General features: G+C 36.6%; 3 protein-coding genes and 1 long non-coding RNA gene across 16 annotated transcripts in view; 2 read left to right on the top strand and 2 right to left on the bottom strand.

Annotated features, from left to right (window-relative positions):
- Positions 1-19,190, top strand: part of elf1 (E74-like ETS transcription factor 1) — a 104,788-nt gene extending 85,598 nt beyond the window's left edge. For 4 of the 11 annotated variants that reach the window (XM_017358979.3, XM_017358978.3, XM_017358977.3 and 1 more), the window contains exons 3-9: positions 5,249-5,417; positions 7,915-8,022; positions 8,468-8,626; positions 9,751-9,834; positions 10,392-10,584; positions 13,207-13,548; positions 16,497-19,190. In XM_017358979.3, the coding sequence (XP_017214468.1) occupies positions 5,249-5,417; positions 7,915-8,022; positions 8,468-8,626; positions 9,751-9,834; positions 10,392-10,584; positions 13,207-13,548; positions 16,497-17,289 (1,848 nt within the window). In that variant the 3' untranslated portion in view covers positions 17,290-19,190. The remainder of the gene's footprint in view (positions 1-5,248; positions 5,418-7,914; positions 8,023-8,467; positions 8,627-9,750; positions 9,835-10,391; positions 10,585-13,206; positions 13,549-16,496) is intronic. The other 7 variants (XM_068213153.1, XM_073921151.1, XM_017358980.3 and 4 more) reach the window with 3 other exon arrangements.
- A 12,170-nt stretch (positions 19,191-31,360) lies between these two features.
- Positions 31,361-34,479, bottom strand: LOC141377635 (uncharacterized). Its single transcript, XM_073922369.1, has one exon. The coding sequence runs from the start codon at positions 33,789-33,791 to the stop codon at positions 33,132-33,134; it is 660 nt and encodes a 219-aa protein (XP_073778470.1). The 5' UTR covers positions 33,792-34,479; the 3' UTR covers positions 31,361-33,131.
- Positions 34,480-35,683: 1,204 nt separating this feature from the next.
- On the top strand, positions 35,684-94,317 carry LOC141377576 (uncharacterized). Of its 3 annotated transcripts, XR_012389939.1 has the most exons (6): positions 35,684-35,730; positions 35,802-35,859; positions 38,652-38,771; positions 39,499-39,585; positions 86,477-86,569; positions 89,983-94,317. It is a non-coding gene; the product is annotated as an uncharacterized lncRNA (long non-coding RNA). The 3 variants fall into 3 exon arrangements; XR_012389938.1 differs by lacking the exon at positions 39,499-39,585 and having other exon boundaries at positions 89,983-92,522; XR_012389940.1 differs by lacking the exons at positions 35,684-35,730; positions 35,802-35,859; positions 39,499-39,585 and adding an exon at positions 35,927-36,062.
- tnmd (tenomodulin) lies at positions 44,473-123,779 on the bottom strand. Its single transcript, NM_001114413.1, is given in 7 exon segments — positions 44,473-45,539; positions 55,339-55,445; positions 58,183-58,342; positions 73,502-73,600; positions 79,309-79,449; positions 114,918-115,058; positions 123,654-123,779. Coding segments are annotated over 7 exon segments (906 nt in total). The 5' UTR covers positions 123,702-123,779; the 3' UTR covers positions 44,473-45,329.
- Positions 123,780-144,179: the final 20,400 nt, after the last annotated feature.

Here is a 144,179-nt window from a genome sequence, read left to right as displayed (position 1 = left end):
CTATCTCTCCTGCTTACTCAGCAGTCAGGGCATGTGGGATTCACCAGTTTCTGTTTAACCTAGTTAAAACTTTACTTTTAGCACACTTGATGAATGATGCACACTGAAATGTTGATTGGTGGTTTATGCCATTATTCAAAGGTTTGGGGCCTGTAAGACTAAATTAGCATTTTTATTGAGTGAAGATGGATTAAAGGTATCACAAATGGCTTTTAAGACATTAAAAAGCAACAAAAAACATGCATTTTAATTATTAATGCTGCATTACATTTTCTATAAACATAACAGTAGGCTACAGCTGTTTTGAAAAAAAAAATTGCTAAAGATTATGTTAATGATGCTGAAAAGTTATATGCAAAAAGTGATGCTAAAATTATGCCTAAAATGATGCTAGTGGTGCTAAAATGTGATGCTAACGATGCTAAAAATTATGCTAAAATGATGCTAAAACCACTTGAGAATAATCCATGCAATATTTGTGTATTGTAATATATCTCAATATTAGTCTATTACTGTATTTTGGATCAAAGGCACAAGCTTGAGTAATATACAAAGCCCAAAAGTTTAAATAGCTGTGTATATCCAGTAGCTAATTCATAATATAAAGCCTCAGAATGATTGAATCTGTTTATAGTAGTCCGGAGTTTGTATTGCACAGTGCCGAATGAATTAGTCTGGCCTTGTACTGAGATTTAAAAAGCCAAACCCATCGAGTCTCTGGGGGAAAGCCATAACAACAGTAAATAGTCCAAGGATGATGGAACAAAAACAAAGAATCCTGCCAAAGGAAGATGTAAGATGGCTTATGTGTTTCACAATCCTGTTTCCAAAGCGATAACATGTCAAGCGTTCCTTTAGTGATGATCAGCGTTTTAGTGTGATTAGCTATAGTTAAGTATTGGTGTTTTGAGTCAGTGTGACTTTTTTGTTTATTACTGAAAGCTACCAAAATGATTTATGTTGCTGGAGGCTTTTCTTGTTTCTTCACACGGTTATTGCACAACTGGAAATCTAACAAACGGCATTGTGCCGCCATCTAGTGGTTACTCAATATGTAGTCACATTATTAATAAAACTTTTTAAATAAAACCTTGAAGAAAATAAGTGATAAATAGTGTAGTCTTCAAATTGAGCTTTCTTCTAAATGGTGTAAGAACAAAGCTCACCAGATTTGATCAGGCAGTGGTTTTTCTTGAGTTGTTCCCTATTTGTGATAAACTGTTTTAATATTTAATCTCTAAATAACATACTATATCTGACTGTTTTTATATAACTAGTGTTTTTTAGATACTAATATCTGTTTCATTAAATACTAGTACTTATTTGGTGGTTTGCTAGTGCTTATTTTTGTTAAAAGTATCTTTTAAAAATATACCAGTACTTTATATGTAGTACTTTTTATAATTCATATGTCATAGATTTAGATCTATCAGTACTTAGATCATTGTACATATTATATTAAATTGGTACTAGTAACTAATGAATAATTACTAGAATCTACTAAATAAGTACCAGTTTGTAATATATAAAAACTAGTGTCTAAATAAGTCGTAAGTACTAGTATAAAAAAAGAACAAATAATAATTATTGAAACCATACTAGTAGCCTAGGCTTAAAATAAGTTCTAGTACAATTTAAAAAAGATACGCTACTAGTATAGTTTTAATTAATTATTATTTGTTCTTTTATATATTTATTTATAGATACTAGTAGAGTACTTAATACTACTACAGTCAATGTTCATTCTTATTCAGATATGTTTTGCATTATCGTATAGAGGCATAATGAGAGCTGCTATCTGGATGATGTGTGATATTGAGTTGGTCACTGGCATCATTAATGAAATTTTCAATGCCAGATTTCCTTGGAAATGAAGTACCTCTAGAACAAGCCATCAAAAAACCCTTCAGATTGTTCTTACTAGCAACCCTGAATCATCTACACCACAACGTTTTTGAATAAATGAACACAACGTTTTTTTGGTAATCTCATTTTATGAATCCCCAAGAGTTAAATATTCGAGTTTTGAATCCATTAAGTTGATCTCCTCGTCAAGTGGAAGCACTTTTAGCTTAGCTAATCATAAATCATTGAATCGGATTAGACAATTAGCATCTTGCTCAAAAAACTAATTAAAAAAAAGAGTTACTATATTTATCATTTAAAGATTGACTCATATTAGTTACCATTGGAAAATGATTTTTTATTTTTTTTACTTTGCATACCATAACTAGGTAACTAGATAACAGCACTATATAATATCATTGCTCCTGCTGTAGCCATGCTACAGCTGCAAAGTTCCTTTATTATTACGAATATAAGTATAGTTCTAGCCATATCGACCTAGAAAATAACAACTTTTAATTTCCTTTCTTCTTAGTGCACTTCAAAAAAAGCTGGGTTCCACACAATTTCTTCATGTTGTCCCAAGACAAATCAATGAAGTTAACATAATTACTTTAACAAATTGTACATAAACAATTAGGTTTACGTACAAAAAAAAAAACACACAAAAAAAGAGAAAACTACAGAATTGGGTTGTTTCAGCTATTTTTTTACAAGCAGAGTAGTTTGAACAAGAACATACAATGTGTATACTCACTTTTTAGTAAAACACAATGTAACTACACGGTAAAAAATGCAGGGTTCACTCAAAAATATTTTTGTTGCCTGTTCAAACTACTTATTTAAAATGAGCTAAAAGAACACAATTCTTAAGATTTCTTTGGGAATTGATTCTTTATGATAAATCCACTTAGCTTTGTTAAAAAGTGAAAGTTAGCTTAATTCCTTTATGTTGTCCCAACACAAATCGATTGTGTGGAATCCACCATTTTTAGTGTTGCACACAATTCATTAATGTTGTCCCACCACAAATCCATTAAGTTAATATAACCAGGGTTCCCACGCTTCTTGAAAGTTCTTGAATTTAAAGTTTATGGTGTTTTTTCAGCAGTTGTGCTGTGCTGCTTTCATAAACTGTACAAATTAATTTCAATTACTTTAATTTAAAACATTCATTCATTTTCTTTTCTGCTTAGTCTGTTTATTAATCAGGGGTCGCCACAGTGGAATGAACTGCCACCTTATCCAGCATATGTTTTACGCAGTGGATGCCCTTCCAGCTGCAACCCAACTCTGGGAAACTTAATTTAAAACATTCATTCATTCATTCATTCATTCATTCATTCATTCTTTCTTTCATTTTCTTTTTGGCGTAGTCTTTTTAATAATCAAAGGTCGCCACAGTGGAATGAACTGCCAACTTATCCAGCACATGTTTTACGCAGCGGATGCCCTTCCAGCTGCATGCGATCACTTGGAAACATCCATACACAAGCATATACTGTGGACAATTTAGCTTATCCAATTCACCTGTACCACATGTTTTTTGGCTTGTGGGGGAAACCTGATCACCCGCAGGAATAATTTAAAACATTTTAATTTAAAATACTTACATTTAAATCTTATACATGGACCATGACAAATAATGCATATTATCAAAACTTCAGAAACCATAATTTGAATATTACCAGTATTGAATTCAACTAATTCATTCATTAATTTTCTTGTCGGCTTAGTCCCTTTATTAATCCGGTCTCGCCACAGCGGAATGAACCGCCAACTTATCCACAGTTTTTACGCAGCGGATGCCCTTCCAGCCACAACCCATCTCTGGGAAACATCCACACACAGTCATTCACGCACATACACTACGGACAATTTAGCCAACCCAATTCACCTGGGAAACCGGAGCACCCGGAGGAAACCCACATGAACGCAGGGAGAACATGCAAACTCCACACAGAAACGCCAACTGACCTAGCCAAGGCTCGAACCAGTGACCTTCTTGCTTTGTGGCGACAGCACTACCTACTTCTCAAAGTGGGGGTCGGGACCCCCCGAGGGGTCGCGGGGCAATTTTTATTAAACCATTAGAATTAACAAATTTTAACTATACTGAAAATAAAAATAGTCGTTTATAGTTACTATATACTATATAGTTACTATAGTAGCTTATAGTTACTAGTTCTATTGGATTGCGACCCCTGGGGTAATTACATTATATTAAAGGCAGCAATAGCGTCAGATGCATTTTGATTTTATAACATCAGGTTATACTTTCTGGCACATTTAAAGCACTGACACAAATTTAATTGGTGCGTCTACGTCATTGCATGCAAGGTTTCTGTATTTATAACCACCTCAGAGGATATTGGGGGTCGCGAGTCACTGGCATTGTTATTTTGGGGGTCGCGGGCTGAAAAGTTTGGGAACCCCTGGTTTAAAACAGTCAACATTTCTTGAAAATGATACATTAAAATGTCGTCACTATGACATTTTAATCTAAAGATTATAAACTATCGCTATATAAAGATTTGAAAAGATTTAAATGTTTTAATTTTTATTTAATCAGATTTAAAAAGTCCTTGCGTTTGGTGTCCATGAAAAAGTAGTAACCCTGTATGACTAATTTGAACAAGCTGTAACAATCTTTTTTTTTTTTTTTTTTGAGTGTACAGAAGAGTCAAGCTTGGTCAAGCTAATGGTCTAATCTAATTCAATGATTTTTGCTAAAAGTGCTAAAAGTGCTTCCGTCAGACAAATGAGATCATTTACATGGATTCAGAAATGATAAAACTCAACTGTTTAACTCAAGAGAGCTGAAAAATGTCAATTTTCCAAAAATAAAAATAAAAAAGTGGAGTGTGCAAATATTCTGGCATGTTTGAGCTGTGTGCACTGTCAGGAATGATCTCTTGTGGCTTTAAAATCCAGTACCAACTATTTCCTCTTTTCCCCCATGTGATCTCTCCACCCTCGCTCAGGAATGCTGCTGGAAATAAGGAAGCCTGATATGCTGTTTTTTGGCACGAAGCTTGACACAAACAGGGGTCATGAGTACCTTACTGGAACTGCGATGAGTTTTACGTCATTGCCTCACATGACACCACCACACAGGCTCGTCTCTGGCCTAATTGTTATGCTGACTGCTAGTAAGAGTCCAGGCGAGTGAGCGAGTGAAGCGGCTCAGGTTAAAGCTATTATGAATGGCCCATTAGCTGCCACCTCTGTGAGTAAAGAGTAACCTGGACGATTGTGGATTGGAAGCTTTCATCCGCTAGAAAGGAGGGCAAATTTATGTGTTTCAAAGCAATTATGGTGCACTTTACTGCTGAAAGCTCCACATGACGGTTGGTTCTTTTAGATCAATGGTGCATTTATGTGTGTGTTTGTTGTCCTGCAGCTGGACGACCCTTCGGTGTTTCCAGCGGTGATTGTGGAGCAGGTGCCCGCCGCCGACCTCATGCAGGTGTACTCTGGGCTGGAGGCAGACGAGGTGACTAATGGCATCATGGTGGACGCCATTCAGGACGTGGTGGAAGAGAACATGATGGGAGACGTGGGGCTGTCTGGTGAGTTCAATCACAATTATAGGTGGTCATTCTGGGGAGGGGGTGGTCTATACACCTGAAGCAAACTTGAATCACCTGCTGTTCAAAATAACGAGGTTTTTGATGTGTTTGAAAGAAGGCTTTTATGCATGCAAAAGGTTATTTTAAACTGCAAAATTGTGAAGCATTATGGCTACTTAAAATATCATTTATTGCAAGGATTTAAAGCTGATTTTACAGCACTCCATTTATCAATTCTAAGAGGCTATTCAAGAAGCATCAACTATTATTTATAAAAGGTGCTGTATGTAAGTTTTTGACTCTTCTAAAGCATAAAAATACTATAATATGTTTGCAGATATTTAAGAAAAATGCTAAGTGAGCATTCTTGTTTATCTGAAAAACAATGCTGAATGTGCCGGTATGTCTGTCTTTGTTTTGGTCATTTAACCCGATCACTGCCACTTTAGCCAATTATATTTCAGCACCTCGGATTGCCTTTGTGGAAAACAGCATATTTGACTCATTCAGTCATTAAGGCTCTCAAAGCATGCGCCCGTGACCGAAATGCGACCTCTGGTGGACAGTAGCAGACTCCAAAATGAGAAGCAGATTCAGAGTTCCACATGAGGTTATTATTTAGCAAATTATATAAATATTATGAATGTAAACATTAGATGAGCAGGTTTCATTGTTACCCTGTGCCCTAACAACACAGTACGTGGCGAGATTTGCAGTGATGATCAATCTGGCTGTTTGCACCAGATGAAAACACACGACAGAACGACAGAAATTTAAATAAAGCCATTCAGAAACACGGAATAGTGCACTTACTGCACTCCAACAAAGTAGTAAGATTTATAATCGAATTAAATATATTAAACCTCTTTAAGATCATTAAATGTACACTCTGAATCACTGATATGTGTTGGCTTGAACTAAGTTACAGTTCTAAAGTTCAATTTCAAGCAGTTTATTTTATTGTCAAGATCTGAGGTGAACTCTCTGCTGCTGCTTTCAGTAGTATGGCAATAAATTTCAAGTAAAATGGAATTCAAACTCACATTATTAGCATTTAACCCTGAATAAAGCACATGAGGTGTACCTGAGGTAATCATTGTCAGTCTGTCCTGTTGTTCAGCTGCAAGAAATAGAAGCCGTTTCTAAAATATCAATTTCATGTGCTGGTTAGAACAAAAAGTCCTTTTAATATGGAAAATATTCCTTCTATTGTGTGCTTTAGTTAGAACTTGGTTTAAATCAGCCTTAAACCAGCCTTTAGGCTCGACAGTCAGGTACACTCCTGTTGGTGCCATCAATCTGGCAACCTGCACTTTTGTGTTTAAACCAGGCGGGCAATACCTAGTTCAACCACTGGGTGTCAAACTTACTTACTGCACCTTTAATTACGCTGTTTTTTTTAAAACTAAAACACACACTAAATGCCATTAAGTTTAACAGTAGTTTTTATTAATCAAATAAAAAAAAATCTTGTCAGACTTATTTAAAACTAGAATCATTTGATAACATATTAATAGAGTATCAAAGTACAGCCCTAAAATACTGATAACTGTCATTGTAAGTATTTGTTCTGTCACTCTTCAAGGTTTTTTAGCAAAGACATTTAAATATGAAATCTAAAATTTAGTATGGGTACTTGTTATGGGGTATGGGTAGTTGTTGCATATATTTTATAAATAACATACAGTTGAAGTCAGAATTATTAGCCCCCCTTTGAATTTTTTCTTCTTTTTGAAATATTTCCTAAATTATGTTTAACAGGACAAGGAAATTTTCATAGCATGTCTGATCAAATTTTTTCTTCTTCTTATTTTTTTTATTTGAATAAAAGTAGTTTTTAAATTTTTAAACACCATTTTAAGGACAAATTAAATCAGTTATTAGAAATAAGTTATTAATGTTTATTATGTTTAGGAGAAAATGTTTTCTCCGTTACACAGAAATTGGGGGGAAAATAAACATGGGGCTAATAATTCAAGCGGGCTAATAATTCTGACTTCAACTGTAGATATGTCTGTTATGCTATTATTTAATCCATATTTTGAAAGTGTATTTTCACAAATGGTATTTGAAACAAAGCTGACATTTGCCATCAATGTATATAAAAGTATAAACATCTCTGTTTAAAACAAATACACATCTCATTTGTGACCTTTTGCAGTATTAGTGTCTCAAACACTCACTCAGTTTGCTGCTTGTTCAAACTAATTTTTAAAATGAGCTGAAACCACACAATTCTTTAGAGCTTAATTGTTTTATGTTCAATCCACTTACATTTAAACCTGGCATTTTTACAGTGTTCATACTTTCATTTGCCCCTTCAGTCACAATAAACAGACACAATTTATTTATTTATGTTCATATATAGAACTACTTCATCCATTTGTTCAATAAATATCCCAGAAATATCCCCAAAATGTATTTCATGGAGTGCATGGTAATGAATGAAACACAACCTTAATGTTTGTCAAGTGTTAACAGTGTGTTTTGTACACAGTAGAGACCCCAGTCTCAGGGGGAGAAGACAACATGGAGACCATCGAGGCGGCTGAAGCCCTGCTGAACATGGAATCTCCCAATAACATCCTGGATGAGAAGCGCATGAGTATGTGATGAATCACTTTCTGTTTACATACTGCACTGCTGTTCTTTTACAAATACTTGTGGGGAGACTTCTTCAAAAAACACAGTACACTGAAGTTAGTTAAAGGGACAATTCTGCTATCATTTACTCACCCTTGAATCCAGTTCAAGTGTTTTGGTTCTGTTGAACACAAAATAAGTTATTTTGAATAATGTTGGAAACTTATAACCATTGACTTTTATAGTAGGAATAACAAATACTATGGAAGACAGTGGTTACAGGTTTCCAATATTCTTCAAAATATCTTCTCTTCTGTTTAAAATAACAAACTAATACACAAGTCAGAGGTGAGTTAATGATAGCATTGATTCAAATGTTTGGGTGAACTGTCTCTTTAACATGCACACTGCTCTGTCTGTCAATGTTCAAGTAAAAACTCTTATACTCTGTCTTTGGCCTTTTATAGTTCACACATATGGGAATATCCTGGAAACAGACCTGAGCTACATCTCCCTCCGTCCAGAGCATCTCTCAAATGGCATGGATGTTGCCCACGATGATGAGACGTCCTCTTTGGATGAAGTCCCTCAGAAAAACTTTTCCAAGCCTGCCAGGAAAACCAAAGGTACCATAATCCACCAGTAGAAGGCAGTGTGTGCCTCATGTATTTTTGCTAGAAATCCTAATATTATTTACTCACCTTGCACTTGTTCCAAACTTGTGTGAGTTGGTTTCTTCTTTTGAACACACCAAAAATGTTTGAATGTTGGTACCTAACTATTGACCTTTGCCATTGAGTTCCATAGTTTTTCCTGTCTGCATAAGTAAAGGACTTGAACTATCTGGTTACCAGCAGTTTTCGAGTTCAACAAAACAAAAAATATTGATTTAACCCAAATATGTGTTGAAAAACTTGAGGAACTGGGTAATACATTATTATATTATATTAATAATTAATATTATAATATATCATTGTTCACATATTTAGTAGTGCTGGGCAAAGATTATTCATGATTAACCAGATTCAAAATAAAAGTTTGTTTTGACATAATATATGTATGTGTGTGTATTATATGTATATATTATATGATATAGTACGACACACACACACACACATACATACATAAAAACAAAAGTATACAAATGCATTTTTTAATTAAGATATTTAAATTTATATATTCATTCATTTTCTTTCGGCTTAGTCCTTTATTTATCAGGGGTCACCACAGAGGAATGAACCGCCAACTATTCCGCCCTTCCAGCTGCAACCTAGGACTGGGAAACACCCATATACTCTCAAACATTCTTATAAACAATGGCCCATTTAGTTCATCCAATTCACCTACACCGCATGTATTTGGACTGTGAGGAAAACCGGAGCACATGGAGGAAACCCACGCAAGCACAGGGAGAACATGCAAACTCCACACAGAAATGCCAACTGGCCCAGATGGGCAGCTGGTAGTGCAAAAAGAAACAAAAGCCGTAGGTGGTGTCATACCGACCCATAGCGTTCGTTTTAAAGACAAAATGCAGCCATAGACACCTCTGGCTACATAATTCACGCTTTCCAAAATATATACAGGGGCACGTTTTCACAATGAGACTGTGTTGGTTTTGTTTTTCGTTTGGTTTTATTTAAGTTACATTAACAATTAGAAAGATTCCCTAGCTGAAATAACTTAAAAGCTTTCTTTTATTAAACTTTTTTCTTCATATAAAGTAACACAATTTTTGCTCATCCTGCAGTGCGCAAACCAAGACCAGCGCGGCCATGCTCTCCAATAACCAATCCATCTCTCCCGCTGAAGAAGAAAAGCAAAGAGGGCAAAGGTAAGCTCTGGCTCGGACCGCTGTGCATTACTAAAGGAGAAAAAGTTGGAAACAATGGCTTTTCTCTCTCCCGCGTGCATCACAAATCGCTCTTACTGCCAGAGAGAGAGGCCGATCTGCGGCTGCTTAATTGATGAGCTGCTCTCAAAGTGCTGCGTTAGTGAGGCAACTAAAAGTGATCGCGGGCTGGAGGGCACATCGATGCTGTCCCGATAGCGGCCCCTTATGCATGTGTGCCTTTCCCACATACATATACATCACCTTGACACACCACTGCCGGGATAGCTGTTTTTAACCACTTCTGGCCAAAGCACACGACAAACAAGAATAATCTAGTGACAGACCCCCGCTAATTAATTTCCAGCCTGGCGTAAGGCTAGCATGAACAGAGAATTGATTTATTAAGGTTATGAGAAGGAATGCAATAATTGCACCTCTGCCAATTCGCCTTGTTAAATAAGACCTGTGGAATCGCGTGTGAAATATGAAAGGCGTTTTTATGAGTCTAAACTTTTAATGAGTCGACGGAGGAATCTAAAAGAGCTTTCTTCTTGTAGGTAACACCATCTACCTGTGGGAGTTCCTGCTGGCCTTGCTGCAAGACAAAAACACCTGTCCCAAATACATCAAGTGGACGCAGAGAGAGAAGGGCATTTTTAAGCTGGTGGACTCCAAGGCTGTCTCCAAACTGTGGGGAAAGCACAAAAACAAGCCTGATATGAACTATGAAACCATGGGCCGAGCACTCAGGTGAGTCGATGGTTACCAACAGTTCACCCACATACACCAGTTGCTTTTGCTGACCTCCTGCTTAGGCTTCCGTCGGTATCAAATGTTCTTGTTGAGATTTATTATCGTAATATTGACCTAAGCTGTAAAAAAGGGTTACATTTAACAGGTATAATAACAATAAATACCTTGTATGTGTTGTAGATATTTGTTCAGGGTAAATTAAATTAGGACTAAACAAACACTAAACACTGAGAAAAAGGCAGATTAATTACAATTACCACCTGAATGGTTACTGTAGATTTCATTCTGTCAGTTTTAAGACTTTTTAAGACCTTTTTTAAGACCGTTATGAATTAAATGTCATACTAATTTAGGGCTGAACACTGAATATTTACCTGGTTGGGCCAATATGTGCCTTTTAAGTATTGCACCTTACTGGGGTTTAGGACTTTTATCCACATTTTTTTACAGGATAGTCTATACACACACAGCTGTTTAACACTGTACCTACCGAGTCAGTGAAGGACCACAGATGGCCACATCGCGAAATGCGGAGGGGGTTTGTTTCCCATACGGCGTGCGGTATCAAATTCCATCACAACAACACTCTTCCAGCAGTGCATACTCGCATCTAAGAGTTCTTTCACACCTGCCTTATTTAGTTCGATTGAATCGCACTAGAGTTTGTTTTCACTTTTGGTGCGGCTTGTTTGGGCTGGTGAGAATGCAGCAATCGTACTCGAGTGCGCACCAAAAGCGGACCAAATAAGCGTACCGAGACCTGCATTAAGAGGTGGTCTTGGTACGCTTTCAAACGAACCCTGGAGCGGTTCGTTTGTGGTGAGAATATGATCTATACTAAAACAGGTCCAAAAAAGTACTGCAACTTTTGGACTAATCCAGCTGCCGTAGGCCGATGCGCTGTGTATTATGGGATATGGAGGAAAAATATTTGTTGACAGCACTTTACCAACAGAGAGAGGGGAAAACATTACCTGATGGATCGTTGCTAATATTTCTGCAAGATGTCCATGTCGCAGTTTAGCTAAATTAATTCACGCCTCCTACTGAAGTGACGAGCGATGCATTAAAACCCTGTTTTCCAGCCGCAGTCACGCTTCATTCTCGAAATTTAAAGTTTGTCTAAAGCAGGCATACAATCAGTCAGCGCAGACGTCCCTCCAGAGTAAAAAGGACATTTTGTCTGCCGGTTTTGTTTACGTGCGGGAGTTCATTGGCATTTTCCCTCATGTGAATTCTGACCAATCAATAAGCAGTTTAGGAAATATGTTCAACAACATCTGGCCAATGAGAGGTGTGGATTTTGTCAGATGACTGCATTTTGGTTCGTTTCAACTGGTTCGGACCAAAGCCAGCAGTGTGGTGTGAAAATGACCCAAAGACGGCAGAAAATAAACAATGTATCATTTAGGGTGCTTTCACACCTACACTTTTGTTTCGGAACGTGTCTCGTTTGCCCAGTTAGCGCGGTTCGATTGGCATATGTGAACAGGGCAATCGCACTCTGTTCCGCGCCAAAGTAATCGCTCCGAGATCGCTTGAGTGAGGTGGTCTCGGGTCGATTGAAACGAACCCTGGAGCGGTTCGATTGCAGTGAGAAGGCGATCCGATTCGAGCGCGGTTATATCACAGTGTTTTATGGATATGTAATAGGCTTACGGCTATATGAAGAGAGAATTATGAGTAGGGCGGGAAGTTTCGCGGGTCTCCGGATGCCCGCAAACGAGTGATGATCTCCCGGTAATCTCGCGTCTCTCTCCCGGTCCTCAAATAGGCATCGTCGCGCACCCTTCTCACCCCTCCCCACCGTGTCTCTCCTCAGACACGTCGCGCGCACCCTGTCAATCACCACCAAACCACCACCTCTCCTGACAGCTGAGCGGGACGCTGCAAAATAAACCCTGACACTCTGACCAATGTAAGGAGAGTTTACTCGCACGTGACTTGTTTTAGCTCTTTTGGTCCGATTAAAAACTTTGCAGTGTGAAAGCAAACCGCTCTAAGAGCAAAGAGCAACAATGTAACAATTGTAATCTCTGTTTCGGAACAACTGAATCGATTCACAGGTGTGAAAGCACCCTATTGGCCTTGGTCCGGACCAAATGAAGCGAACTACAGATGTGAAAGCAATAATATCTCTAATATCTCGCTTGTCACGGGGGCATACATTCAGGTAAAGTCAGCAAATTAAAAAGAAAACAACCGAAATTACATAAAACATTGGATAGCATGGTGATGCAATGACAGTTATTGAACTATGTGCTTTGTAAAACGGGATCATGAAAGGAACATTAAAAAAGCAACTCATGTAAACACCTTCATTATATTATTGTCTTATTCAGATTAAGCAAACAATTTGATTACTGATGTCTTTGTAAACATAGTAACTGTTGCTTGATTGAAGTATTTTTAGATGGACTGGAAACAAGCCCATAACGCTAAGTAAGATAAGATCTTTTTGCAGTGAGAAAGTTCTTCAAAGGCAACCTGAATGTTTAAATAATAAATAATTATTCACAGTATTTCAAAGTGACCACATTATTAATATTGTGCATGGTCATTACCATGATATATTAGATTAGTAAATATCAGCGTATGTCTACTCCCGCTATCTTTTAGGTACTATTACCAGAGGGGTATATTGGCCAAAGTGGAAGGACAGCGGCTTGTTTACCAGTTTAAGGAGATGCCAACAGATCTGGTCATTATTGATGAAGACGACGGTCAAGGGGACGATGGTGGTGCAGGTTACGGAGGGCACCGGGCAGCTCCTCACGGACGGGTGGGCCGTGGCTCATCACGTTCACAGGGGAGGAACACGCAGGTGAAGACAGTAAAGAGGGAGATGAGTCCCGGTCTGAACAGCAGGAACGGAAAACAAGCCGAACAGCTTCTGCAGACGGTTCATGTCCTCCAGCCAAATCAAGGAGCTGCTGTCCCAGCGCAGACACACTCCGTAAGGTGAGAGGTGTTTGTGTACAGGTACAATAACAAACTAAAAACACTGGTCAAATTAGGGCTGCAGGATATTGGAACAATCTAAAATTGCGATATTTTATACGAGTATAATTTCACCAGGTGATTTGTATGGCTCTATTTGGGAAGATTTAGATGGACTGAGATAATCAAGTCTTTTTCTACTCAGTGCATCTGCATAAAATAATAAACTATTAGCATATATGAATATGACAGAGCAGAAAGGTAAATAACAGTACTTTTTGGTTTTCTGGGGAGTCAAACTGTATAGACCATTTCAATGTGGTCATGTCACTGGCTCATGAACATTTCCTGCCTGCTGTTTAACTATTTCATTACTGTTACAAGAGGCAGTTCAATTAAATCATAACATTAAAACAGCTATTATAACTTTATTTATCAATATATGGACCTTTTTGGATTCTCAGAAGCTATGGAAATGAAAAATGTATAACAGGAAATACATTAGGACCATTGTTTTTGTTTACATCCCTCAAAATGGTCTATTCAAGTACATAAATTTAACAATCAAATATAAAACAACTTGATCATTATTGTATAAATAATACAAATAAAAAATAATCTAATCCTGCAATGTGGCTATTGTGGATACACACAGTGCCATATTGATGCTCAAACTCTACCAAATCTATTAAGCTGTCTTGCCATCCTGATTTTTTTTAGGCAGCCCCAACAATGGCTGTTTCATAAGCGATCAATTAGTAGCACTTTTCCTATAAGGCATACAACTTTCAGAGCCCTCAGCATGAATTTGGTAACATGACTTAATTTGTTCGCTCATTTTAGTTAAATCATAGTACATCTTGGCCAAATTAGCTGAATCGAGGAAACAAATTAGTGCAAAGTAGCTACAATTCAACTAAATTAAAACCATTAGACAGAGTTCTACAACACGGCTATAGTTTAGCTAAATTAAAACTAGGGTGGGGATCATTACAACAGGGACAGGGATAAATAAGGCTGATAAATAAAATGGTCATGGATAAATAACTGTTAAGAAGTCTTTATATGAGGCCACAGTTTTAATGTGTGGGTCTCCCATGAACAAATGATGACAATTAACAAAGGTCAATGTCTACCATTACACCTTCAATACAGTTTGGTGTTAGCTTGCTGAATGCTTCAGTTAGCATATATACATATAAATATACAAATATCTGTATTGTTTGGGATGTTTTAGCCCTCTCTGTCAATGCTGGTAAGACAGAACACTCATTGGGCTAATTTGACTTTCAAATGACTAGTTTTTCATTCATTCATTCATTTTCTTTTCGGCTTAGTCCCTTTATTAATCTGGGATCGCCACAGTGGAATGAACCGCCAACTTGTCCAGCATATGTTTTACGCAGCGGATGCCCTTCCAGCTGCAACCCACATACACACACACATCCATACATACTCATTCACACTCATACTCACACTCATACACTACAGACAATTTAGCTTACCCAATTCACCTGTACCACATGTCTTTGGACTGTGGGGGAAATCGGAGCACCCGGAGGAAACCCACGTGAACGTGGGGAGTACATGCATCTCCAATTAGAAACGCCAACTCACCCAGCTGAGGCTCGAACTAGCGACCTTCTTGCTGTGAGGCGACAGCCCACCTACTGCGCCACTGCGTTGCCCATTACTAGGTGTCATAATCAGATATTTATTCATTAATTTTCCTTCGACTTAGTCTCTGATTTATTTGAGGTTACCACAGCGGAATGAACCACCAACTATTCCAGCATATGTTTTATGCAGCCGATGCCCTTCCAGATGCAATCCAGTACCAGTACTTCACTCATCTTGGGAACACCTTCAGGTTATGGTGTTTTAATGCATAAATGTACAACTTCTTAATCTTATCTTCTTGGACAAGTAAAGACAAATGCTGCATCCCAATTCACCTACTTATACTACACTTTAAACGTATGTCCTTTTTTGTGAAGGAAAAATATGTACTTTTGACTGTGTAACAGACGAGTATGCAAGCTTTGGGACAGATTTTGGGACAGATTAACAGATCGTTATGTTGCTTGCCTCAGTCATCCACACATCGTCCACATTCATTTCATATTTATTTTCCACCCTATCCTGCAGCAGCAGGATAATCACCCATTCACTAGTCTTTAATACAGAGAAATCTCCTCAGGTCTTTGGGTGACGTTAATGTCCAAACCTGTCTGTATTTAAGGTCAGTATTGTTGTTGCAGATGAAATATAACACAGAAAATGAGATTTAAATATTTTCCAGTGGGATTGATATTAATTAACAGTCATACAAACATCTTTACCGAAGCCACTCTACTTGACGGTTGGTATCGTGCGTCCATCATGTTTGTAGTTTATTTACACTTTTCACCTGCGTTTGTAGTTCTAATTGTATTTGCTTCCTACTTGCAATGTATTGTGGGCAATATTAGCGGTTAGAGTATAGCCGGTCCTACACTTGCAGTTTTTACCGGAAATAGTAAACCATCCGCCATACTTTTTTCAATATACTACAATTTGGCACATACTAATTCTTTTTTCAAATACTATTTAGGACAAATAGTATGCGAATTGGGATGCAGCAAAATAGTTTAAACACTTGTCCTGGAGGGCAAACGTCCTGCAAAATTTAGTTCCAACCCCAATTAGACACACCTGAACCAGCTAATCAAGCTCTATATAGGTATACTAGAAACATCCAGGCTGGTGTGTTGAAAGTTGGAGCTAAACTATGCTGGACACCGGCTGTCCAGGAGTTTGTGCACCCCTGGTTTAAATCTAGTTTCTTTATTCCATATTCACTCAGAACCTAATAAACCTAAATAAACCTAAGAAATTCCTTTTGATTTTCCTCTTCATTCTGCTTGTAGTTCCAGCAGCACAAGAGTTCTCTCTTTGTAACCTCGTGCCCTTTTCTCTCTCTCTCTCAGGACTATAAATATGCCAGGCTCTGTTCCCATGGTCCTCACGTCAGGAGCTCAAGGAGGAGGTCCAATGACCCTGCAGACCCTGCCGCTGTCCTCTGTCCTGACCAACGGGGATTCCTCGACTCACGCCTCCCCACCACGGGTCATACTCCACACAGTGCCTTCAACCAGCCCTGGAGGTAAAGATGTGCTCACCATCCAGACAGCCTCTCTGACCACAGACAGTCTCCACTCTCAGCAGCTCCTGGTGTCTACTTTAAGCTCATCCAGCGGAGGGGTCATCAGCACCACGCCACAGCAGACCGCATCTCTGAACGGCATCACCCGCTTGGTCACTCTCAATGCCAACGGGCAGCCTGTTGTGGCTCAACAACCCGGCACGGTCATCGCCACTGTCCTGAAGCCCAGTGAGTATCAAAGCCTGCAAGTGAAGGAGGAGATCAGCGATCCTCAATACTTCCAATCGCTGGTCAACAACAGTCCAAGCTTTGCTTCATTCTGCAAGGACGAGATTGCGGAGGGAATGGCGGAGATGAGCTACAGAACTGTGATCATCAACACTGCAGGACAGGAGCTCAGCCAGAGCCTCAACGGACACTCGCAGCTGGCCAGCAGCCCCAGTGAAGGCCTCACCCCAGTGGAGGAGCTGGAAGTGCGGGGTGAAGTGGCTCTGCATCCGGAACCTGAGGCCAAGGAGCTTTTGGAGAGCTCTCAAGGTCTGCAGGAGCTCCCGGTCACCATGCAAATCCCTGCATCCCACTTCATCCAGGTAAAAGCCGAGCCCACTGAGACCTAAACTATCAGCGCAAGAATGTGGACACAATCTACCAACATATAAACAGGATTTTATTTCAGTGGAGCAGATTGTTTGTAATTTATTGCTCTTGATTGTTTAGAAAGAGGCGCTGCCTGCAAGACCGTTTACTTAAAAGTTATTTTGTGCCTAAATTCGAACCTTGAGGGATATCAAGCAAGATGTCACGACGAAAGCTCTTCGGTTTGCTTTTCGATAAACTTCCAACAGGAGAGCAGCCATTCTTTACCCAGGGATATTCCCACCGTATGTGCCAGTTGAGATGCTTCTGTCTCTTCTCATCTCCAACGACAAACCAAACAAATAAACAGAGGGACCAAAGGAAGAGTTGGTGGGAAGCCAAATCAAACCAACAACGCATCATTGACTTTACGAGAAAAACACACACACAGTTGATTGTCACACACAAGATGGAAGAGCATTTGGTTTGTTTTTTATTCCACATGTAGCCATATTAGCCTTTTGGAAAGAGAGAGTTCCTAGGTGGTCAATGCTTTGTTTTGGAAGTGATGCTTTTGAAGGGGAAGATTATATGATTCATTCTGTTTTTAATACGAAATTATGACATTATCTCATCCCCCTCATGCCGTCAGAACCGACAAGGCCATTATTTTTCCATCACACATGAGTTTAAAAGCACTGCGCTTTTTATGGAAATGGGCATTGCCTGTCCAAAGAGACAGATCTAGAAGACTTTGTTTGTATATAGCACCAGACTAGAGAATATAGTGACAGTTTCCAAAATCATCTGCTAAAGTATTTCCCCATTATAACCTTGTTCCTATGAAAAGGAATGCAGTATATATATCTAAATATATGAATATAAAATATACAACTGAGATTTGATTTATGGCCACAAATTTATTTATTTTCTGAATTTCAAATTTCTGTATAAAAGACTTTTTTAACAACACAAATATGAGGGAAAATATGCAGTATGTAGAGCTACAGTCATTTAACCCATAAGAATCCAGTGTGCGTGTTTATTGCGAGCTGTATTTTTCCAGTTTAAAGCATTCCTTGTAATCTTTTCATATTTTATCTATTTTTCAACATAAGGGGATCCGAACTTACAGTAGCTTTATGAGATTGAGCTATCATGCTGTTCTTACTGTGATGTGTTGTTTAAAGCCATTTTTTTACAGATCTTATGTGCTAGAATGTTCTTCTGTCTTTAAGCTGTCATACTTTTACTCTGCGTCGAATGACTAGTTCAATCGATGCCTTTCATGTCGGTTTTTCAGATCACCGATGGTCTCGGCATTGATTTCTCTGTCTGAGACATTTAGCTAGATAGTTCAAATGTATTTATTTGTAGTTGATGTGTCTGTCCCTTTCTCACTTCATTTATATCCAATGAACCCAGATTCATAATAGAAGCATCTGCACAAGTAAACCGAGCGGACGGTGCAGCCATATCTGAAACTAAATCTGTGCTAAATTGCACTGAAGTTCTAGGTCTAAATGTAGACCGGACTTCCAGAAGCTGATCATAGGCAACTTTTGCCCTTAATTATTTTAGACTAACACCAAAACTCTGGTGCTGCTCTGACAATCGTAGCTGTATTTTGTACTATGCATCAAGACAATCGGTAAGCTCATTTATAATAGAAGAAAGATGTCCTTTTGGCCACCGTGTGATCTTCGAACCTGGTTTTGGGTTTGAAATGTTGGTTTTGACTGCAAGCTTTATGCTTTGTAGGTTTTGGGGTAAAAGTATGCAAGTGCTCACCCAATAATTTCAGCTTGCCTTTTCTTGGGGCTTTTCTTTGTTTCCAATTGTCTTTTAGTAGAGTAGATTTTTGTTTTCTATAAAAAGAAAAAGTAAACCAAAGAATAAAAAAAAAGATACTGTAATAAAACCATCTTTGCCTTAACGCAAATCTGCGATCTCCTGTTTTCTTTTTGTTTTTTTGCATACAGTAGAAATGAACTCTCTGGATCACAGACAAAAAGATCTGTTTTCATGTTAGTTAAAGTGTTTTCTGTATATTTACAGATGTAAATTGCATTATGGGACCTTGATCTCTGCTCTGTTGATGCTTTATGCTGAAAATTCAACTCTACAGTATAGAAAAGTGTATATATATATATATATATATATATATATATATATATATATATATATATATATATATATATATATATATATATATATAATGTACTGCCAGTTAAAACAAGGTTTTTGTAATATACAACACCAATCCAGACAATATACCACTTATATTAAACTACTAAAAATGTTTATAGAAATCACTTTTTCAAACTTTTTTAGGTTAAAAGTTGTTGAAAGAAAGATCAAGGTTCAATAATGCAACTCAAAAGCATAAATATGCTGGGAAAATAAAAACATTAAAGGTGCTGTATGTATGTTTTTGACTCTTTTAAAGCACAAAAATACCATAATATGTTTGCAGATATTTCAGGAACATGCCAAGTGAACATTCTTGCATATTTAAAAAACAATGCTGATGTCTGTTACATGCCGAAACGTCTCTTTGTATTGGTTCTTTTAACCCGCTCACTGCCACTTTAGCCAATTATATTTCAGCACCCCGGGTTGCCTTGTTGGAAAACTATTTTATTCGTTCATTTAGAAAGGATCTCAAAGCATGTGTCCGTGTCCAAAATGTGACCTGTGAGCTGTGCATAGAACCCATTGCTTGAGTTTTTTTTTTTTTTTTTAGCCAACGGTAAACTTCCGGTGAAAGCTTAATGTGACTATTTTCAATTTCACAAGGATGTTTTTAGCATCGATGTTATAATGTTATTACAATTCATTTAGTCTAATATACTGAAGTATTCATTTAGTTGTTCAAGCATAAAATGAGATTAAAGACCGTTGTAACCTCTAGCGCTGTCAGTAGCAACAGGCTAGCACAGAAATTCCATTGAAAATACTGGGGTAAAATAAACTGTTATTTTAAAGACATAGCGGGGGCAACTGGAATTTAATTCAGTGCTTCTTGTCAGATCTGAGACCCACTTCATATCGTAAATATCTAATAGGCAGTGAAGATCGCTTTTTAAAGAAATCAGATCTTAAACGTGACAATTTTGTAATGCAAAGACAAAAGTCAGAATAAAAATTAAGTCAGTGTGCATTTAGCTCATTTGGCTGCTTGCACCAGATAAAACATGCAAGAAAATTAAATACAGCCAATCAGAAGCACAGAATAGTACACTTACTGCACTCCAACAAAATAGTATGGTTTATAATTTAATTAATACACGTTAAACCTCTTTAACATTATCAAATGTAGATGCTGAATCACGGATATGTGTTGGCTTGCACTGAGTCACATTTCTAAAGTTCCATTTCAAATAGTTTATAACATTTTCAAGATCTAAGGTGAACTCTCTGTTTATCTGCTTTCAGTAGTATGGCAATAAATGTCCCGTAAAACGGCATTTACACTCACATAATTAGCATTTAACACTGAATAAAGCACATGAGGTGTAACTGAGGTGATCAGTCAGTTTTCTGTTCAGCTGCCAGAAATAGAAGCCGTTTCTAAAATATTAATTCGAAGTGTTGGTTAGAACAAAAAGTCATTTTAATATGGATATTATCCCCTCTATTGCATGCTGATGCTTTTATACAGAGCATGATTTAAATCAGCCTTTAGACATGATCGTCACACTCGCTCTTTTTGGTCCTCAATCTGGCAACCTGTACTTGCATTTGTTTTGTTCCGGGAATGTAATACCTATTTCAACCACTGGGTGTCAAACTCACATACAGCACCTTTAAAATACAGAAATCTCAAAATGCATAAACCTGCTCATTTACGGCTGTTTTTTTACATACTGGGTAAAACTGCACAAAGCCCAGAAGGCAGATGCTCTAATGGTTCTGACGTATTAAAACGAGTACAGCTCCCTCAGCATCTCTTCAGGCATTTCTTCTGTTAATGTGAATTAGCGGAGGTCAGATGCATTCACAGGTATTTCGCAACATCATGCTGTGAATGGAGGCTGCTGCGGCGAGCTCTGTTTCCAGCCATATGTGCTCTTATTCAGCTCGTCTGCTCCTTCTGGAGATTACAGAGCGCTGCGGAAACTTGCGTGAGGACAGAGTGAGTGCAATCTGTTAACTACAGGAAGCAAAAAGCCTAAGAGTTAGTGAACATTCAGGCATGGGAAGCTCAATGATGCCCTTGTTTGAATGGGGGAAAACGAGCATTAGCAATTTTAAACCAAAACATTAAAATGTCATACCTTTTTTTTTTTTTAAACACTTCACTTTAGAGCTAGTATTTGACTGATTCTCTAATGTGATGTCTAAAATGATAATGTAATGTCTAATGTCAAAGCAAAGACTAGCTGTTACTATGGCATAAATACACTGACTACAACATACAAAAAAGAGACTTAGAATATCACTTACCTGTTCTATAATGATTTGATCTATGTAGTTTGAAATACGAAAAGAAAACAGTTTTTCTTCCCTAAGGACTTATTATGCGGTCTTTGTTACCATCTTGTGGTGTAATCGTCTTTGCTCTGCTCAGTATGACAGTATGAAATATATAATATAAATATTTAAAATGGGCACTATCCTTATAAATAAACTGCATAGTTGCAGTCTAATACTGTATATCACTACAGAAAGAGAAAAGAGAAAGCTCCTGATTGTTTAATGCAGCGTGAATGTCCGCTGAAGTTCAGATTTTCCAATCACGCAAAACGCTTGTGTGAATCACGTCATTCACACTGCCTCATACACGCATATCGCACCGTAGGATGTCTATTCACGTCTTTGAATTGACTTACCACGAAAATGCCTCGCGCTTGACGCTTCCGCGTCTGGTGTGAACGCAGCATAAGGGATCACAAACATGTTTTTAGGTGTTACAGCGGCCGCTGCCACCAGGGGGCACAAATGCAAACAAACAGAAATATACAGTATCTGCAAATGCCCTGCTACTTGTAAATAAAGATAAAATAACAAAAAACAATGCATTATAATTCCTTCATTAATCATTTAAACTTGTTAAGCTTTATTATCATTGTGAACTTCATTGAATTGAATTCAATTCAATGAATTCATTTTGGAAATTAAAAGTAAAGAAATAAAAGACAACAAAAACGAAAGAAGAAACATACATACAAACACGAATAAATAAAAATAAAGCAGTGTTTTAGCCTAAATGTAGAGAGATGTACAGTGTTTGTTAGTTTAAAGTGATAGGACTAGGACAGATAATAAATAACCCCACTGCTAAAGAAACCCAACCTGGACCATACGCTACTTGAAAACTACAGACCAGTATCCCTGCTTCCATTCATGGCCAAGATTCTGGAGAAAGTAGTGTTCAATCAAGTCCTGGACTTTCTTACTCAAAACAATCTCATGGACAACAAGCAATCCGGCTTTAAGAAAGGCCACTCAACTGAGACTGCCCTGCTCTCGGTCGTGGAGGATCTCAGACTGGCTAAAGCAGACTCTAAATCATCAGTCCTCATTTTGCTGGACTTGTCAGCTGCTTTTGACACTGTCAACCACCAGATCCTGCTATCTACGCTTGAGTCACTGGGCGTTGCGGGCACTGTTATACAATGGTTCAGATCTTACCTCTCTGACAGGTCATTCAGGGTGTCTTGGAGGGGAGAGGTGTCCAACCTACAGCATCTAAACACTGGGGTACCTCAAGGCTCTGTTCTTGGGCCACTTCTCTTCTCCATCTACACATCATCTCTAGGACCAGTCATCCAGAGACATGGATTCTCCTACCACTGCTATGCTGATGATACCCAGCTATACCTCTCTTTTCATCCTGATGATCCCTCGGTTCCAGCTCGCATTTCAGCCTGCCTGTTGGATATTTCACACTGGATGAAAGATCATCATCTTCAGCTGAACCTCGCAAAAACGGAAATGCTTGTAGTTTCTGCCAACTCGACTCTACACCATAACTTTTCAATCCAGATGGACGGGGCAACCATTACTGCATCCAAAATGGTGAAAAGCCTTGGAGTAACGATTGATGACCAACTAAACTTCTCTGACCACATTTCTAGAACTGCTCGATCGTGCAGATTCACACTCTATAACATCAGAAAGATCCGACCCTTCTTATCTGAACATGCAGCTCAACTCCTTGTTCAAGCTCTTGTTCTCTCCAAACTGGATTACTGCAACTCTCTACTAGCTGGGCTTCCAGTTAACTCTATCAAGCCTCTTCAACTGCTCCAGAATGCAGCAGCACGAGTTGTCTTCAATGAACCTAAACGAGCACATGTCACTCCGCTGCTAGTCCGTTTGCACTGGCTGCCAGTTGCTGCTCGCATCAAATTCAAAGCTCTGATGTTTGCCTACAAAGTGACTTCTGGCCTTGCTCCTTCTTATCTGCTCTCGCTTCTGCAGATCTATGTGCCCTCCAGAAACTTGCGTTCTGTGAATGAACGTCGCCTCGTGGTTCCATCCCAAAGGGGGAAGAAATCACTTTCGCGAACGCTCACGCTCAATCTGCCCAGTTGGTGGAATGAACTCCCTAACTGCATCAGAACAGCAGAGTCACTCGCTACTTTCAAGAAACGACTAAAAACTCAACTATTTAGTCTCCACTTCACTTCCTAATCTGGAATTGCCTCTCTGAATATCACACTAACTGTACAAAAAAAAATAAAAATACTAATACTACTAATACTTCCCTTCTTAGACTTTACAGACCTGAAACTTGCTTATAGCACTTATTCATTGTTGCTCTTGGTTGTGTAAATTGCTTCCTTGTCCTCATTTGTAAGTCGCTTTGGATAAAAGCGTCTGCTAAATGACTAAATGTAAATGTAAATGTAAATAAGCTTTATCATTTACATTTTTAGGTTCTCTGGTTTCCCCCACAGTCCAAAGACATGCGGTACAGGTAAATGGGGTAGGCTAAATTGTCCGTAGTGTATGAGTGTGTGTGTGAATGTGCGTGTGGATGTTTCCCAGAGATGGGTTGCGGCTGGAAGGGCATCCGCTGCGTAAAAATGTGCTGGATAAGTTGGCGGTTCATTCCGCTGTGGCGACCCAGGATTAATAAAGGGACTAAGCGGACAAGAAAATGAATGAATGAATGAATTTACGTTTTATTTAGAGTTCTTATATTTCTTTTGTGATTATCTTTTACTACCTCGCTTTATGTCTTAATTGTTGTACATAAATAATAAATAAATAATTAAATAGGCCTAAAAAACAATTTATTTAGAGACGTTACCAGTAAAGCATGGAGAAGTGGTCCAGCTTTAAGCCAGGCCATATTGTCTCGAAATTTGTCATCTGTAACAATAACATAGCCTGTTTTATGGTTAGTTCATTTACTAAAAAAAGAGAAAATTCTGTCATTAATTCATCCCCCTTACATCGTACCAATCCGCTGAGCTCTTCGAAACACAAATTAATATATTTTGGATGAAATTTGAGAGCTCTCTCATCGTCCACAGACAGCAATGTTCCTGAAAGGTACCAAAATCTATGCGACTACAGCAGTTCAGTCAGAGTTTCTGAATCTATAGGAATACATCAGCGCTGTCGGCTCACAGCAAGAAGGTCACTGATATGAGTTTCCATCTGGGTCAGTTGTCATTTCTGTGTGTAGTTTGCATGTTCTCCCCATGTCCCTGTGGGATTCCTTGAAGTGCTCCTGTTTCCTAAGACATGTGCTATAGGGGAATTTGGTAAGCTATGTCTGTAGTGTGTATGTCCTGGTCCTCCAAGCTAAGAATTGAGCATTAAGTGACTCGCCTCATAAAAAAAAATGAGATGTTATCAAACACCAACAAGGTGCGGCTAAATATCAACTTCGATATAAATGGCCCTGGGAATAAGCAGATAGGTAAAGGAATACATCTGTGCACACATAAAACAAAAAATGACAGTTTTTCTTCTTAGTGTCAGTATAGGACACGCATTCATGAACACTTTATTTGTCAATAAAAAAACACAGGCACATTTGAGGTATATGCTAACAGCGTGACTGAATGTGACAATCATAAAGATTATAGCACTTTCATGAATGTGCGCCCTATACTGACACTGGGGAGAAGAAACTGTTGAATAAAGTCATTATTTTAGTTCTGTGTGCTTACAAAGGTATTCTCGTAGCTTCACAATATTCTTTGCTTCATCAAAAGCATAAAAATAAATTGACCTACCTCTAGACACTATTACTACAACAGCATTAGCAGTATTTATCCTGCACTATATCATCATCACAATTTTATTTGCCATTGACACTTGTGTATTGAAAAAAATTGGATATTTTTTAGAGCCCTCGTATAGGTGTTAGTGTTTATTGTTTACAGTACTAGGATTCTAGATGTGTTCATGCTCCATAGTTTTACATAATATATTCTTTTTTCCGGTTGTCTTGTGGGCAAATAATCTTTAACCAACCAACACAGACTGTGAGAGGACACAAAACGCTTTTCACACCTGCAGCTCTGTGTGTGCTGGACCTGTGGTGAGGATAGAAATGCTTGTGTGTGTGGAGAAATTACTCAGTGGTGTGGAGAGGCTTTCTGTGGTCTTCTAAAGTGTGTGTGTGTGTGTGTGTGTGTGTGTGTGTGTGTGTGTGTGTGTGTGTGTGTGTGTGTGTGTGTGTGTGTGTGTGTGTGTGTGTGCGCGCACTGATGGAGCCATCTGGCAGCTGGTACATGCTGGAGCTCTTACCCCCAAGTCTACTATTCACACACAGCTGCAGATTACTAGCACTCTGAACCCTACAGGCAAAACTGCAAAATAAAACAATAACATCCAGAGAAACACAATACCAGAGCTGTTCAAGGCAACTGTATAGCCACAAGTATGGATGGAGCAAAACGGCAACTGAAAGCGGTTGTTAAAACAATTTAGCGTCACTGTTTTCTGTGAAAATCTGAAAATATTTATCACACCACTACAAATGTATTCTGAACTGGAGCATTATGGATGGGAAGGTTTTTGTTTCCAACATCAAGTATAGATACAAGGATTACATTTAAAACAAAAGAGTTGAATAGGAGACATTTTTTGGTCTTTGGATGTGTTCACATTTGTGTTGTTCATTGATGTGGGCGTGAATGCTGCCATCTGAATTTTGGTGCTCACCAATCAAGTGAAATACTGATGCAGTTTGACATGAATACGAATGTGAACCAATACCAGAACATGAAATGTGACCACAGTGGCTCAGTGGTTAGCACTGTCGCCTCACAGAGAGGTCACTGGTTCGAGTCCCCGCTGGACCAGTTGGCATTTCTGTGAAGAGTTTGCATGTTCTCCCTGTGTTGGCGCAGGTTTCCTCCGAGTGCTCCAGTCTCCCTCACAGTCCAAAGACAAAGGTGAATTGGGTAAACTAAATTGTGTGTGTGTGTTTCCCAGTACTGGGATCGGTATCCGCTGCATAAAACATATGCTAAAATAGTTGGCAGTTCATTCCGCTGTGGTGACCTCTGAAGACTAAGCTGAAGGAAAATGTATGAATGAAGTTGATGCAGTTTGACATGAATATGAATATGAACAACAGAATAACAGAACCTGATTTGTGATCACAAAACAACAAACCGGTCAAATGTGCCCCTCTCCCCCATATTAGTCCCGAAGTTTCTAAAAACAGTAAAATTCAGGCATCAGAAATACAACTACTTAGTAAGAAAAACAAATACAAACATATATTTCTAACATTTTTCAAAATAATTTATTTTGTGTTCAACAGGAGAAAGAAAATCCTAAAGGATTGAAATAAGAGGGAGGAAACGATGACAGAATTTTACTTTATATTAAGTATGTAAGTATGTGTTTTCAGTTCATTTAACATTTACATTTAGTCATTTATCAGATGCTTTTATCCAAAGCGACTTACAAATGAGGACAAGGAAGCAATTTACACAACTATAAGAGCAAGAATGAATAAGTGCTATAGGCAAGTTTCAGGTATGTAAAGAAAGTGTAAGAAGCAAAACATTATTAAATTTCTTTTTTTTTTTTTTTTGGAGTTACTGGAGAAGTCAGAGAGGGAATTGCATATTAGTAGGGAAAGTGGAGACTAAATAGTGGAGTTTTTAGTCGTTTTTTGGAGACAGCGAGTGACTCTGTTGTTCTGATGCAGTTAGGGAGTTCATTCCACCAACTGGGCAGATTAAGCGCGAGAGTTCTGGGAAAGTGATTTCTTCCCTCTTTGGGATGGAACCACAAGGTGACGTACATTCACAGAACGCAAGTTTCTGGAGGGCCTATACATCTGCAGAAGTGAGAGCAGATAAGAAGGGGCGCAGCCAGAAATCGCTTTGTAAGCAAACATTAGAACTTTGAATTTGATGCGAGCAGCAACTGGCAGCCAGTGCAAACGGATGAGTAGCGGAGTGACATGCGCTCTTAAAGGTTAATTAAAGACTACTCGCAATTGTAATTTAAACCAATAGTTGGCCCAAAAATGAACTCTCCATTTAAACTTTCCAAACCTGTTATGTTGAACGCAAAATAAGATATTTTGGAAAATGTTCAAAATAGTTCAAAGAGAAATCGTACTGTAACTGTTTGTTAAAACAATTTAATGAACTGAAGCACCTCGTTTTGCACAATAACTCATTAGTATGGTGTCTGGCCTCCTTTTGCGAGAAGGGTCTGGCTAACCCTACCCGACACAGTGACGTCAATGTACTCTATTGAGTACATTGAGTCTGACATTGCATCATTGAGTGATGCAGTCTCAGATTGCATCCTAAAGGCTGCATCCAGATACTATTGCCTTTTGCCGCCACAACAATTTGTCTTGGCAATGACAGAAACAAGTCCTGCACAGTGGCCAGAAAAAAAATTTGAGCCATTCTTCCTGCAGAATAGTGGCCAAGTCACTATGTGATGCTGGTGGAGGAAAATGTTTCCTGTCTCGCTCCTCCATAACACCCCAAAGTGGCTCAATATTTTTTAGATCTGGTGACTGTGCAGGCCATGGGAGATGTTTGCTTTCACATTCAATAAACCACTCTGTCCCCAGTCTTGCTGTGTGTATTGCTGCATTACCATTCTGATACACGGCACTGCCTTCAAAATACAATGTTTGAACTATTGGGTGCACATGGTCCTCCAGAGAGTTTCAGTAGTCCTTGGCAGTGACTAGCCAATCAAGCACATATATTGGGCCTAGGGAAAGACGTCATATTGCAGCCCAAACAATCACTGATCCACCCCCATGCTTTATGCATGCAACAGTCTGGATGGTGCACTTCTTTGGGGCTTCTCCACACTGTAACTCTCCCAGATCTAGGAATGTCAGTGAAGGTTGACTCATTAAAGAGTTTCACAACAAAACCAATGTTTGTCATTGGCACCAGTGACCAAAAGTTTGGCTATAGCATCCCAGCCATGTATATTGACTCTGTGGAGCTCCTGACAAGTAGTTTTGGCGAAAACAGGAGACTTTTGGTTTCCAACATTCTTCAGAATTTCTTCTTATGTGCTCAACTTGAGAAATAAAGTCAACATTTTCAACAAGTGAAGGTGAAGTAAACAATCACAGAATATTTTTTGGGGGGGTGAACTACTCCTTTAAATAAGAGTCGAATGGATTAATTATAAATATGCTTTTTTTTTAAAAACTGTATGTAATATTGTTTAAAATGAAGATGAAGTATATCATGTCATGCTGCGGGAAAAAAAACGTGTGTCTTGGCAGCATGTCATGTTGACTCCTCATTAGTGCTCATGCTCCATTAGAAAAGACTAGGACAGCTTGCAGTGATCAGTGTTTCACTGCTGAATGTCAAAGGAACTATGACTAATCGTACGCTTCTAAAACTGAAATAACCCTTGTATAGTTATAAAAAAAAAAAAGGTATTCAAATTAAAGCTGAATTTCTCGACAGCTGTGGTTCACCGGCATCAAACCGAGTCTTTACATCAACACAGCTGCACAAAATCAGCTCAAGGAACAATCTATTTTTAAAGCAAGATGACAAGTAGCTGGGGGCCAATGACATGCTTGAAGAGAGCGAGTGTTTATTGCATCACGGCGTCTCTCTAGTGAGGAGTGGCAGGACGGCTGAGGGATGGCGGTCATTAGAAATGTGCCTCCAGTCAGAGGCTGCGCTAAGATTACTCACACACCAGGAGACTCACACACACACTCACATACACACAAGATTACTCACACACCAGGAGACTCTCTCTCTCACACACACGCACACATAGCAAACAATGCTTTCGTTTCTGTTACTGAACTTAGACTAATGACATGCTCTCCAATGTTCATCGCTTTATATTTACATCAAATTTTTAAAGCAGCAGTGTCACAGCAGGGATTTATAGAAGCTAAAAGCAATACTCTTTCAGCTATTAAACTTCTCACCCGACATCCCTCAACTGTCTGAGCTGATAAAAATGATTACCCACCCCACCCCTCGCCAGGTCATAACCATAGAGTTGAGCTTTAGCTGATTATTATGGCACCATTAGACTTTATTTCGTAGATAATATAACTGCATTGACTGTTTTTTTTTTTTTTGATGGGCATTCAAAGTGCCTGGGTAATAAATGACTACTGTTCCTCTTTTCCATATAGCATTTTAAATATGCAAGAAAGAATGGAGAAAAAAAAAGTATATATATATATATATATATATATATATATATATATATATATATATATATATATATATATATATATATATAAGCAATTTCACATAAGTAGCAGTGTGATATGGCTGTATATCGGCACTGATAGGAGGGTTGTGTTGGATCGAGGCCATAGCACTGCTCGGAGTGTGAAATTGCGTTTATAGAATAGTTCGACAGCCTAATCGTGTATATAAAAAAGAAAATCAAACACCGAGAGTCTCAGAAATCCCTCTGTACTTAATTAAATTCGAAACTGTTAACTTAATACTTCACAAACATCCCTTTAGAGCTGGTATTTGAATGATTCTCTAGCATAATGTCTAAAGTGAAGACAAAACAGGTGACTTTGCTCACATTTTAAGGTTATAAGGCTGATTGGCATGAACTATCCGTCTACAGAGATTTACCAGTATTTCTCTGCAATCAGAATTTTATAATAATAATTACCCCAAAAAAGCCAAAGCAAACACTAGCAGATTACTTTTATCAATACAGCTTATTATGCGCTCTCTGTCACCATCTTTTGGTAGAACGTCACCTGTCTTTGCTCTGCTCAATATGACAAGCTGGCTGCTAACAAACTGTATCCTTATAAATAGATCAGGGGTCTCAAACTCAAAATGGTGGGAGGCCATTTCAGTGATTGACAATTCATAGGAGGGTCATTTTAATATTCAAGCACAAGAAACAAGTGACGTATATTGGTGCATCTTAGGACAACAGACATGATGTTTATAATTCAAGCATTACCTTGTACCTTGTACTCACAACTCAACAAATTAGCACATTTTTTGCTTTGGATCTATGCCCCTCACTGCTGGAATCAGCTTCCAGAAATGATCAGATGTGCTCCAACATTGGGCACATTCAAATCAAGACTGAAAACACATCTGTTTAGCTGTGCCTTTACTGAATGAGCACTGTGCTGCGTCCAACAGATTGCACTACCATGTTTTTCTCTTCTTCTTCATTCTTTTATTTCACATTTTACCTGTTTTTATGTTTTGTTTTGTTTTTACGCATTTTTATTATTTGTTTTTATTTTTATTTTACTTGTTTCTTTTATTCTCGTTTATGTAAAGCACTTTGAATTGCCACTGTGTATGAAATGTACTATATAAATAAACTTGCCTTGCCTTGCCTTTACACAACTGCTGAAATATATATGTGCCTGTTTAAATGAGCATTTTGACATTTAAATAGTCAATTATATATATATATATATATAATTATAATTATTATTATTGTCATTGTCCCAACCAATTGTTTCTTTAACAGATAGTGTAAGAACAGCTGAAACAGTTTGGGTAACTTTACTGGCAATTGTTCTTCTCAGTATTTTTCTTTTTTGTAAAACTACAAAATACGCATATGAGGAAAATCTATCAAATAAGACCATATGAATGTAACATTAACAAAATTAACATATTTGTTAAACCACCAGCATGACGTGATGGTGGGGGAAAAAACGGGTGGAAGAAAAAAGTTTTTGCGTTCCCTCGCAAAGATGTTATGCATTATCTCGCAAAGATGTTTTGCGTTTTGCATACAGAAGTTAATCTGGGATCAGTTTATCATACGGAGCGCGTCCGTATACATGCATTGCATACATGCAATTTAAACATACTATCAAGATTAAAAATACATGTGAAATATGGGAAAAAACTTAATGATAGGATGATATTGGGATAGAATGGTAAAATACGGGAGAATCCTGGCAAAAACGGGAGGGTTGACATGTATGAAGTGAACAGAAGGTGTTTGTGGAAAAACAGTTTTGCAAGCTAACGCAATACGTCTTTGCGAGGGAACGCAAAAGCTTAAAACATTTTTTCCTATCCCTGTTTTTTGCTGGATAAGTTGCCGGTTTATTCTGCTGTTGCGACCCCGGATTAATAAAGGGCTAAGCCGAAAAGAAAATGAATGAGTGAATAATAAACAAAGTACACTGTAAAAATGAATAACCAAAAGACAACAAATATTTTTTATGTTAATTTAACTTATTTCAATAAAATGAACAGATTATACAAAGTTCAACTTAATATTTTAAGTCAGTTTGGTTGATGCAAGTTGAGATGACTAGAGGAGTGAATTTGATCACTTTCAACTATAAAATTCAGCAAAATGTTTTTGCAGTGTAGTTCATAGCTAGTTCTTGTTAGCAAGCACGACTTTGTATTTTAATAGCACATAGTGAATGTTGAAATGAACATTAACTATGATTAATAAATGATGTGGATATGTTAGTTCATGTGAACCCACAGAAACTAATTGAAATGTATTGTAAAGTGTGACCTTGAGAGACATTATTGATGTTAAAAAGTGTTTTATTAGTCACACACTTGTATATTTGGCTTATGAGGTCTCGTCATAAGCATAATGTATTTTATACTGTAAATAGCCTAACTTTCCCCTTACCCCTAAACCCAACCCTCACAGTAAAACTTTTGAATGTCAAGACCCCATTAAGTATGATTTTTTAATTGTTTTGTATTATGAGGACACAAGGCATATCCTCGTAAACCACCATAATAGAATACAACAATAGGTCAAACCCAAGTCATTACGTGTACAGTATACAATTTTGTCTTCGTATATCACATAAACAAGTACACACAAACACAGAGCAAACAATGTTGTTACTGAACTTAGACTAAAGACACCATTTCCTTTGTTCATCGCTTTTTATTTACAGCATTTTTTTTTAAAGCAGCAGTGTCACAGCAGGAATTTATAAAAGCTAAAAGCAATACTCTTGCAGCTATTAAACTTCTCACCCGACATCCCTCAGCTGTCTGAGCTGATAAAATTCCTCCATTGACAAATGAAACAATAACTATGATTTTATTTTATTTTTTATTCCTAGGTCATCACCATAGAGGCAATGTTCGGCATTATTATTATGGCCCTGTTAGACTCTGTTTGGTAGACGCCATAACTGCATCCTCTGGCTGAAAACTGATGTCCTCTAAGACTCTCCTCTGCTGGCCATTTAAAACATTTCTGGCCATTATAAGACTATAAATATGTTGTATTTCATATTTCCACATTAAATATGTGGACATAAAGAATTGAAGTAAATTTATTTAAAATGTTAAATATATTACCGCATATATGTCATTATATCATGTGTACATATTTTGTAAAGCAACGACTGATGCGAAACATTTCTGCATTAGTCATAGAGTCATTCATTCTTTTTCAACCGCTTTTCCGGGGATGGGTCACGGGGACAGCATTCTTAAAAGAGAGTCCCAGACTTCCCTGTCCCCAGACACTTCCTACAGCTCCTCCGGGAGGATCCCGACACGTTCCCAGGCCAGCTGAGAGACAAAGTCCCTCCAGCGTGTCCTGGGTCTTCCCTTTTTCCAGTTGGACATGGCTGGAACACCTCCCTTGGGAAGCCTCCAGGAGGCATCCAAAACAGATACCCAAGCCACCTCAGCTGAATTCTCTCAATGTGGAGGAGCAGTGGCTCTACTCTGAGCTCCACCTGGGTGACAGAGCTCCTCACTCTACCTATAAGGGTGTGCACTGCCACCCTTTGAAGGAAACTCATTTCGCCCGCTTGTATTCGAAATCTTATTCTTTCGGTCATGACCCAAAGCTCATGACCATAGGTGAGAGTAGGAACGTAGATTGACTGGTAAATCGAGAGCTTTGCATTTCGGCTGAACACATTCTTTACCACAACAAACTGGTACATTGACTGCATTACAGCTGCACCTGCACCAATCCGCCTGTCAATCTCACATTCCATCATTCCCTCTCTCGTAAACAAAACCCCAAGGTACTTTAACTCCTCCACTTGGAGTAAGGACTTTCCTCCAACCTGCAGATGGCAAACCACCTTTTTCCAGTTGAGCGCCATGGCCTCAGACTTGAAGGTGCTGATTCTCATCCCAGCCCATCACACTGGGCAGCAAACCACCCCAGTACATGCGGAAGATTCATTTTCGATGAAGTCATAGGTGTACAAGCAAACTTGCTTGTCTATTTTTTAATTGATTCATTAAAATAATTTGTCAATATTTTATTACTGACTTTACAGTTTTTATAGTACTGTAACAAGTAAGTACGAAAAACCTTAAAACACACAAAAAACTATAAATGCTTTCTAAAACTGTAACTAAAACGAAAAGAAAGTAAAAAAGACTAACTATAGAGACATATGAATGAATCAATGAACAAATCTTAAAGGGCACCTATGGTAAAAAATATACTTTTCAAGCTGTTTGGACAGATCTGTGTTGGTATAGTGTATAGACCGTCATACTGGGGTGATATGAACACACCCAGTCCTTTTTTTTCAATTTAACTACAAAAAAAAGGGTCGGCCAATTGGAGCTGTTTTCAAATCGATCGCACCATTACGTGGGTGTGCGATCCCCCCGCCCACCGAATTGATTGACAGCTGCGTGCATTAACATGTTCCGGTAGTCAAGTGTATATGTCAACAAGACCAGGCAGACATACGCAAAGCAACCGGGAATAAAAGCTCTGTTCTGTTCGCTAGGATCAGTCGTTTATAAGTCGTTTGCGTCTCTAGAATGTGTATATAAAGTTTCAGATCAAAATAGGCCTACCTGACTGAAAAAAAAAAAAAAAAAACTGAGCACACTTGTACCTAAATTTCAACAATATTGTCATTTAGAGAGAGAGGAGAAAAAAAAAAAAAAAATATATATATATATATATATATATATATATATATATATATATATATATATATATATATATATATATATATATATATATATATTTCCACCACGGTCCAAAAACATGCGTATCACCTTATTCTCAGCTGACGAGCGGGCGCTGCCATTTGAATCTTTTTGTCTCGCAACTTCCGGTCACATTCACTTCCATTCATTTTTTGACGTTAACAACTGCTCGTTACACTGCTTGATGTTGTAATTTAATATTTTCTTATTATATTATGCTACTTGGTCTGTGTAGTCATGCAAACATTTGTTTGTTGAGCAAGTAGTTTGACCATTTTCTGCCGTTTATTATTCCTAGTCATTTCTCCCATAGGCGACTGAATCGGAAGTTCTAAGACAATCGCGAAAACAGGCGCACTTCCGCATTTTAGAATAAGGTCATATTGATGCAAAATCATAGGTCATAGGTGTACAATCAAACTTATTTGTAATAGTAGTGTAAAATCAGTAATAAAATGTAGGTTATAATAAATTGATTCATTAAATAAATTATTAAATAAACACACAATCATTTATATCAACAATATTTTCATTCAGAATATATATTAGCTCCGGTTTCCCAGACATGCACTATAAGTGAATTGAATAAACTACATTGGCCCTAGTTTATGTGTGTGAATGAGTGTGTATGGATGTTTTCCAGTACTAGGTGTCGGCTGGAAAGGCATCCGCAGAGTAAAACATATGCTGGATAAGTTAGCAGTTCACTCGGCTGTGGCGACCCCAAATAAAGTGACTAAGCTGAAGGAAAATGTCAAAATGAATTAAATAAATCATAAATGAAAGGGAATATAAGAATTTTTAAGTGGTCTCTTGTGTTTATAGCTTTCTAGCTTTATATAATAAATTAAAATTCAAGTTTTTAATTTTGTTTTATTGACATTAAACAGTTACTCTTATATTTTTATCTTATTCTAATTAATTAATGTAAGTAATGAAAACAAAATGTACAAAATTATAAGTTTATAGTTTAATTAATATTAGCAGAAACGAGGGAAATGTAGGGTTACTATATGATGCACACTTCTGGAAGCAAGTTAACTTACTTTTCAAACAGACGTCTTTCTTTGAACAGTTCCAAGATGGCGACTTTGTTGAGGTACAGGGAAGGAACAGGTACTGCAGATTTACCTTTGACTCCATACGCTATTATGAAGACAATATAGTCAAATAAGATTTTTTATCAGCATCGGAGAGCCAAACACCAGTCGTCAAACTTCTAGTGAGATGAAGAGGAATATGAAGGTACTGTAAAAAACAAACAAAAACCTCACCGTCATACTTTAAAATACAGTCATATCCATACAGCAGCACTGGAGGGCAGTAGAGACACACCTTAGTAAAATACAGTAAACAACCAAATCTGCTCTCTGTTCTTGAATACCGTAAACTGCTTTAAAGAAAGTAAAAAAAAAAACACAGACTACCTGCTCCACGCACACGAACCGGTGAGTTAAATCCCGGGAACTAAAACAAACAGCTTGGAGGTAAATTACAATGCACTTTTGATGTGCTAACAAAAGGAATTAATTCACATGTCTCTACCTGTGCAAATCTGCAGTCACCAAATTTTCCCTGCACTGATTTTTGCCCTCAGACTCGTGTAGTCACTGTTGCTTCAGGCTCACTCATTCCTTCTGCGTTTCGGCGATGAAATTCAAGCATCTGAGAGCTTCACAAATGAAAACAGCCCCCTATTTCGGTCGTTTTTAAATCTTTAATTGAACGTGCACACTTCTGTTCTACAGTGATGCAATATTAAGGCACGAATCGGTGGCATTTGCTTCCTGCAGGTTAATATGCATACATATACAACATGTGTGATTTGTCATAGCTGACATGTATATAAACAGCGCAGGTGTGCGTCTGGAAATAGCAATGAAGACACTGTATATATATGGATGTGGCATATAAGCATGTGAGTGTAGTGACACTGTAAACAGCTTGGCTGACTTCTCAGCAACATTAATTTCTATTTCTTCAGTTCTATTCTTGCAGCTTGTCTTGTGTTATTCTGAAAATGCTGCCTGGAACATGTTATATTTGTAAGATATTTCATTTATTTTATGGCACATTAGTTCCCTTTTTTCTTTACTTTCACAAAGGTACCGAATGACTTGCAAGCCAAAGGATGTTACATATATAATCATTATGGTATTTATTCTTTCTTTATTATGTCTAAATTTTAATTTATCCTGAACACATATAATATTATTAATAATAATAATAATAATATTAATAATACACTGTAAAACCCAGTTAAGGTAACTCAAACCATTTGACGAAACCGATTGCAACAAACCATTTAAGTTTAAAGACTAGTCCTAATGAGTACTGTGAACTTAATCCATTTGAGTAAAAGAAGCAATTTGAGTACAGTAAAACCCAAAAAGTGTGACGTGGTGGCGCAGTAGGTAGTGCTGTTGCCTCACAGCAAGAAGGTTGCTGGTTCAACCCTCAGCTGGGTCAGTTGGGATTTCTGTGTGGGGTTTGCATGTTCTCCCTGCGTTCACGTGGGTTTCCTCTGGGTGCTCAGATTTCCGCCACAAATCCAAACCGTTGGTACAGGTCAATTGGGTGAGCTAAAATTGTCTCTAGTGTATGTGTGTGAATGAGAGTGTATGGCTGTTTCGCAGTGATGGGTTGCGGCTAGAAGGGCATTCACTGCGTAAAACATATGCTGGATATGTTGGCGGTTTCATTCATGAATGAATAAAACCCAATGATTGAGGATATCTCAAACCAGCAGAGTACTGTAAGACTCAATAAGTTAAGTCAACTCAAGCCATGAGTTATTAGTACTATGAACTTACTCCTTTTAGGTAAAGTAAAAAGGTATTTAATTAACTCATTACCTTTAACACATAATTCAAAACTCTTTTTAAATCAGTAGAATTAACTTTCAGTAAATTTTGAGCTCATTTCAGTTGATAAAGTTGACTGTTGGGTTCTACAGTGTAAATAATAATAATACAAAATTCTGAATATTTTTGTACATGAGGGTGATGAACACTTAACACACCTCACGCAAACTCTCCTTTCCATACCCCTCACTGCATACCATCAAGATGTAGCATGTATTGAACCAAATCCACTAATAAAAGGCTATATTTTTAACAAATGGCAAGACGAATGGGATCAGTGTTTAAAAAATAAACTTTTTGAAATGCAGTCTGAAATAGAAACAAAATCCATTTTTTAAACTCAAGACATGATGAGTGTTTACAGAAGATGCCGTATCCAACACACAAGCCTCACACATGAACATTTACTCAAAAGAGAAGAACCCCCAAAAATGTCAATATTGCAACAGTAACCAAACTGTTAAACATATTTGTATTTGGTAACACTTTATTTTGTTGATCAAGTTGAGGATCAGTAGACTGTCTGCCTAATATCTGTTGATACTGCTGCTAGACAGACATTTAACTGACTATAAGAAACTTTGCAAGAACATGTCAACTTACACTAACCCTAAACCCAACCTAACAGTCTACTTATAATCTAGTCTAATGGCAATTAGTTGGCATGTAGATGCAATGTAACTTAAATTCAACAAACAGACCATCAAAATAAAGTGTGACCTCCTATTTGTAATGTTATCAGACAACAATTTTTATCTGGAGAGACTTTAAATGAAATATTTTTAAATGTGAATCCTTCTAAAATTGTACATTTTTTTTTTAAATCAAAAGTAAACCTTAAATAAATGTTTTAGATTTTTATCTTATATATTATCATTATTTTTTTTTTTTTTTTAATGTATTTTTATTTTGTGTATTCATTGCTGTTAATGACTTATAATGGGCTATATGCACACAGACTTTTAATTTTCAGCCAGGCAGCCCAAGGGCTTCCGGTGAACTGTCTTTCAATTTCAAATGTGTTTAAGATCTGATTTCTTAAAAATCAGTGATCTTCACTGCCTGTTGAATATATGATATAAAGTGGGTCTCAGATCGTACAAGAAGCACAGCATTAAATTAAATAAGAACATTCATAATAATTGACAACATTTGTTTTTATTCTCCACACAGAGCATCAAATGACCTCAGTTGTGGAAAACAGTCACATAGATGAGTTTATGACGGTTTAATAGTAATTTTGGGCCTTTCTGGAGCTGACATTCACCTGCGGAGGTTTTGAACAACATAAGGGTATGTAAATATTATTATTTTTGGCTTGTTAAGTTGAGATGGCAACACGTTGGCTCAGTGGTTAGCACTGTCACCTCACAGCAAGAAGGTTGCTGGTTTGAGTTTTGGCTGGGTCAGTTGGCATTTGTGTGTGGAGTTTGCATGGTCTCCCTGTGTTCACAAGGGTTTCCTCCGGGTGCACTGGTTTCCCCCACAGTTCAAAAAGACATGAGGCATAGGTGAATTGAATAAACTAAATTGGCCGTAGTGTATAAGTGTGAATGTGAGAGTGTATGGGTGTTTCCCAGTGCTGGGTTGTAGCTAGAGGGGCATCCGCTGCATAAAACGTATGCTGGATAATACAGTGGTTCATTCCGCTGTGTTGACCCTTGATGAATTAAGGGGCTAAGCCAAAGGAAAATGAATGAATGTTGTATTAAAAATGGTAAATTAATTGAATACATATATTAATAATAATAATAATAATAATAATGATGATAATAATAATAATGCATTTCCAACAATATTTTAATTACAATAGTTTTTTTTTTACCCTAATACAATGGCTCTTTTAATGTTTGAGGACACATCTTCTAGCATTGCATCAAGTGCTGCTGCCTCATATGGTTTCAGGTATTGCGATAAAAGAAGCAGAATCCATTGTAATAAGCTTTCTGCGGAGTATTTTGAGTTTGCGCTTTGATCATTTACCTCAGGCTTCTAGTGAATTAGATCTTCGTATGTGCAGACGAAAGCAGCATTTTGAGAAAAGATACGGCTGATGAAGATTGCATTTAGACAACTGACCATGGGAGTGAAAGAGATAAACATCAAGGTGAGTTTTAACTTCCGTCTTTGATTTGTGGCTTTGTGCGGCTGTTTGTCACCGATGAGGCATCTTTTGTTTCTAGATCAAAGCCCTGTGTTTTGCTCTTTTGTTGGTGTCTCAGAATAGATGCATTTTGTATGCTTTCAGAGTAATGTTTTTCAAGTTTTTTTGTCTTATGATAATTTAAAATAATGCACCTTGTCTGGCTTATTAGATCTTATATAGATCAGTCATATAGTGGGTGTTATTGGAACTTAACTGGAAGTGTATGTTAACAATGCTAAGGTCATGGCTTTGATTAACATAAACTGATAAAAGAAAAGGCATTGTGAATAGATTCAAATAGGGTATATGCCGAGATAGTGTTTTTCCTATACTGATAAACTTTCGGTGACCTGTTATTGTGAATTTTTTTCCCATTTTATACGGTTCCTTTTACAGCATTGATGTTGTAATGTCATTAAAATACATTCAGTTAAATAAAATTTGACATTCATTTAGTTGCTCAAGCGTAAAACAAAACAAAAAGCCGTTTACTCGCACGCGCCCTTTAGAATCGGCAGGCTAGCACAGAAGCTCCATTGAATATACTGGGGTAAAATAAATGCTCATATTATAAAGATATGGCGGGGGAAAATTTAATTTAATGCAGTGCTTCTTGTACAATCTGAGACCCACTTCATATCAGATATTACTCAGCTAGTGGAGATCGCTGATTTTTAAAGAAAACAGCCCTTAAACGTGCCAGTTTTTGCATCGGCATACAGTTTACCGGAAGCGCTTAACCCAGGTTACTGGCAAATAAAAGTCCTATTAGCATGCTTCAGCATATACCCTATAGCAATGTCCTTCTCTGAAATTATCAACATGTTGTCTTTTTAGTCTTTTAGCACAGTGGTTTCCAAAGTGGGGGGTCACAGGACAATCACTTGGCTCTTGGGAGATATCCAAAAATCTAATAAATTTTATGAAACTATTAGAATTAGCATATTTTATCCATAACCAACTGGAGAATAAAATAGTTGTTAATATTAAGACTGTTAACATGATTACGTTATATTAAAGACACAGTAATAGCGTCAGATGCAGCACATTGATTTTATGGCACCAGGTTAAACTTTCTAACACCCTTACTGCACTCATGTACATTAAAAATAAATACAGGCCACAACTGAACGTAAAGGATGGTCTTCGAGTGGTGTTCTCCAAAATTAAACGAATAGACTTGTGCCTATTAGTGTGTGTGCGCTGTTGTGTGCGAAGTTTATATATTTATAACCTTCTCAGAGAACAGATTTGGGTGTAACAAGTTCCACAGTACAATTTACACAGTACAATTACAATTTTAAAGAATGCAGTAATGTAACAAATTACATTTTAAATGTGTGTAATTTGATTACAGTTACTAAAGTCAGTGTAAATATGTTACTTGCATTCCAAATATAGGTTTTGGAAGAAAAAAAATGCTTCTTTTAAATCACGTTTTCTGCTGCAACGTCAGTTAATGAGCCTGCACTTTTAAATTGCTGGAGAACGCCAGCTGAAATGGATGCTCACGAGAGTGTTTGCTTCTTCATTTGAAAGACATTACTTTGAAAATACAGACATTACTTTGATTTCATTGAGCGTAAAAACAAAAATATTGCTGTGACATGCAGTTTAAGTTTGGTAAAGAACTTTCCACTGCTTTTAACTCGGCCAGCTACTTGTTCAAGCATTTGAACAGAAAACATTCTACGAGAATACTCATCACCAAGGAGTACACCAGATGCCCAAAAACACAGTGGTCCAACTCAGCTTGAACAGGCTAAATTGAAATTTTTTGTGTGTGTGTGTGTAGGATAGGGACTGAAGGTATCTTCTGAATGTAAAGAGAAGTGTAGCTGCTTATGGGGCTGTTCACATATCACGTAATTTGCACGCTTGCATATTGGAAGTGCATATTGTGCACTCTCACATTTCCCTGGTGCACCCAGTTGAAAACCGCGCGTCACGTAACAACAAGATCTGACCGCTTTGGAATATACACATTTTGATAAATTAATTAGCTTAGACAAATACAGAACACCCAAACACTGCAGTACTTTTTCATACTATAGATGTCAATAGTTACAGGTATCCAGTTTTCTTCTAAATGTCTTATTTTGTGTTAAAAAAGACAAACAGGTTTGATCAAGTGAATGATGGGAGAATTTTAAGTTTTGGGCGAACTCTTTAAGTGTTTTGAATATGTCAAGCCACTGTGATCAACCCATTGTAATGTTTTCAGAAGAGTATTAAATTACTGAAAGAGCTGCAGTTTATTTTGTATATTTATAGGTATATTTTATATGTTTTAAAAGTAACTTCAAAGCAAAGTAATTAGCAATCTGGTTACTTTTTCACATGTAGTAATTAGTAAAATAATTAAATTACAATTTTCCAGTAGTAATCAGTAATTTGTAATCTATTACTTTTTTAAAGTAACTTACCCAATACCGTCAGAGAATATTGGTCACAGGCTGAAATGTTTGGGAACCCCTGCCATAGCCCATGTTTATATGCAGCAGTCAATTATTAGCAGACAATGAAGTTTTTACCACTTTTATTCAGAAGCAGGTTGCTGTAAAAACACAAAGGATCATTAGATTACGTAGATGCAATTTATAGAGCACGCGTTTGCTTGGATGAATGAATTGATTGAAACAGTCCCAGACCTGCAATTATGGCACTAGCAATGTCACTACTTAAATATAGCCGTGTACAGTGTAGTTCTACACTGCATTAAATCCACATAACAGCTTTTAAAAAAGGCTAATTTTCCAAGTTCTGCAGGGACTTGCTTCGGCGTAAATACATTAGAAAGAAACAGTTCATAATATCAACATGCAAATTACTGTAGACGTACTTTTGTTAACCTGGTTCCTTGTAATGCCTCTCATCCACTATAAACAAGACAAATAAAGGGCCCTCGGAATGGCTAATTTAATGTCATTCAGAATGTGATGCAAACACATTAAATCAAATTAAAACCATTCACTGAGCTATAATGGCTCTACCTACACTTTCTTTGTTTAGAAATGTCTGCATAAAATATATAGACTATAGTAACTAAACGTTTCCATGCAGCCGTTTCTGTTGTACCTTCAGTATCAGCTAAGTCAAGGACAGATGAATACACTGTTCATTAGAGTTCGTCTTAAAGAAACAGACGTAGAAGAACATATAAAAATATTTGAGACCTCTTGAAAATTCTCGGGATGTGCTGATTTACTATGTATGTGTTTGAATAAGTTTTCAATGTTTGTTTTATTTTGTAAAGGTCTGATGATACTCCTTTCACATTCCAAATAAACATAGGCATTTTTACATTTGTTATCTTGACCAATTGCAGTTTTATGCTGTACACTCACTGGCCACTTTATTAGGTACACCTGTCCAACTGCTTGATAATGCAAATATTCAGTCATGACATCACATGACAGTAAGCCAATGCATTTAGGCATGTAAACATGATCAAGACGATCTGCTGCAGTTCAAACTGAGCATCACAATGGGGAAGAAAGGGGATTTAAGTGCCTTTAAATGTGGTATGGTTGTTGACGCGGATGCTACAGCAGCAGACGACCACACCGGGTGTCAATCCTATCAGCTAAGAACAGGAAACTGAGGCTACAACTCGCACAGGCTCAGCAAAATTCAAGATTGTAAAAATTCTGCCTGGTCTGATGAGTCTCAATTTTTGTTGCGACATTCGGATGGAAGGGTCAGAATTTGGCATCAACAACATGAAAGCATGAATCCATCCTGCCTTGTATCAATGGTTCAGGCTGGTGGTGGTGGTGTAATGGTGTGGGGGATATTTTCTTGGCACACTTTGTGTCCATTAGTACCAATTGAGCATCGTGTCAACACCATAACCTGAGTATTACTGCTGTAATGTCCATCCCTTTATGACCACAGTGTACTCATCTTCTGATGGTTACTTCCACCAGGATAACACACCATGTCATAAAGCGCAAATCATCTCAGACTGGTTTTTTGAACATGACAATGAGTTCACTGTACTCAACTGGCCTCCACAGTCACCAGAACTCAATCCAATTGAGCACCTTTGGGATGTGGTGGAAAGGGAGATTCGCATCATGTGCAGCCGACAAATCTGCAGCAACTGCGTAATGCTATCATGTCAATATGGATCTCTGAGGAATATTTCCAGTACCTTGTTGAATCTGTGGCATGAAGAATTAAGGCAGTTCTGAATGCAAAATGGGGTCCAACCCAGTACATGTGTACCTAATAAAGTGGCCGGTAAGTGTAAATGACCTTTTATTTTTAAATTTAGAAGAATTATAATCAGTAGCCTGCATAAAAAAGTAAATCCAGAGGTACTGAGATTTTCTGGGTGATCTTATTATTTTTCTTTGCTTAACAAATGTTATGGCTGCCCAACATATTATTATAGCATGATCGATATTGTAATGTGTGCATCCACAATGGTCACATCGCATAGATAATATGCAATGTTGAGTTGACTATGCATCTTAATTTTTACATTTACAAATGCAAAACCATAATGAATGCAGTGTTTATTTTATTTTTATCTTTGCTTTGTTGCATTTATCTATGCTTGTAGTTCATTACATTTTTCGATAACAATTAATAAGGAGCAAATTAGGAGTTTATTGAAGTAAATGTCATAATGTTTCCTAAAAGCAAGAATTGAACCTTAAAATAAAGTGTGAACAAAAATAATTTTTAAATTGTGCTATTCAATCATTTCTTGGACTTTTATAGATAGATACAATATATTGCAATGTACTGTATATCACAATGTCAGATTTTTCTAGTGTCATGCAGCCCCAACACACCCTTAAAGTCAGAATTATTAGACCACCTTTGATATTTTTTTTCTTTTTTTAAATATTTCCCAAATTATGATTAACAGAGCAAGGAATTTTTCACAGTATGTCTGCTAATATTTTTTCTTCTGGAGAAAGTCTTACTGGTTTCATTTTGGCTAAAATAAAAGCAGTTTTTAATTCTTTAAACACAATTTTAGGGACAAAATTATTAGCCCCTTTAAGCTATTTTTTTCAATAGTCTACAGAACAAACCATCATTATACAACAACTTGCTAAATTACCCTATCCCGCCTAGTTAACCTAATTAACCTAGTTAAGCCTTTAAATGTCACTTTAAGCTGTATAGAAGTGTCTTGAAAAATATCTAGTATAATATTATTTACTGTCATCATGCCAAAGATAAAATAAATCAGTTATTAGAGATGAGTTATTAAAACTATTATGTTTAGAGATGTGTTGAAAAAATCTCTCCGTTAAACAGAAATTGGGGAAAAAAATAAACAGGGGGGCCAATAATTCAGGGGGGCTAATAATTCTGACTTCAACTATGTATAAGCCATGTATATGTGGGTAGTTGCCATGGATTACTTCCATTTTAATATGATAGACTCCATCTAGCTTTGTTTTAAACAGTTAATTATATAATAACAGTTTTTACAACCATGCTAATTGAGAGACTAATATTCCATGTGGTTTCAAAATTAATATGCTCATAAAAACTGCATGCATAATAATTACAAGCAAACGCTGTTGAAAATAGCCTGCATTATTTTAACATAATTTTGGTTTTTATTACACAGAGGATGAAAAAATCCTTGAGTGTTTATGTGACTTTTTGTACAAATGTAAAAGCTTGTCTATGCAAACCCCTGAGCAGCATAGCACCACTGGTTCCCTCCGGCATCCTCAAACTCGTCCCAGCATTCGTGCTATCCACCAGTTGCAGGGCATGACAATCTGACAGATTACCCGTCCTCCCTGGTAATAGTAGGGATATGGCCAAAAGCCACCCAGGGGCTCGTAGTATCGCCGACAGTAACGGTACCCACGGCGGCAGTACTGGCAGCAGTAGCCTCGCTCATCTAGGCTGTTGTCCAGCTCCAGCCCCATTTCACTCTGTGAAGAGAGAGAGTCAACAGGGTCAGAACCACAGCCAAACAATACCTGCAATCTCACCACATGCCGCTTGACAGATAGCGTGATTTTAGCAATAAAAAAAGGTGCAGTGCTCCTGAAGAGTTATTAAAGGTTGTAGGAATGCAATGACAAAAACTCCTGTCATGCTCTGATATACCCCAATGATCAGAGTGGCATTTACAGTAGATGTTTTAGAGGTCCCAAGCAATGGAATCAGATATGATTAGACGTATTTCAATAGTTAGTAATTCAGTATATTGTGATCATGTACACTATTGATATCATGGACACTTCAAAATGCATTGAATAATTATTTATTACTTAAACATTTAGAGTTGTTTTTTAAAATAACATTGTATCACAGTGGTGTTCATAAATGCACCAAAAATATGCAATTAATAACTTAAAAACATTGTAAGGTTAATCTAGCCTACATGCTGATATATTGAATTAAATTTCTGTTAAAATTCTGATTATTTATAGGGCTATTGTACGTTAACACTGAGTAAAAATGCATTAGTTAAATTTACTAAACTCACAATAAAAACTATTTTTATTAATCTTAGGTGATGGTAATTTCTTAGTTAATACCTATGAATGCATTAAAAAATTGTAGTCGTAATCTTATTACGTCATAATCGTTATATTAAAAGGAGTTAATATCTAATCAGAATCACTTGTATTACTTCAGCTAATATTAAAATAGCAACTGCAATAAACAGAGGGATATTAATCTATTAACTAATATTTAATAATGAGACTTTATTGTAAAGTGTTACATATTGTATTTTCTAATCCTTTTGCAATTAAATTTAGCATTTTGTTTTTAATCTGAACATGTAGTCTACAGTACCGTATATTGTGATAAAAGCTTCAGCAATTAATAGTAGTAGTATAATGAATTCAAAATTTAGTTGAAACATTAGTTTACTTTGAAAAAGTTAAGTATTTTTGGCTATTATATTTGTTAAAGTAACTTCTTTTTTTGCAGCCCAGATCAGTATCGCGATAATACCTTATAGTTTTTATAAAAGCTTTAACAATTAATAGTAGTATAATACATGAATAAATGTAGTTGAAAGATTAGTTTACTCTAAACATGTGTATACAATATAGCAATACACAAAGTATTTTTAGCTATTATATTCGTTAAAGTAACCTTTTTTGCAGCTCAGTTCAATATTGTGATAATAATAAACGCAAAATTTAGTTTAAAATGTTGTTTACTCTGAACAAGTGTACAGAATAAAGCAACACACTTACTATTGTTTGTTATAATATTTGTTAATGTAACTGTTTTTTCAGCTCAGTTCAATATTGCAATAATGCCGTATGTCGTGATAAAAACTTCAGCAATTAATAGTAGTAATATAATGAATGCACAATTTAGTTAAAACATTTATTTTCTCTAAACGTGTATAAAATATAGCAATACCCTAAGAATTTTTGGTTATTATATTTGTAAAAGTAACCTTTTTAGCAGCTTTGGTCAATATCACGATAATACGTATATCACGATAAAAGCTTCAGCAAATAATAGTGGTAGTATAATGAATGCAAAATTTAGTTGAAACATTAGTTTACTCTGAAAAAGTAAGTCGTTTTTGGCTATTATATTTATTAAAGTAACTTTTTTGCAGCCCAGTTCAATATCGCGATATTACCTTATGTTTTTTTATAAAAGCTTCTGCAATTAATAGTAGTAATATAATGAATGCAAAACGTAGTTGAAACATTTGTTTACTCTAAACGTGAATAAAATATAGCAATACACTAAGTATTTTTGGTTATTATATTTGTTGAAATAACCTTTTCTGCAGCTTTGGTCAATATCACGATAATATCTTATACCTTGATAAAAGCTTTAGCATTTAATAGTAGTAGTATAATAAATGCTATTTTTTTTAAACATTAGTTTTCTCTGAACGTGTACACATTATAGAAATACACCAAGTGTTTTGGTCATTATATTTGTCAAAGTAACATTGTTTACAGTTTAGGTTAATATCGTGATAACACTGTATGTCGTGATAAAAGCTTCAGCAATTAGAAGTATGAGTGCAAAATTTAGTTGAAACATTTGTTTACTCTGAACGTGTACACAGTATAGCAATACACTATTTTTGGCTATTATACTTGTTAGCTTTGGATTTTGCAGCTTAATATCACAATAATACAGTATACCGTGATCAGAGCTTATGCAATTAATCGCAACAAGAAAATCTGATACCATCATAAGCCTAAATATGATATAATGCAATGCCCTTGACCTTTCCATTACCCTGCACGTCTTTGCTATCTCCGATTGGAGTCACTTAACCCCGCTGCCTGTCCGTTCTCAGTCGCTGGCAGACGCTGAGATAATTACACTATTTCTTTCCTCCCAGGCTTCCCATAAAGGCAGAGCAGTGGCGCCTCAGTCTGAGCAGTGACCCCGGCCTCATTTGAGCTCCGAAATGAGAACTCTCCCCTATGCCCTCCTTTGACTTTGGCATAAAGCGAATGGCACGTTCTTACAGCAATTAGCCGGGTAATGATCGCCCAACAAGGATCGGTTTATTTGCTCTCGCAGGCAGGGTGTGAATTGGTGTAAGGGCTAAATGAAAGCCGAGTGAAAGGTAAATTGGCTAGAATTAATGGCCCTTGGCCCTCTCCATTGTGATGGTATACGCATGCCCTCTCCAGATTACCCAGGGCTGAGTGCCATGCCTTTGATCAGCCGCTACGCAGAGATGGGCTCCTAGAAGTGCCACTTAACTTTCTATCTCCCGTAACTGTTGGAGCAGATAGCGCCCTCGACTCGCGCTGTTTCATTTGACTGCATTTCGATCTCCCCGAGCTTACGACACAGACAGGATGATGTGATTAAAAACACTGTTGTGGACCTAGTCGCCTCTGCTGATCTGCATTAGATTGGCAGATGAAGCCATATCTCATCTGGTTGTCTGGCAACGCTTCAGACTTCCTGTTGGGAAATGACGCAAATGAACGTGAGGGTAGGAAAATCACTCTGAAATGTGACGCCCGGTCGAAAATTGCATTTAAAATGGCCATACGCGGTGTTTGTCTTGCATAAACGAGTGCATTATTATCATTATTGATCTTTTTTGGGGGGTTTGAAATGAAGCGGGGTGAGTTATAATGCGCCCGTGCGTGTGAAGATGCATAATGGCATGCGTTTCTCCTCTGGAGTCCCATCTCTCATTATGTTCTCCATAAACGAAGCATGTATGAGTTTTCATGAGCTCACTATGCTATGATGAATGGAGGGAAAATTGCATTCTCCTAATGACTAGACTATAGTGCGAGCGAAAGCAGGGTGATGCCTGTACTGTTTGATTTATTACGCTCGCAAATGCACAAAGACAATTACTGATTCATAATGTTTGTCAGGTTTAGGGTCAAGAGTGTTGAGGCAACAATGCATTTTGGAAACAGCACAAAGCCTGTCAGCGTAGTGCAGTTTGCTTTATCAGACCTTCACAGAAAACCCCCTGCCGGCATAAAGGTGGATGTTATTTGGAAAAATAAGATTTTTAGAGCGAAATGATGTGTGATTAGGATGAAGCAGACTATGAATAGTATTGTTCTACAGAGGCATATTAATCAAACTGATTATCCTGCTGCAATGAGTAAGTGAGTGTTAATAACTTCATGTTAGAGACTCTATGTGTCAGTTTGTTGCACTGTATGTTGCAGAGATGACAAGGAATAAAGTATTCAGGGACATGATGTCAGTCATGCATAAACTAGTATGAATAATTAAGAGCAGGTTCCTATAGCTGACTATAGTGTTTTGTATTTGCCTCACAAAGCCTGTCGTGTTCTCTGTTATGTTCGGTGTTACAGCCTGTAAAGCATGATTTACTAGCATTTAATGTGAGAAAGTAGGAAAACTCCTCATTTATTATGGCCTGGCACATCATAGCGTTGATTCACAATTTGACACCCTGCGGATTTATTTCATAGGCCGTGATTACTGAGGGATAAATTATCTTAAACTTCACACTATCTTGGTGCTAATCAAGGCACTAAATATGCACTGTTGCCCAAAAGAGTTTAATTCATTTAAAGAAAAATGGCATTAGTCATTTATTTATTTATTTTTTTTTCAGAGCTTGTCAAAGTTAACTCATTAACATCTTAACCATAATCAAATATGTTTAACACACTATTTGTTTTATTTAACCTGTTAGCCAGCTCTCACTTTTACTGTGTTCATTATTTGTTTTTCCATATGTAAACACTGGAAAACATTGATGAAATGTCCTAGAAAAAAAATATGCCTTAAAGGCCAGTGTTTATATTTCAAATTTGATGAAGATAGCATGCAAAATAATATTTCTGTAAAAGGTTTTCAGAGACTACAGTGCATCTAGAAAGTATTCATAGCGCTTCACTTTTTTCCACATATTTTATCTTACAGCCTTATTCCAAAATGGAATAATTCATTCATTGTTTATTGTTGCAAATTTTTAAAAAATAAAAAAGCTGAAAAATTACTTGTACATCAGTATTCACAGCCTTTGCTCAATGCTTTGTTGATGCACCTTTGGCAGCAATTACAGCCTCAAGTCTTTTTGAATATGATGCCACAAGCTTGGCACACCTGTCTTTGGGAATTTTTGCTCATTCCTCTTTGCAGTACCTCTCAAGCTCATTTCAAAATCAGTTTGGATGGGAAACCAGATACAGCCATTTCTCTGTGTACAGCCATTTTCAGATCTCTCCAGAGTTGTTCAATAGGATTTAGGTCTGGGCTCTGGCTGGGCCACTCAAGGACATTTACAGAGTTGTTGTGAAGCCACTCCATTGATATTTTGGCGGTGTGCTTTGGGTCATTGTCCTGCTCGAAGATGAACCGTCACCCCAGATGCCTTTTGGGAAACTCCAGGCGGGGAGTGGATTCCGTCTGGCCACTCTACCAAACAGACCTGATTGGTAGTTTGTTGCACGGTTGTCCTGCTGTAAGGTTCTCCTTTCTCCACAGAAGAATGCTGGAGCTCAGACAGAGTGACCATCGGGTTATTGATCACTTCCCTGACTTCTCCCCCGATAACTCAGTTTAGTTGGCCGGCCAGCTATAGAAAGACTGCTGGTGGTTCTAAACATTTTCCACTCAAGGATGATGGAGGCCACTGTGCTCAATGGAACTTTCAGAGCAGCAGACATGTTTCTGTATACTTCCCCAGCTTTGTGCCTTAAGAAAACCCTGTCTTGGAGGTCTACAAACAATTCCTTTGCCTTCATGCTTGGTTTGTGCTTTGACATGCACTGTCTGGGTTGATTGGACATGATTTGAAAAGGCATACACCTGTCTATATAAGGACCCAACCCTTTTAATACTCATGTGATTTTTCAGTTTTTTTTTTTTATTTTTAATAAATTTGCAACAATTTCAAAAAATCTTTTTTCACGTTTTCATTAAGGTGTATTGTGCATAGAATTTTGAGGAAATAAATTAATTTAATCCATTTTGGAATAAGGCTGTAACATAAAAGATGTGAAAAAGGTGAATTCCGCTGTGAATACTATCTGGATGCACTGTGTATGGATGTCCTTCTCTCCCTCAACATCAGAGGTATTTTCTCAAATATTATCTTCCCAAACTAAAACAGTAACAGTTGCTGAATGATTTGGTCTAGATTCACAGTTCATGTATCTTTGGAAAGAAGACACTTTGGGCTTTATTATCCATCATCCAGAGTTTATAATGCTCTAAATAAAAAAAAAACAAAAAGTTATAGATGCTAAATTAATGTAAAAAATTGCACCACACTAAACATTTTATTATTTCATAAACAAATTTTTAAGAAATTAGTCCTGGAGTAACACAGAAAAGTAATAGGTCAAAAGCCACACATCTCCTGAGTATATGTTTTGAATTTGATTGAAATATCATGCAGACATTTATGGAATTATTTTTCTAGCAACTATTTATTAATATTTTAACACTAGTTTGACAACATCCATGCTTCATTCTGATCAGTTTGACAGTAAAACTGACAGTAACTAATAGAAGTGTATGCAAACACACAAGAAGTCTCTTGTGGCAAGCACATTTAACAGCAAGCAAATGATGGAGAAATACCTCTTTTGCAGGTTATTTATCTGTAAATCAATTCCATACATGCTGTTTGCAATAAAAGCATTTGCATTCTTTGAATAGTGGAATTTAATTATCGTTGAAGCTGAACCATCAGTCATAGAAATGGTAATGTGAACACCTGTGGAGGACTGTGTCTTTATGCTTGTGTGAATTACATTCAAGGGTGAAGAAAGTTGGTATTACATTTATATGTTTGAAATCATTGTGTGGTTTGATATTCATTGCTGTGCAAAAGTTTGGGGTCAGTAAGATTTCTTTTTTATTTTTAAAGAACTTATTTAGTTTTTCAAGGACGTGAAGTAAAAGTATCAAAAGTATCAGTAAAGTCATTTTTGCTGCTAAATGTTGTTCTTTTTACTTAATATCATCTTTAAATCCTCCACAATAATATTAGGCAGCACTACTGTTTTTAACATTGATTATAATGAGAATTTTTTCTTGACTTTCTAGTAGGGCTGGACAAATAATCGAAAAGAAATTGAAATCGACATTCAGTAGCTATAATCGGCCAAATTTTTCCAGGACGATTTTTTCAATTACTTTTCCTACCACATATGGAGTCACGTGACCCTGCTGTGTTACAGGCTGAGGCAGATTTATATTTCTGTGACCACATCTGGTTTCAGGTCAAGTAGGACGATGGACTTATTTTTGAGTCTTACTTTGCACTACACTGACGATGATTGAAATGCCTCAAGAGAGCATTTTTCCATTACATTAACATTAGTATTTACATTAAAATATTTGTTTACAGAAGATTAAATACATGTTTAAAGTATTATTTACAGGATATTCAAGAGTTGTTTTATTGAGAAGTGATACTGCTTATTTTCTACTTTTAAAACACTGATGATAATTTATTTTGCTTCCAAAATGCAAGTTATTTATTTTTCACTTTTTTTAATAAGAAAAAAAGTGACTGTTCGTTTTAGGCCATGTGTGTTTTAATTTCAGTTGTTCAACTTTGATGTTCAATAAATAATCATAGATTGTAGATAGTGTGTGTTTCCTTCAATTATTTTAAAATCAAGTAATGCACCGTTAATTCAGAAATCTCTCACTTGTAATTTGTGAGCACATTTAGTGTACAAAACTTGTCAGTGTAAATTAATGGCTATTGTAAATTTTGCTGTCACAGAAATAACATTTTAAAAATGTTCTGTTGAGGTCAGGTGAATGGCTGGGCCATTCTAGCAGCTTTTTTGTTTTTCTTTTTTACTGAGAGATTTCAGCTGCTGTCTGAGATTTTCATGCTGTTTTACAGCTCCTTTTCGTCATGTATTCAATACATATTTACTGTCACTTCATTTTATTACACAACATTTATAAGTAATGTATAAGTAAATGCTTTTTTTCATCTCCAAACTTTAAATGTTAATGTAGTTGTTGATTATTATGGATATGGTTGTTTATGTAGGCTTGTCAACAACACTTATTTTGTGGTGTCCACAATTTATTTAACACTTTAATTGGCTGCTTTACCAAATGGTTATCCATATTTTGACTGTTTTAAATGTCTGTTAAAGTCATTTAAAGAATGACTGTTTTAAATAATGGTTTACACTACACACCATTGTTGGTTTACAAAAAAAATCTAATCAAAATCAAAACAATCCTGTTGCACAAGTACACTTGATTTTGGTTTTATTGTATTTAAAAAAAATCAAGTAAACGAGTGTTAAATGTTAAATGAGAATCTGAAATATTTTATGGCATACCTCAAAAACATAAAGATGATTTAGTATTCAAAAATGTTTCATTTTGATAATGTTTTTTCTCTTGTTTTTAACTTTTCATAGTATATGTATTAAAACCAGTACCTTTACCATAAACTGACATATGAACCATTTGGTAGAAGTTGTTATTTTAGAAATTGTGGGATGTGTTAAAAAAAAAAAAGTGTGTTAACTAGCGACATTAGGAGTTTCTTGGTGGGCCGGTTAAAAGGTTAACCTATTCAAAATACACGCCTCATGTAGTTTTGATTCATAATTTGCATCTTTTCATTTAAATTTCATTTACATTTTTTTACAGAGACCTAAAAAAAATCTAATTAATCATCAAAGAATTATTTGTTTTATTTTAGCATCTTAAAGGGATAGTTCACCCAAAACGGAAAATTCTGTCATCATTTACTCACCCTTCACTTCAAAAATGTTAGAAACCTGTTACCAGTGACCTCCATATTTATTTTTCCTATATGAAAGTCAGTGGTGACAAGTTTGTAACATTGTTCAAAATATCTTCTTTTGTGTTCAACAAAAAAGGAAACTCATAAAGGTATTGAAGCATTTGAGAGTGAATAATAGATGAGTCAATTTTCAGTTTTGGGAAAACTATGTCTTTTAGTAAATTCATCTGGCCTTCAGCAGACAGTGCATCTTAAGTTCACACAGTGGTGGTGAGGATACAGGTTTAATCAACGATCTGCAAGCCAGAGTGCTTTCAGCCAGGACACGAAGCAGGGTCACAAAGCCTAGCATCAACAACTGCTGCGGGCGCAGAAGTCTGAGTTTCGACCGGACCCAATCATCAGAGGCTTATCCTCCCAATGTAGGTCAAGGACCATGATGCAATTTCTCAGCGCAGCCAGATGATAGTTATTCAGTTTGAAAGATATCCAGAGCTGTGCTGGCACACAACGCATCAGCGTGGCAGGACTGGGGAAAGGTCAGCCTCGTATATATATCTCAGGCCTTCTGTCACTGGAACTTTGATGATTATAAAAAACGGCACAACAGGAAGAGACCTGTAGCAAAATATGAATTCCCTCCTCCAGCTGCCGACGCCTGCCGGTGGGAGAGCTAAATAAGAGCTCGCGTCTAGGATCCTCTGAAAGGTCTGGGATATCTGGCTTCCCAGCAGCATCTACATGACTCCAGACTCCAATTACTGGGAGCCACATCCCCTCTGACGTGCACAAAAGCCTTTGTTATCGCTCTGCCCACAAACACAGCCGGTCTGTGCTTAGCCTTGGAATTGGCTGGATTGCTGCGTATTAACCAGCCGATAGAAGGAGAGGATTTCAAAAGGGAAAGGTGGTTTCATCTGGGTTTGCTTTAATTATATGGAACGCCGTGTTGCTGGATGAGGTGGGCAGGAAAGACGTTCCTGGGCCTCTGCAGATAAAAGTTCTTCTTTTCTCAGTCTTCTCATCCTTGGGAGTCTAGAAGTCGCTCGCCAGTTGGGGAGGTGTGTATCGTAGGTGTGTGAAGCATTAGTGCGTGCGACTTAAGGATAATTAATCATTGAACATATGCTTGACTTCCTGAATGCAATAAAGGACACTCTTTGGCCGGGCGCTTCTTTATGCCTTGATAATTAAAGCATGATTAATACATTTATCTCTTCATTAATGAGTGACCTTGGGAGGCTGTCTTTGTACATCGCTAACTACATAAGAGAGGCAAGAAAAATTGTGCAAGGCAAACTTGCTTCCTTTGAAGGCTAAATATCCCTCTCCATTAGCTGCGAGACATTAAGGGAGTCTTAAGTGAACTGGCCTGATTTAAACAGATATATAGAGCAATTTCAATGCCCTGCGGTCCACATGATCTGTTTTAAGTTCCGAAAGGGAACTTCGATTAATGAACGATTTATACCAAGAAAAAGAGCATGACTATCCCGCTCAACCGCAGTTTGAACGTGCCTTTTAGTCCTCATACTTACATAGTCGTTTACTGGTAAGTGGTCCATGACGTCCCGGGCCTGACGCGGACCTCTTGCTTCCAGCTCTGGGGTCTCTTCAACATCATCTATATCGTGAAACTCAGAATCTGCATAACAGAAGTATAGATGATGATGCTAAAAAATCTATTATTTGTCATGTATAATAAAAATAGCATGGCATGGGCTTTAAAACACAATGTAGCAATACTGCTGTGTTCCATATTGAGAAGTTTCCTCAAGATTTTAAGATGAGTATGGGTTGTTTTCTCATGACATGCGAAATTAAGATGGAGGGCAGGAAGTGATTCTTCTACACAGGAATTGCTATCAGAACATCAAAATATGTCTGTTTCATGTTTATAATTGTTTAAAGCCAAAATAAAAAAATGGCAAACAGCTTTTATAGAACTCCAAAAGTTTTTGCTCATAAAAGGGGAAAGTTTAAGAAACTGGCTGAAAAACGAAAGAAATGGCGACATTTATTTAAAACATTTTTTAAATAAATCCATGTCTACAAACTCTTTTTGACGCGATAATTCGTTTGATAGCACCAATAAATATTATATACAGGCTTAGCTATGAGTATAAATATGTTAATGTGTTATAAAAAAATCAGATATAAACACCAACACACTTATACAAAATCCAGAAGAGTGTAAATGACATAACGTTACCCTGCCATGTAATCGCTTCATCTAGTTTTGCAATAATCCAAATCTTTACTGGCGTTTCGGCAGAATAAACAACCGTAACGTGAACATCGAAATGCGCAGCAGCGGTAAATGTTTGTTGATGGTAAGTTCATTAAGTTTATTCCCCCTTACAAAAATAAAGAAAGAATATAATGTAGACAATGCGTCCACCCTTTTGTATGCTTTCATCTGTTATTTTGTGATGTCTGGAAGATATCTGCATGGGGAAAAACTAAAGTTATAGTAATTTTTAATAAACATGTTTTTTAAGCACTTCAAGAGTTCACACTTAGCTGATGATTTATAAAGCTTGTTTGGCATGCTGTCCATGGAGAGAGCCCCGAGCTCAAGGACTCCTCGAGTCTGAGGCTTCCTCCCGTTTGGCAGAGCGAGTGGGGAGCCTGAGCTCAGTGGATCTCAGAACTCCCCCGCTGCGGTAGCCAAGGGAACACGAGGGTTAGATAAATGCTTAGTTGTTATGCTTGTTGAATGTCTTTGGATGGTGGGAGGAAACCGGAGTACCCGGGAAAAACCCACGCGGACACGGGGAGAACATACAAACTCCTCACAGAAACACCCACTCTCCATTTTTGCTGTGGGGCTCGCAGTGCTAACCACTGGGCCGCCGTGTCGCCCAGTCAGAGGTAAAGGAGGAGAAAAAGGGGAGGAGAGGGGTTTCTTCCTAACGAAGATAAAGTGAACTGAAAACTGTGGTTATTTATAGTAGCTTAGGGCTCGAATGATTGGAAGATACTGATTAGCAAATTCGAGACCGGCCGTGATAAATCCTAAGCACGTGATCCTCTCGAAATTAGTTTATGAATAAACTTTGCATAGTAAATTGTGTAATGAGTACAACTCTTTTGTTAACGAATGTTACAGAATACTGTAGTATAGTAAACTGATAAATGCCACTGGCTTGCATGGTTCAGGACTTGTGGAGCTGTGCATCGATAGATTTGCTCTTCAGTGTTTGGACTTTCAGCAATGAAACTTAAACCACACTGAACTGAACTTCAACTCTGAAAACTGGACCGACATTGCTTCAATTTACTATAATCTTCTATGTAATGCTGCTTTGACACAACCTACATTGTAAAAGCGCTATAAAAATAAAGATGAATTGAATTGAATAAACTGTAATAAATACAGTGCCCCTGCACGTGACTGAGACGATTTGGTGGCCACTATAGGATAAACATGGAAGTGATACATTAATGTTGACTAATATTGATTGTGATCTGAGGATAAAATGTTAGCAATTACAGCCATTTAACAATTTGCTTAACTGCAGATGACCAGGCTTCTGTTATGTTAACCAATTATCATCAACAATTAAAACATTTCCAGTTTTAAATAATTAGGATTATAAGCCTCTTAATGCCCAAGGTGTTTTTACATGCATTTTTTATTTCTCATCGGTATTTGGGCTTATTGGAACCTAATTAGAAATAAAACCTAAGAATCATCTTTTGATATGATGTACTTTTAGAGAAAAATGATGTCCATATATGTGGACTCGTTGTCCGAATTTACATAAAACACTTTTTCCTAACTGTTTTTTAATACATACGTAGCATATACATTTTTTGAACTTGCTTTGACTATCAGAGAGTAAAACCAACATTCCCCCAATTTGGACTGTTAAAAATAGTGTTTGGGACGTTTCATGCTCCAAAACAGTTGCAGGATGACACTGTATGTCTGTAACAAAATATAAAACTTTCAAAGTATTTTAAATAGCCATTTAAGAGCTTAAATGTGCTGTCCACACATGTGGCCACTAAGCCCTAGAAGGTTAAATGATCATTACATACCCATTATAATAAATGCCACATCTTTAATCTTCCTATGCCCTCATTTGAAAAATCCAGTAATAAACGTTAGTTTGTGGATTAATCTTTCTTTAACATGGTGTATGGTATACTTAATTAGATAATGAACATATTGTCTACGACATTTAGTGTGTGTGTGTGTGTGTGTGTGTGTGTGTGTGTGTGTGTGTTATAAGGATTTTTTTTCTTCCTACCGAAAGGAAGTACAAGCAAACAGCTGAGGGCAAAAGAAATTACAGACTTGACTCTTGGGCTATTCTGAAACCTTATTACTGTTGTTGAATTGGATTTCAAGTTGGTGAAGCCCTGTTTCTAACCTCTGAGAGGAGATGGGTGGATCCAGTGGATGGGGAGGTCTTGGCAAATCTCCCCAATCTTGGAATTTGACAGGAATGTTTTGTTGGAGATGGGCTCTTCGGCTGGAATCCATATCTGAGAGTCCACCATCTGCATATCCACTTCACCCGTCTCAGTTACCTGAAAAAAAAAAGTTGATTTGTAATGCTTACAAAAGGGTTTATAGTGCGCCAGATGAGTATGGATAATCTGGGATCAATAGTATGAAGGTCAGTATCAGTACACATAGAGTGCCAATGTAATACCATATCAGCAGGGTGCGAATTATGCATTGACGATCAGGGGGGTCAACTTTTTTAGTAATGTTAGGTAAATCAAATGTATGTATTTATTTAAATTCATTCATTCATTTTCTTGTCGGCTTAGTCCCTTTATTGATCCGGGGTCGCCACAGCGGAATGAACCGCCAACTTATCCAGCAAGTTTTTCCCTTCCAGCTGCAACCCATCTCTGGGAAAATTTATTTAAATTACATCTAGTTTATTAAAAAATGTATTTAAGTTTTAAGTGTTTTGTGGGATATTTAGTGGATCCCGACTTACAGTATCCGATTAGCTACTTTTGAAGTTACTTTAAGTCAAAAAATTTATCTAATTTGACTTTACTTTTAGGCTATATGTAGAAATAAACATCTATTTTACAAGAAAACTTTTGTGAATAGTTACAGTAGGTTTTTTTTCCGGTGCTCTAGATCTGCCGGTTTTAGACCGTTGAATGAGTTTTTTCTAACAGACTGATTGACACGATTATGCATTCACAGGGTATGAACCATTATAGGGGTGGTCAAATCTTTATTATATATATATATATATATATATATATATATATATATATATATATATATATATATATATATATATATATATATATATATATATATATTCATAATCAATATATACATTTTATTTCTTATATTAATTTAATTATTAACATTATTATTTAAAATAGCGGCACGGTGTCGCCTCACTGCAAGAAGGTCGCTGGTTTGAGCCTCAGCTGGGTCAGTTGGCATTTCTGTGTGGAATTTGCATGTTCTCCCTGTGTTCGAATGGGTTTCTCCTGGGTGCTCTGGGCCCTTTAGATGAATTGGCTAAGCTAATTTGTCTATTGTGTATGTGTGTGAATTAGAGTGTATAGATGTTTCTTAGTGATGGGTTGGAGCTGGAAAAGGCATTCGCTGCATAAAACATATGCTAGATAAGTTGGCGATTCATTCCACTGTGGTGACCTCGGATTAATAAAGGGACCAAGCCATAAAGAAAATGAATGAATTAATTATTTAAATTACAAAGCAGAGCAAAAATTTCTCAGTATTAGAGAGCTGACACCTCTATACATTTTGTTTTGGATGTCCTTCAGGGGGGATCAAGCGTCAATTAGGAAGTCACCCCCCCCCCCCCTCTATAATTTGCATCCTGCATATCAGTACTATGTAAAATACTGAAATGGGGACAGATTTACTAAATAGGGCAAAAAAGGTAGGTATATAATACCATGAAATGCTGATAGAAGTGGGAAGTTTTGCGAGAGATCCATCCAATGTGCAAATTAAAAAGCATTGCAGCTATTTTAATGACTAACACAAATGATGTTGCAGACAAGCATATGCAATGATAATCATGTGTTTAATCTACTAACAACACAAACACAAAATCTAATAGGGCATGCTTTTTTTAGCTTTTAAATCAAGATAGATGTACAGTAAGTCGACTACCACAGACCTTATTAAATCATGTTAAAATTACTATCATAGATTTTGCATCTGAAATAGAAAAACCTAAAATTGCATATGCCATCAAACCAGCCACGAACTAACTGTTTATTCTTTTTTTTTTTGACAAATTTTAGACTATACTTGTCTTTAGTAAACCTATTTATTTATACCATATATAGATGTGCACGCTGCAAGCATATTCAGGTAATAGTATTCTCTTTTTTAAGATATATGGATCGCAGCTATTAATATTTTAATTGTACATTATTTTACAATTGATTTTACGTTTATCATATTATTATTATTATTATTATTATTATTGTTATTACTCTGAAATTATGGAAAAAATGGGGCAATATACTTTTAAAAATGTATACTTTTATACTTTATAGGGAATAATATAGACAATTCTCTCTAACATGTACCTGAATGACTATTTTGTTTATTTATTATTATTTTTTTTGCTCTCATAGTTCACAGACAAGTTTAGTAAATATGCTCATTTGAATATTATTTGCAATATTATTTTTTATCGCCGTTTAACATTTTGCTTAACTGCATACAAACCTAACAGATCACTCAGATCTTTAGGATCAAAAAAACTAGAAGTTCCAAGAGTTCAGTCAAAGCAGGGTGAATCAGCTTTCAGCCACTACGCCCCTCGCTGCTGGAATCAGCTTCCAGAAATGATCAGATGTGCTCCAACATTAGGCACATTCAAATCAAGACTGAAAACACATCTGTTTAGCTGTGCCTTTACTGAATGAGCACTGTGCTGCGTCCGACAGATTGCACTATCATGTTTTTCTCTTCTTCTTCATTCTTTTATATCACATTTTACCTGTTTTTATGTTTTGTTTTGTTTTTACGCATTTTTTTTATTTGTTTTTATTTTTATTTTACTTGTTTCTTTTATTCTTGTTTATGTAAAGCACTTTGAATTGCCATTGTGTATGAAAATGTGCTATAAATAAACTTGCCTTGCCTTGCCTTGCCTTGCATATGATCAGACTTCTGTTTTTGTTTATGATTTATCAATGAGAAATAACCAACTTCAAATTTTATATAATTTAAATCAGTAATAAATTACCCATCAATTTATTATATTATTTATTCATTACTTTTCTCTCAATTTAGCTTATGTGGCTTACCATTTATTCATTCAATTTACTTCGACTTAGTCCCTTTATTAAACAGGGGTCGCCACAACCGAATGAAACGCCAACTTATCCAGCATATGTTTTACGCAGTGGATGCCCTTCCAGCCACAACCCAACACTGGGAAACACCCATACACTCTTGCATTTACACTTATTCTACAGCTAATTTAGCTTATTCAATTCAGCTATACAGCATCTGCTTGGACTTCAGGGAAACCCCACAGGGCTGGCATTTCTTTGTGAAGTTTGCATGTTCTCCCCGTGTTGGTATATGTTTCCTCCGGGTGGTCTGGTTTTCCCCCATAGTCCAAAGACTTTAGGTGAATTGAATAAACTAGGTAGGCCGTAGTGTATGTGTGCGAATGCAAGAGTGTATGAGTGTTCCCCTGTGCTACTTTGCAGCTGGAACGCTATCCGCTGTCTAAAACATATGCCGGATAAGTTGGCGGTTCATTCCGCTGTGGTGACCCCTGATTAATGGACTAAAAGAAAATTATATTATATTATATTTTATTATATTATATTACATTATATTATATTATATTATATTATATTATATTATATTATATTATATTATATTATATTATATTATATTATATTATATTATATTATATATGTTGTTGCTTCATGGAAAGATGTTTCTGTCAGCCTTTGGAAAGCAGAAGTCTCTGTTCGAATGAATGCGATAAGTGAAGCATCAGTGGGGTGAGTGCTTTATGACCGGTTGCTTGTGTCTTTCTGCACATGGTAAGATGAAAGATATGTTTTATCCTACATAAATCTAAGATAGTTAATTTTTCATTTTTTAAATAATATAACTAAAACACTTACATCAGTGGAAAGTATTGATATTCAGATGCCCCTTCGGCTTGACTGAAACTGACCCAATTCTTTTCAAACCCTCTAAACACATTTCTATTTGTGCACATGCAGCCTTCCTAAGTCTCCTTCCCACAGCCCAAGCAGGATAAAGCTGGAGTGAGTTTCTGCTTTATGCTATTGCCTTGGATCATTTCACTTTCTCTCCGCAGGGAACAGAGAACTAACTGCTGACCATGGCTAAAATATTTAATTTGACCTCTCTTAAAGACCATGGCTGTACCTCCTTGAGAAACAGACTTATTTCCTCCCTTGCTGTGAAAAAGTGCCCTTTTCTGCAAGCACTAATGGTGTTGCATTATAATTTGCACAGTAATAGGAGTACAAAAATTTATTTGAGGTTATTATGACTTTAGAGCATGTCTACTGTGTTAATGTGGTTCCACCATGTTAACACATTACATTCCAGCTAAAACTGCTTCTTTTAAAGGTTGAAGTCACTAGCTATGTTTCCATGCAAAGATGCAAATTAGATTTATGTGCAAAACTGGAATATTGCATAAAAAATTAGCAAATAAGTCAATGTTTCTCTCCAATGAGCCAATGAAGTGACAAAAAATGTTACTTCCTATTAAACCGGCATCAAATATTGAAAAAAAAAAGGTAATTTACTGGTTTGGAAAAGCCACTGTAGGTCTTTTTCATTATATATCAGAAGATGAAACACAATCCATCTGCAGTGGCTTTTGTAGGCATGAGACCACTCTTTGGGAGTGCAGATGCTCAAGACCGTTCTGTGAGGTAATAATACAGAACCACTTTGATGACAGACTTTGGTTTAGGAACTTTAGAAATTTCAGATGTTGTGCAATGTGGTTGGTCTACTAGTTTATCTATTAATGTCATCCCATCATGTCATTTTTTTGTGTTATCACATGATCTGTAAAGGGCAGGACACAACAAACTAATGGTTGGGCATTGAGCTTCATTGGGTCATCAGTTGGCGATGGTCTGGGTACACTGAAAAAAATTATTTATTGGGTTTACTTATTTTTATTTTAAGGTAACTAGACTACGTGACAAGTCTTGTGGCCTATCCAAGTTTTAGGAACAACAAATAATAACTTGACTACTTGACTTCTAGTTGATCATTTGGTATAAAAAGTGGCTTATATGAAAGGCAAAGGCCTCTAGATTTGCCTATTTTTATGAAGTAAAATATGATCATGCCTTGATTTTAATTGTTTAATTAGGACAGTAAGGTCTGACTTTGCTTAGACAAAAGTTTTTTTTTAAATAATGTACAGTATAGAGTATACAGAATACAGTATAAAGCCATGGTGCAGTGGGAAAATAATTAATATTGTGTATGACTCCTATAAGCTTAGAGGACCGCATCCATACATCTCTGCAATGACTCAAATAACTTATTTATAAAGTCATCTGGAATTGCAAAGAAAGCGTTCTTGCAGGACTCCCAGAATTCATCAAGATTCTTTGGATTCCTCTTCAATGCCTTCTCTTTCATTTTATCCCAGACATGCTCAATAATGTTCATGTCTGGTGACTGGGCTGGCCAATCTTGGAGCACCTTGACCTTATTTGCTTTCAGGAACTTTGATGTGAAGGCTGAAGTATGAGAAGGAGTGATATCCTGCTGAAGAATTTGCCCTCTCCTGTGGTTTGTAATGTAATGGGCAGCACATATGTCTTGATACCTCAGGCTGTTGATGTTGCCATCCACTTTATAAATCTGTCGCACACCCCCATACTGAATGTAACCCCAAACCATGATTTTTCTTCACTAAACGACTTATTTCTGTGAGTGTCTTGGGTTAATGCAGGATCCAATAGGTCTTCTGCAGTATTTGTGATAAATTTAGGATGCAGTTCAACAGATGATTCATCTGAAAAATCAGCCTTCTGCCACTTTACCAAATGATCAACTTGAAGTCACGTTATTATTTGTTGCTCTTACAACTGGGATCGGCGACAAGACTTTTGTCAGATAGTGTAGTTGCAAATAATTTAAATGGGATGAATTTAAACAAACAAACTAAATTTAGTAATGTTCAACTTCATTTGTTTGTTTAAATTCACCACATACAATATGTTTGCAACCACTTAACTTAATTTTTTTTAGTAAATCCAATGAATTGTGTTTTTTCAGTGTAGTTGGTTTGGTGTGTTCCATACATATTCAGCGTGTAGAATCGCCGTAGGCTGAACGCAGCACTCTGATTGGGTTTTTAGCAACAATTCAACAAACAATTCAAGTCAAGAAACAACACTTAAAGAGTCCGTCTGTAATTTAGCTACATTTCTACTGCTTTGTTTATGCTTTGCACGTGGCGGTTCTGGTTTTATTTAATGGAATAAGAAAACAGGCTACTAAAAACTACTACTTAAAACTTAACCACATGACTTTTTAATTTGTATATCGGAATTTATTTGGTAAATCTGTTTCCATTGTAGTTTATGCACATTTGTTTTTATTAAATACAAAGTTTTATCCAGTTGTATGTTATTTTATTTTATGTGCAAAATTGTGCCATAATTAAATTCCATCAAGTAATTTTAATGCGATATTCCAAAACGCGCACAAAATATTCATTCATTCATTCATTTTCCTTCGACTTAGTGTCTTATTTATCAGGGGTCACCACAGCGGAATGAACTGCCAACTATTCCAGCATATTTTTTACACAGGGAATGGCCTTCCAGCCACAACCCAGTACTGGGAAACACCCTTACACTCTCGCATACACACGCATTCATACACTGTGGCCAATTCACCTATAGCACATGTCTTTGTACTGTGGGGGAAACTGGATCACCTGGTAGACAAAATGCCACACATGAATGCCAACTGGCCTAGCCAGGATTCAAACCAGATACCTTCTTTTTGTAAGGCGGCAGTGCTAACCACTTAGCCATCATGCCGCCCCTCTTATTTTGTTGAATTCAAGGCCGCAGTCCAAAACAAAGAGTCAGAAGGAAAAACTGATGTGATCAATCCCGTATATCCCGCGGTGCATCCACCCAGTCAGCCATTATAGTATTGAGAGTAATGTACTTAATTTGTTAGTTCTGTAGTTCATGAGCTGTTAAGTAAATTATTGTTGCATAATGACTGCGAAAGTGCGTGTCAGTTTGATTTAATTGAGATCTAGAAAGCTTCTTTGGGTAATGTAATCACATGAGGTATATGTTTGTTTTGCTTGTAGTTATGTGTAAATAGAAGTGCAAACAAACTCTCCTACGTTCCCTTGTTAATTAGCGCAGAGACCAGAGAAACGGCTCACATGACAAATATTTTTACAAGGTGATTTTCTCCCAGTCTAAAGCTTAATTGCACATTAGTTAAGCTTGATGTGGAATCCTGAGGCTATTGTCTGAGCTGCTATCATTTATTTTAGATTTCCCTCTTTCTCTTGCATTTGCTCTCCCTCAACCCTCTTTTTTTCCTCATCCCGCTGCTCTTGTTTTATTAGAAGTCATTTTTGGTGCCGCTTCTTGTTTGTTGGGAAGTGACACAGCACTGACCTGTAGCGGTTCCAGTTCCGCCTGATTAAAAGCTTCACTCTTTGTGCCTTTGAGACAGTTTCTCCGCTCCGGCCCTTTCTCCCTCAAATCACGCTAAACTAATGATGACTAGGAGGACAGCCTGCATGACTCAAGCAGCGAAGGATGCTGTTTTAGCCTAAAATTAAAACTAGGGCCAGCGGTGCAAACAGAGCGCTTTAATTGGCCTTCTCGGCTGCTCAAGCAAAGCGTGCCTTTCATACGAGTAAACAAAGGTTAGGGCAGTGATCCTGCTACATTCCATCACATTTTTGGAGAAATTAGCTGTGTATGTTTAAGGGTTGTTTCTCTTGAGACATCTAAAGGTTGCGGAAGAGGCACTGAAGTGAAAAGAGCAAAGCTGAATTATGTCTTGACCAAAGGGTCAAGGTTTGGCTGGTTAGAGTAGCCCAGTTAGTGTGACTCCTGCTGGTTGATGCTGAAATTACACCATCTTTTTCTGCGTTGGTGGCTATTCAGACGTAGCTTTGAGCAAGTGTATAAATATTTAATTGTATTATAGTAGACATTTTTACAGCCATTTTTGAAATGCTCTTAAAACATAATTTGAAAATATTTTCCTTATGTCTTGGAGAGGAGGAAAGTTATTAGTGAACGACGCCATTAGCATGACTTTTTTCATGACATTTTTCTCTTGCTCCATGGTAATTTGGTATCTACGATTCAAAAGTTTGGTGTCAGGGAGATTTTTTTTTTAAGAAGTGGCTTGTTCCGTATGAGAATACAGCAAAAACGTTATATTATTTATTAGTTTTATCAAATAAGTTTAATATTTTAAATGTCGTTTATTCTTGTAATGAAAAATCTGAATTTTCAGCAGCCATTACTTCAGTCTTCAGGCTGACATGATCATTATGCTGCTTAATATGCTTCATCATACGATATTCATGCACTGCAAAACTCAACAGTCAACTTCATCAAATGAAATGAGTGTGAGAATTGACTGAAAGTTAATTCTACTCATTTGAAAAAAGTTTTGAACTTGTATAGCGTTGAAGGTAATGAGTTAATTAAATACCTCATTACTTCAACTTAAACTAAGTAAGTTCACAGTACTCATATAAATTAGTTTTTTTTTTTACTTTTAACTTAAAATGGTTTGTAGCAATCAGTTTCTTCAAGCGGTTTGAGTTGCCTTAACTTATTGGGTTTTACAGTACTCGGTTGGTTTGAGTTCTCTTCATTTATTGGGTTATACTGTGCTCAAATTGCTTCATTTACTTAAGTTCACAGTACTTATTAGGATTAGTTTTTTTTTACTCAAATGGTTTGTTGTAATCGATTTTCTCAAACAGTTTGAGTCACCTTAACTTTTTGGGATTTACAGTGTGGTATTCTTTATTGAATTAAAGTTAAAACAAAAGATGTATGCGCTAGGGCTGCACGATATTGCAAAAATCTGACATATATATGAAAACAATTTTAACAGATGGCTTGAATAGCTCTATTTGTAAAAAAATGCATTATTTTTTGTGTAAAATAATGTAAACAATGTAAAATAACAATGTACAGTCTTCGTTGTATTAATAAATCAGTAATTTTTCTTCATTGAAGCTACAAATGTTTTTTGTTATTAAGCTCAAATGCTTAACACTTTCTTGAAATGCCTTTCAAACACATGCAAAGGATGAGATTTAGTCTGTTACAGTTATACGTTGCAATGACTACAAATCTTATGCATTCTCAATTGTTGATTGACTAAAATCCCAATTTAGCATTGCATATTCTGCGGTGTGACATTTGCAGGCACACACATTACACTAATGATGCCGAAACGATATATTGTGCAGTAATTCATACAAAGAACAGCACATACATATTCTGTTAAATTATAAATATCTTAACTTTTGATTTAATGTGTCCTTGCTGAAAATAAAAAATAGGTAATTTGCTCAGTTCTGAGCAAATTTTCTGAATTCGGATCACATTCTTCAAAGAGTCCTTCAGCAGTCAGACAAGTGAGTGGGAATGCTTTTGGATAGATTTCTTAGGCTAGACCAGAGGTTTTCTAACTTTTTAATGCCAAGAATCCTAATGAATCAGGCATTTAAATGCCAAAGACGATGATTCACTTAAGATGCTCCCTCTTTTTTAAACGTAGACAGGTGTGCTGTCTTCTCATGAAAATCTTTTATGTTGTAAGGACAGATTTTTAAAATAAGTAAAAGAAATGTCATGATAAAAACTAGATCTGTGAATGGAATAAAAAATACAAAACATTCTTAAGATTGGTGGCACGTTGGTTCAGTGGTTAACAGTGGTTGTGTGGTCGCCTCACAGCAAGAAGGTCATTGGATTGAGTCCCAGCTGAGCCAGTTGAAATTTCTGTGTGGAGTTTGCATGTTCTCCCTGTGTTTGCTTGGGTTTTCTGCAGATAAAATGACGAATAAAGGGACTAAGCTGAAAAAAAATGAATGAATGAAGTGGCCAGTTAATTCCGCTGTAACTACTCCTGATGGATAAAGAGACTAAACCGAAGGAAAATGAATGAACGAATGAAATTGGCCGTATGAGTGTGAATGAGTGTGAGTGTGTAATATGGATGTTTCCCTGCACTGGGTTGGCAGCTGTACTGGCATCTGCTGTGTAAATCTTATGCTGAAATAGTTGGCAGTTCTTTCCACTGTGGCGACCTCTGAAATGAATTCTTAAGATTTTAAAAGCAGAATGATGGTGATAATGATCAAGCAGCTGTTAGTATACGGCCATGAATAAACACTAACACACACGCACACACGCGCACACACACACACACACACACACACACACACACACACACACACGCGCGCACAAAATCTAACCTTTTAACATATTCTATCTGTTTGGTCCCTTTATATTTGAACAGTATATTTGAGAATATATGTGCATACATTATTTAAAATAAAATTAAATGCCATTTTTTGCTTTAAAAAAAAAAAAAAAAAAAAAAAAAAAATATATATATATATATATATATATATATATATATATATATATATATATATATATATATATATATATATATATAGTATATTTGTAATATTTAAATATTAGCTTGTATGTCATATATGTCATTTGCATACTTTTCCATGTATCAGATTTCTATGTGGGAAATGTGTGCGTGAGTCTAAAAAAAGAAGAAAAAAAATCCTGAAACTCAAGGGTCATGAGGCAAGACGGGTCGTGATTTCATTGGAGACGTGTGGGCAGTTGGAGACCAGTGGGAAGTTCAGGGATTACCGCTTTCATCATTTCTCAGACTAAATAAATTGAAAATGGTAAACAAACTGGTGGCATACAATTTCTGCTTGTCACCTGGTCGTGCTTGCCGGCTGCTTTATTCCTTATCAGTGGCATGCAGTTTCTCCTCAGCCAGCATTGTTTTGTGGTGAAGCGTGTTAAGGCAGCTTGCTCTGGGACCACAGTCACATGCCCTGCGGCTCAGCTGCACTTGGAGCTAATAATGGGGATTTTAACCTCTACTTCCTTTACATGCTCACAACCTTGGACAGAATGCCTGCTTCTCTCTCTCTCTCCCTCTCTCTCCTTCTCTCTCTTTCTCTCTCTCTCTCTCTCTCTCTCTCTCTGTCTTTTTTGCTTTAAATTTGTTAAAAGAGATATATTTACATGCCATCTCCTGGCATTTACTACACTGTATGTAAGCAGTAAAAATAAGGTTGAAAGATTGTCAGGGGAAGATGTGCTGGTAATGTTTTTAAATTTGGTGAAATTACATGTGCTGATTGATATATGTTTTTATAAATCTATACATATATAATCTTGTAAACTCGTTGTCATGTTTAAGAACCCAGTCTGAGATGATTCGCACTTTATGACAAGGTGCGTTGTCCTGCTGGAAGTAGCCATCAGAAGATGGGTACACCGTGGTCAAAAAGGGATGGATATGGTCAGCAACAATACTCAGGTAGGCTGTGACGTTGTCAAAATGCTCAATTGATACTAATGTGCCCAAAGTGTGCCAAGAAAATACCCTCCGCACCATTATACCAAAACCAGCCTGAACCATTGATACAAGGCAGGATGGATGTGTGCTTTCATGTTGTTGACGCCAAATTCTCTACTATCCGAATGTTGCAGCAGACCCATCAGACCAGGCAACGTTTTTCCAATCTTCTATTGTCCAATTTTGGTGAGCCAATGTGAATTGTTGCCTCAGTTTCTTGTTCTTAGATGACAGGAGTGGCACCCGGTGTGGTCTTCTGCTGCTGTAGCCCATCTGCCTCAAGGTTCGACGTGTTGTGCGTTCAAAGATGCTCTTCTGCATACCTCGGTTGTAACAAGGTTATTTGAGTTACAGTCTGGCCATTCTCCTCTGACCTCTAGCATCAACAAGGCATTTGCACCCACAGAACTGCCGATCATTCAATAGAGATGGTTGTGTGTGAAAATCCCAGTAAATCAGCAGATTCTGAAATGCTCATATTAGCCCGTCTGGTACCAATAACCATCCTATGCTCAAAGTCACTGAAATCACCTTTCTTCCCTATTCTATTTGAACTGCAGCAGAATGTCTTGACCATGTCTACATGCCTAAATGTGTTGAGTTGCTGTCATATGATTGACTGATTAGAAATTTGCGTCAATGAGCAGTTGGACAGGTGTACCTAATAAAGTGGCCGTTAAAAATGAGAGACTTGTAATAAAAGGCATTTTAAATTCAACCCCCCCCCCCCCCCCCCTCTCTCTCTCTCTCTCTTTCCTTTGGTGGTTTCAGTAGCATTCTGATTTATCTCTGGCCTCCATGCTGGTATGAATGTAAGCAAATCAAAGATTTAGAGGAAGCAGGAATGCAAATAAACGGTTAGCAAGCCTGAATAATTTGTGTGAAGCCCACAGCTCGCATTTTTAGCATTTTGCAATCTTAAGTCTGTTTATCCAATAAATGAGAGATCATTTGTGCGAATGTTCTCCAGGTTAGCTGCGTCTTTATGGCACAAACAGCTTGCTCCATCGCGCACCATGTGTCCCCGTCGCCCCTCGAGAAGCAGTCGCATCGCTCTCTCTCTCTATCCAGCCCCACTGCTTCAGCCCTGGCCAACTCTGATTGATTTCACATCTGTGAAATAAAGCTTAGCCGAAAAATCTAATTAGGTTTCACAATGAGCAAGAAAAGGGAGAAATGGCAGCGACATATGGCGTTTGCTTCGCAATTAGTATCTGTAAATATGGATTAGACATTAAAACGATGTGGGAGAGAACGCGCAGGCTGTTTCTGCCTGCAATACCTTCTGTTCTAGAAGTCAAAGAGGATGTCGGGGAACTTGCGACAACAATAGATCAGCGTGTTTTTAATACCAATTCGACTTTGGTGCACTCCCTCTTCTCGATATGAACTGCGAAGGAAAAAGAGTTTAGCGCATGCGAATGCCGCCTGCCATTCTCCATGACACCGATAAATTGGATGTTTGATTGATAGAATTTGGCCCATCACTCTAGCCGAGCATCACAGACAGCCATTAGAGCAGGAGAACAGAGATGAATCACTTCAGCCCTGAGTCAAGTGAAATTTACGGAGCAAACATCTTCAAATACCATTTTAATGGCTTACCTTTCCCAAGGACCCCTCTCTCTCTCTCTCTCTCTCCTTAAGGCTATTTGGGCCGAGGCTTCAGAGGAGATGATTAAAAATTAATATTAGTTCAGGATTGACAGCAAACACCATTTGATGTGTGCCACAAAGGGGTTATGGAATTGTGGACTTTCGGATGGATTCATGGCCACAGGAGACCCAAGTTTATACTTTTGTGGAAAATGCTGGAGGGGATGATGAGATGGAGGGGGTGGGGTGAGGGGGTCGACGCGGCTTTGCTGGTTAGTTGGATTGCAAATAAATGGTGATGGTCGAAGTTTCATTTTCGCATTCTGATTAGCTCTTGTGCAGAATTCATGACTCCCCCCCCCCGTTTTAACCCTTGTGTTATGTGTTGAATTTAGCTCATGTGGCTTACCATTTATTGATTAATTTTACTTCAGCTTAGTCCCTTATTTATCAGGGGTTGCCACAACGGAATGAACCGCCAATGTATCCAGCATATGTTTTACGCAGCGGATGCCCTTCCAGCCTCAACACAGTACTGGGAAACATCCATACACACTTACATTCACACTCGTACACTATGGCCAATTTAGTTTATTCAATTCACCTATAGCGCATGTCTTTAGACTGTGGGGTAAACCAGAGCACCCAAAGGAAATCCATGCGAACACAAGGAAAACATGCAAACTCCACACAGAAATGCCAACTGGTCCAACAGGGACTCGAACCAGTGGCCTTCTTGCTGTGAGGTGACAGGACTTACCACTGAGCCACCATGCCACCTGTGGCTTACTATTTAAAAAGTTAAAGTCTTTGCACACTGAAGCAGGGTTCCCACGGGTCTTAAAAAAGTCTTAATGTCTTAAATTGAAATCCAGTGGCTGTAGGTATTACATTTTCAGCTGGTGTGCTTAATGACAATAGGGAAGCACAGTGGTCCACCGTAAAACATCTAATAGTTTATTAATTAAAAATGTGTGAAACAGGAGAGAAATGACAGTCTCCGTTATTTATTAGCTCATTACGGAAGGTTGGATACAGACGCTTACGTCGGTCTGCACCTGCAGGCTGTCATCACGTGGTTGTCGAGGTGATGTTCAAAATGCAAAGATGGGACAGTGTAAATTTAACAATGTGGCAATGAGGCAATGTGTAAATTCGGCAAAAAGACCTTTTTGTTAGGGACCATGGGGCTTAAAGCTGTCAAGTTGCACATGAAAGGAGGAAAGAACCAGCGGTATGTTGCAGCAGCTAATCATAGCTCGACCTAACAATGTTACTAGTACAGACTATAGCTGAAGAACATTCGGGTGGGTTTTCACTTAATTTCTATCCTTTTAGATGAGGTTAGGCCAGGCTTGGGCTTACGCAGTAAATAAAACAGTCGAGATGCATTTCGATTAGCGCGAGAAAGTAATCAAATCATATGAGTGTTTCCCAGTGTTGGGTTGTGGCTGGAAGGGCATCCGCTGTGTAAAACATATGCTGGATAAGTTGGCGGTTCATTCCGTTTTGGCGACTCCTGATTAATAAAGGGACCACCCTGAAAAGAAAATGAGTGAATGATGAATAATAATAATAATAAAAAAAACAATAATAAAATATAAAATAAGAATAATAAAATAATAATGAAATATGATTTTTTTTATCATCAATTATTTAAAAAAATTAGGAATCTGTTAAAACTTATTTTAAATGAAAACTGTAGCCTTTAGGCAATTAACAAACTGGCCAGCTCATTCAATTTTCCTTACACAGAATTTGGCCGTTTGAATAGTTAAAAGTTACATTTGTCTCAAAGCCTTTCTCTTACGATTATTTTTACAATTTACGATGGTATAGTAGTCAAAAATGGGACAAATGAGCTCATGTAGGGGCCAAATTCTGAGCTTTGTCAGTGGGCAGACTACCTGAACCCCCCTGGCTACGGGCCTGACTCATATCATGCAATTTCATGTCCATGTAAACCACTTAAATAAGCACACACACAGATTGAAAGAACAGTAAAACGATAACATTAGCAGTTACCTAATTTTTCGCAAACACTTAAATAAAGTAATAATATTTGGTAACACTTTATTTTGATAGTACATTTGAGTATTAGTAGACTGTCTGCTTAATATCTGTTGATACTGCTCTTTCAACAGACATTTAACTGACTATAAGAAACTTTGCAAGTACATGTCAACTTACACTAACCCTAACCCTACGCGCAACCCTAACCCCAACCTAATAGTCCACTTGCCAACTAATTATCATTAGATTGCATGTCGATGCAATGTAACAAACGGACCATCAAAGTAAAGCATGACCATAATAAACATATTAATAACACAAAAAGACCCAAGTTTAGTAAGCAAAAGTTAGAAAACACATTTTTTTGTTGGTTCTGGAGAACTACATCAAATCATAACATAAACATGCCAAATTGACCTGCAAAAGTTCATTTGGCCAAATTGTAATACCTCAACATCAACAGTCTTTGTGTCCAACTTGGGCAGCTCCTTGGTTTGACTTCTGATATAACATCTCTGGTGCTTGGCAAAGCGGATGCCCATGATGCCCTGGAAAAACACAGATATAATTGATTAACTAAAGTTTAAATAAAATCAGCTGTTGACCTCACATACTCTCAGACACTCAAATTCTTTTTAGCCAGCGCAGATATAACACGTTATATAACTAAAGCTACAGGAATCATGTCCCAGCTAATTTAAGATTATTGGTATACGACACCAGCCAGCACAGAGGTATACCGCCGAAGCCATGATTATATGTAGGCAAAGCCCATTGATTTGCAGCACTTATGGTCTGTGTTGCGGAGCTAATCTGTTTGTTGAAGTGTGGAGCTTTTTTCCTGAAAGCCACAGCTGATGGTCTGCCATACAGAATGTGTTGCTTTACACTTGAAAAGAGAAAAAGCTATTTCAGCAGGAGCATCTGAAGAAAGTTCTCAGTGCTTTACTGTCTGGAAGTAGTCTTGGAAAAGGAAATAAAGGCTATCGTGTTACAGACTCTTCACTCGGTAGGATAAAAACAATATCTCTGTCTGCATTCGGGAATACATTAGGTAATCTTTATTTGCTGTTGTAGCATACGGCAAGTGATGCAGACTGAGCTGAATTATTTCTAAAGCATTAATGGAATTGTTGTTCTCTCATATAACAATTTTCATTTCCAACCAAGTTCACCGGTCTATAAGGGGAGAAGCACAAAAAAAAAAAGTGTATTGTTTGTGCCTAAAATCACTGTGACAAATTACGCTTCAATTTCTGGTAATGGCTTGCTTTTGCACGCATATCTCTTGATGAAATGCATTTATTGCTGAGCCTGGTCAACTGGAAAATGGAGAGACTCTTCATTAAAGGGATAAAAAATAGGAAAAGAATGTCATTTAAGAAAGAGTGTTGAAGTACAGCTTTCCCATTAGCCAGATTAAATGTGTGCATGCTCTGAGACAATTATTCGAATGGAAGCACTGAATGATGCAATTGGCAGAGAGGGCAAAGAAGCGGCGCTCCAATCATTGGCACGTCGCTCGCGTGTAGATGCCCGCACCTGTTTCTGCCAGTGATCGCTTTGAGAGACAACAAATATTGCTTTCTGAATGCAGGTGAAGTCAAGGGCTGGCGCTAAAGCGTATTAGCGCCGAAGAATCGCTGTTAACAACATTACAAGATCTAAGATCAGACTTAATCTGTGTCTGGGAAACCGACCCTGGCCGTATACTGTTTCTGTATTAGGATGTTATAAACGGACTTTGACTTTGTTAGGAAATTCCCCCTGCTTCTTTACCGACTTTTCGTATCATCAAATGGGCGGTAAGATAGCTCATCTTGTCTTCCTGTAGGACAAACTAATCATTGTTATTCCCCACGCTGATGGACAGAGATGGTGATTATTGGGAAAATCATTTAAGCCTTACTCTCAGACACTTTTCAAACTACAGCATTTGCTGTAAAAAGGTCCCATTTGTGCATTAGAAAATGATTTATTGTATTTTATGGCAGATTTCTACGTTGGTATGCGTGAAAGGTTATTTCCATACATCTAAAAAATAAAAAGGAAAATTGTGTGAAAGTTTATAAAGGAAATTAAGCCACATTGAAGTTTAGAAGAAACATAGTTGTGCGATTTTTGAAATATATGAACCATATGGATGCACTGCAAAAGCTTGAGGTATGAATTCAAAAGCTTGAGGTATGTACACTGAAAAAAATGATGTCTGCAAAATGGTTGTAAACAATTTATGTGTTGAATTAAAAAAAAAACAAAATAAATTTACTAATGTTCAACTTAATTTGTTTGTTTAAGTTTTCCAATTTAATTGTTTACAACCATTTAACTTAAAAAAAAATCATCAACTACACTACCCTTTTTTTTTCGCCTCCCTCTCCTGAAATGTATCTTACTTCCTTTTTCTAAATGCTACCCCCAGTGACCTGTCTTCCTCTGAAAATTGTGATGTTTGTGTATGGTCGGGGGGGGTCCAATTTCGCTATACGGAAGTGTATGTGACAAATAAAGGCCAGATTGAATTTATTAAGGATTATCAAATAGTGAATTCATTATCTGTTAAGATTTAACTCCACATTAATAAACACTAGCAAGCAGTTTATAACTGAAGCTACAAGTGCTGTATTATTGACTTATAACCACATTAATAATGTGCTTGATGATTGTTCTTTCATACTTTGTTAATGATTTATTTTTCATTATTATATTAAGTATTGCATTATTTACAAACCAGTTATTAAAACATGGTTGTTTTTTTAAGATCATTCAGAATGAGTTAGTAAATGATATATAAACTATTTAAATTAACATTTATAATTTTTATTATTCAGGCAAATACTAATAGTTAGTTTGTATGTTAATAACTGCTTTATTAAGTCAACTTCGTTCAGTTTTGTGACCTAATCTAAAGTGAGGACTTATGCTTTATAAATCCCCTATAAATGACAGTTAAAGGCTCAGTTAAAAGAGGAAAAAAGTAAATAATTGACATTATGCATTTCTTTTTGTTTGAAGATACACAAATTAAACTGTATAGAATAAAAACTAAAGATAAAGATAAATAAATCTTTGCAACCTTATCTAAAATAAAATTACTGCACCGTTTAAATATCTCTAATTAACATTGAAATGCATGCTATTATAGTGTTAAATTGTTGTTTTATCCAAGTTTGTCATATTTTGACACTCCAGTTATTCAGCAATGTTTAAACTTTACTCTATTTATTTTTTTTTTAGAAAAGATTGCAAAGATTATTGTTTATTTGATACCAAGATTTGATTTGTAGCTGCAGTTATAAACTGCTTAGTAATGTTTATTAATGTAGAGTTAATGCTCAACAAATAATAAATTCACTATTTCCTAATGCTTGATAAATGATACATAGTGTGTATTTATTATAAAGTGTTATCAAGATCTTTTAAAAATGTTTTGGAAAGAAGTCTTATACCCACGAATATCATCTATGGCAACAATCTACTTAAAAGGAAGAGGTGCATAACTTAATATTGCACTATTGCATTTTATAAATAGTGCAAGAGTATTCTAAAAGAGACTGTAAAAATATATTTAAAAGAACTGTTTTCCACTTTAATATTGTTTGCAATGTAATTTATTCCTGGTATGCAAGCTCTTTTCAGCAGTTCTTTATCATTATGGTCAAGGTTTTATAGAGTTTTGCTTTTTCATGCAGTATTTATTTAACCAGATTTAACCCATGTCCCTGACATCACTTTATTTCATGTTGTAAATGTATTGGTATTGGAAGGTCTCTGGGTTAAACAGAATTTGATCTCTGTTTTGTGGTAAAAGCGTTTCAGCAAAAGTAATAAAGTAACTTATAAAACACTTATAAAAAATGTTATTTGAATGACATCAAGAATGTTGTTAAGAATTACATTGATGTAATATTAATAGTTTATGTTAGTATTCCATCTCACCTTCATTTAAGGTACAATTTTCACCATTAACAAATCATTCATCAAGACGTTTAATTTAGTACACAACTAATTGGTTTCTTACGGATTGTATTATGTAGGATTAGTTTAGGTCTAGATTAAAATCATACTTTTAGCACTAATAAACAGTTAATATCTTCATATACTATAAAACCCAACAGTCAACTTTATGAAATGAAATGAGTGTAGCTAACTCAAAATTAACGTAAAGTTAAATCTACTCATTTGAAAAGAGTTTTGAACTCGGTGTTGAATATAATGTGTTAATTAAATATCTCATTGTTCAACTTAGAGTAAGTTCATAGTACTCATATAGATTCTTTTTTTAACTCAAATGGTTTGTAGCAATTGGTTTCCTCAAACAGTTTGAGTTGCCTTAACTTATTTGGTTTTGCATTACTCAGTTGGTTTGAGTTCTCTTCATTTATTGTGTTGTACTGTGCTCAAATTGCTTTGTTTACTCAGATAGATTAAGTTCACAGTACTCATTAGAATTAGTTGTTGATCTTAAATGGTTTGTTGCAACCGGTTTCCTCAAATGGTTTAAGTTACCTTATCTTTTTGTGTTTTATAGTGTAGGTAATAAGTAGGGCCAGACAGAATCTGTGGACATTTTTTTTGCTATTTCTGTGGGAAATTTTGTAAAAAATCTGCAGATTCATGCAGAATTATTTTGAGTGTATCAAAACCAAAAACTTAATATATGAAACAAAACATAACACTTTTTTAACTTTTATTTAACGTTTACAATGCAAATTCATCTAGATCCACTTATTTGGTTACCAAAGCAAGTCTCTCAAATAATATATCTGCTAAAAGAGTGAAATGATTACTTTACAAACTGTATTGTAAATAAACCAAATGAACGCTTTCATATTAGCCACTATTACTACTGAAACAAATTTAAAAACTGAATAAATATAAATTTACACAAGTAAATAAATATATTTAATGATGGGCAAAAAAATCTGTGGATTTCTGCGCTCACAGATTCCATGTGGGCCTAGTAATAAGCCAGTTATTAATACATTTACATTTACATTTAGTCATTTAGCAGATGCTTTTATCTAAAGTGACTTACAAATGAGGACAAGGAAGCAATTTACGCAACTATAAGAGCAACAATGAATAACAATGAATGCTGTAGGCAAGTTTCAGGTATGTAAAGAAGGTGTAAGAAGCAAAACATTAGTTTTTTTTTTTTTTTTTTTTTTTTTTTTTTTTTTTTGCAGTAGCTAGTGAAGGAGCCAGAGAGGGAATTGCAGATTAGTAAGGAAAGTGGAGGCTAAATAGTGAAGATTATAATAGTGTGAATTGTTACTTGAACTAAAGTGTTACCCATAATTATTCTGAAAGATCTACCCTCCATTATTAGAATAAAACAATTTAAGGGGAATATGAAAGCCAACACCTGTCACTTTTGGTCAGTTTAATGTATCCTTTGCGGAATAAAACTATTTTGTTAAAATAACATGACAGACCCCAAACTTTTGAACAACAGTGTCTATGCAGTGATCCCTGGACCGTAAATAAATGTAATGGAAATTCACGGCTACCTTGCATTGCAGTAAAATATATGACTAGATTATTCCCTTTCCTGCTGAAGGACACTTTATGGCTTTTGCTTAGTCTATGCGATGCGTCTCCTTGGCTTTGCCTATAAGCTGCTGTTGTGGAATTCTCATCATTACTTTTAAGTTTCTGGAGGACGCCGAGAGTGCTTGTCTAAAACAATAGAGAGAGGATTTTGCCCGTGTTTCTCTTGGCATTACCGCTGCATTTCCATTCATGGGCTGTAGCCTTCGGCTCTGTGGAGATGGTTTGTAGTTTTAGTGTGTGTAATGACTTGCAACATCCCTCCTTCACAAAAATCAATTCCAAAGTCTGCCCTGAGCCAGAAGTTGCAAGAAGTGCTGAAGAGGGCTCGCTGCTCCTACTCCCCTTTCATTTATATCAACATGTGATTTGAATGATTTTACCTATTCGCTTGTTTTCTGGTTTCCCATGGCATTGCCTTGAATGAAACTAATCTCTTTTGTGGCTTTGCTCCACTGACCATAGTAATTTAGAAAGAAGATGGGGCCAGCAACAAGTGTGTCTGAATGCTGATGTGAGATGTCATCGCTGCCAGTTTGCTTTTGCTTAGCGCAGTGTTTTTCAGAGATTCAATATCATCAGTCGGAGAGAAAAAGAAAGAAAAAAGGCTCTGTCTGTATTTTGACAGCAGTTCTGCAGGAATCTGAGTCGACCCTCTCGCATAGCAATGAAAATATTTCATGTGTATGTCATAAATCCTTACGTTCTTGAAGTCGTGCACCTCCAGGACCTCGTCAGTGCCGTTTCCCATCTTGAAGATCTCGATGCGCTCAGATGGATGGATTTCCATCATGCCCTCGGTCTCTATTCCATCCAGCACAGCTTTATATTGATGATCATACACCTGTTCAGACACACACCCAACACGTTAAATTGAAACAAACAGTGTTACTTAAATATCCTTAGTAATACTAAACTGATGTTATTGCATGAGGTAAAAAAATCAATTGACATTTACAAACAGATGACATTAGGGCTTTTCTCAGATTCAGGCCCAATCCCAATTCTACCCCTTATACATATACATTATAAATTCAATTCTACCCCTTAACATAACATATGCCTTCAATGATTTCCTGAAGATAAAAAACCAAAACATAACACAACTGGAATAACTACAGCAGTCGCCATCGTCTGATCTCACTGATGGCGTGTGCAGGTACTGTAGTGCTGTCCCAATTCTTAGCGGTAAATTTTGAAGCCTTTCCCCTGCACCCTCGAGTTTCAGGGCCAAGGGGAGGGGTAAGGGGTAGGGGTACAAAAATAGAATTGGGATTGGGCCTTATATTTTTAGCTAGCTAGTGTCAAGGTAAATGTATGAAGTTCTGCTCACAGGTAAAGTTCATTACACTGTTGCTATTAAGCCCCATTCACACTATGAGCGACTTGCAATGGTAAAGCAACAGGCTTTCTGGCGACCTCTGTCTACGCAAGCGACCATATATACACTAGATATCGCATACGGACCCTGAGTATGCATTAATAGCCCTGCCACATTTGTACAATGCTCCCAAGATAAAAGTCATTCAACCGCACTAGTCCAGACTAAAGCTAATCTGAAGATGCTGGACTTCAGCGATGTGTACGGCTGTAGTAACGAGCAAACAAAGCATAAATGCAGAACATTTCATAGGTAAGATTTAATTTTTTTATGCTTTTGTATTTTACAAACTTTTGTGTTAAACAAGTAACATTATTGATGATAATACGTCACTTACTGTATTGACCATAAGGCAAAGTAGCACCAACTTGCTCTAAATACAATGTAAATTAAATATGACAACAAGACTCTGCGGTGGCAGAAACTTGTATTATTGTCAGCAAAGTGAAATAACGGCTAGTCTTTAAAGTAACTAATAAAAGAGCCTGATAACATAACAGTGCCTGTGCCTCAATGTAAATACTGTCCACCCTAAATTATTGAATATTACAAATGATATATACAATTTAGAAAGGTAAATATGCTCATTGACACTCAGGGATATTGATGGTTCCAGCCTGATCTCACGAGAAAACGTAAGTATTTTACGTTTTGCCAGTTTAGTGACTAAATCGTACAAATTCGTACAAGTTCATTCGTACGAAATCGTATGATTTTAAAAAGGAGGCGTGGCACCTAACCTCGCCCCTAAACCCAACCGTCATTGGGGGGATGAGCAAGTCATACTAAATTGTACAAATTAGATCGAACGAACTCATAGGAATTAGCCACTAAATCAAAAAGTTACGAATTGCCGTGAGATTGTGTTGGATGGTTCACACGAGTCATTCATAACAGAGATTCATTCACAAATGAATCTTATCCTCTGTTAGAATTGGAAGTGAAAGCAGGAGAGGGAGTGTGTTTCAGGACACAGATTAAATCACATTTAACAGGAGTTCTGTTCAAAGAGTTCTGTTCTGTGCACAGCGGTGGCGCAGTGGATAGTGCTGTCGCCTCACAGCAAGAAGGTTGCTGGTTTGAGCCTCAGCTGGGTCAGTTGGTGTTTCTGTGTGAAATTTGAGGTGAAGCAGTGACGCAGTAGGTAGTGCTGTTGCCTCACAGCAAGAAGGTCGCTGGATTGCTGGTTCGACCCTCGGCTCAGTTGGCGTTTCTGTGTGGAGTTTACATGTTCTCCCTGCGTTCGCGTGGGTTTCCTCCGGGTGCTCCGGTTTCCCCCACAGTCCAAAGACATGCGGTACAGGTGAATTGGGTAGGCTAAATTGTTCGTAGTGTATGAGTGTGTGTGTGGATGTTTCCCAGAGATGGGTTGCGGCTGGAAGGGCATCCGCTGCGTAAAAACTTGTTGGAAAAGTTGGCGGTTCATTCCGCTGTGGCGACCCCGGATTAATAAAGGGACTAAGCCGACAAGAAAATGAATGAATGAGGAGTTCTGTCTTTTATCCATCGATATAGAAAATGTAAAATTATAATTTTTGTAAATCAAAAAAATATTCGTATAATGACCACTGGAAAGATTCTTGATCATAGATGTATGTATATATGTTTACATATCTATGGTTCCAGATGGCCAATCCTCCACTGCACCTTGGTCCCACATTCATTTCAAAGGAGCACTACCCTGTACTAAAATGGTGGCTCTATTGACACATTTCTTCCAATAGACAACAGTAGCGTAGGCAACATCTAATGTAAATATCTATGGCGAGCGACAGCGACTAGGTGGGCATGTCTAGCAATGTGACAAAGTTCAGAATCCCTCATGCAAATGAAGATTGATTTTCTTGAGCCAAGCCAATAGAAGCACCAGTAGAGCTCATGTGATCCTTGCACAGTTCTGGATGTTTTCTCCATGCTGTAGACATACACAGACCTGCATTTGCAGCAGGTCAGCACCCAGAGCGATAGGCAGCTATAAGTTGCTGCTTGTGTGAATGATGCATAACCTTCTTATCTTGGTGTTGTTGCACTGCTTTATTGGGTGCTCTATAATGGATGTTTGAAGACGCATCCAGGAATGGTCTCTTGATTTTAATTAATAATGTATTAGTTTTTCATTAAGGTCATCCATTGGTACCTTAAAATGATCCAACATTTTTTTTTTTTTTTTGTCTGACATAATTATTATAGATCAGCCAGACCAATGGTTAACACACTTTGCATCAGTGAGTGCAAAACTTTTTCAGGTTCTGCTGACCTTTTTTTTATTCTTACAGTATATATATATTTAGGCATATCCAAGTGTCTCAATCCACTCCTTTGCTCTCAAGTAATGAGTAGGTCATGTACTGTACATGCATTCAGGCAATGGTAAGGACAGATTAGGTTAGTGCTCTAGACATTTTAACATGTGTGTGTGACAAAAAGTACACTAAAGCAACATTAAAACTGGAATTTATCAATAACAACATAACTGATATTATATTTTAATTTTAGACACTATAGATAATTAATTAGATGTTTAATATACCAGCAACATTTCAACCAAATATTTACAAATGTTTGCTACTTTGTTCTGTATTAACTATTCTCATTTGTGGTTAAATATAAATGGTTAACAGTTAAAAAAAAAAATACTTCTTTTGTTATTAAATTTGTGGCTTTGGTTCACGTGAGTCATTTTCATTGCTTCAAAATTCGGTTAAGGGAACATAGTGAGCATCAATGCTCCATGATTTTCAGAGTACACTGTGGGACTTTCAGACAGTGAACGCTTCAGTGCACTGGGAGAATTTTGTGATTGAGACAGACCTAAAAAAGGATAGTGCAGCCAAAAATCTAAATTCTGTCATCATTTACCATCCCTTCAAACCTGTTTGAGTTTCTTTCTTCTGTTGAAACCAAAGAAATCTGGAAACCTTTAACCATTGATTTCCACAATATTTGTGTTACTACTATTGCAGTCAATGAACTATCCCTTTTAAATGGTTGACTCAATGACCAGTGCCTGGCTATTAAACAAGGGAGCTGTTATGGAAAGCTGTTAACATGAAAATGATCCATATTTTGGTAAAACACACACAAAAAAAATACAAACATAAAACTAAGCAAAAAAAGTACTGAACTACTGAAATGTATTTAATACTTTAAATAAAAGGATTTTTAAGGACGGCAGCTTAAAGACGCTCACATGAATTGCTCAGACTTCAACAGAGGGTAACAATCTTGATGGTTTTTTGGGTCTCATATATCCAATCTGATCTTTATTTTAAATTTTAAATTGGATTCAAGTCAGGTGTTTGGCTGGGCCAATCTACAGCTTTTTAACATGTTGATTTTCTTTCTCTGAAACCATTTGAGGGTATCCTTGTCTGTGTTGTGGATCATTGTCTTGCTGAAATGTCCACCCTGGTTTCCTCTTCATCATCCTGCTAATGTAGATGTTGGACTGGAGCAGCGAATATTAACTTACAATGACGAAGGGCAAGGGGTTGCTGAAAAACTACCGAAAGATTTCAGCTGCTGTCTGGGCTTTCACTGCCTTTCTACACCTTTCTTTCTTCATGTGTTCAATACTTTTTTTCTTGTGTCATTTTATTTGATTACACACAACTTAATTTTTAACCTAATTAGTTTTGTTTTCTTTGCATGAATGAATTTATTTGATCATTATCAACATGCGGTGAAAATTTCATGTCAACAGCACCTTTAGAAATATGTTTTTTTGAGAAAAAATGTGAATTGTTCAATATTTATTGTTACCTGCTGTATATTTAACTGGCCTGGTTTCTTATTAACAGCACAATCATACTGTACTTTTGTCAAAGCCAGTCTTTGCACACGTTTGCTCAGGCTTGACAGGCAGCCTAACTATCCTCTATTAATGAATGCAATCTTGCAGATGCCCTCAGTTGCCATAAATATGCTTCGAGTAGATTCCAGCAATGTCTGATTTGTCTTGATTGTCTCAGAAGCATTATATGGCTTTTCCCTGTTGCCAGGCCTTGCAGCGCCGCTGTTTATCTCAGCGCTTTCTTAAATGCTGTTTTTGGGCATGCATGGGTGGCTCCTCTCTGTCTACAAAAATGATTCATGCCCACCAGCAAAAAACCCCGCTATTAATATTTATGTGTGTGTTGTGTTATGATGAGAAATTACACTGCTGAGCTCAACCTCATCTGTCTCAGTCGCAGTTCTGAGTAATACGTTATGCTTAGACATAAGGCAAGAGATGCACGCTCACAAATATAATACTACATTAAGATTAATGTCACAAATCAACGCATTTTCTGATTATTAAAGTGCTTTATGCAGTGTAGCATAGAGCAGTAAACACATCATTTAATATCGACTTGTTTGTCGGCTCTGTTTTGGAGAGCATAATGTATTGAAATTAGCTTCAAAGTAACTTCTGCACGGATCTGAATTTGTATTAATCCATATACAAAGAGAAATTTATGTAGAGATGTAAGCCTGTGAGGGTGGTGAAAGCAGAACTGATTGGACCACAGTGTATTGGAAATAGTAGAATATAGAATATTCCACTGTGATGTAATGTTTTTATTAGTGCATCATTTATTCCTGTGATTATTGTATTATTGATCGAAATGACTTGAAGTCTGTTCATCACACAAAGTGATCAAATCATATGAACCTGGAATAGGAGACATACAAGTAAGAGATAATGTTTTATTTGGGGAATAAACAGCAGCTGGACCTTAGTGAAACAAAGGTGCTTGAATCATTTTGATAATTAGATTGTTTGCTATTTACGTTCATAAATATCCTGAAGTGAAATATAGATTATTTTAGTTGACTGAACATACATTTTCAAAACATTGATTATTATGGGGACAAGAGATCTTACCTGTTTGTTACCATATAATCCATTAAAGTGTACAGAAACAATTGTTCTGGCCAGAAAATAAGCACAGCGATAATATTACTGTACTGTTAATACTGAATTTTTTGACTTCCAGTATCTGTAACTATAATACAATTGAGCAGCTGTGTTTGTATGATACAAGACTATACAAATGATAAACAGAATATTGAAATATTTGAATGTTAAAGTGGCGCAATTATGCTTTACTGTAACTATTTAAAACACACAGTAGGTTTACTTGCATCCAAAGTCAATGTATGTAAATAATATAAGTTTGAGCCCTGTCAAATAATGAAACAGTAGAAGAATTAGTTGATTAACCCAAACCTCTATTACAAAGACATTTCCACTGGTATTTTTATTTGACTGAGTTCATTAATTTTCCTTCGGCTTAGTCCCTTATTTATCAGGGGTCGCCACAGTGTAATGAACCAGCAACTATTCCAGCAAATGTTTTACATTCCAGCCCTTCCAGCTGTATCCCAGTATTGGAAAACACCCATACACTCTCACATTCACACAGGCTTTCATACATTACAGCCAATTTTGTTTACATAATTCACCTATAGCGCATGTCTTTGGACTGTGGGGGAAACCAGAGCACCTGAAGGAAACCCACGCCAACACTGGGACGACTTGCAAACTCCACACAGAAATGCCAACTTGCCCAGCTGGGACTTGAACCAGCAACCTTCTTGCTGTCATGAGACAGTGCTGACCACTGAGCCATGGTGTCGCCCTTCACTGAGTTTGCAATACATTTTGAAATCTTACAGCTGTGTAATAAGTGAATGTATGAGTATTTCAAATATATGCTTAAGCAAATAAATAAAAAATAAAACGTAATCGGGGACCTTTAATCTTTTACTTGCTCAATGCAACTTGCAAACATATATTTCTGGACTAGCTTTTTACCAAGTGTCTTTGTAAAATAACACACCTCAAAATGGCATGACTGAGCAATCACTCTTAAATAATGCAGAAATGTGTGTAATGATATGTTCAACCCAAGCATATTCTGAAAACGCATCACTATATACATTTCTGGTGATCGCTAAATATGTCCCAGGAGATATGTTTTTTTTTTTTTTTTTTTTTTTTTTTTTTGTAGTTTTTGTTTTCGCAAATCCACCAGAGCCCGCTGTGTATATTTTTTGAGATCTCAAATTTCTCTCGCAAGTGCCATTCTTGCAAGCTGTTCTCGCGTAAATCCACCAGAGGCCGCTGTGTATGCTTTTTCAGATCTCAAATTTTTCTTGTGTGTGCCATTCTCGCCTGCTGTTCTTGCGTATATCCACCAGAGGATGATGTTGACTGACAGACTCACTGACAGACTAAATGACTGGATAACTGACCGATCAACTGACACACCCTCCTCCTTCCCTAACCCTAACCAATAATATTTTAAAAAGCACCAATTGACCCGCCCACCCACTTTTTTTTAAACCCAACCGACAGTTTTAAAAAACAAAAAGAAATGTCCTTGTCTGATTTTTACAACGTTTTTTTGATTTTACTACATTCTCACCCTGTTATTTACTTGTTTATTTTATTTTTTTGCTTTTGTTTTTGTCTTCCCTGCTTTCTGGAACTGTTCTTCGCCAGATCTCGAACCCTGTCATCCTGGTCAACTCTCTTTGCATCTCAAGTCCAGTTAACAGCAGGAAAGCCGTCAATATGGATGTAAGCAGTCAGTTGGTAAGCATGAAAAGGAACAGCATCAAACCGCTCCATAGCATTTGTTTTCATGACGAAATGCAGCCATACATACTTCTGGCTACATAATTTGTGATTCCCATAAATGTATATAGGACTACCTTTTCAAAGCTTTTCATGAGCCTATGTTAAATATATTTAAAGGTCCTTTTAATTGTGTCCATTCATTGTTGTTCTTTACAAATGAGCAGATCCACAGAAAGAAATGTATACAGGTTTGCTTAAGCATCAGAATAATGTCATGCAGTTTCCAATTTCGGGTGGGAAGTATTTCTTTAAGAGCATGATAAAGATGTAATGAACCGGGTGTCCTGTGAAGGACCTTGTCAGTGTCAATCCAGCTTGAAGCTACTGCAGGCGTTCTTATTGATTAAAAATGCAGGGCTTTTAAACCCCCTCTTTCCTGTTCTTTTTCGTTGTTGTTATTGCTCTCCTGTATTATGGCATACCACACTAGACCTTCCCCTTTAGCATATTTAACCCAACTAATTTTTTTTTTTTGTCTGCTCTGTGCTTTTGTGCATCCAAGCTAACTGAATAGATGAAAAAGGGGCTAGATATTACAAAGAAATAATGATGATAAAAGTAAATTTGCTCTCAGCACTAAAGCAGAGTTCTGGGGTTCAAGGCAAAACGCAAGGAGAAATGTATTCATTAACGCTCCATCATGAAGGTACCTTGAGCGTTGCATTGATTCCTGTGATACAGTGCTTGCTTTTTAAATTTTAGACACTCAATAAGCCTACGGTAATCATGATACTCGCCTGGGCGCTTTAAATATTATTTGATTTAACCATTATTATGCTGGAGTTTTCACACAGCATGGTAAAATAGAGGTGATAATGAAAGATAAATTACTAATACATAACAATAACTGTTAAGAATCTCAGAGTAAGGTGTTAATTATGTACAAGTGCAAATACAAATTCACATATATGATTTGCAACTCCACATACTCTAATACTTATCCAATAAATAGAACGAATTAGATAATTGTGATTACTTTAATGGTTATTTAAAAGTATATCTTACCCAAAAATTTAAAGAAAATAAGATATTTTGATGAAAACTAGAAACCTGTAACCATTGACTTCTATAATATTTGTTTTTTTTTTTCGAATACGGCAGTTAGTGGTTACAAGTTTTTTTTTTTTTTTTTTCGCAACAGAATAGCGAAACTCATATAGGTTTGGAACCACCTGAGGGTGAGTAAATATTGAATAAACGTAGATTTTGGACGAACTATTGCTTTACTAAACCAGGGGCCAAAGTAACCGTTTCTATTTCCAACGTCATTTACAGTAAAGTGAGCTCCTGGTTGAGAAGTAAGGGATAATCAACAGCTTGCCGTGTGTTCAAGGATTTTAATGCACGATGTGGAGGCAAAGGACCACACGACATGCAGTGGAGTGTGGTCGCCTCCGTGATGTGCATTAAAATCCTTTAACCCACGGCAAGCCATTCATTATCATGCTTATTCCATGGTCATTTGCCAAGGTAGGTATAAGTTTAAAATAGTTATGCTCTTTTTGTCAGTTTTTACATGTTAGATTTTCTAGTCCCTCCACTGAATCCGCTGTGACAGGCTGACAGGCAGACAGTTGGAGAGAGCCAGAGCGCGCGCATGTGTTGTTTATTCCTGCTAATATTAAGATGCGATTTCATCAATCCGATCACAGATTGGACAAAAAAAGACATTCCCAGTCACACCTGGAGTGTGTTTCCAGTCACGTGTTTTTTTTTTTTTGCTTTCTTCTACCTCTCTGATGAGGGAGGATCTATATATATTGGCTTTCTCTTGACATTACCTTTAATGCTGCGAAAGCTGGGCTACCTATAGCAGAATTTCGGCGATTTACATTTCATAATAAACATACAAATCTTATTAAAAGTAAAATATCAATTGAATATGCTTTAGGGATATGTTACTAATGTTGTTATGCATTGGCTGATGAAATGAACGATAATTTATTTTATTTCCTATCAACTTTAAGCCTTCACACTTTATTCTGTTTAGTTTTAACATACTGTTTTTATAAGTGAAGTTTATTCATAAACTAATTTCGAGAGGATCACTCGCTTATGATTGACACGGCTGGACCACCACGAACCACCAATCAGACTATTCCTAACCAAGTATAAATAACCAAACACCTTACCTTTAGTCATCTTCGTCTTAAAGAATCCCCCCTTCCACCCCTTCGCCTCCTCTTTTGTCTACAGGGCAGCACGGCGGCCCAATGGCTAGCACTGCGGCCTCACAGCAAAATGCCTCCGGTTCGGGCATCTACCCAAACGGTCAGCATTTTCGTGTGGAGTTCATGTTCTCCCCGCGCATGCGTGGGTTTTCCCCGGGTCCTCCGTTTTCCTCCCACACTCCCAAAAACATGACACTTAAGTAAATTGACTAAACCAAATTAACACCAAATTCGATTCAATTTGTCAGCAACACATCACCTTAGCAACCCTCACGCAGCCGGGGGGTGGGGGGTGGGGGTGGGGTGGCGTGTTCTCGAGATCTACCCGAGCTCAAACTCCCCTCTCGCCCTGCAACAGGGGGGAGCCCCGGGCTCGAGGCTCTCATGAGCTCGGGACTCTCTCTCGGGACAGCATGCCAAACTAGCTTAATACCAATCATCAGCTAAGTGTGAACTCTTGAAAATCCGTTAAACAAATATTTTTAAACATCTTAAGTAAATAATGTAATTATGTAATTATGTGTAATTATGCCTATTTCAAATTAAATTATTAGGCTAGGCAAATTAATCTCATGGAATTGATCCAACAATCCGCAATCGTTGCTTTGAGTAGAATATTATTCCGATTATTAAAAACACATTAATCTATACACAAGAAACTAAACATTCACAAAGTTGTTTGAAACACCAATTTAAGGGCACATAAGATGCATTTTGAAGAGAAAGCAGCCAAAGCCTATTTCAGAAATCTCTGCTGTTAAATATGTTAAAGAAAATTTTGCTAAAGAAAAAACATATTGGGACAGGTAAGAGAACATTGTGCTTTATTTATCTTCTTTAAAAAAAAAAAGCAATTAGCCAAACATGGAGGATCAGTGTAATATCACATTATTTACGACATAAAAAAAATTACACATTTTAACTGGTTTAAAATAAAGCCCTATTTCCCAGACACTTTTGATACTGATTCGCTTAGTTGGTCTCAAAACAGTAAGAAAAGAGGTGTATTACAGGAGAGAGAAAATGTAATATTGTATCCCTCAGAGATCTTAAGAATGTACCGGCAAGTCCAGGGTCTGCTCAAGATATATTGCTAAAATCGTCCCTAGTGCCTAGACCTTGAGCTCTCGATTCCTGCCAAACTCATTACTTTATAAAGGAGGCCTTTTGAGAAGTCTTTTGTTTACATTTTTGCAGGTATGCCATGTGACCACCACAGGAGCTTTCGAGACTTATGACACTCAATGCATCGGGCATTACCCAGTAATCTACTTCCCAGTGATGCCACCTGGCTTCAATATACTTCAAGTGCAGTTCGTGATAGATAACACGTGGAGGGGTTTTCAGAGTTCACTTGTTTACTTCTTTTCATCGACTCCTGCACGTCTGATCTCCAAGGTGGCTCTCGCACAGCATATGGAGAGTCTGAAAAGAGACCCGCCCTGAGGAGAATTAATAACAGACATGGAAGCCAATGAAGTCTGAGAGTGGTTTGCATCATCGTGCCCTAACGGTCCCCTGAGGATGCGCATTAAAGGTCGACCAGACACTGTCACAGGTGAGTGGAGGAGAAAGGCTAGTATGCTCATGACAGCGTGTCCCCTTGTTGTCCTTACGGGCCTAGAAATATGACCGCCCGTCACAGTGCAACATGATGGCTGTCATTCAGAAGTAAGACAATGAATGCACTCGTGTCCTTACCCTGCTGTGAAGAAGACCCGAGATGTACTAAGGTCAACATCGGCACCAACATATTGGCAGTCTTACCGTGGAGGAGTGTGATAAAGGTGGCTAATTTATTTGTTTTTCAGCATGTGCCCTCAAGAATATCCATATTCCACTCAGAATTGCTATTTTATTTCTGTGCTTTTTGGGATTCTTGTTGTTAAAGGTGTACAAAGCGAGTGAAAAAAAAATCTGTCTGGCTTTGAGGGCTGACAGATGCCACCCAACGAAATAAACCCTAACTGGCTTTCAGTCGGCGCTGAAATATAGTATTTTGATGCTAGAAGTGTGAGTGCAGCTCTGGATTTAGCTGTGGTTTGGTTGCAATAAGTGAATCACCTGCAGGCTGTGCGGACGGCTCTTCCCGTCTGTTTCTCTCCAGTAACCCTGCTCACCACATGCTCCCTGCACTCCCGTGAATGATGATTTAACAACTACTATTCACATGGGTAGTCACAAGAGCAAATTCCTCCCTGGGGTTGAGCTCCCATCTCAAATGTTGTTCTGAGATTTTTTTCTTTTTACTCATTCTCTGACTTTGGTTTTTTGTTTCTATATTTATATTTGCTATATTGCCAACCTGATTCCACAAAGTAGGACATGTTCCTGGATTAACATCCATGTTAATCCTGAAACAACATTCCAATCAGCTAATCAGAATAAAGGGATATGTTTACCGTTAGTGTTAAGTTTAGGTTTATGGTTAGGTTTATGCACTTCTATATGAGTGTTATCCCAACTATTATTCCCCTTTGATTTTGGGATAAATTTACAGTTATTGTTGGGTTTAGGGGTAGGGAATAGATATGGTTTGTTTTCAAACAAAAATTATGTTCCAGAATCAACATAGATGTTAATCCAGGAATGCATCATACTTGACAAAATCATGATATGCATATATGAGTCGTTGACAAACAGACAGTAAAAACCCCATAAAAAACAAGAGAAAAACGTGTTAAAAATACTGTTTATGTAGTTTGAAGTCTAATGTTTCAGAAAATAAGAGATCACTAACTTTATTAATTCTTTCTTTTTTTTTTTTGTTCTTTACTTTTTTTTCCTGAAAAGAATTTTAATCTTTTTCAATAATTAGATGTGTCAGATCAAAGGACAACAAAACGTTAAATTTATGACTATTTTATAATGGTTCCAAAAAAGTTAAATATGGGAAAAATTCTCATAATTAAACTTAACAGGTGTATGTCATGGGTTTACGAGTCCTTCAACTAATTAAAGTTTTTTTGTGGAACTAATCTAAATTAACATATAGGGCTCTATTTTAATGATCTAGGTGCAAAGTCTAAAGTGTAGGGTGCATAAGTATTAAGAGCGTGCCCGAATCCTCTTTTGCTATTTTAAGGACCGAAAAAAATATAGAGTCCTTGCCCTGGTGCATGGTCTAACAGGGTTGTGCTTATTCTCTTAATGTGTCATGGGTGTATTTTAAGTATAACATGCATTAAACCAATCAGAATCTCATCGCCCATTACCTTTAAGAATCAGTTGCGTTGTGCTATGGTATTTGTTATTTACATGGCAAACTTTGTAAGTGGAAAATCTGAACGTTGCTGAAACACTGAATATTGCTGAAAAAGAACATTCACGTTTAGAACATGCTGACGTGAGATGTTTACTCCAGCCAAACAGAACATTTAAACGCATTCACATCTGTGCTGTTAATGAAAATAAAAGCCTCTGAATAAGCTGCTTGGATAGTCAGATAACGTTACTATCTTCTTTCTGAATGCCAACTGTGTAAAAAATTATCGACAAAATGCTTATGATAAACCACCGTTTGTTTACCTTCAAGCTCTCCTTTATTTGCTTGACGTGTGCGCATGAGCGCCCGCTCCGGTGCTTTAGTGAGTGCCTGCACACACTCATATTATGTATATCTCGACATGCGAAAGTGTTCCTCCATATGTTTTCATCAAAGTTGTTTACAATACTTATTCAAGTCAAATGTGTAAACATTTGGTTCGCTTTAAATAAAAGTAAAACCATCAACAAAAGCCTGACCCCTTCTATGTTTACAAATACAAGCTCAGCCTTTTAGAGGTCGTTTCTGGCTAATGATGTCAGAATTTACCAGTATTTTGGAATGGATGTGTGAATCGTCTTTTCCAGAAAAACTCCGAAAAGTTCTTGCCTGTGTGACAGAAGTCGTTCCAGTAATTTTCCAGATATTTACCGGTATCGTAGTGTGAACTATTGTTTAAGGCCAATTTTAGTCCATCATAAACTAAAGTTCTTTCATCTTCTCATTAGTCATATAGTTTACACTGTTGAATGAACAAAAGTCTCTGGGCCATTGCGTATAAAGATTTAGGACATCTTCTTGGACATTTTTAATGCTTTCAAATGGTTTACTGCATTTATAAAGCACCAAGGTTGTTCAGTAGGAAAGTATTTATTTTCTATGTGTGATTTGATTGGACAGGAATCACAAGACAGATGTTTGTACTTAGCCAATTCCCATAGAAAAGAAAGTAATTACTACAAGTTGAAGGAATGTAGTGAAGTAAAAGTACTAAAACAGCACTAAAAGTGTACTCAAGGAAAAGTAAAAGTACACATTTTTAAAAGTAGTTTTTTTTTTAAATTACAATTCCTGACAAGAACTAGCTAATTACAGTAATTTGAATGTTTGTAATTTGTTACTTTACACCACTGAGGGTAATCTATCACTATAGATGAACTATAACTTGACAAAGAAAGTGGATGTTGCAAAGCCCCAAACAGTTGGAGGAATAAATGTCATCGTATCACACAGTGACCATAATTTCCCCCATTTTCAGGCAGTCAAACTGTTAGGAAAGCAACTGCTTGTCTTCATCGGACATCTCCAGATGCTGTACTAAATGCATCTGGCAGCCCTGAAAGCATTCTCTTCGCATTTATCTAAACTGTAATGGTCATACAGCCTGACAAGCCTTGTCACTGGTGTCTGCTGCCATAATTCCTTTGTCTCAGAACAGCGGGGAGAAAAAAAATCATATTTGCCTTTGTCCTCGCACCAAACACAAACATAGCAAGTGGTCTGCGCCTAATACCTGATATCTGAGGCTTTTGAAGGGAGAAATAAATGGAACAGGAAAACCATTTGCATTTCATAGAGATGAACCTGTGATGGAAATGAACCTGCTGTTATCTGCGCCATTCAGGGCAGATAAAATGGAGTCAGACCAGATCAGGGCAGTAATGAAGAGCCCATCAATAGGCGAATTGTTATCTTTAGCGCACGTTGAAATGAGAATATCATTTAATTCCTGGAATAATAACTACACAGTAGCTCACACGGTGGCTTTTGACATGCATTGAGCACATGTGAATGCCATCTGCACCGCTGTCTCCAACTGATCTGGAGAAGTTATTTCCTGAGGGGATCTTCATTTTACAGCAATATACCCTGAGGTTTCTTTTTCTTTTTCTTCTTTAGGGTGGCTCATTTTTTTAAAGAATCCAGCTTTCATTAGAGCTCATACACTAGTGTCTCTTCGTCTTTTCTATGAGATGAAAGCCAAGCTGTCGATCGAATGAAGGGTGTCTTTAATTTTCCTAATGGCAAAAGAAACCAAAGGAAATAAGGAAGTTGTAAATGTGGCGGTGCTGCTGTGGTGGCTGCTGTGACACTTGCAGCTGTGTTCATTTTAAATCTGTTAGAAAAATATATACTTACTTTTTCACCTAAAATTAAATATAAATATGGGTTGTTGACGTGATGTTGAATTTTTACTCTCATAAATGACAAAAATTAATATAATTAGTATTGGCATCATTTAAAATTCAATAAAAATCTTACAAAAATGGCTGTTATTATATAGTGTCATATTTTATTTATTTTAATTATATTTAATTTTTTTTTTTGACAAATTTCAAAAATTTCCTATGGTTTCACTGTTTCTAGCACAGTTAAATAAATCACAGCTCTTATAAATTAAAAAGAAAACTGTAAAATCATTAACGTTTATCTCCTAAAATGTCTCGTTTTTTAAAAAGTGGCTACTTTAGTAAATGGAAATCAATTGTATTATATAAATCATCAAGAACCACAGTTAAAATTCCTTTTCAATGTTCTACTATAGGGTAGCACGGTGGCTCAGTGGTTAGCACTGTTACCTCACAGCAAGAAGGTCACTGGTTCGAGCCCCGGCTTGGTCAGTTGGCATTTCTGTGTGGAGTTTGCATGTTCTCTGGGTGCTCTGGTTTCCCCCGCAGTCCAAAGACATGGATAATCTAAATTAGCCGTAGTGTATGAATGTGCACGTGAGGGTGTATGGGTGTTTACCAGTACTGATTTGTGGCTGGAAGGGCATCTGCTGTGTTAAACATATGTTGTAATAGTTGGCAGTTCACTCTTCAATGGTGACCACTGAAATAGAGACTAAGCTGAGGGAAAATTAATGAATGTTCTACTAAAGGGAAAAAAGTTACCTAAATCTTGGATGGCCCCTAAAATCATAGTTCTCACCAAAATAAACAATTTTGTCATCTTATATTCACTCTTCATTTGTACCAAACCTGTTTGACTTCCCTCTTACACAAAATACAATATTTTTAAGAAAGCAGGAAACCTGTTACTTTTCCGTATTGTTTTCCCTACTATGGAAGTGTCACAATCACCGGCGACCTCTAACCACCAGAGGTCGCTGAAAAACATTCTCAATCATACAAACTAGAAATCTGCTTATAAATGGACTACATAACCAGTCATGCTTCACACACACAACCGGTTCCAGATCCTGACTGATTGCATACACACAGCTGATGCTGCTCATGTACTGATTACACACACATATATACAGCTCACTTTGAAACCCTATATGGCTGAGTCTTGTTTATTGTTAGTGACATTACAATGTGTTCTCCTAGTCTTGTTTTCCCATGTTTTGATCTTAGCCTTGTTTATCCAGTTCTCCTGTTTAGCCACCTGCCTTCTGACCTCTCGCCTGTTTTCTGATTACGATTCTGGACTGCCTCTAAACAACTGTTTGCACCCATATTGACCATTGCTTGCCTGACTTCGAATAAACTTGCAGTTGAATCCAAACTTCTGTTGTCAGTGTCACTCCCCGTGGTTACAGGAAGTCAATAGTTACAGATTTTTCCCTTTCTTGAAAACATCTTGACAATGAAAAGTCTAATAAATGTGTTTGACTCATTTAAGTGTGAGTAAATAATATTCAAATATACTTTTCAGAACTACTATCCCTTAATGATGGAAAAAAAAAATTAATAGCTAGTTTCAATTTTGTGTGAACTATCCCTTCAAGAAAGTCAGTCTGCATCTGTTTAAACTGAGAGGTCTCAATATCTTTGTAGCCTAGCTACAAAGATCACTAACCCACAAAACATCTCCTTCATTAAAATAAAAGGCTCAGCATCAAAGGCACATCTGAAAATAATGGCTACCTCAGATGAGATTTTAGAACACATGCCGAGCAAATACACAAGCTTGTTATTATGGCATGCTTAATTACAGTCGTTTACATAAGGAACCGAGGCCAGGAGCATCTTGTTTTTTAGGGCTCTTTTGTGCCTCTTTCAGTTCTTATTATAGCTCTGTCAACAGCAGAGTTAAAATCAACTTTCGCTGCACCCGAAAGCCACAGTAAACTATTAAAAATAGAAGTGAGGTCCCTTGTGGACATTTTGGACGCAAAACAGAAGGGGTATGACTCACCGCTGGTCTATAACTAGCTATGTTTAATGTGCACCACAAATAATAAACAATAGAGAATGGGCTGGCACTCATCGCAGTACAAATCACATTAGCGGACGTTGAGTGATGCAATAACACCGAACATATTTCTTAGCTCTGTGTACTCTCTGAGACGGTAGAAATGTAATTTCTCACATGTCATTCTTTGCATCCTATAATCAAGCCGTTGTAAATTGTCCATTTAACTAAAAATGCATCTTTATAGGTAAAACTGGACTCTCGGTGGAATTTTAAATGCGTAATTGCAAGCAATTATAGAGAAGGAATTTTAGCAGCTCAATTGTTTGAGAGCTGGAAGCTCTTTCCTCTATATTTATACTCCAGAGGATCGCTGAGAATTCCTTCACAGGCGCAGGTCTCTCCATGAGGGGAGCGCAATGACCCACTTTCTCCTCCTGGATCCCCTGCGAGTCTCTATCGTTTGCCACGTATGACCACCTTGCTGTGGTTGACTCGTATCTGCAGCTGCTTTTAATTTGCTGGGGCACCTTGGTCCCTTTCTTCAGAGCCAACGCATACATGACTAATCGCACCAGCCATTTTAAACAACTTGAGCGCTCGCTGGCGATAAATCACTTTGATCTGAGCTACTGTGCGGGTAATAGAGCTATATTCAAGAGGGAGGGGAAACGCAGAGCATTGGGAGCAATTGCGGTTTCTCCCTAGTCAGCACACAGTGGTGGGCTCAGGGACTGGAGCGTCACTCTTTGAATTATTGTTTGCTTTTATGATTTGTCAAAAATCAACAAGCAAGGGCGGTTTAAAGGCCTTCTGGTGGGGTTATCCCACATAGGTGGCTTAAGAAGTGATATTCGATATTTCGACATGTAGTGATATTTTGGAACAATATAAATATATACATGGGAATATATTCACATTATTACAAAATTTGCTGACTATATATATATATATATATATATATATATATATATATATATATATATATATATATATATATATATATATATATATATATATATATATATTTGTAAGGCAAAGGCCTCTAGAATATGCTTATTGAACCAAAATAAAATATGATCATGCCTTGATTTTTAATTATTTAATTAGGACAGTAAGGTCTGACTTTATCTTGTCACTTAACAGAAATAATGTACAGTACAGAATATAAAGTCATGGTGCAAAAGAGTTAATGTTGTGTATGACTCCCATGAGCTTTGACGACTGCATCCATACATCTCTGCAATGACTCAAATAACTTATTAATAAAGTCATCAGGAATGGCAAAGAAAGTGTTCTTGTAGGACTCCCAGAGTTAATCAAGATTCTTTAGATTCATCTTCAAGGGCTTTTCCTTTATCTTACACCAGACATGCTCAATAATGTTCATGTCTTGTGACTGGGCTGGCCAATCCTTTGATCTTCTTTGCTTTAAGGGAACTTTGATGTGGAGGCTGAAGTATGAGGAGTGCTATCCTGCTGAAGTATTTGCCCTCTCCTGTGGTGTGTAATGTAATGGGCAGCGCAAATATCTTGATATCTCAGGCTGTTGATGTTCCCATCCACTCGCACACCCCATTCTGAATGGAACCCCAAACCATAATTTTTCATTCACCAAACTTGACTGATTTTTGTAAGAATCTTGGGTTCATGTTCCAATATTTCTATAGTATTTGTAATGATTGGGACACAAGTTATTATTTGTTGCTCTTACAACTGGGATCGATGACAAGACTTTTGTCAGGTAATGTGTATATTTAATATATTTATATATGGGCATTTATAGACTTAAAATTAAAACAAAAACATTTGAACATACTGTATATATACACACATTTGTCATTCAAATGGTTGTAAAAGTGAAAGCTGGAAAGTTGCAGCTGAAAGGGAATCCGCTGAGTAAAACAAATGCTGGAATAGTTGGTGGTTCATTCTACTGTGGCAACCTCTAAAATAGAGACTAAGCCAAAGGAAAATGAATGAATATATAGAGCCCCTGTTTCATTATTTGTAAATATATCTTGCACGTTATTAAAAACATTTTAAAATATTTTGCCATATATCAAATTTGTATGTGGGTCAATACAAGTAGAAAAATGTCAACATGCATATTTGAATGTGTTTCGTTATGTTGTTATTCTTCGCAGAAAAAAAGTTTCTGATGCTTCCAACAGTTGTCCCACAGGAAATAACTAAAGGCTTTCAACAGGACGAAAGAACATTTTCAGGACATTGGGTGATGCAACACTCCCAGGTTCTGCTCTCACAAGCGTGATTGATATCTCTGTGCTGAAGGGTGGAAACAACTGATGTGGAGTTTATAAATAAAATCTCCAAGAGGTGACAAAAGACCTTTCCAAAGAATACTGGGGAGTCTCACACTTTTTTACTTGTTTTTTTTTTTTTTTTTTCTGTGCGGTTTGACTGACTGCTATTCGTGTGAAAAACACACAATGATTCCTGTAATTGATTGTTCCTCTGAATGGCCTTGCGGTGTAAGAATGCAGGCCAATCTTCCGTCATAATAGGGTACAGGATACTGCATGAAATATTCATCAAACGCTGTTCAAAATGCTGGCACTCTCTGCTACTTCTTTGTGAATGTAAAACAGATTTCGCATGGCAAATATGGAGCTAAATGCCCATTGAAGAACTGGAGCCATGCAGACTCAAAGGAAGCAACCTCTCCTGCAAAGGGAAGAGGACACGATGACCCCGATTGTTACTCAGACTCACTAAAAACGACTAAATTGACTGAAGACATTCAATACTCTTGTGGCTAAGTGGCATTCAGACAGCTTGTGAGCACTAACGCTCTGTGTTTCCAAGCTTTCAGATGCACGGGATAATTTGATTAACGGCATTACCCACTAATGAGAAGAGAAATGTAGCTTGGCTGAGCACAACTATTAAGGAGCTGTTCTCATTTAAAAGCATTCAAGGTCCAGAAACTACAGGTTTTTCCTGAGCCCATTTGTATAAAAAAAAGTGCTCAGTGAATGCAAAATATCTGTAGCCAGCACAACAGCTGGACTGGAAACAGAAGCATTTTTAGGGGTAGATAATGGAAGAAAGTGTTTGGACAACATCATTTCCTTCCTTATAGCATGTATTATGAAGTCTCATTTCATTCAAAGCAGATCTCATAGGAGCTCTTGTCTTGAAAGCTGAATATTACTTATCTGACTCTCCGTCCTGCACCGTGGTAAACAGGGAGACCTGAGGCAAGCTATGAGACCAGAGAAGCTTTGGAATCGCTCTGCTCTTAAAGTGTTTTTCAGGCATTACTGCTGCTGCAAAGCCCCAGTGATGGGAGTCATCGTGTATCGCTCACATAGAAACAGCATTCTGGTCTCTGTGCTTTTGCCTTGGGTGAACGGAGGGGCAGCAGTTTATTTTGGTCTCTAAAGCCAAGCTCAGCACATATATCTATATAAAAAGGACAGGGATCAAATCTTGCCAAGTTTTCCTACTAAATCAGTGAATGTACTGTACATGTGCTTAGGATAGTGAACAGAATAAAAACCCAAAGCCTGCAATAGAATATGCTATTAGGCACAAAATCTTAAAATTCTAATGTAGCCAGCGGATTTGCCTTGAAGATCTTGCATAGCAACCCTACATTTAACCCTCAGGGGTCTGAGGTGATTTTGGGGCCCCTAAGATCTTTTGACATGCCCTGACATCTGTGCTTATTTCAGTTACTTATTACATAGTATTGGCCAACATGTATTTTTTTGTATTCAGCACAAAATGTGCTACAATAATATGTGAGAAATATGGATATGTGCTTGCATTATTAAGAAAAAAATAATAATTATGCATGGTTAGTAGGTTTTGGAGAAATAAAATGTAGCTGAAGTAAGATCCAAGATCTTGTAGGCCAGAATGTTTACTTCACAATTATGTACAAATAATTTTGTTCGCTCATTCAAATAAAACATTACAAAGATTTACATTGTGTAAAGACTATTTTGGGTAATCTCAGCTGTATGCGTGGGAGTGACAATGGTCATGAATAATTTACACCTGGAGAGACAAAAGACACTCCCCCACTGGCTAATGTTCACCCATCAAGGGCATTGTAAAGCAATGTCCAGCTGCAAAAGCTAGCCCAAACTAAGTGCTTGTTTATTACTTGCTGTTTTCTGACCATGTAAACACTTTGTAAACAATATACAGTGCTCAGCATATATAAATACACCCCTCAAAAAACTATCTTTCAAATTCATATTTTTAATGTGAAGCTATACAATATTATATTTGTGCATATACATTAGATTAGTCTGTACTGAAGCCAAATCTGGAGCTAATCTAACAAAATAATTTATGAGAACGGTCCAAAACTAGTACAGCCAAATGTATGTTATAGAAAAATATTAAATACTTAAAAATGAAAAAAAAAAATGTTGAAATTTTGTAGGAAAATATTTGAAAAATAAGAAAAAAGCTAATGATTTTGCCTTCAACTTTGTAAAATATTTTACATATTTGGACGCAATTTGAAAGGCATTATGTTTATGCTTTGAATTGCATCTATTCTCATGAGTTTTGTTGTTCAAAAGTTTGGAAAAGTGACTTGTATTGTTTATTATTGACATTTTTTTTATAGTCTGAAGTTATATATTGTCTGGGTTTGTGTTGTAAAAACCTGGCAATAAACTGCCAGTATTTTTATGGAATTTTCAACATCAAAAGTCGACAGAGCAGATCTCAAGTCATAATGCAATTCACGACCATAAATAGATGGACAACATCTGTTAATCACAAAAATATGGAAACTGTTAAGTAACATTTTTTTTTTACAGTGAAATTTAACTGTTGGAATCAGTTTTGAAGAACATTTTAATTGAAACTGAACTGTAGGGTTTGTCCATATATATCCAACTTTGGGGTTGGCTTTTTAGAGTGCACTTGATGATCAAATATAAAACATTATTCATTCATTAATTTTTCTTCAGCTTGGCCTCTAATTCACAGGTCGCCACAGCGGAATGAACTGACAGCTATTCCATCATATGTTTTACGCAGTGGATGCCCTTCCACCATAAACAGATGCTTGAAAAGCTACAGAAAAATATTTCTTCACAAAATATGAATACACATTTAATTACACGTACTGATACATGCATGTTTGTATCTTAAAGGTTCAAGACACCCTGGAGTACCAGCAACCTTCTAGCTGTGCTAACCACTGAGCTACCGTGCCGCCCCTATAAAACATTATTGTGTTTGATTTTTAAAAACAGCATTTCTCATTTTCTTTACTGACTACATCAAAGCCATTTCTGCATAACTATGAAGACTCAAGTATGAGGAGATCAGATGTTTGTTCTCTTCCAGTGTTTAACAGCTATTGGCTTGCTTATCCGTCAGCAGCTAGTTTTTCCGGTATCGTGCAGAGCAGTAGGTTCACAGCTTGGAGAATTGTGTCAACTGTAAAAAGTTCTCAATGCAGAAACGACTTTGAAGTTAACAGCGGCAAAATGGTGTTAACCTTTGGTGTGTAAATGAAAACACAAGGTCTTCCACTCACTGAGGATTTGGAGTGGATAAGGAAGCAGCGATCTCTTTGAATGTTGCTTTTCACATTGCACATGTAATGTATTATACATGCATGCAGCTATTTTTTTCCCCACATCTTCCCCAGCGCAATCGGATATCTTTTTAATGTTTCATCATTTCGCACCATTGAAATCTGTAAATGACATGCCCAGTTATTAAATGATGAAGAGTTTCAGAGCTGATTGAAAATAAGCTAATACTTTCAGCTGAGCTTTCTGGAGAGCCGCATTCAGTCGTAACCTTGGTGTGCGAAATACATCTGTGTTTACTGCAAATAGCGCCACTGTCTGAGGGTTTTTAAATTACTTTCTTTCAAGAGCTAAATTGACTTGATTTCGCCGTCTGCCGTCAATGCCTCTATAAGCAGAGGGTAAAATTATAGAGCTAGGTAAAGCATGAGCGGATCGACACCTCATGTTTACTCTTCTTACAGACTTTGCTTGTGTCATTAGTAGATGAATGAGCTCCTCGCTGCTGATGAAAATCATTTCACATTCCAGCAACTTGTGGAAAATATCTGCAAGGTCATTGGTGCTATTCAGTGTACCTCATCTTTGCTGTTCTGCACATCTAATCTTCACCGAAAGCTGAATGAGATAAAAGATTGACATGTTTAATTAAATCACTAATGTGCTTATTCAGATTTTGACTTCCTTATATAGTTTATTAAAGGGCCATGAAGCCCCCCTCTTTTGGTTCAAGTCTACCTCAGAATGTTTTCAAAAAATGCTTCTTGATGGGCGTGGAGCTCCGTGAGCAGAGGGAGAAGTGGGCACGGCCGGAAGAACTGGCTCAAAAAATGAGACGCAAACCGTAAGGAGACCCATGATCTTATAGTTTACAAAGTTGAAATGCAAACAGTAAGCAATTTAATGTTCTGCTACATTTGATATTCAAAATTTCATATAGACATAGCACTTTTCTCCTTTTCAATCCCCGGTTCTGAATGCAGACACAGTGGCTTGCAGTGCAGCAGGTCTCTTGCCCTGTCTATTTCAACCATTAGCCCTGCCGGTAATCTGGAGGATCTTAAACGTGCGAACACAGCAGCACAGATATAGGCCATGTGTCTGAATGGTAGCAAACTCAACTTAAAAAAGACAAAGTCCGCCATCCTCCAATTCTTCTACAGCTCTCCCGACAAAAAAGCTTGCTGCAAACTAACAGCTTTGCTATATTGGCCCTAAATCGCAGGGAAAAACATGCAACAAACCCCGTAAATTATGAAAACAAACACATATGACCCGTGCCCTGCAGGGATGCGGTCTCACCCAGTCATTGGGTCTCACAGTTTGGCAAGTCTGCCTTGCCTTGGAAAGCACATGTTCTTATTAATAACTAATAGGGGTGTCACGATTTCGATTTTTAATCGAAATCAATCAAAATTTGTGCTCAATTTCAATTATCGAATCAAAAAATAGAATCGTCGATGCTGCCACGCCCCCATGTCAGCTTGGCTTGCCAAGCGGGAAAAAAACAGGCTTGTTAAACCGCAGAAGCAGGAGACCCGTCGACAGAACTTAAACCCTCTCCTCTTTCAATGAAGTCGCCGGTGTTTAAGCATTTTGGATTCCCAGTGAGTTATGTTGACAACGTTCGTGTTGTCGACAAAAAAAACACAGTTTTGCAAGCTCTGCTATGTACGTATTACGTACGGTTAGTCCGATAGACAACACCGGCATCGCGATCCTACGCCCGCCCCCGTTGCAAATCCGCTCGCGAAAAGTACACACTCAGGCCCTGTTTACACTGTCTTTGTTTTTAAATAGCATTTTAGAACGACAACGATTTGACATTTACAGTGGCGTGTGGCATTTCTGAGCAGCCCTCCTTCCTCTCTGCCTCTGAAAATGCACATCATGTGACCACATAGACACAGACGCGCACACAGCCATGCGCTCGAGACAGCAGGTCCAGGCAGTCAGAGGACTGCTTCAATCTTTCACTCACTTGTACTTTTAGCGAACACCTCAGATACTGTTGGCTGGTTCCTGTTGGTTGTGCGTCTTTTTTACCGACGCCATTATAATGACACAGATCACTGCCTGTTCACGAGTCCCGCAGAAAAAGTGATTGAAAGGTGGTAATTATGTGTGTATCTTGCCTTTATTCATTTACTGTATGATTTGTTTATGGGTAAAACAAAGACCATGCAGGTCAGGTAGTTTAAACGGTAGGCTACAAATAATTAATTGGTCATTAATTAATTAATTATTCATAATCGAAAATCGAATCGAATCGTGCCTTTAGAATCGAAAATGTAATCAAATTGAGGATTTGGAGGATCGTGATATCCCTAATAACTAATAAACAGGGTCTTCTCATAGGATAAGAAAACTCTGCTTTGAATAGTAATGAGAAACATCACTCTACTAGCAGATTTGCGATACATCATCATATTTGATTCCGCTCTAAAAATTATTTTATACCCGGAAGATGAAATTTCATGCGTACAGTTTCACGTAAAAAAAGTACTCCAGGGTGTCTTGAACCTTTAAGATGCAAACATGCATGTATCAGTATGAGTTATTATCTGTGTATTCTTATTTTGTATCTTCTGCTCTGTCGCCTCACCGCAAGAAGGTTGCTAGTTCGAGTCTTGGCTGGGCCAGTTAGCATTTCTGTGTGGAGTTTGCATGTTTTTCCAGTGTTGGCGTGGGTTTCCTCCGGGTGCTTCGGTTTCCCCCACAATCCAAAGACATGCGCTATAGGTGAATTGAATAAACTAAATTAGCTGTATGTGAGTTTGAATAAGTGTGTATGGGTGTTTCCCAATACTGGGTTGGGGTGGTTCATTCCGCTGTGGTGACCTCTCAACTAGAGATTAAGCCTAAGGAAAATGAATAAACGAATGTCTGTTTTCTGTGAATGTGCATAACTTTTGATTTGTTGTACTCTACAAAAACATTAAAGCACAGTAAATGGTAAACCTGTTTGCTCTATAAACCAGTATTTGAAATAAACTCTTGTAAATCTTTATTTTTAATTGTTTTATCTGTGTTAATGCAAACTGCATTTTCATATATTTCATATACTGTGAAAATATGCTTTCATATATTTATTTTAGGCAAAAAAAAAAAAACAAGAGCTATCTCCATTGTTGCATTGACATGATCTGTATGTTGTAAAGCGCTATAAAAATAAACCTCACTTGAAACCCATTAATATTTAATCCCAGTGCAATTTAAGCACAAACATGCATTCCTTGTTAATGGGCTTTCATTTAGTTGGCAAAGCATCAAAACTGTGGATTTTTTTTTTTTAACAAATGTAAAATCTCTTTTAGCATTTATGAAACATAATATATATATTATTTAATATTTCCCAGTACTGGGTTGCAGCTGGAAGGGCATCTGCTGTGTAAAACATATGCTGGATGAGTTGGCGGTTCATTCCGCTGTGGTGACCCCTGATGAATAAAAGTACTAAGCCGAATGAAAATGAAAAAAAATAATATTATTTATTACTTTTTTGAAAAAATAACAAAGTGATGTGAACAAACTGTACAACAATTTAAAGGGATAAACACCTCAGAATAAATGATTTTTTGGCAGTTATCACTGGAGCTTATGTCTGTAGTGTAATATGTATGAGCTAGTGGAAAAGTAATGATATGTTATAAATAGTGTACATAATATAACTTTCATTTACCAACATTTTTATCCTCTCAGGACCAACAGTTAAATTAAGCCCTCCAGTGAATTGTGGTTTAATGAAGAGAAGATTTTTTAAACACATTTTTAAACATAATAACTAATTTATGTTGTCTTTTCCATAATAACTACATAATGTTTTACTAGTTGATACTAGTATTCAAGCTAACCCAGGCTTAAGTATACTATCAAATTTTAGCAGAAATCTGGTTTTGCAAGCTATCTTTATCAAATTTAAAATACAAACTCATGAGACACTTGGCTTTCAATGTCTATTTTGTCTACACTGTAAAACCCAACCGTCAACTTTATCAAATGAATTCAGTGTAGTTAACTTAAAATTGACTGAAAGTTAATTCTACTCATTTGAAAAGAGTTTTGAACTCTGTGTTGAAGGTAATGAGTTTATTACCTCGTTACTTCAGCTTAAATGGAGTAAGTTCACAGTACTCATATACTGTAGATATATATATTTTTTTAACTCAAATGGTTTGTAGCAGTCAGTTTCCTCAAACAGTTTGAGTTGCCGTATTGGTTTTGCAGTACTCAGTTGGTTTGAGTTATCTTTCTTTATTGGGTTTTACTTTGCTCAAATTGCTTCATTTACTCAAACAGATTAAGTTCACAGCACTCATTAGGATTAGTTTTTGAACTTAAATGGTTTGTTGCAATTGGTTTCCCCAAATGTTTGAGTTACCTTTACTTTTTGGGTTTTATAGTGTAGGTCATTACAATAATGTTTTCCTGGTTGTGTATATGGAAAAACAAATATTAAACACAATTTTTCTTTCTCATTACTTCATAATGTATAATTTATTTCATTATTTCATTATTTATTTATTTATTTTTTGCATGAAGACCATAGTAAAGCTCAAAGTGTCTTCTTTCCAATGATGCCTAATTATGTTTGTAGCTCACTGGGGCCAAGAACTGTTACTATTTTAAGTAAGTTAGGTGTAAATTCCCAGAAAGTGAGTGCTGGCTAACAGATTAGGTTAATAAGCAAGTCATTGGACAACAGAGGGAAAAAGAATCAAAGGGGCTAATACTATTTATCATATTTTTTAAACGTCTTTTATTCTAGTCAAACTAAAATAAAACACTATGAAAATACTTGTCTTGCTCTGTTAAGCATCGTTTGGGAAATGTTTGAAAAAGGATTAAATTTTTAAAGGAGGACTGTGAATTTTGCATTGAACTATACATGAGAAATCATGCCTGTGTAATGTCTGAAATAATAGTCCTAGTTTCTGAGATCAGGCCATCATTTTTGACTTCTGATGAATATTTATTTTAATAAAACTATGTTTTGCTTGGTTTGTCTTTAATTAGACTACAATGGCTTTTGACTATTATTATTTTAGGTAATTATAAGAAAAAAAGTGCAAATTTAAAGTAGCATTATGACAAAATTAACAAAATGTTTTAAACAGGAAAGTACATCATGAATCCATTTTCAAAAAAGAAAAAAAATATTTGTTTACAGTCCTACAGTGTATAAATGGACAAGTGGACCAATCAGAGTAGAGTAGCCACTTTTAAAGGAGGGATTTAGAAAGAACAAATCACTCGAGACAATTTGTTGATTGAAATGTATATTATGAGAAATTGAAAGTTTGACTATTGAGTTGACTGTTTGCATAAGACCTCAAAAGCATAATTAGAAAATTTGGAGCGAAAATAGCATAAGAGGTGCACTTTAATTAAATTTGTTTATCATAGCGATGCACATTTTTTGCTGTTGCCATTATTGTTGAGGAAATCAAAAATCCTTTTGTTAAACCTTTGCCAGTGTGACCGTGTTGTTGAAATAAGCTGAACATTCTTCTTTCTTTAAAACATTAAACAAGTAGTTCATTGTTATGTGATAGACAGTCGCTTCTTGTTTTCTGTTTCATTTAAAAACTGTGGCAGATCGCCTCATACACAAGAGATAAATTATGCACCGATCAATTTCAAGGTGTCTGCTGGTGAGATTGCTGCTATGTCAAGTGAAAAGGCCGACTGTGTGATGTTTTATTTACACACCGAGTCCATTGTCATCTTTGATGATGTCCGTTTTGTTTTTCTGGGTAACATGTGAATGTCATGCTTTGAGTGGGGCATGAAAATTCCATTATTTTCCAGCGTAATGAACATTTTCTTATGCTATAATTTTCATGTCTTCCATTTGAAAGACACGCTTTTTACCAATGCCAGGGAGCCCCCAACAAGTACGCAGGTCAATACTGTGCATGCATTGCCTCTGTCACTGGAAATCATTCAGCTCCCACTAGGAAATGCCAATCATCTTCGTGTTTAATATTTTATCACCAAATCAAGCAGGATCCCCCCTAAAGGGCTATTAACACTGACTTACACAAGCACAGCTGCTAGTGTAGGCTGAGAAACATCCTCTGATAAGTGGCACATTGGAGCTACGAGACAACAACCGGTTCACCCTATCACATTGATGGCTCCATTTTTAGGCTTGTTATATAGATCTGATTCTGAAATGGGTCTAATATCAGAATGGGAAATTCACTTCAAGTACTGGTCACATCTCAATGACTGCAAATTTAACCCTGACAGATTTAACCCTTAATCCGGTTGAGATAATGAGGCACATTCTGCGGATCTGGGTGGTGTTAAGAGCGGTTTCAGAAAAGTTAATCTGATGAAATCTCGTCCTCTTGTGAGAGAGCTGTGTGGCAGGACTAGTTTTTGGCACCCTATGTAGAACTGAAACGATATGTGAAAGCTCAATCAGAATCTAAATTGTGCCAGAAAAAGGAGAGCTGACGTCTGTTCTCTGATTTTCTGAATACTTGATATCTATATTAAGGTGGTGGATATTATATGTGTGTGTAGTTTTCAGATATGATTGTAATTGTGTTCATCTCGAATCTTTATTCGTCTGTATAAATATTATTGGATATTTCCTGATGCTAATATGATTTCACTATAGAGCTGCTGGCAGTCCGGCTGTTGCCAGAGCAACCAATGACCAGTGACATCATGCAATTATATATGTTTTTTCCTTCTCATTCCTTTTCTCTGATTCAGAACATGTGAAATTAGAAGCATGTTATAATTTCAGTGGCATAATTGTGTGAATTAATAGAACCCATTACACATTATAGAAAGTGTTAGTTTATTTAAATGCTGAAGTAAAATATTCACTGAATACTATGGGTGTTTGTAAAATAAATCTATTAAAAGAAGAGCTTTCTTACAATGCAGTTAAATGTACTATGGTTAAACCTGAAAGGTTATGTCAAACAGTATAATTGATGCACAGCTAGTGTTTTTAGCCCATGATAAACTGGAGTACTTTTTTGAAATGTTAACAGATTTGTGTGTGTTGAGCATCAGTTAAAACAACATTAGCTCCTGTTAGCTTTAAATGTGGAGAAGACTTGATAATTTTGAGATTTTGTCAGCTAATTTTATTTTCCAGTTTTAAAATAATTTTTGGGGCAGGATTAAAATCGGTGACGTAGCGCAAAACTGCTAGTAGAGTGTACGTAAGATTCTCATTATTTTTCATAGCTGAGTTTTCTTATTCTATGAGAAGACCTGGCTTCTTAATTATTTATGAGAGCACGTGCTTTCCGAAGGCAAAGCAGACCTGCCAAGCTGTGAGACCCAGTGACTGGGTGAGACCGCATCCGCGCATGGCAAGCAGTATTTAGCCGTTCATGAAGGGTCGTATGTTTTTGTTTCCATGATCCACGGGGTTTGTTGCATGTTTTTCCCTGCGATTCTGTCAGGGCCGATACAGCAAAGCTGTTGGTTTGCAGCAAGCATTTTTGTTGAGGGAGCTGTAAGAGAATTGGAGAATGGCTGACTTTGGCCCAATTCCAATTCTACCCCTTAGCCCTTCCCCTTACCCCTACCCCTCATTTTGCGTGTTCCCGAGAAGGGGTAGGGGTGTCCCAATTCTCTTTAGCATGAAGGCGTAGAGCTAAGGACAAGGGGTAGATACCCCTTCAAACACAAATTATTCAGGACCACACTCAAAACCAAAGGGTAAGAAAAATTCCCAGAATACAGTAAGGGTAGGAGTACAAAAATAGAATTGGGATTGGGCCTTAGTCTTTTATCAGTTTAGTTTGTTACCGTTCAGACACATCGCCTATATCCGTGCTGCTGTGTTCGCCTATGTTTAAAATCCTCCAGATTACCGGCCGGGTTAATAGTTGAAATAGACAGGGGAAGAGACCTGCTGCACTACTATCCTACTATATAAATGAAGTCCTCTTCATTTATAGTGTTTAAACACGATTATCTTTATTATGTTATAACAAACATAATGGTTATGTTTATATGAAATTATGATTAACATATGTAGCAGGACATTAAATTACTTGATGTTTATTTCTATGCATTTTAACTTAGTAAACTATAAAATCTCTTTTTCCGCTGCTCTGCTGGCCACGCCCACTCCTCTTTCTGCTCGCAACGCTCCACGCCCGTCATAAAACATTTTTTTTTAATTCTGAGGTAGACTTGAACCAAAACAAAGGGGTTTTATGGCCCTTAATGTGACTATTTTTAATTTCATAAGGTTCCTTTGAGCATTGATGTAGTAATGTAATTACAATACATTCAGTTAAATGGATTTAAGCATGGCGACAGTGGCGCTGTAGGTAGTGCTGTCGCCTCACAGCAAGAAGGTCCATGGGTTGCTGGTTCAAACCTTGGCTCAGCTTCTGTGTGGAGTTTGCATGTTCTTCCTGCGCTTGCGTGGGTTTCCTCTGGCTGCTCCGGTTTCCCTCACAGTCCTAAGACATGCAGTACTGGTGAATTGGGTAGGCTAAATTGTCCGTTGTGTGTGTGTGTGTGTGGATGTTTCCCAGAGATGGGTTGCGACTGGAAGGGCATCCGCTGCGTAAAAATGTGCTGAATAAGTTGGCGGTTCATTCCGCAGTGGCGACCCCGGATTAATAAAGTGACTAAGCCGACAAGAAAATTAATGAATTAATGAGATTTAAGCATTTCTTTAGTTGTTCAAGTGTAAAATGAGATGAAAGCACTCCATTGAAATACTGGGATAAAATAAACTGTTATATTTTAAAGAAATAGAGAGGGAAAATTGAATTTAATGCAGTGCTTCATGTCCGGTCTGAGACTCACTTCATATCGTATATCTAACAAGTTGAAAAGATTACTGGTTTTTAAAGAAATCAGACCCTAAATGTGGCAATTTTATAATTGGCCGTAATTAAAAGTCTGTGTGCATATAGCCTATTGCTAGCTATAATGTACTGTACTGTTGGTTTAGATTATGTTTTTTGGATGGCTGATATGAAATTAGGAAACACTGATAAAAATGAATTACATTTTATAAAAATCCTTTTTATGTTAAGATATTACTTAGAAAAAAAGCCTATGAAGATGTAAACTTTTTGGTGTAATTTTGCTTTTTAAAAGTCTTGCTAAAAATGATAAACAATAGCAAGGGAGTTGACCTTACTGTTTTTTGCATAAATACTGGTGCTGGGCAAACTTTAAACATGATTAATTGCATCTGAAAGGAAAGTTTGTTTTGACATAATATACAGTTTGAAGTCAGAATTATTAGCCCCCTGAATTATTAGCCCTCGTTTATTTTTTTCCCAAATTTCTGTTTAACGGAGAAAAGATTTTCTCAACACATTTCTAAACATCATAGTTTAAATAACTCATTTCTAATAACTGATTAAATAATAAATAATAACAAAAAAATATCTGAAAGGGGCTAAAAATTTTGACCTTAAAATGGTTTTAAAAAATGTAAAACTGCTTTTATTTCAGCTTAAATAAAACAAATAAGACTTTCTCAAGAAAAAAATAATATATTATCAGATATACTGTAAAAATTGCTCCGTTAAACATCATTTGGGAAATATAAAAAATTAAAAAAATCAAAGGGGGAGGGGGCTAATAATTCTAACCTCATGTGTGTATTATATATGTTAATTATGCATATGTTGTCGGTGCCAATAGCCTAGTGGTTAAATGCGCTGACATATAGCACTGTGGTGCTCACGGCGACCCAAGTTCGATTTCTGGCTCGAAATCTCTTCCCCTCTCTCTGCTCCCAATACTTTCCTGTCTGTAACCCTGACTGTACTATCCCGAATAAAGGTAAACAAACTCTGAAAGATTATAATTTAAAAAAATGCATATATCATACACACACATACATAGAAACAAAACATATTTTATTTTTTAATGCATGTGTGTATATACATAATAAATATACACATTACACACACACACATACTGTCAAAACAAACTTTTATTTTGCATGTGACTGATTACGATTTTTTTTTCCAGCCCTAATAAATACAATTACATTTTTTATGTTTTAAAAAAAACTTTTGATTGAATGTGTTTTTAATTTAAATATGTCACAAATGTATTTCCTTTATAGTAATCCTATTTCTGATTATTTCACCAATGACCCTCATATTTCAGTCAAACCTCACCAGAATTCAGAAGTGGAGCCTTTTTTTTTTTTTTTTTTTTTTTTTTTACTGCTCTCAGTTCACTAGTTTGCTGCATTCCAAGTTTCAAATCACAGTATTCACACTTATTTAAATGAATCTGACTAGAAGTTTTAATCAAACCAAGCTTGAACACACAATAATATTCCAGAGAAGTTCAAGGTAATGCATTCTAGGAAACAACGTCTCTCTCTAAAAGCCTTATAAACCTTCAGATGAAACATTTTGCACAGCCAAGTTTGTTTTCAAAAGCATTTTGCTATTGTAGATACATTTCAATACTCCCGTACTTCAAACTACAATACTGCATCTTGTTCACCACCTCACTTCAATTGTGAATGGCGCGCAACCCTGTTTGTTGTTTCAAGCTGTTGACAGAATCCATTACATGGCTTTTTGTTTATGAATTAATAGTTATGCTAATAGGATTCTTTTTAGCTGTTGTACTTTATAAATTTGAGTTCTGTCTGTTCTTATACGTCTTTGTCTTTGAGTTCATTGTTCCTGATATAACCTGTCAGGAACCATCAAAAAAAAAGGGCTACAGGCTTAATACCTTTGCACAGCATCTCACTTCTCTCTTCATAATAATTCACAAGGATCCTGGGGAGCACCTGAAAACATATAAAGCACTACAGCCATACACAATCCACCCGAGAGCCCCAGACTGGGCCGAGCGAACGTGTCATGTCCCCCTGCCTCTCTTTTACAAGCCAACAGTGGAGGTCAGAGAATACAGTGTAAGCCGGGGAAAACACAAGCTCATAAGTGAATAAATGAGTCTGATGAGTGAAATAAAAGAAAATTGCAGACCCGAACGCACGCACCACTCTGGAGGGGCTTCCAGAAGCAGCTGCTCGGATTTGCTGGTCTGCCTTCATTGCTGTAAATTTTTTTCCCACAAGATCTGAGACCTGAGGATTTTCAGCATGTAGAGAGAAAGAGAGAGGGCAAACAAAGAACTGGGCTATTTTAGGACTGCTTTTAGAAAGCAAACTGCGCTGCTACCCTGGCTTCACCGAGTCTTTTTTTTATTTTTTTTTGGAGACTGACTTGACTGCAAAAAAAAAAAAAAAAGTCGGTTTTTGGACACGGCCGGTAAACAAACCTGCTCGGGGGGGCCGTTGGTTGGCCGGCACCTGCCACTATTACTGGAGAGCAGGTGCAACTGTGTTCATTAAGATACACATCAGGACACAGAAGTCCTTAAGAGGCGGTTGGGGGCACATTTCGCGAGGCTGCCTTGCAAACACAACATAGCAACAAGGTGAGCGAAGTAATTTCAGCTTGAATAATGGGGGGCGTCTCGTGAGCCTGACAGACGTGTGCGGTGAAGGCAATTTCACAGCACCTCTCCGCCGCTGTTCGTGTGATCTATTGGAGGTGTTCTCCAACACCGCGGTCAATATGACAGACGCTGGTGGTTCGGGCCTGATAAGGTAGTCTGAAAGAACGCGGCACGTGCGTCTGTCAAGCATGGCTCCCTAAGAGACAACGGGCATTCAGAAAGGTCAGAAAAATAGACGACATCAACTTAGCGCAGCAGATGTTTTCGGAAAAGTGCAGCACAGCTACTGTGCGTGTCATTTTAAAAGCATTTGCTTTAAATTCTCTTCTATTAGCTGATATGACAGGCCTCTAATCCCACAGGATCCAGTAGAACAATAATTAGGACATGGTAAACACGAAGGCAGCATTGGACAACACAGTTAGAGATGAACACACACACACACACACACACTCACACACGCCCAACGTAAAGACATAGCGGAGTGAATGATGGCTAACGCTTTATCTTCCCTGGGCTTCTGTAACAACATATGTTTGTAAGTAATTAAAAGAAGTTCCCAAGCGGTTACCGTGTCATATTGAAATACAATATGGTGAGCAAATTACCTTTCCACAGCAGTTTATGCAAAGCTAGACACAGGAGACCGCTTTGCTTCTCCCTGCTGCCACATGGAGGGATTGGCAAAGACAATCTCCTGCTCTATTGATGTATTGACTTCTAATTAGTTTGTCAGGCGCTGTACCTTTTAAGATCACAGGAATAATTGATGATGTCTTACCTAGCCAAACAAGGAAAGCCAGAAACATTTAATATTTGGTCAAGTCTAAATAACAGTAGGCGGGGCTTATGAAATATGCAGTGTTGGTTTGAAATATTCATATATACGCTGCAAATTTGTGATGCCCGGAGCTGCAATAGTTGCACATTCAGGTTTCATTGTTGATGTCAGCACTTGAGACACACTGAGTGTGTGTGTGTGTATGTCTTTTGCTTGGCTAATATTTCCCCCTGACTGCTGTTGAGAAGAGACCCCCTAACAGTCAGGACCATCATTGTGTTTTAAAGCACCATTATCCTGCTCGTTGCTGGATATCAGCGGCTGCTCGGGCCTTAAGTAAGCCGAGCGCAGCAGTTCGAGAGTGTGAGCACTCGCTCTCCATCTCCACAGCCCAAACTTCCAGTGTCATTAAGCCCATTACATGCCCTGTGAGAATCTGCAGCTCAAACTGATGAGTCCTCAAGCAGGAGCGTGAAATATCTGATGCAGAAATTAGACTGGAGCTTCAGCAAATGCGTTCAAAGAATTGGCTGTTAAATGAGTTGCATCCTCTGGGAGATTGTATGCATAGCGTCGTACACCCAAGCATAAGGTTTGCCTGTCTGTTGACACTCGCCTATTGGCAATTACTTACACGCTGTCCATTTCTGGGTATCAACAAGAATTGAGGAGCTATAATGAATAATATCTGTGTTTTGCAGTTCCGATTATTGTAGCAATCTTATTATGAAATGCACACTATGTATTTATCTGTTCATTCTGGCGTTTTCTCAGCTCTGTGATGTTATTGTTTATGCCAAGGAAATCAAGATTGGATTCAGTCAGTTCCAAGAATACTAAACAGCTTGTGCAGATGTTTCTGTGTCTTTCATTTCCATCCCACGATTGTTATTCTAATCATTTGCTAATTAATCCACAGCCATGCACTGTTCTCTTGGTCCCCAAAATGGATTTGGATTTCTCTTACCTTCCCGAGGTTTGGGCTCCATATATATCTGAGACTGAAGATGCAGAGGGCCAGAATCAGGAACACCACACTCAGAATGATGGCGGCACACTGGTAAGTGCGATACCTGGCCTTTCTGTCCTTCTCCTTCCCCAGCTCAACCTACAGAAACATTAACATTATTGTACATATTTATATATATATATATATATATATATATATATATATATATATATATATATATATATATATATGGTGTGATTTCCGACGTTGAACGTATTGCAGCACAATGCTCAACTGACGAAGAAATAATCACACGGGCAATTTGAATTCTTCTGAGATCAGAACAAAAGGTCACATTTATTAAAATTGTCCCAAATTAAAAGTTCGTCTGTTCGATTAAATTCCCGGAGCTTACGGCCGCAAATTAATAAAGGGAGGCTTTTGTTCCACCCGAGTTCCAGCAGGGAGAGTCTAAAAGCTTACTATTCACAGTGGTGTGCTCTGCTATCTCTCAGGACTTGGCCAATCACAAACGTGAAATATGGAGGAACAAGCTTCAATTAGCAAATGTCTCTAGCCGAAACAGAAGCTTAAAGAACAGAAATAGCAGTGGTGACCAGGGATGATTCTGAGTTCAGTGGGTAATCAGAACCTTTAGTCCAGACCTCTGTCAATGCTTTGATGAAATATTGACTTATGTGCTTCATAACTGGGGTGCATCATTCTGATTTTAATAAACAGTACTATAGGTGATTCTGATACACATATCAATATTTACTTATTTGCATTTACCTACTGTTTTGATGTTTAATTCATTTATTTTCTTTCGGCTTAGTCTCTTTATTAATCCGGGGTCGCCACAGCGGAATGAACCGCCAACTTATCCAGCATGTGTTTTACGCAGCGGATGCCCTTCCAGCCGCAACCCATCTCTGGAAAACACTTTTGATGTTATAAATTGGCTAAATTCTAAATAATTTAAAGCATGATGGCTAGTTTCTTTCTGTATCCTGATACAGTTTTATTTGGCAAGTATTACATGTTATTATTATGATGTTAGATTTATAAGTCAGGGCCATGCAGCTAATCTGTTTATTTGAAGAGTCTGGAAGCAAACATGCAAGTGCCTTCTGAAATATTCTTCTAAAATGTGACTTTTTTAAGGCTCATGTATGTATGTTCAGTAATTTCACCATTCATTCATTTTCTTTTCGCATTAGTCCTTTTATTTATCAGGGGTCGCCACAGCGGAATGAACCGACAAATTATCCAGCATATGTTTTTACGCAGCGGATGTCCTTCTAGCCGCAACCCAACACCGGGAAACACCCATACACTCCTGCATTTACACACATACACTACAGCCAATTAAATTTATTCAATTCACCTATAGTACATGTCTTTGGACTGTGGGGGAAACCGGAGCACCCGGAGGAAACCCACACAAACAGCCGAGGCTTGAGCCAGAAACCTTCTTGCTTTGAGGTGATCCCACTTTGCCACTGTGATGCCCCTAATTTCAGTATTATGGAATAGAATAGGTTATTTTTGATTGCCTTTAAAGTCAAAGTAAATGGGTAAAGTAAAGGGTGTGTACATGAGACAGAATTGTCATTTTTGGGTGAACTATTGCTTTAATAAGATAATCAGTTTGAATGTTAGCTCATGGTAGTTATTGACACTTTGTTCAGAAAGCATGCATTTGCATATTTGTGTTACTTCAGCAACTTTACAAGCTAGCAGGCTATTAGTATTAACATTTCTGATATATGCAAAAATAGTTTTTGTATCATTAGCCTACAGTAAGTTTGGGAGGTTTGTTGCATTATTCTTTAATAAAATAGTTTGTCGCTGCAAATGCCCAGGCAATTTCCCCCAAAATCCCTTAAGCACTGCAATACTCTTCTTTGTTTTCAGAGTTATGTCTCTGAAATATTCTCTTTTTTTGCCAAGATATCTGCATAGACCAAAGTCAACGCAGTTTCCTCTGATTACTTTGGTGTTTTCTGTAGAGCGGAAAGCAGCGTCATCATTTCTTTTGCTTTGTGACAGAATAAATAACAAAATGCGGCAGACTTTATGCAAAATAGTCAAAATGTGGCTTGTGAGACAACGTCTGATTTATAGTGCAGCCTGCAGCTCTGAATAATTTTATTTATGACAAAAAAGTGACAAGGTGATAAAAAACATACAGGGCTTAAGTCCCAAAAGCCCACCCTAATGCCGCCATTGGTGGCGATTCCTGCAATCATACTTTATCTCACAGTGTGAGACACGAATCAGACAATGTCATTGGGGATATTTGGAAACCATTTCAAAAACTATAATAAATGCAAGCAGCATGTCTACTTTAATCTTTCATATAACTTTAGTGACAATGACATGTCAAAATATGGCTGATAGATATATTTATAAACTTCTCACTGTCTTATTTTTATATGTATAGTTCTGTAAAAACAACATTTAGCTTTATTCTGTAACCTAATTTTGTTTTATTCAGACATGTTTATGTTTTTTTTTAGCAACATAAAACTAATATGTTCACTTCAGAAGTAAAATGGTTGAACATTCTTGATTTTCAAATCACAACAAATGATGAATTCGTTCGTTCATTCATTCATTCATTCATTCATTCATTCATTCATTTTTCTTCAGCTTAGTCACTTTATTAATCTAGGGTCGCCACAGCAGAATGAACCACCCACTTATCCAGCATATATTTTTGCAGCAGATGCCCTTCCAGTTGCCACCTAGTACTGGAAAACACCCATATACACTCATTCACACACATACACTAATGCCAATTTAGTTTATTCAATTCACCTATACTGCATGTCTTTGGACTATGGGGGAACCCGGAGCACCGGTGTGTGTGAATGAGTATGTATTCTGCCGTGGTGACCCCAGAGTAATAAAGGGACTAAGCCAAAAAGAGAACAAACAAACAAACTATCTATCTATCTATCTATCTATCTATCTATCTATCTATCTATCTATCTATCTATCTATCTATCTATCTATCTATCTATCTATCTATCTATCTATCTATCTATCTATCTATCTATCTATCTATCTATCTATCTATCTATCTATCTATCTATCTATCTATCTATCTATCTATCTATCTATCTATCTATCTATCTATCTATCTATCTATCTATCTATCTATCTATCTATCTATCTATCTATCTATCTATCTATCTATCTATCTATCTATCTAACAAAATAAACAGATAACAAAAATAAACAGATATCTAACTAAATAAATACATAAACAAACAGATAACTAACTAAATAAATTATCAAACTAATAAATAAACAAACAGATAACTAGCTAACTAACTAACTAACTAACTAACTAACTAACTAACCAACTAAATAAATAAATTAGCAGATAACTAACTAACTAAAAAAAAAAATTCTTATTGGCAAATTTTTTCTTTGAAATTCAACAAAATAAATGATATTAAGCTTTTTTAAAAATATACAATCATCAGCAATCCATCTCAATAAAACTTTTAATAAAATTGTGTGTCAACTGTATTTACCTACAGTATATGGTTTAATTATCTTTTTTACAATAACATTTGCTTTAAATAGTTATTTTTTATGTTTTAACTGGGCCATTTAGTAAAATTCCTTACCGTTTAGCTCTGTGTCTGAAATTTTATTCATAATGGTTTTAAAAAGCCTTAACGGGCACCTATTTTACCTCTTTTACAAAATGTAAGATTAGACTTTGGTGTCACCATAGATTATTTATTATAGCCTCCAGACTCTGCCCATTTTGGTGTCTGAGTTCAGTTTAGATGTTTTTTTAGCCTGTGGCTTTAAATCTAAATGAGCTGTTTCTCCCCGCCCACTGCTTTGACGCTTTTGTCTGCATTTCATGCATTATATCAGATAAACAGCAGTCAGTGATTAGAGATAGACATGGATGAAGATGAAATAACGTCACAAGTCAAAAATAGCAAGTAAGTTTATTTGATGTATTTTTGGTGTAGTCTGTTCAAGCCTTTCTGAAACAATGAGTCATACAAATGCCCTTTGGAGTACACATGCTGCTGTTGTGTGGGTTAAATATTACAGTGATTTTTGCTCTATTTATTACAAACATGCACTGTTTTACAGTTTTTCTCAGTCGCTTTGATGCATTTCTCACAACACTGTTTACATTTGCACAACAGTTAATGCATTTCTCAAAACAATTAGTCATTTGTGCACATCCTATAGTAGCTGTTTCTCATTCATTCCAACAAACTGCAGATGCTTTTGGAGATGCATCAATTGTTTTCATACAACTCTCTGCTATTTATAAGATTATCATTTGCTTATGTCACGTCAGTCAAAATGAACTAAACTTGTAAATGCTGAATAGTCATTGTATATAAAACTAATAGTCATTACTAAAATTCATTACTTGAGTCATTGCATACAAAAATGTTGAACTAGTTGTCAAAATCTGTCTAGCAAATTTTATATATATATATATATATATATATATATATATATATATATATATATATATATATATATATATATATATATATATATATATATGTGTGTGTGTGTGTATATAAATTAAATCTTTATCTTACTGAAAATGTCTTCTAAATTGATCAATTTCATGAATGATTTACGGACCTGTGTTTTGGGTTCAGTTCCAATATGTACTGCAATATAGTTTACAGTTGTGCCCAGCTTTACCCAAAGGAAGCTTATGCTTGTTGTAAATAATGGTGTATTTATTCTTTTGCACAATGCTGTGAATAAATTAGAATTGCAACGAGGATCTGCAGTAAAAATGTGAAACATACGTATTCAGTGTCTTGTACTCAGATACCTCACTTAATGCATTGATGTCTAACTTTACTGTGGTTTTCAAATGCCTGTGCAAATAGTATACAGTGCTGTCTTGAGCATTTTCAGGAAGTGTCACCAACATCTGACTATTTTGCATTAAAAAATGTCCAGAGTAAACTGTCATAATGAAAACACGACAAAGCCATTTGACTATCTTGTCCATAAACAGTGGTGTCAGGACTTTTCATTTTGATGACACTGACACTTTGATTGACATGAATACTTGCTTTTGAGGAATGAACTATCCCTTTTGAGCATGTGATGCGCTTTTGCAGATTATCAGCTAGGTTTTGCAGTTTGTACTAATTGTTTTGAGAAATGCAGTAACTGTTGTGCAGAAATATACTGGTGTTGTGAGAAACACACCAAAGCGACAGAGAAACACTAAAACATTTTAAACTTATATAATTAATTGTTGAGGTGCAGCTGATCACAGAGCCTATGTTTAATCCTAGTTTCTTTGCATAAAATGTTCTGTGAACGTGTATATATGTTATTATGGAGAAATTGCGCCTGTCAATCAATTTGGTGGACGGGGAAAGCCGTATTAAACACATTAAACAGTTATTAAACATTTTCCAATGCAATGCATATAGAGCCGTCACACTGCCTCTCTAAACAGAAATACTTGAAAAGCATGCTGAAATGCAGCGAATAAGACAGTTTCACATTGAGTTTGTCATGAAAACCCTGTTAAAAACATCAAGGCATAAGCCTTCACTCGCTACGCATGACGGAAAACAGGAGGACAAACAATTAGAGGAGCCTGAAATTCCTCTAAAGTCGAATTTCCCCTCGTGTGAATCAAAAAACGTGAATAGAGATAGAGCTGAAAAATCCAGAGGTTGCATAAGCAGTGGAAACTTGACTGGAGGACAACGTTCCATCTGCTCGGAATATAAATGGCTCTGAAAATATAGCGACGGCTGCCAGCAAAACAGTATTAAACCGGTTTAAGGTTAAGAATCAGCGAGGCAATTCTGCTGGTAGCGGGATTGAGTCTGAGTCTATGGTGATGAAGAGAGCCGAGAGCCCCCTGCTGATGACAGACGCAGACAGAGAAAAAGAGAGACTGCGATGGAGAGATGAGAAAGCAGAGAAGTTGAAATAAAGGTGGGGAGAAGGAGAACGCCAAGAAGAAAAGAGAGACGGTGGTTGTCCTGAGACAATCTGAAAGCATAAAACGGGTAGAAACTCCCTCTAATGTCTGTTATTTCGCACCATTGATGGCGATGGAGATCTTTATTCTTTAAAGAAACTGCACGTTGTTCTGCAATTGCTCCAATCTATATTTATCATCACCAGCTCTTTGCTGTTTCAAAAGAGGGATATTAATAACTGTGTGTTGTTGCATTATATTTTTGAAAAGAAATCCTCCCACTTGATTTTCAGTTTTGCAGACGTATGATTGCGTGTACAATGCAGAGAAAATGATCTTGATTACTTAATTGTAAATCATGCGGAATAATTGGCACAGTAGTAAACGTCTCGCCATACAGCCGCGCAGCGCACTGCTCAGCTGGAGAAAAGGCACAGAGTGCAAGAAAAAAAAAAAAAAACATGGAAAGATGTAAACACTCCAAGAGCCTTGCAGACAGAAATAGTTTTACCCCACCTGACATTCACATATCACAACCTTTAAAAAGAGCAGTTTAACACACATGCACACACACACAATTTCCTTTCACCAATGGATCTTTATTGAGTTTCATAATAAAGATATAATTAGTATATTTAAACTATATATTTATTATTCATAAAGTATATAATTATTATAATCATTCATTCATTTTTTTTAGGCTTAGTCCCTTTATTAATTTGGTGTCGCCACAGCGGAGTGAACCCTCAACTAATCAAGCATATGTTTTACGCAGTGGATGCCCTTCCAGCTGCAACCCATCACCGGGAAACACCATGCACATATATTACGGACAGTTTAGCTTACTCAATTCACCTATACCACTTTTTTTTGGAATTGTGGGGAAAACCCACTCGAACACAGGGAGAACATGCAAACTCCAAGCAGAAATGCAAACTGTACCAGCTGGGGCTCGAACCAGTGACCTTCTTGCTGTGAGGCGATTGTGCTACCCAGGCGTTTTGCACTATATACTGTTTTGCATCTGCACAACAGGTGCTCTTAAGTGTCATTTTATTGTTTAAAAAAATATTTTTACTTATATTTTTAGATTATATTATATGTGTAATTGTATTTATTTTAATTTCTTTTTAAAATTCTAATTTTTGAATTAATATTATATGTTAGGCACCTAGGGTCTGAGAGTGACTCAAATTCAATTCTCTGTATGTCCTGTACATGTGGTTGAATTGACAATAAAGTTGACTTTAACTTTGACTTTAAAAAATCGATTTATTTTTATAAAGGTTTTTGAAATAAGTCTTCGATGCTCAGCATGACTGCACATTCTTTGCTAACACTTTATTTTGATGGTCCATTTGAGTATTAGTAGACTGTCTGCTTAATATCTGTTGATATGCTCCTGACAATAAGAAACTTTGCAAGTACACGTCAACTCACGCTAACCCTAATCCTAACCTCAGCCTAACAGTCTACTTACAATCTAACAAGAATTGGTTGGCATGTAGATGTAACTTAAATTCAACAAATGGACCATCAAAATAAAGTGTAAGTAAGTAAACCCTTTCTTTGAGTACAAATACAATTAAAAGAGTATTACAGTGAAATTCAAAATCCAACTCAACAAAATATACTGTAATAAAATAATTTAGCAATTTCTTAATTGATGAATTGAACATTTAAATGTACTGCATTTATTCAAAATAATCTCTTTTGTAACAAACAGTTGGATTGTTGGAGAATAGTGTTGTATGGATGATAATATATACAGTTGAAGTCAGAATTATTTTATTTATTAATTATTTTAATTATTATATATATTTTTTTCTTTTTTTAATATTTCCCAAACAGAGCAAGGAAATTTTCACAGTAAGCTGATAATATTTTATTATATAATATATATTATATAATAATTATATAATTTTTCTTCTGGAGAAAGTTGTATTTGTTTCATTTCAGCTAGAATAAAAGCAGTTATTAGTTTTACTATTTTAAGGTCAAAATCATTAGCCCCTTTAATCTATATATATATATATATATATATATATATATATATATATATATTTTTTTTTTAATAGTCTACAGAACAAACCATCTTTATACAATAACTTGCTTAATTACCCTAACCTGCCTAGTTAACCAAATAAACCTAGTTAAACCTTTAAATGTCACTTTAAGCTGTATAATATATCTATAAAAATAGAAAAATATCTAGTAAAATATTATTTGTATAATTTATATTTTTATTATTTATATTATAATCAGTCATTAAAAATTAGTTATTAAAAGTATTATGTTTAGAAATGTGTTGAAAAAATCAAGAAAACAGAAATTATGGAAAAAATAAACAGGGAGGCTGATAACTCAGAGGGGCTAACAACTCTGACTTCAACTGCATAATGGTTTGCACAAAAAGCACTTCTGTTTAAAACATTGATGTTATTTGTATGCAGTTTATATTAATACGAAGATAAAATGATTTATGAAGGATCATGTGACACAGAAGACTAGAATAATGATGCTTTAAATTCTGATTTGCATCACATGCATGAAATACAATTCAAAATATATTCACACAGAAAACATATTTTAATTAAAAATCTTATTAAAAATAATATTTATCAATACTTTGCATTCCATAATCCATATAGTTCTCAATCTAATGCATTCCATTAGATATTTACAGCTTTGGTGAGAGGTAAGATTTCTTTAAAAAGAAAAAAACAAACAAACATAGAAAACACCTTAATGTCTCCAAATTTTTGACTGGTAGTGGTAAAAGTAACACTCACATCTTTGCAAAGAACTTGTTGACTGTTGAAGTAAGAGTTACTCTCCATTACTGTAGCCAGACTGAAGACAACCTTCTCTGAAAACCTTCTTCCACCCAGAAGTTCCTCTCACTGGGATCCAGAAAGCCAAACGTTCATTCCGTTGGTAATTTGGGAGTCTTTTCAAGAGGGAGGGTTTCTTTTTCAGATGGGATGGAAAAAAAAACTTTAACTACTGTGGTTAGTCAAAGCAGATGTCCTGAGATTCATCTGTGAATGGAGATTGTGTTGAAGAAACCATTACTGATCCCTCAGGTTATTTTCTTCTTTCATACTGCCACACCATTTAGACAGTGTTTTTTCTTATACATGCGTGGCCACCAAAACTCGGTATGCAACACAGTCACATCTGGGAATGCCTAATAGGGTTTCAGGTTTACAAAGGGGAGAAAAAATATCTAATTAAAGGGACAGTTGATCCAAAAATAAAACCGTCATTAATGTGTTCAGGAGCATTGGCTGAGGCTGTGGATTAAAGGTAATAATGTTTTAAATAATGCTTATTTTCTTGCACAGAGTGGTCGTTTTTCTTAATAAAACCTCAATGTGTATTGTCTTAAGCCACAGGTTTAATTTTGTTTTGCCTGTATGTGTTTGACTCTCGGAGGGATGCTAACTATTGATTTGAATTTTCTGAATCACCAAGGACCATGGTTTCAGCTTAATAAAAATAATAAAAATATTCAATGTTCTACTCCGTGATGTAGCTTCTGGTCATGCTGGTTACGCACCCGCAATTGAGCCCAGACTGATTGGGGGTCTGCCCACCGGAACGAGGAAATTATTATTATTTTTATTTTGTGGCTACAATGAACATTTTTTGTTTGCATGTCAAGAGCCGTAATTTGTTGTTCCTCTTATTTTTTTTTTTTTACTTTGCAGTTTTTTGTGTGTGCATTTGTTATTTTTTGCACCCTGTGGCTGCTGTAGAACGTGCTGATGAAGCTGCATACAGTAAAAAAGCTGCTTTGCTACACCAAATAAAAATAAAGAAATAAAATAAAGAAAACACTGTGTAATGAGCGATTAGTGGCTAGCTAATAGCATTAAACATTATACAAATATAAACTTAATAGCAACCCAGCAAGCATTTGTTGTTTTTTAAAGATGTCTAGTAGATGTCTAATAGACGTCAATCGTCTTGACTAAAAAAAGGCTAAATGTGGGCTGTTAGTGAAAATCAAGTAGACGCCTAAAAATAGGCCAAAACTAGACTACAGTAATCAAATAAACAGAAATGAATGATTATACATAAAAAGTCTGTCTAATATGTTTATTTGAAGACTAGTCTAGTTTTAGGTTTTTCTTACATGTCTATTAGGTTTTTACTGACAGATTTTGGCGTTGCTTTTGCCAAGCCATTTAGGTTTAAATGTTTATTAGTATTTTAAAGAAGTCTAATAGATGTCTAGTAGACATCTAAACATAAACGGCTTTGTTAAAACAAGGCTAAATTTAAGCTGTCAGTGAACAAATAATAGACATAAAAAAGCCCAAGATTATACAAAAAAAAAATGAAAGACTACATATGTGAAGACTGTCTACTCTGATTTTGATAAATAGTTTAGGTTTGGTCTATTTTTAGATTTCTATTAGATTTTAACTAACAGCCCAAATTTAGCCTTGCTGTAGTCAAGCCATCTAGGTTTAGATGTCTACCTGGTCCATAGTACAGTTACTAACTCCAACACCACAAACATAACCCCTCTACCCCTCTAGGTGTAACTGTACTACTCAGACAACCCTCTTCTAAGAATAGGCCAAAACTAGTCATCAAACAAAACAGAAATAAATTACTACACATATATAGTCTGTCTAATTTGTCTATTTGACAACTTGTCTAGTTTTGGGCTATTAGATTTTCACTGACAGCCCAAATTTAGCCTCGTTTTAGCCAAGCTTTCTACGTTTAGATGTTTATTAGACGTCTATTAAACAAACAAACAAAAAAATGTTTGCTGTGAGGGCCTTAAAGAGGAAAGAGAGGATTGAAAAGTTATACACAGCAGAAAAATATACCTAGAATTTTTTTTTGTCGAATGACACGTCAAAGATGAGACAGGATTATGTCATACCTGCCAAGACTACTGTTTTTTTCCTGGGGGTTTCATGTTTTTCAGACCCATCTATTGCCACCCTCCCATTTTGTTTTGTCTCCGGGAAAACTCTGGTAATTCCCCCTGGTCCTTAACTCTTTGGTAAGGTTTGTCTTCAGTACACCCCCCGGTTGCCAACGATTGCCGTGGTCGCCCGAAACCAGGTTCATAGTACAGTTACTAACACCACAAATATAACCAAACCCCCCCACCTGCCTCCATCACCCACCCATATTCCCCACGACCTGGAATTTTAGAGACAAAGGTTCGCAGGTATGGATTATGTCGCAAAACAAACTATAAGGACTCAGGCTTAAGTTGTGTTTGGTTGCACATTTCAAATCTGATATATGTTTCTGTGGTACATTTTGTTATCTTTCAGGGGTGCGTGTGGGTCTACAGCACGGACAATACAACTGACCTCTAAACGAGCTGAGAGAGGATCATGTGAGCTCTACTGGTGCTCCTACTGGCTGTCGCTCAAAAAAGTCGCTCTTCATTTGCATAAAGTTGAAGGATTCTCAAATTTGTCACATTGCTAGATACATTCACCTGGTCGCCAACGGTCGCTGTCGCTCGCTTAGATGGAGGTTGCCTGAAGTCGCTCACTCTCCGTTGAAATGAACGGTCGCTTGTCGCTTTTGCCGCTGCGAGTTGCTCATAGTGTAAATGAGGCTTTACTCCCTATCCCCTGTACGATTTATCAGAATTTCAGAGACAAATTTTGGCAGGTATGGATTATGTCACAGAACAGACTATAAGGACTGGCTATTTTTCCATCCCAGGATTAAGTTGCCCCAAGTGTGTTTGATTGCATGTTCTATGTGACAAATCCACTAGAGGGCGCTGCAAACATTTTTGTAAATAGATAAATGTTACTTGGGGGTACATTTTGTTATCTTTCAGCATGAAAAGGGAAAAAATGTTGGGATGCTGCTGCTGCTGCTGCTGCTGCTGCTGCTTAGCGTTCATTTGAACTAGAATCTGCAGTCATGTCGAAGTACATAAAGTATTTGCAGTTTCACAAAAGTGTAGGCTGAAGCATGTATTTCTAATGAGCCTGTGTTGTTGTTTTTTCCATTCAGAGTGCATAAAGCTATGTATTGAACACCAGGGATATTGTGAAGGAAATTGGGCCATTTTTTGTTTTAGACCTTTGTTTTAGTTGTGAAAAAGTTGTGGGTTAGTGTTTTTGATTGTATTGGTATGAGCCTTTTTTAAGCTTTTGTGCGCTTATTTCTGAAAGTGTACTATACCTTTAAGCTCAACTTGCTATTCATTTCAAGAAACACTTTTCAAGCCCACATTTGCAACTTGAAACCATATTTAATAATTAATTCTACAACAGAGTACATATTGAATGTAAGTCCAATTATAAAAAGCGTAACATTTTATTCACGATCTGACTGTTAGCTCACAAAATTGGTGTGAAAAAGCTTTACACAATTTCTCAGAATGAGAGTTTTTTTTTCCCCTTTTTTCATTAAGCTGCAGCTTTGAGTCTTCTGGAAAATGGATAAAAGCTGTGATGTTTATAATCTATCATTTCAGATGAGTAAAGGCAACCTAAATCATTTGAAGAGAGCATAAAAATGACCACTTGCCTTGACCAGGAGCAATACTCTCATTTCCTTGACGGAAATTCCAGACCTCATGATGAGAGCAGAGATTTGAGGTGATTGCATACCTTAAATTATTTTTTAAATCTGACCCAAGTCTGTTCAAGAAATGTGACCCTGGTTTGAGTTGTACTTATTTATTATGTTTGAAAATTGTACAAGGCCATCCTAATGAATGTGAAAGCCGATGAATGTGAAAACCCATGATGGAAATTACTGAAAGACTCTGTTAGATGTGATATCAATAAAATGGTTGCAAACTAGTGATGCAGCTGATATGTACTTACGTTTGTTTGTTTGTTTGTTTGTTTGTTTTTTGTTTGTTTTTTACAACCAGCTTGACTAAATCTTTACAAGTACACTGGCATTTTTATTTTGCATAACTCATCTGAAAATCTGTTTCAACAGAAGAGTGGAGCTCCTATTGAGAGCCTTTCCAACCCAGCAGCAGTCAGGACAGCAGAGGGAGGCTTTCTGAGCCATAAAAATAAAACATAAACAACACTTCAGAGCGCAGGGAGCACTGGAATGACATTGGAAGGCCAAAGAAAACAATGTGAAACGTTCAGCCAGTACAGAAAATGAAATCAAGGAGATTTCTATCAACAGCCGCTATATACAGTACAGTACAATAGGGTGACATGCCAATTATTTCTGATTATAAAGAACAAGTGTGACACGCTTTGCATTTCCTTTTTTCCCCCAGTGAGACTAATAAGCCATAACTGTGAACTTAACACTTACTTTTCGCCAAGACTTTCACCTTGGTGGGCATTAATGATATTTTCAGACTCATCAAGCTCAACATCACTACTTTCACTGTTGTTATGTGAAGCGCAGGCTTGTGTTGTTAATTAATGGGAACACAAAAACAACCATGGCGTTTCTGAGAAATCCGTCAGCTACTTGCCATCTGCAAATGCATGCTTCTTGATGCCAAGCATTATTGTGCTTCTCTAAAAGGAGTGAAGAAGGCTTACTTAACTCTATTAACACATTTAGTACTGTTTTTGCATTCCAGGTCTATTTGGAGCAGAATAATTGCTACACTCTTTAAAAATAAAAAGTATGAAAGAGAAATAATGCCAGAGCCATTTTGTAGCAAACATTTGTAAAAATAAATAAATAAATAATTGTAAAAATTAAAATTTTTCTTTGTGCAAAGAATTTTTTACAAAATTCTATAAATATTTTTATGAAGGTGGAATTTAAAGGTACTGTAAGTAAGTCTTTTTTATTTATTTATTTTTTTTTTATTTTATTTATAGAAGTTTTTGTAAAAACAACACCAAATAGTGTACATCATGTATATATGTTAGCAAACTCATCTCGGTGTTATTGGCTCATCTAAATCATAGAATTATCATAATATGTTTCCAGATATTTAAACAACATGTTACAGTAAGTGAGCATAATCTTTCATCTAAAACAACTTAAAACAACTAAAGTCACTTATTCTTATTTAATTCTGTTCTGGCATATCTTTGTTTTGGTCTCTATATCCCACCCACTGCCAGTTTACGCAATTACAGGTCAGCACATGAAAGGTGTCTTTATGTATGTGGCCCAAAACGCAATCTCCATTGGACAGCAGCAGCCTTTGAAATAAGACGCCAATTCAAAGTTAAAAAAAATCCACACAAGGTGGTTTTAATTACCAAAACGTATCAATATTGCAAATGTAAATATTAGCTGAGCAGATAACACCATGTCCGAACAACATACAATGCACTAGATTCCAGCAGCAAGCAATTTTTTTATTCGCACCAGATGTAACACGGCAGAAATATTTAAATACCACACCATGGTTCTCAAGTTATGAAATAATGTTGTGTTTAAAATTTCAGGTGATGGTTAGGACAACATGCAAAATATTCCTTTTGTCATGTATAGTTAAGACATTGTGTAGACTCAATAGTCAAGCACACTCGCTCCTGTTGGTGTCTTTAATCTGGCACCCTGTGTTTGCATGGAGTCGTCGCCAGAGGAGCCTGGTGAAACAGTGTTTTGAATTGGGAGTGCAATACCCAGTTCAGCCTCTGAGTGTCAATCTTCAACACTGCACATTTAAGCTGAAGTTCTTCACTGTCTTTATCCGGCAGTAATGTCATTTGTTTTTGTAAACAGCATTAATTAATTCATTTATTTTCTTTTTGGCTTAGTCCCTTTGTTATTCATAGCGGAATAACCGGCAACTTTTACATAGCGTATGCCCTTCCAGCCGCAACCCATCTTTTGGAAACATCCACACACACTCATCCACACTTATACACTACGGACAATTTAGCCTACCCAATTCACCTGTAACGCATGTCTTTGGATTGTGTGGGAAAACCCACGCAAAAGAGGGGAGAACATGCAAACTCCACACAGAAACGCCAACTGACCTAGCCAAGGCTCAAACCAGTCACCTTCTTGCTGTGTAACGACAGCAATACCCACTGCGTCCTTGTATTAATTTATTAATATTATTAATTCTATATTGAATTAAAACAGTTTTTTTTTTCAATTTGAAGTGGGGGTGTTCTTCAGAAAAAAGGGTTTGGTGCATTGGTTCTTTAGAAAAAAAGTGTACATATCCAGACTTTTTTGACTAAATTCAATCACAAAGGTGTGTTAGATATGACACACACACACACACACACACACACACACACACACACACACAAACACACACACACACATACACACAACAGCAACAACATTTTTTGACTGAGATACAATCCAAAAAATAAAATGTTAAAGTTGTCTGTATAAACCCAACAGGCGCACAGCATCATAAAAGACAATGTTAGGTTAGATTTAGGTTGTGACGTCAAGTGACCTAGCCAGCATCTAAGGACAATGTAAATTTGATGTCCAGTAATGATGTCAAATGATGATTTTAGGTTGTGTTGGAAAGTGACCAACATCTTAAACCAACGTCATATTGATGTCAATTACTGACATTTATTCGTCAAGTATGGAAACCGAAACCAGCATCTGATAGATGTCATAGTGGTAACATCCACTCTACGTCAAGCTGTAACATTATTAGATGTTGATATCTAGTTGATTGTAGGTTGGATTTCGGATGTTGGACATTGACGTCGGCCTGACGTTGGGTTCTGATATCAACCCGATTTTCATTTTCAAACAAAATGCAACGTCCTATGATGATGGGGTGCAACATCAATCTGGTGTCATTTTGACATCATGTGCCTGTTGAGAACTGCTTAGTAATGCACATTATTAATCAAAGATTGAATTTTGATACCTCTTCCATGTCAAAGCAAACCTGAATGTGTTAGGGTTAAAGTTTCTCTCTGAACCTTAATGAAAACAAACAGGCAAACAAGGGGGAAAAAAAACTTACACTTGGATCACATACTTGAAACATACAGTTTTCTATGTCTGATTGAAAAGTGAGCTTCATTAGCTCATGATAAAGAGACTTTGCTCTCCTTCTCAACACAAAAGCCTTCTATTCTCTTCTTCTCTTTTCTAGTGCCAAGGGCTGCTTCTGTCAGAGATTCACAGACACCCACACACACTGCCAGCCGAGAGCACTGTTTCTAAAGGACTTGGCTTGTGTCACCTGGTCGCGAGATGAGGGGCAAGCAGAGGAAGATGAAGAGCTCATCTCTGGCCAACAAAGGTGAACTTATTAACCACAGAATATATTTAGTTGTGTTTTTCTGTTGTATGCAGTATAGCGAAAGAGAAACATTTCAGTTTCTTTTGTGGTCATGGGTCTGATGGAGAATGAGAACATGTCTTTTTTACTTTGCTTAATTTACCATACACAAGACTAGAAAAAAATATTCCTGATGGAAACAGTGATGAAACAAGATTAAAAGAATAGTTGACCATTTCTTTTTTGTTGATTTACATATCCTCACGCCATCCAAAATGTGTATTTGTTTTTCCTCCAACAGAGCATTAAAGATGATTTTTTAGATAGCTCTTGCTAATTTATATAAGGAAATGAAGGCATCACCGTAAGAGTAAAAAATATAATATAATATAATATAATATAATATAATATAATATAATATAATATAATATAATATAATATCATTTACAAAATAATAATAACAGGGATCCCAATCTTTTATGAACAGCAGATTCAAGGACTTTTAATGACTTTTTGAAGCACTGTTGTAATTTACACCGCCAGCATGTGTATTGCCATAACATTTCACACACATTTAACATTTTTACATTAAAATATGTGAGTAATCATGTTGTTTTTAATGTGTCGTTCCAAAAAAAAAAAAAAAAAATGTTATAATAAAATGTTTTTAAACAGTCATGTTTAATATTTTTTTGGTTATGAAACATGTTCAATGTACTAGTTCAAAACGAGTATTATTTAAATGTGGTTTCTGAAATTCAGATAAAATTTGCATCGTTCCTCATTGTTCTTGTAGAGGATCTAAATGTTGTATTTGTAAATTAAGCAACATAGGCTGTTTCTGAAAACGTAGCCCTATATACATTTCTGGAGATCGTGAATTATGTAGCCAGAAGTACGTGTGGCTGCATTTCATCTTTAAAACTAACGTTATGGGGCTCTATGACACTTTTCTTTTTTGTGCTACCAGCTGACCGCTTACCTCCGAATGGACGGCTTTCCTGCTGTTACCAGTTTGTCACTGTGGCTTGCAGCATACGTCAGCGGACATGAGATGCAGAGAAGATTTGACCGGGACAACAGGGTTTGAGTCTGGCCAAGAACGATTCCAGAAAGCAGGTAAGACAAAAACAAAATCCAAACAATAAAATAAACAGGTAAATAACAGGGTGAGAATGTGGTAAAATCTGAAAATGTGGAATAAATTAGGGGGCTTTTTTTCCCCTCGTTTGCTTTTTAAAACTGTTGGTTGGGTTTTGGGAAAAGGAAAAGGGTGAGTCAGTCAATCAGTCAGTTGACAGTGGCCTCTGGTGGATTTTACGTGAGAAGAGCAGGCGTAAATGGCACTTTTTAAAGTTTTAAGATCTCAAAAAGCATACACAGCGGCTCTGGCAGATTCCTGAAAAACTGCAAAAAAAAGCATACCTCCTGGGAAGTATTTGGCGCTCTTCAGAAATGTATATATCTTTAGGGCTACGTTTTCAGAATGAGCCTGGGTTAAAAATAAGAATTTCTCTTTTTTGTTATTCTGTTTTTGACAGCAGCACAGTACACAGTATAATTGTTGAAATAACACCATAAACTAATTAAAACAAACAAATAATGTCATAAACACTGACCTCTAGTTATAATATTTTTAAACTAAATGTGTATTTAAGCATTTTTATCTCATTTTATGCCCAAACTGAAATGTATATTTTTGAAAAACATTATTACTGTTAAGGCCCAGAAAAGTAAAGCATTTTTACAATACTTGTAACACATTTGTAATTTTTTTTTTTATATTTAGTATTAAAAATTACAATAAAAAATTATATATACAATTGAAGTCTGAATTATTTTTTTCCCCAGTTTTTATTAACCAGAGAGAAGATTTTTTTCAACACATTTCTAAACTTAATAGTTTTAATAAGTCATCTCTAATAACTGATTTATTTTATATTTGCCATGATGACAGTAAATAATATTTTACTAGATATTTTTCAAGACACTGCTATAAAGTTTAAAGTGACATTTAAAGGTTTAACTAGGTTAATTAGGTTAACTAGGCAGTTTAGAGAAAATAGTCAAGTTACTGTAAAACGATGGTTTGTTCAGTAAACTATTGAAAAACAAAAATAGCTTAAAGGGCACATACTTTACCCCATTTTTATTGATATTATGGTTCTTCTGCGTGTGCCAGTTTAAGTTCAGTTCAAAACACAGTTCAGATTTTTTAATTATAATGTGCTAAAAAGTGTTATTGTGGGGGTGTGTACACAGCTCGCTTATTTCGGGGTGTGTTGCTTCACATGAAAATTAGTTTCGACTTCCCGCCCAACGTAACAAGGGGGCGGAGCCAAAAGCTCCCCTGCTCTGTGTTTGGCAACAGACAGGCAGACAGAGAGAAGCAACATGAGTGAGAGGATCAGCATTCAGCTGTACATGTACGACTCGGACACAGACCAAGCAGAGAGTACACAATCATTTGTGTCTTTGTTTTACAACCAACTGTGTGCTAGTTTAAAGTGCCGAGCTTGCACACCGTGACTAATGACCACGCACACTGAATCAACTTTGACTGAGGCACCGGATGCGCCGCTCAGAGCCACAACACGGCACACCAGACACGCACATTCAGATGTTATTTAAAATGAAACTTTTCAGATGGCTCTCTGTGGCGCCAACTTGAAGCGCCGTTGTCTGTATCCTCATAGAAACCTATGTTTAGAATTCTTAAAGGCATTGCGCTGCGTCACGCCACGCAGAGCGGTGCTTCTGGTGTGCGACCTGCAGGCAAGTTCATTATTTTATTTTTAATGGAGGGATGCGCACGTGAGGCAATGCACTTTCCAGCTGCACCTATTTAAGATCACAGAGAGATTCTGTGACCGCGAGAAATGCAAACGGCTAAAGTTTAAGGTAGACGCAATAAAAAGTACACATGTTTGCAAACCTACCTAAAGTTACAAACAATAATTTCGATTAGAGCGATCATGGGGTGAAAGTTGATCTTGTGTTAAGCCCAATGAGCCTTACATCTAAAAATAGAGCAAGGGTGTTTCTTTAGTGACATCGCTCTGACAAGCTAAAAATGGCGGACGTGAAACAACAAACTGAGGATATGGTGATACGCGCCTGTCAATCAATATTGGTGGGTGAAGGGACCACACTCCTACGTCAAGTTGTGGTCGCTCTGAAAACCACTCCAATTGGTCCACCATTTTTATGTTGTTTAATTGAAAAAAAAGGACTGGGTGTGTTTATATCACCACAATATGACAGTCTATACACTATACCTACACACGTCTGTCCAAACAGCTTGAAAAGTGTCTTTTTACCATAGGTGCCCTTTAAAGGGGCTAATAATTTTGACCTTTAAAATGGTGTTTAAAAAGAAGAAAAAATATTATCAGACATACTGTAAAAATGTCCTTGCTCTGTTAAACATCATAATTCTGACTCATTCTCTCATTTGTTGAGCAGTATAAAGTTTATCAAATACAAAGTTAAGTTGAATTCTTTAGTATTCTGTCCAGTGCAGCTTATTAGTCTTAAAATAAAGGTGTTCTCCTCTGCACAGAAGTGGAGAATGTGCTGTTCTAATAGTTTGGCGGTGTGAACTTTTCAGGTCATAAAGTAGTGAGTCTAGAGGCAGGTGAGATAAAACTCAATAAAGTCATTATTCTATTTTGAACTACATCCCTAATTAAAAACCCACCAAATTACCCTCCACTCATTCTCAGGTGACATTAAATTAAGGGTATATTGCAGTAAAAGTTAATACTCTTGTTAAAAACGAGAGAGCAGTACTTGCTCTAATGCATGCATTAAAATGATTTAATGAATAATTCAGATTCTAGACTAATCCAGCTATGAGAATACATTAAAATTGACCCACAGCTTCTATATAGTATTTTGTGTTTGTTCAAATACAATTAGCGCTCCAATTGATTTGCAATGTCATTTGCTTTTGTATTGTCTTTTTTTTTAAAGACACGTTTGGGGAAAACATGTCAAATGGATTTAATGAAACATTTAAGTAAAATAGTTTACACTTTGCAGAAAATTAAATGTCAAGCCTGTTAAGCTGTTTCTATTTCGTGGTTTACTCTACAGTATACAGTTGAGAGCAAAATTATTAACCCTGAGACCCCGCCCTCTGTAGTGGACATTGTGTTTTCATGAATTTTCTTCAATTTTTTTGAGCTACTAGGTCAAGTATTGTACTGTTCAGAGGACATCCTTGCCTTTCTAGTGATATGTCATTTGATAGGCTAAGATGCTAAGAACCACTTCTTACACTGCATCCAAAATGGCCGGTATACAATCAAGCACATTTTATGGGAAGGAGAGAGGTATGTAAAATTGATCTTTTTACATGTTTTTTTGACTATTATTATTACATGTATATTTGTTTATTAAAGTGTCAGAAACAATACAGTTTGCTTCAAAGCTGTTAACTTGTTTGTGTTTCAAAATATCATCCTTTTTTAAATGTCCACTATAGTGGACACCAGGACCATCTTAATGTAATTAATGCATGTTGTAGGAGGCAGAGCTGAAGCTGAGAAGATTCTTTATAAGATAGTTGAGGGAGACTCTGATTTAGAGTCTGACAATCAGACAGATAATCAAAGACAATTAGAATGACAATCAGTTTAAAATCGCTGTTATGTTAAATTTGTTTTGGATTAACATCACTTATTTTTTTTATTTATTTTTTTTTAGTTCAGCTCTCTTTCAGACTAAACCGTTTCTAGAATTTCAATACAAAAGGAAAAAAAGGATTTTGTTTAGTTTTTGTTACATTAATATTGGATTAATATCCCTTTACAGCAATATCCTGTACAGTTTTGTTGTCTGAGTTTGGCGGTTGTTTCGAACTAAAATGGTCCTGTGGTCCACTACAGTAGACATGCTGTAAAATTAAATTTAAAAACAAAATGTAAAAACTTTTTATTGTAGATTTTTTTTTAACCCAAAGGATGTAGGAAATTACAGAAAAAAAAGACAAATAATTACTTTGGGTATCAGGAGGATATTGCAATAGTGCAATATTTACTCTTTTTAAAATATTTCTAAAGCAATATTTAACGAAGGACATTTTTATAGTATTTCCTATAATATATTGTCTTCTGTAGAAAGTCTTTGTTTTATTTTGGCAGGAATAAAATCAGTTTTTACATTTTTTAAAACTACTTTAAAGGTGCAGTAGGTGATCTGCCTAAATGCCAACCGGTTAGCATAATATCTTGTAAATACAATCCTTCTCCATGTCGTCCAAAGCCACGCCTCCTGAAATAGCAAACGCGCTCATTAAAGATGACAGAGACCCACTAGATCATGTCATTCGATAGTTAGACAACTTTATAGTACTTAATAATACTACAACTCTGAACAAAAAACTGTATTATATCTAGCAGGTTCTTCAGTTGTGTAGTTAGCAAGCAAAACTTGTCATCAGTCTCACTGATCAGACTCACTCTCTGACGCCCATTGTTCCCAAAGCGACTACTCTATGCTTAGTGTTTGGCTGGCGGGCTGCAGGAATTACACGTATTACTCTCTGTTAAACAGAACTTGGGAAAAAAAACTATAAAAGACATGACAGACAAACAGAAAACACCATACAGATCGCTGAAATACATTTTAATACAATAAAAGAGAATCGTGAAGTGTGAGAAAACGGTTCTGCTTTACGGTTGCCTAGATAATTTCTGAGATCTGCTTTTTTTCTTTTTCTGCTGCTCTGTCATTAATATTTAACCACATTATGAATTGGGAAAAGAAATACAATTACCAAAGTAAATACACCTGTCCCACCATGCAAGAAATTGCAAAAATCCCAGCGTGCGCAGCTTTCCTCCCTCAAGGTAAAGAGCGGGAGACGTTTGCAGCAACTTTGAGAATTGCAACACTATAATCCTTGACTCTATTTATTCGCTTTCCAGCATGCCGGTTCAAAGGGTCTCCTCTGAGACGGAGTCTGTGTTATCCTTCAAATATTTATTGACTCACTTTGCTTGCTCTAAGAAATCTAATACAATTAGCAGACCTTGGGGACGGTCTGTACCTGTACTCGTCTCTCAGACCTGCATTTCATCTTGAGCATCAAGCAATATAATGGAGAAATGCGATTCATATATCTCTCTTAATAACATCATTGTGTTTTAATGCCAATTAATTAACTTAAGAAAGACCCAGTGTCTATTCCATAGCTTTATTTATTAGGCTGGTCAAGGATGCTTCTTAAAGGGATAGGACACGCAAAATGTAGATGCAACACCCACCATTATACAGGTTTGAGCACCTATGTCAGTAAATTGGTGACAGTTAGGGACACATGATATATACATACAGTTGAAGTCAGAATTATAAGCCCCCCTGAATTATTAGTCCTGTTTATTTTATTTTTTTTACCCAATATCTGTTAAATGGAGATATTTTTTCACCACAATTTTAAACATAAACATGGGGTGAAAATATAGAATTTATTAAATGGATAATCACCTTTTCATTGCTCTTCATATGGAATTATGAAACCTAATCATAAAACAAATGCCTGGAAATATGTTGTTTTTGCATTTGAAGTTAAGCTTTTTTAATTATTTGATTATTAGACGGTGTAAAGAAAACATATTTTTATTGGATTTTTTAAAATCTTTTTATCCCTCACCAATTTTTTTTAAATATATTTATGTACAAATGAAATCAATATTATTAGCCCTTCTTTGAATTTTCATTTCTTTTTCAAGTATTTCCCAAATGATGTTTAATTAAGCAATTTTTCACAGTTTTTCCTATAATATTTTTTTTTCTCTAGAAAAAAGACTAGCTAGAATAAAAGCAGTTAATAATTTTTCAAAACCATTTTATATTTTATCACATATTATATATACAAGTCAGAATTATTAGCCCCCTTTGATTTATTAATTTTTTTTATATTTCTCAGATGATGTTTAACAGAGCAAGGACGTTTTCAAAGTATGTCTGATAATATTTTTTCTTCTGGAGAAAGTCTTATTTGTTTTATTTTGGCTAGAATAAAATGAGTGTTTTAAATCGTTTTAAAACCATTTTAATGTTTAAATTATTAGCCTCCTTAAGCTAAATATTTTTTTTTTCCTATAGTCTACAGAACAAACCATCATTATACAGTAACTTGCCTAATTACTCTAACCTGCCTAAGCTAATTAACGTAGTTAAGCCTTTAAATATCACTTTAAGCTGTTTAGAAGTGTCTTGAAAAATATCTAGTCAAATATTATTTACTGTCATCATGACAACAATAAAATAAATCAGTTATTAGAAATGACTTTTTATTAAAGTATTATGTTTAGAAATGTGTGGAAAAAAGCTTTTCTCCTTTAAACAGAAATTAGGTAAATAAACAGGGGGATATACATACTGTATATATTGTCTATAACAAACCAATGTTATACAATGACTTGCCTAATTAGTTTAGTTCAACCTTGTCACAAAGCTGAATCCTAGTATCTTGAAAAATATTTAGTAAAATATTATGTACTGTTATCATGACACAGATAAAAGAAATTGGAAACACTTTAAAATACTGGTCCAGTAGTTAATGTTAGTTAACAAAAAAAAAAAAAAAAAATTTAGAAATTAATTATTGGAACTATTATGTTTAGAAATGTGTTGAAAAAAAATCCATTAAACAGAAATTGAAAAAAAAAAGAAGCATATTATATATTCTGTTGATTGTCTACTGAACAAACCATCACACTAAAATAACTTGCCTAATTACCCTAACCGCCTAATTAACCTAATTAACCTAGTTAAGCCTTTAAATATCACTTCAAGCTGTATAAAAATGTCTTGAAAAATATCTAGTAAAATATTGCATTTATATATACATTTTCTGTCATCAAAAATAAGCGAGGGGCAAACAATTCTGACTTCAACTGTATATAAACAATCCACTCCCATTACTCAATTGATTTGATAGTTAATGAAAAGTGTTATTTGAAGCCATCGATCACATTATGTGCACCGTACTACACGAAAGAGAGCGTAAATATTAAATATGTCTTTTCTCCGTGACCAGTGTCCAGAGGTCACAGTAAATGTCCAAGTCCTTGTAGCCACGGCTCCTCATGCCGAGCGCTGCAGGATCCAGGAAAAAATCCAAACTCTCCCTGCCTTCACCATCAACACCCCACCCTGCCCTCGGGCCGGCCGGTCGGCAGATTTTTCATGTCAGCTGGCACACACCTTCGTCTCATAAGTAGCTGTTTGACTTTCACAAGTCTCTCTCCATTCTGGCAAATGGACTCTTTACCAAGGTTGCCATATCCTTGGGCTGTGTGGATGTCAGTTAGACATGCAGATTTCCTCTGCAAATTCCCATCGGGCGTCTATCGATGCTACTGAATGTCTAATACAAGTTTTTCACTTTTTTTTTAGAGCAGAAAATATCCTCTTAATTACTTTAATTTACATAATTAGTCCTTTGGTAAAGACTCATATTAGAGTCATCGGAAAAGGCAATTTCACATGTAAATGCATTTTAAACTGCTATAGATAGTTTTGCACTTCTGAAGAACGAACATTAGGAGTTTGCAAAAATACTACAACACCTTCAGCGCTAGAAAGCTGTTAATATGTTTGCCTAATATAGTAAATGTCTGAATATTAGCATAGCGCTTTAAAACAGTTTCTAATTACCTGTATTTTCAGAAACGATAATCCTATAAATGTGAAATTTGCAAAGTGGAAGAATGTCTGTGTACATGTTAAATATATACTGGCTTAGACTTAAAAGGTTTAACTGGAGCTTCAGGCTTTACTTGTTCATGAGAGTCAAAAAGACACAAATGTCAGAGAGAGAGAGAAGGATTTTTTCCGAGTTGTATTTTAATATCCAGGAACTGCAAGGCATTATTAGTATGCGGATGACGACTACAACTGCTGTTCACTAGGTTAGGAAAGTAAACATGCATCTGCAAAAGAGTTTTGTGGTGAATGAAGTGAAGTAGTTTTGAGGGGGGTGAAAGCACAAGTTTTACTCTTTAAAAATATTGGAGATGTTTTTGAATTATGTACGGTTATAAATAGCATTCAGTTTTAAAATCCAATACTGCGGTTAGTGTGACTTTTTCTTAAGCATTAGCAAAATACCCTTACAAGAAAGTTTATTCCAGTGTGATGTTAATGTAATTCAGAAACCAACAGTTGTCTACAAGGCAGAAGAAAAGCATGGTTGTTGCCTCATAAATACTTTCTTCCTAATAATAACATTTAAAAATAATTCATAAAATTCAGTTAATGCATTTATTTCTAATATATGTTGATATTCTGAGATTTGTTTTTAATTTGTGGTAAAGAAGATGAAACTTTAATACATTTATTTTGTGTGACTTTGTTCAGAAGTTTTGATTTGACTTGTATCATTATTTTAAAACCCTACCCTATCTTTGCACAATCTTTTAGTGTAAAATCAATTATTTGTTAATACTCAAGGTGTCACAGTGGTGCAGTGGGTAGTCCGATCACCTCACAGCAAGAAGGTCGCTGGTTTAAGCCCCGGCTGGGTCAGCTGGCATTTATGAGTTTGCATGTTCTCCCTGTGTTCGCATGGGTTTCCGGGTGCTCTGTTTTCCCCCACAGTCTAAAGACATGAGCTATAAGTGAATTGAATGAGCCAAATTGGCTGTAGTGTATGTGTGTAAATGAGGGTGTGTGGGTGTTTCCAGGTGTTGGGTTGCAGCTGGAAGAGCATCCGCTGTGTAAAACATAAGGTGGATAAGTTGAAGGTGGATTCGTTTGGCTGTGGCGACCTCTGATAAATAATTGATGATACTCAAACAGATTTGTGACAAGTGAAGAGAGAATTTTTCAGTTTTGGGTGAAGTATTGACATACAGAATGGGGATTCTTATAAACAGACACTACTATTGGAAATAAATAGAGAAGGTACACTCTAGGTACACTTTTCTAGTACCGTGTTGGACCCCATTTAGCCTTCAGAACGGCCCTAATCCTTCCTGGCATAGATTTAACAAGGTTCTGGAAATATTTCAGAATATTGCTGCAGATTTGTCAGCTGCACATCCATGATGTGAATTGCCATCCCAAAGGTGCTCTATTGGATTGAGATCTGGTGACTGTGGAGGCGATCTGAGTACAGTAAACTCATTGTCATGTTATAGAAACTAGTCTGAGATGATTCGCACTTCATGACATGGTGCGTTATCCTGGTGCAAGATCAAGGTAAAACTATATGGTCGCAGTGCACATTTCTCTCATGTTTGCTTTTGAAAACACTATTGGTTGGGTTTAGTGCAAGGTTTAGGCCAGAGGTTTGATGATTTGGTGACAAAGTGGACCTTTGTCCTCACTGAGTGAGCAGCACACAGCCCAAACAAAAACACGCACACAAACAGAAAATGTGTACATTGTGGTCATAAAGGGATGTACATGGTCACCAACAATACTCAGGTAGGCTGCGGTGTTGACACGATGCTCAATTGGTACTAATGGGCCCAAAGTGTGGCAGGAAAATATCCCCCACACCATTACACCACCGACCTGAACCATTGATACAAGGCAGGATGGGTCCATGCTTTCATGTTTTGGACACCAAATTCTTTTTGGAGTGGCTGCCATGTGATTAGCTGATTAGAAATGTTTGCATTAACAAGCAGTTGGAAAGGTGTACCTAATAAAGTGGCCGATGAGTGTAGATTGTAAAGAATTTTTCGAAATTAATTTACTTCCATATGGGACAAACAAATATCTTGCAGGTGAATAGTTACTGATTACCGATATTTATTATTTATATTTGATCTGTGTACAGTCTGTACTCTTTTGATTAAGACTTAATTATAAGTATATTGAAGTATTTTATACTTGGCTTGTGGTTCACATAAACATGCATGTTCTGGTTTTAACAAGTATGCTTTGGATTGAAATAGTTAAGAGTAAACAAAACAACTAAACCTGAACTTCTCTACTAGTGCATATATAAATTTACTTTTAATCAACTTTAAAAGTATATTTCAAGTAAACACGTTAATATCTAAATAGAAGCACTGTGTTTTTCCAGCAGCTGTCAGCCACATTATACAACATCTCAAAGTGTCAAAACATAAAAACTTTGCATATTTTGACTGAACCTACAAAAAACAGATAAAAAAAATAAATAAATAAAATGAAGCAAAGCTTATCTCTTCATTAAAAGATGACGTTTTAAGACCCTTATAATGATGTGCCTGGATGCAGTGTAGTCATGAACATCTGTGGTGTAAATCACAGCGGTTGGCATCTCATTTGACTTGCATCTTATTAAGGAACTCACAAATACACCACAGGAGGCATAGAATTAACACTCGCACAAACAAAACAAACATTTGATTTATTCACTCAACGCACCACAAACAAATATATATTCTTTTTAAAACAGTAAGCGTACACAAATCAATCCCTCTAGGATTTTGTGTTCCTGTGATAACAGAATTGAACTCTAAATCAATCAAACGCCACCAATTTCAGTGGAGAGATTTTGGGCATGCTTACACGCATCATTTGATGTTATTATAACTCACAATAAAGCCAATACCTACTAGAGCAGGGACACCAATCTCGGTCCTGGAGGGCCAGTGTCCCTGCAGAGTTTAGCTCCAATTTGCCTCAACATACCTGCCTGGGTGTTTCATGTATACCTTGTATAATTTTGATTAGCTTGTTCAGGTGTGTTTGATAAGGGTTGGAGCTAAAATCTGCAGGACACCGGCCCTCCAGGAACAAGTTTAGTGACCCCTGTACAAGAGTGTTAAACTTCTAATTGCTTCAGCTATACATCTGACACGACGATCTCACATTGAAAAAGAACAGTTTTACATGCCATATTGCCAGAAAAGAGGCTAATTTCTTGTGTATGAAAATGTTTAATTTTTAAAGAGCGCCCATTTTACCCCTTTTTCAAGATTTAGGATAAGTCATTTGTGTCTCCAGAATGTGTCTGTAAAGTTTCAACTCAAAACACCCTTGTTATTTCTTATTATACCCTTCAGAATATTGTATTTTCTGCTCTGAATGCAATGTAGATGTTTTTGTTGCCTGTGCATTAAATGCTTGTTTTGTCGTGTCTGTCAGAGTGTGCCTCAATCTCTGGCTGCGTCAGATAAACAGCACAGTGACAGACATGAAGGAAACATTTTTAAAAAATGTTAAAACCTGATTAACTTATCCAAAAAAGTTAAAGCTACATAAAAAAAGATTTACAGTGCACTCAAAGGCATTATTGAGATCGTATAAATGAATACAAATTAGTCACAAAATCAAATAGGTTACGAATAACCATGAGATTGCATTGGACACTCCTAGTAAGTTTATTACAAACTACATTATTCATATTTTTGTGATGTTCACTGATACTAGTACTAATTTACCTTTTAAACTCATAAAGATAATAATAAATATATATCTAATAAAGATATCTAATAAAGATATATGTCTCATGTCTGTGTGTTTTGTTTTTACGGAGTTTCAGCTCATTTTACTGACGCGTTTCTAAAAACAGTTCACGGAGAGAGAATATACTGAAAGATGATAGGTTTAACAAGTTTCTCTCAGTGTTTAATTAATGTAAATAACAGAGCCTCATGGTCAACACATGCTCATTGAAAATATATGCTTCAGCTTACATTGTGAAAATGTAAAAATGTATTTAAATACGGGCATTGCACTGCAGTTTCTAGGCAAAACAAATGGGGTGTTAATTTATTTTATACATGTTCTATTTATTTATTCATTAGTATTTTTACACTATTATTATTCGATTTATTTATCTTCAGCTATTTATTACTATTTCTAAAAAGTCATGTTGAATATGCACTGTAAAATAATTCAATATAGCTTGTTGTTTTTGGAGTTCTTTTTTGTAATGTAATCTAACAATGTACATAAAAAATAATGAAAATGTATTAAAGAGTTATGTATGGGGAACAACAACTTTTGTTCCCCTTCGGGGGGAACTTCAGCACTATAAGTGGATTTGATTTGTAAAATCCACGCATAGGGAGGTTCGGTTCAGAAGCTACTCGTCTGAAAGAGTATTGAACGGGCCAATTAAGAATGAATTGGCAGCGCAAGCCTGCGCAGGTGAGCGGCATAAGCAATCAACTGAGTATATAAGCTCACCTGGCGCCAG

This window comes from Danio rerio, chromosome 14 (assembly GCF_049306965.1).
Source record: "Danio rerio strain Tuebingen ecotype United States chromosome 14, GRCz12tu, whole genome shotgun sequence".
Taxonomy (NCBI): domain Eukaryota; kingdom Metazoa; phylum Chordata; class Actinopteri; order Cypriniformes; family Danionidae; genus Danio; species Danio rerio.
The sequence above is the reverse complement of the archived record's forward strand: the minus strand, read 5'-3'. Positions and strand labels throughout refer to the sequence as shown.

What these genes read in the sequence shown, in the direction of transcription:
- LOC141377635 (XM_073922369.1), bottom strand. Translation starts at nt 33,791, where the DNA reads ATGAGAATCAGCACCTTCAAGTCTGAGGCCATGGCGCTCAACTGGAAA.